The sequence below is a fragment of the Mustelus asterias genome, chromosome 2, assembly GCF_964213995.1.
Source record: "Mustelus asterias chromosome 2, sMusAst1.hap1.1, whole genome shotgun sequence".
Classification (NCBI taxonomy): domain Eukaryota; kingdom Metazoa; phylum Chordata; class Chondrichthyes; order Carcharhiniformes; family Triakidae; genus Mustelus; species Mustelus asterias.
This window is the reverse complement of record NC_135802.1, coordinates 113,318,726-113,462,904: the sequence shown is the minus strand read 5'-3', so window position 1 is coordinate 113,462,904 and position 144,179 is coordinate 113,318,726.

Genomic DNA, 144,179 nt, shown 5'->3' with positions numbered 1-144,179 from the left:
TGACTACAAACCTTCCTCCAATCTGCAAAACAACTATTTATCACTAGTCTCTGTTTGCTGTCACTCTTGTGAGACTTCTTACTGTGTTTACCCCAGTCCAACGTCGGCATCTCCACATCATGCTGTCATTCAGCCAGTTTCTTATCCAAGTACCTACTTTCGTTTCTCTTCCATGATCTAGAATTTTGCTCACGTCTGTTGTGTGGCATTGTATCAAATGCCTTTTAAAAATCCATATACACCACATTAACAGCATTGCCCTTATCAACCTTCTCTGCTACCTCCTCAAAAAACTTCAGCAAGTTAGTTAAACATGATTTTCTCTTAACAAATCCATATTGGCTTTCCTTAGTTATCGGACACTTGTCTAAGTGACTATTGATTTTGTCCTGAACTACAGTTTCCAGAAGTTTCCCTACCAATGAGGTCAAACAGATGACTCTATAGTTGTTAGCATTATTCTTGCATCCCCTTTTTGAACAATGCTGCAACATTCCCAATTCTCCTGTCCTCCAATACCATCCCTGTGTCTAAGGAAAACTGGGTGGTTTTCACCAGTGCCTCTGCAATTTCCACCCTCATCTCCTTCAGTATCCTTGGATGTATTTCATCTGGTCCTGATACCAGATCAATTTTAAATAAATATAATTTTCTCACACCTTCCCCTTCTCAATTGTAAATTCCTCAAGATTACCAGTTATCTCCTCTCTCACATTGAAATCACAGATGCAAAGTATTTGTTTAATACCTCTGCTATTTCTCCTGCCTTCATGTGTAAGTTATCCTTTTTAATCTCTAATCAGGTCTACTCTTTACCACCCATTTATTATTTATATGCTTATAGATGATCTTGGGATTCCCTTTATTTTAGCTGCCAGTCTTTTCTCATGCTCTCTCCTTGCTGTTTTTCAAAGCATAGTCCCCTTTACTTTCTTTCCCCTTTAAGATCCTTCTTGCTAGAGTGACAGGCAATATTCATCCATCATTGTAAATCAGATATCAGAAAAGCCAGTAAACTCCATCACTGAAGATTTTTTCATTTGATTGTATTATTCTAATAGTTTTGGTGAAGTCTCTAATTATTGCCACAAGTTAGGTCTAACTAGAAATATTTTCATTAGAATATAAGACTATCTCAACCATAGGCTTCTTCCACCACCCAAGAACACTATACACTATTCTTAAATGTCATAGGTTTTTTCATTTGTTTATGGGATGTCAACTTAGTTGGCAAGGGCCATTGATGATTGTCATTGAAAAGGCGGTGGTGAGCTACTTTCTTGAGCCACTGAAGGCTATCCGATGTAAGTACAGCCACAGTGCCAGTGTGGGAAATTCCAGGATTTTAACACAGCAACAGTGAAAGAATGGCAATATAATTCCAAGTCAGGATGGTGTGTGACTCGAAGGGAAAATTGCAGGTGGTGGTGTTCCATGCGTTTGCTGTCCTTGTCCTTTTAGGTGATTGAGGTCACAGATTTGAAAGTTGCTATCGAAGGAACCTTGACAAGTTGCTGCAGTGCATCTTCTGGATGGTAAACACTGGTGCCCATTTTTGTGAGGGAATGAATGCTTAAGGCAGTAGATGGAGTGCTGATCAAACATCTGTTTTGTCCTGGATGGTGTCAAGCTTCTTGAACATCATTGGAGCTGCATTCATCCAGGCAAGTGCACCTCTAACCTCACAGTCTTCCACTCCACCCCTGCTCAACAGCACACCAATCAGAAGAGAAACTTTTAATTAAAATATCATTTATCACTCGTGCAGTATCATTATTAATGAAATGTAACAGTTCAAGAAGGTGGCTCACCACCATGTTCTCAAGGGCAATTATTGATGCACTATATGTGGTGCTCTTGCCAGTGATATCCACATGCTGTGAATGAACAACAAAAAAGCAGCAAGTGATAATTTCAGCTTCTTTGATTCACACATTTAAATTTTCAGAGCAAACTTTAATCACATTGTTGAAAGGCCTCTCCATGCTATCTGACTGAGAATATGAGGCAAGTTAGAAGATGCTCTTGAAAGTTTGTGTGAGATTGTGACAATCGCTAAGGTAGGGACATGTTCGGCACAACTTTGTGGGCTGAAGGGCCTGTATTGTGCTGTAGTTTTTTTATGTTTCTATGTCTGGAAGAAGGAAGACTGATAAAGCACAGGCCAAGGCCAATTCTCACTCCCCTTGGGCTGGACTGCAGTTCCTGGCAGGTCACGTTCACAGGCTCTTGAGAAAGGACAACTATACTGAGTATGCATGTGCCAGAGCCCTGGTCTACCTGGCTGCTGTGCTCAGTATCTGACAGCAAGCTGGCTGGCAACACGGCCCAGGTTAACAAGAAACCCACATCATCCCCAGATACCTGTAGCTGGCCTTGTGCAATGATGAGGAGCTCAACAAGCTACTGGGAGGGGTGACCATCACTCATGGTAGGGTACTGCCTAATATCCAGGCTGTGCTGTTACCCAAGAAAACCAGCTCTATGGCCAACAAGAAATGATTTCCAACATCATGTAATCCTGATGAATGACCGATCACTCAAGGTATTTAGTTTAATTTCAATGATGTGGGAGGCATATTCCAAATGCACAAATCATTGATTTCACTAAAACCTTGTCCTTTGCATTTTTTCTGCTTCTCTGATGACATAGCACCGTAAAAAGCTGTACTCTCCTTTAATCATTTGCAATGAACATGACACAGTCACTGGGATCATCCTGTGCAATAGGACTTCAGCAGTCTTTTTTCTTTTTCTCTAATGGACATTTGTCATATGACTTGCTTCACCTTTCAACGCAATATTATTTATCCTACACTTGCAATGGGAATTTTAGTTCAGCTTGGTCCCAGATGTTTCAAATGTTGACATTGATTAGCTTTCTTCCTCTGCATACCTGAATAAATTACAAATTGTCAGTATAATTTTGAGCAGCAACCTCTTCCTTCCCATCAATAATAAAATTCACTTCTGATGCGAAGTTTATTTTACACCCAATATAAATTTAGTGTCGTGCACTTGGCAAGGTTTTAACATTTGGTTTCTTTGCATTTTATGATGCTCTAGGTATTTCCTATTGACATCTCCTTCCAATGCCAACTGAACTTTACTTGGTTGGAATTCATTAATTTCTAGTTGGCTTTATTGAGGCATCTGGCATGGATTTAAAATTGTCATTGCTTGATATACAGCTACTGATTCCAACCTGAGCTATCAGTGATGCATAACTGTGAGTCTTGACAGGATTCAAAGGGTTTTTATCCTTTTCATTATATGGCTGTTGCTGTTCTTTCTCCTTGGCTTTTTTGGCAATGCTTGCAGTGTGCACATGACCTCAGTGACAAGCCATCAGCATTTTTATGCTGATTTCTGCAGAATGTCAAAGTTATATTCTCCTAAACTTCTAATCCAGTGGGCCATACACGCTTCAAGGTGTTTAACATTCCATAACAAATATAAAAATGCATGATGCGCCCTTATAAAATACTTGCATTCATTGGTAAGAATAAAAATGATGGATCATAACAACAATAATCAAAAGCTCTACTCACATGACACAAAATTGTTGTTTTTCCTTGGTTAAAGTCTGGTTAGATCAACCAATTACACTCTCCCTCAAACTGTATTTGCATTTGGTTGTTTGCATCTGTGTAAAATGATCTTACTAAGTTGAGTACTTGAGTTACCAAATGTACAGGGATCAAAGTTAAAGCTTTAATTAGTGACTTGAAAGTTCCATGATAGTACAAAATTATTCAAATGGGCAGACTTTTAACATCAGTCACTTAAATAGCTACTATATAATAAATTACAAATCAGCTATAATATGAACATTGTTGATTTAATAACGTTATTAAAAGTGTCACCCAATGTGTCAGAGCATCAGCATCTGTGGAGTGATTCAACCATGTGATGAGTCTTGTAAATGCACTGTTTAAAAAAGTAGACTGCCTATTGGGATACCTTTCAACTTGTATACTGTTTCGAATATACTACCTGAAACTGAACATCTGGGGGGTTTGGTTCTCCCAGTCTACTGTGCTACTTAAACAGCGCAGGGGAGGTGGGGTGGGGGGGGGAGGGGGGGGGGGGGGGGGAGGGGGCAGAGGGGGCGGGGGGGGATGCTGTAGTGGGACTCGTGACTGCCGTCTGGCCAATCACGAGTCTCCCAGGTAATGTTTTTCGACATCATCAGCCTCACACCGGAAATCAGTGTGAGGCTGACTGCCATATTGAAATCACAATTTCAATATGATTAGCAAGCCTGGGGCGGGATTGGGGCTGGGCCACGGTGGGGGTGGGGGAATGGTGGTCGGGTAGACCGGCAATCAGGAGAAGAAGCCTAGCGATTGGAAGAAGGAATCGGTGTGCATGCACCGACCTCCCCACTCCCCACTGACAGATCGGTGCATGTGCAGTGGCCCACTCAGTGCGCTGATTCTGACCTCTCCAGCAGGATGAAGACCCCCCTTTTAACGACATGAATCCCCCGAGGCACTCCGTGGAGCACAGAGTGCCGGAAACTAAGTATGCCCAAAAAAACAGGCGGGAAAACCTCCCATTTCCCTGTCTGTTGGGCACCCAATTTTTGGGGGGAGAATCCCCCCCCCCCCCGGCACCATCCCCCCCTCCCTCACCCGATGTGCTAAGTGTGATTTTACCAAGTTGTAAATTTAAACTTTAAATTAAAGCTTTTGTTCAATCTTTCCTCAATCCTTGGTTCTTAACTCTCCACCATGCAGATCTGAAACAGATAATACTGACTTATGTCTATCACAGCAAGCCTTTCTGAACCATTTGGTGAACCCAGTTTCCAGAATCTTTCCTATAAATAGATATGAGGGTACAGAGAATGATTTCTTTTTTACTTATGGTTTTGCTTATGAGGATTGTGTAAGTACCATCAATGATAGTAGGATGTAGTTTTGCTCTGAAGCCAAGATGGCCTACCTTGCTCTGATAAGCAATGCTGTATGGAATTTGTTGTCTTTGCTCCCTAATTAGCAACCTACTAAAGAAATTGCCGAGACAAGCATTTCTGAAACATATGGGGTAGATTTCACCCTGGTGCACACTTCGGGTGGTTAGTCAATGGCGCAAACTTTCCAGGTGCCATGCAGTTTTGATGGGTGCCCTGGTCTATTTTCAGGGTCAGTCAACATTAACATTTGACCAGTAGACTACAACCATAAAATATGTGCCCCAGACCAGGCAGCCAGCTCTGGATCAATGTCCTATTGACCAACCAGCCTTGCCACCCTCTGAGCCTATCTACAGCAGCAACACAATCAAACCCCACCAATATCGGGGTGGCATGTCCTATTTCCATCAAGTGGGAAACCTTCAAATTAGATCTGTGTAATTTTATCTGTAGAGCATTACAATGAAGCAAAGTTGGCTTTTTTTTGGAAAAAGGAATTGTTCTCTCTAAGTTAGATAATTATTACTTATAGTATAAGGAAAGATAGTTTAGCATATATGTCTACTGTGGCAACAAACAAAAAGATAGAAAACTCCTATCTGCTGATCAAATATGGTGCAGAGGAAATGTCAAAATAAGTAGAAAGATCCTTACTGTTGTCATGATCAGGTATTCGATTCAATTTTGGGTACAATTTTGTCTTTTAAAAGAATTTAGACAGTTACATGGGTAAGATCGGTATAGAGGGATATGGGCCAAATGCAGGCAATTGGGATTATCTTAGGGGTTTAAAGAAAAAGGGCGGCATGGACAAGTTGGGCCGAAGGGTATGTTTCTATGCTGTAAATCTCTATGACTCTATTTCAGTTTCACTTTTAGTCTTGCCAGGCCAAGAATCTTTGCATCAAAAATGGTGGTGGGGGACCCTGCCACCTTCTGGGTTCCATTCCAATTAAGTCTCTGGTAGGAAGGCCTTTGGTGTGAGGTGTGAGACCAACTTCCCGCTATGTGGTCCGTGCAAACATGCTCAGGAACCAGAGTGAACCTTTGTAAAATTGGTCCTCAGAAATTTAGCTTGTGTGCTGTCCTTTCTCGGACCCTCCAATACTGACTTGCAGCTCCTGGAAATGTAGCACTTTCCCCAAACCTGTTTTCATTACTTTTATTGGTGCTGCAGGCCCTACCTGACACTGAGTCAAATTTTTACAGAGGGTGGGAAGACTGGACCTTTAAAAATGGTGGGCAGGACCTAGCTGTGAAAGTCCTACCAATTTATGTAGGTAGGGAAAAGGGGCAGGGTAGGATTAGCACTGGGGGCGGGGGGGGGGGGGGGGGGGGGGGAGGTAAGGTTTGAACTTGGCAAGGCCTTTTGAACTTAGTACTGTATTCAAACAAACCCAATTTTAGATCTTGCAAGGGCTTTAACCCACAATGTAGGAGTCACAAGTTGATGGACCAGATGTAAATGCTCTCGAAGGGTAGGTAAAGGTTTGTATAACTGTCATGAAATTGTTTTAAAATCCCTGTTCTTTGAACTTAAAGAATATCAGGCTACAGCTATTATTGAGAGTTTAAAAAAACTCAGCTGACTGCTTTGATTGACAGGACATCTGCTGCAATTTGTGGAAACAGCAGCATTTGGTTAAGCAGTTTCAGTAGAGTTCTTTGTGATATTTCCCTAATGGTTATCATTAAGTCATTAGGAATATTAGCTGTGTTTTAAAAGCTTCCATTATCTTGGGGGGCGGGGGGGGGGGGGTGCTCTTTGTCTCACAGTTTGATTGACAGTTTAAAGAGGGTATGAAAGGGTTATGTTAAGAACTTCACTGATGTTACCTGCAAGAGTGTCTCAGAACCCTGAGGGATAACTTTAAAAAACTGGTTCTTGGTAGTGTATATTTGTTTAGAATAATGTGATGAACAATGCATAACCCAATGAGGAACTAGTCCAGTCATTGTGCAAACAATTAATAAAGTGTATTTATTAAAGTAAAAGAAATGATAAACACATGACAAGGAAGATTAATATACACTATCAAACTTAAGGATATTAATACCTGAACACACCTTTTTATCTGAAATTAACTCTTGTTCCCAAAATATACCCATGTTCTCTGAACTCAGCAAGATACCCCTTTTCCCAAACAACATTCATTTTAGTAGTTCCATAAGTCAAGTTCAGCACATAGTTACCACACAATAAGCATAGATGACCAGATCTGGGAAAACATCTTTTCCTGAGTCAGCAAAGGCACAAAACTGCATCTTTTAGAGGAAAATATTTGCATCTGCCGTGGCTATAAATGTTAGATGGAACAAGCCTCTATGGTGCTGATCATGAATAGAACTGGAGATGGCCTGCCTGATTGTTGGATGAAAAACTAGTCTGCTACCCCAATGAGGGCACTAGCAATTGTATTGTTTAGTTGCTGTGATATTCCACCTTCTGTATTTGGCTGTCTACATCTCTCAAATTCCTTGCCTTTAGAAGTTATCGTTTTATAGCCACACTGTTCTAAAGTAAACAATTTTTCTGATATGGCAATTCGCATCTCAATTTCTCTAGACACATGCTAATCTTATTACTTGTCTCTTATGTTGTTTACATCTCAGGTTCAAATGTTAACCTCATTAACTTCCCAATTTCCTAACAGTTAGCTATCTTTGGTGTAGCATCTGAATAGAATTTTTTTTTCTAAGAAATTAATCACTTGACAAGATTTAAAAGCTTTGAAATGGTTTTATGGAAGGGAGTTTTTTACTCTCAAGTGTGGGAGTCAGAGCAATATTAGATTATCCACATGCCTCTGGCATCTGTCCAGTGTGGATAGTGGATGAGTTGCCATGGGGGTAGGTAGGTCATGTGTTGGTATTCAGTTGGTATATCGGGTATGAGCAGCCTTGGGAGGTGGAAGCAGGTAAGGGGGTTTGAGGGGTGAAGTTTAGAGGGTCTAACAGCTTCTGAAACAATCCGGACCAGGGAGGACCCTCTAAGCAGCTCACCTTGACACTCACCTGGCCCCGTGGCTGGGCCCAACTCCAGCCTGCACCCTCCCCACCCCAATCTACCGAGCAAAAGTGGCACAGTTCAGTGTATTTTCTATTGAGGTGTACTGGCGAGTCAGAAGATTTCTCTATTTGAGCTTTCTGCCTCAGTAATGAAAATCCGGCCCCTTGAAGCTTGCTGAAGGGAGTATTAATCTTGCTTCTATTTCAGCAATTCTAATTTAACTACGTATTTAAACTATCTTACGAATACCTCACCTGTTTATTGTTACCTTGTGTTATACTGAGACCTGCTGCTATAATCCAATTTTGCCATTCAAATTACTGAGGCTTCATATCAAAAATGACTATGTTTTGACCTTCCTATTGTTGTTCTTCTCTAATCCAGCTATTGTAGCAGGTGGATGTAGGAGATCCCTTGGCAATATTCAATATTTTATCAGCTGTACAGTATTTTTGATGTCTTGAAAGTGTGAAAGATGTGAGAGATGTTCCTTCCCTCCCTCCCTCTTCTTTCATTGAACATTTCTAAGTATTATGACAAAGTGGAACATGATTGTGGCAGTGAGAGTGTAGAGAAAGAAGCTCATAAACTTAAGAAGAAATTAATAGTGGGAGAATGAGTACATGAATTGAGCTAAGGATGAGAATTGCCTCTGTGGTGAGTATGACTATTCAGATGTTAACCTGAATGTCAGTTTAGAACTAGAATGTCAACTATTTATAACCTGTCATTCTTTTGCCAAAATAATGCATGACAAACTCCTTTTTATTAACTAACAGATCTGTTCCAGGGACTGGCACTCCCCTGAAAGTCAAGGGCCATTAGCAATTGATTGGATTGCCTGAGGGAAGTTATCCTCTTGGTTGGTAAGAAAGGTTTGGGGCCCTCACTAGCTTAGCAAATAATGTTTTGTCCTCGTGCTTCAGGCAGTTTATTTGGTGGTTGATAATTTCAGTATGACAACTGAGAAGAAACAAAACTAACCAGTTGATGTAAGGGGAGACTAACCATCTGCCATAAGTATTATTAACTTACTGAGGCTAAAGATAGTTCAGAATAATGTCTACAGATAGACAAAAACTTGACTGCAGCTAGGAAACGTAGCTGAGTATACCTAAAACTTGAGTGCCAACTCTGTTCACAGCACTGAATCATCAACGGGGTAACAAGGTGGGTGTTCAGGAAGGGGGTGGAGAAAGATTGTATCCACCTTATCTGTGCAATAGGTCAGGATTGATTTTAATGTGTATTCATGTTACATTGATTGATATATAATGGGTTTCACTGGGGGAAATTTCAAGGTTTCTCTTTCCAAAAGTTTTAACTCAGATTATTTGTCTCAGAAGATTGAATTCTCTGCCCTCTCATCAGCGTGTTTCTCATCAGTGAGACGAAGCACGCTGCTCGCTAGCCACTGTCAATGGGATTTCCTATTGAAGCTATCCCACAGTGCTGGGACAAGAGAATCCGCCACTAGCGAACAGCCGGAGAATGCCGGCCTGAAATAACATCAAGCAAAACCCATGACAATATAAAGAGGTCATACATAGAACTGAAAGAAGTGGGTTTAATTGACTGGGCAGCTATTCTAGTTATACGTCCTTGAAGTAACTTCTCATGAAGCTTAACACAATCTAGGACACAGCAGCCTGCTTGATCTGCACCCCAAATATGACCTTAAACATTCACTCTGCCTACCATCGATGCATAGTGGAAGCAATGTGCGCCATACACAAGATGCATTGCAGCAACTCATCAAAGCTCCTTCAAGATTTATTGAATACAAAGAACTTTTTACCACTATAGGTTTAACAGCACAACTGCATAGGTCTACCCCCAACAACACCCTGACCAGGGGATGCACACCCTTGCTCCCGATTGGCTGAGGTTCACATGCTCACGCTCCATTGTTTCTGGCCCGGTCATGTGGCCTACGAAGCATCGCCTCTTAAAGGGGCTATGCTGCAACACACCATCCTGATTTGGAACAATATCACCATTTCTTCACTGTCAATGGGTCAAAATCCCAATACTCCCTTGACATAGGGAATGGGTAAAAGTTGCCATTCCAGTCTCCCACCGCTATTCTGCTCCAAAGATGAGAAATTGTTTCGTTTTAAAAATTTAAAAAATGCCTAAGATAATTGTGAGAGCCTGAGGGTATTGGTAAAGCATAGAATCTTAGAAACCCTACAGTACAGAAGGAGGCCATTCAGCCCATCGAGTCTGCACCAACAATAATCCGACCCCAGGCCCTATCCCCACAACCCCACACATTTACCCCACTAATCCCTCTAGCCTACACATCCCGGAACACTAAGGGGCAATTTAGCATGGCCAATGTACCTAACCCAGCCAAACATAGTTTTCAAGAGCTGATTATTTAAAATTATTGTTATTTTAGTAAGAAATATAAGTAATAAGATGACATCATTGTTTGATTTCACTCATCCTCCATCTGGGGAAGTAATGGCCCAGTGGTATTATCGCTAGATTATGGATCCAGAAACTCAACTAATGTTCTGGGGACCCAGGTTTGAATCCCACCACGGCAGATGATGGAATTTGAATTCAATAAAAGAGAAACCTGGAATTAAGAATCCACTGATGACCGTGAAACCATTGTCGATTGTCAGAAAAACCCATCTGGTTCACTAATGTCCTTTCGGGAAGGAAATCTGCTGTCCTTGTGTGGTCTGGCCTACAGGTGACTCCGGAGACACAGCAATGTGGTTGAGTCTCAAATGCCCTCTGACCAAGGGCAACTGGAGATGGGCAATAAACGCTGGCCATCCAGCGATGCCCATGTCCCATGAATAAATTTTTAAAATCCTACCCAGCCAGCCTAGTATCTTTACTTAAAGTCAAATAAGTGCAGAGGATGTGAGTCAACAGTAAGGTCCAGAAGGGAAGGGGAGGGGAGGGGGGTGGGTGGTTGCTGGCTATATCAGATATCAATCAATCTGATTCCCCAGATTAAATATTTATATTGATATACATATATATATATATGTATGATAAATGTGATAAATATAGAGTATTTAAGTATTTGTTCCTTAGCCAAGCTGCTATATAAAGGTCTGCAGAACAGTCCATCTTAGGATGAAATAATGGAAATGCTATTAGAATCTGAATATATGTGCAGCATTGTGCCTCGCTGAGGTGATATGTAGACAAGACTGTGAGCTGGTCCATTTCATCTTTTGGTCAAAGAGAGAAGTCAGTAGCTGGCAACAGCGCTGATCTAATGGAGAAAATACATTTTAAAAATGCTGGAGACATATTTCCCCTGCACCTTTATGCGTAGAAATTTTCTTTTTTCGCTTAGAAATACAATATTTGAGAAAACCACACAGCAAATAAGAAATGACTTGCTGCATTTTAATATCTGCATAGAAACATTTTAAATGTGGAAATCTATCAATGAATACATCAGCCCAGCTGCTTAAATCTGAATTAATTTAGATTTAAGGGACTGGGTTTGTATACTCCTTTCAATATTATAAAGATGGCCTGAGAAACAAACAATAAATAAATGATCAAGGGAATTTCCACGTTTAATTATATGCCAGAAAATTAAAACCTGCAAATGCCTGTAAAATTGATCTGTAATTGTTCCTTTTTGACCACAGTGCCTACTTAGCCAGCCTAAAATAAAATGAATTCAGCGGCAACTGAGAAACTGGGCAGGAATTTTCAGCTGGCGGAGATTTTGGCCTGACACCAAGAATCAACGGGGAATGCATTCTCATCAAACATGGCAGCCCCCAGAGCCATTTCATGCTCCGGGGAACACTGATCGACTGGATATATGAAATCCACCCCTCGCTCGGCTGAGGTCCCACCTTCGAGAATGACCAGCCATCACTGTAGTCCCAACAGTACCAGCGGGAGCAATGGCCCAGGACTGGAACTATAAGCAGTCCCCGGGTCCAGCATTAGGGAAATGTAGGGGATCTCATGGTGGAGAGGAGAGGTGAGGCTGGAGTGGGGAGAGGTGGGCTGGGATTCCTGACACATGAGTCAGGGAGAATGGAGACTTTGAGGGTGGTGCACCCAATGTGGAAAAGGGATCCTTGAGGGAAGCACCCCCTTTTTAGCCTGAGGCCGGAGCAGGATGATCTGCCGCCCACCAGCACTTGAATTCTTCCCGCCATCCTCAAAATGTGTCTGGGCAGGAAGTGGTTCTTGAGAAGCCAAAAATTGTCCACTTGAGGGCCTCAAGTAGGGTGAAGGTGTGGGTGAGCCAGCCTAGGCCTCGCCTATGCCCACATCAAATTGTGAACACGTCAGGGGCAAGTGGAAGGCAGGGGAATTTTATGTCTCCACCACCATCCTCCCCCCCCACCCCACCCCCCCCCCCACCCCTCCCCCCCCACCCTCTTGCCTACAAACCCACCAGCAGGTGACCATAAATTCTTCCTACTGCTCTGCCTGCGCAGCCAGAGCAGATTAACGTTTTTCCTCGAGATGCTTTTCCGAAACTCATACAGATAAAACGAATGTACATAATTTCACTGAACAATTCAATTACCGCTCGCTCTATCCCAATACTTTTGATTGAAAGATGCGAAGAGCTCAGCCCCGGTCTTCGTGGATTCAGGTGGGTCAGATAAGTGAACTGTGGTCAAAGCTTTTTCAAGAAGGCAATTATATTAATTTTACACAGTAGACAAATAACTGTTTAATTTGCATTTCTGTCTCTATGGAAGGCCTAGGGATACTGTTCCACTCTGCTCTTATCACTGAGTAACATGCATACCCCCATAGGACTTGCAGCAGCCATTCGGCTATTGATATAATTGAACGGGGTATTAGCTGTCTGACACAGTGATGGTGCTGCTCAGAGAGCATATGTATCCTGTGCTCTCAGAACAATGAAATTTTAGCAGCCTTTTCTTTGTCGATAAATTTCAATTACACTAATTGCCAAGAATTCAATGATGGCACTTTGAGACAGGGGAGAGAGGGGAGAAAGTAATAATAACAACCCTTGGTCTAGCAAGGCGCAACAACAACAACAGAAATTGAATTTTCTAATGGGAACGTTAACATTTTTTACATAGCTTAACAAGATTTTACAAGCTGTAGCAATTTCAATAATTCTGTGTTATGATTGTTTCAATGCGTGGGGCTGCAAAACAAAACAGAATTCAAGTCAATTATATTGTTTTTTCTTTTGGGACGAATCATTAATTTCTTTTTTTAATTTTAAAATTGTGTGTTGCTCAAGAATGGAGCAGATTTTGAAACTAAAAGTAAAGGCACTATCTTTGGTATGTTCTGGTAACTCATAGAATGGTGCAAATTCAGTAATTTAGAGCAGCAAGTTATCCTTACCTCTTTAAAACACAAATGAATCCAATTACGTTTCCAGGTGCAGTATTTGTGGTCAAATTTCCTCTTCTTCCTGTAATCAAAAATGCAACAAAACAGGAAGCGTAATAGTTCAGAGCATGAAGAAATTAATAAATGCTTTTCACGTACCTTTGTGTTATCCCATGGAAAAATAGAGCATGTCCTTGTGATTTGACAAATCGCTGTCTAGCGCAACTTGAAAGATTTTAAGGGTTTATAAACTTTTCCATCTCGCCTTACATTTATGATTTGTAACAGTTTAGCCTTATTCTTCTTCATAATGTTTATCATAATATTACAGAATATTGTGTTCCTGTCATAGAATGGAAAATACCTTGTGTCTGCAATGTACTGCCAGGAGATGAAAGGGTGAAAGGTGAGTTTAATATTCATAGGATTAATTCATTGGTTCTGCTTGTCCATATTTTAATATTTAGTTCAAGATCAATAATTTACAAAAATGCCTGCTATTTAACAAAATGGAAAGACTGATTTCAAATGTTTACCTCGGCTACATCATCACACATTAGACTTCTTAGAAGCTATACCGTTAAGCATCATTTACCAAGATTTTTTCCCCATATTATTTGATTTGAAATGTTTATTGTGCCTCACTTTTGAAGCAATCTGCTCAAAGAAGCTGAACATAACATATTTGCTTTGCTGCTCCATTGTATGACATCTGAAAGTAATCTGAATTTCTCTGATTTTTATATTATAGATAAAGAGGATTGATAACATCCCAGCATCGCTGGCCATTTTCAATCTGCATTTTGTTTGGTATTTTGATGTTTTCACAGATATTTACAGATAAGAACCTAACAGATTATTAGAACAAAAGTGATTAATAGGATTCATAAGACACAGGGATAGTGTCTCAGCATTATAATTTTAACACTGTGATCTTACACACATCTAAAATCTGTACATCTGCATTTCCCCAAACCTTCCCTTGAATTATATTGTGCACCTATATCCAGTATTTATATAAGGTTTGCTGATGGTCATTTCCAAAATGCCTAACAGTGAAAGCACAATTAGAAGTGCTTCTGGTTTTTCTAATTGAATTAGATCATAGGAACATATAAATTAGGAGTAGGCCACTCAGCCCCTCGAGCCTGCCCGCCCATTCAGTAAAATGGTGGTTGACCTGATTTTAACCTCAATCTCACGTTCCTGCCTAACCCTGATAGCCTTTCACCCCTTTGTTAGTCAAGAATCTGTCTAGCACCGCCTTAAAAATATTCAAAGACTCTACTTCCACTGCTTTTTGAGGAAGAGAATTCCAGAGGCTCACGACCTTCTGAGAGAAAGAAAATGCTCCTCATCTCTGTCTTAAGTGAGTGACTTCTTATTGTGAAACAGTGACCCCTAGTTCTAGATTCTCCAACAGGAAGAAACATCTGGAAGAAAAATCAATCAAGACACATTTCTGTAAATTTCTGGTATGAGAGTTTTGGAGAGTTGGACAGATGAAAACATTTGAATTTTAATTATTATTAAAAACAAATGCAGACTTTTCCAATGGCCAGCAAGGTGACAGTGAGCAGCAAAGCCATGCGAAGGGGTCCTCAGTCTGAATCCCGTGTTAAATTAGCTGAACTCACGAGAGGCACTGCAGTTATCCACGGCACTGAAAAATCTTAATCCACATCACTATCCTGCTAAAGGTGTGCATGTGTAGCCATTTGGCTGAGATCAGCAGGGTGGGTTTGCTATGATGGTCCATATGGTAATTTAACCTGCTGGCTCACTATTGACACAAGAAGAGAAATACAGGAGCGCAAAACTGGCTGCCCAAGGAACTGTTCCCCAGCAGGGAATCATTGGCTTCAGGAAAGAGGGAGATAATGGAGTAGGAATTTTAAAATAACTAGACCAGCTGGAGGATTAATAGTGAATCAGTGCAGGTGACTTTTTGGAGGTCATGTGCAGTACTAGTATATTTGCTCTGTTTTAATACAACAATGCAGGGAGTAAATTAATCGCTCCAACCAAATGCAGCATGTTAAAAATATTTTGATCTTGACACCGTAGTGATTTTTATTCAATGGGTGAGGATCGATGTTCCAGGGGCATGCAGATGTGAAAGCAGGTTATGATGCCACCTTCCCACATGTCTTTCCTCTGAGTGCAAGACCGGTGAATTTACACTCCTGTTCTTCCCTTTTTCTCAGCACTGCCCTCTCTTTGAGCACAGCTTCTGTGCTGGCAACTCCAAGCTGCCCCAAAGAATGACGATTCAAAGAGAATTGATTCAGCTTTCACAATCTGGAGCTGTCCTGATTGTGAAAGCACCACTAATTTCCCTTATTGCCCCCAGACTGCAATGAATATTTGTTTTGTTATGCCCTGTATTTGCAGATAGTGTTCAAAGGGAGAAGCTTTTCAGCTCTTTTACACAGGCTGACACCAATTAGCAGGCGCAGGAGTGAATGCTGTTCCCTCATCGGGGACAGCCCATCAGTGGCAATCACATTTAGTGATTCAGTCCGAGGGGTGTCATTAAACAATGATATGAAACAAAACCAAACAGTAAAATGTATTTCTTGTAACCATGCTCAAATGCAGTAAGGAATACTGGAGGAGCAGTGCTGCCTCTAATATGTGCCTCTTTTGGGAGATGAATACGTTTTCGATTGGCTTTTGTAACCCAAAGATATTGCAAATTCAAACTCCAGCTTCATGATTCTGTTGGTTATTTGTGTTTACCTTTTCAGTGCTTTCAAAAGTAATCTTTACTGGAGTGAGTAATTCATCACCCAAAGGTTCTCTCCAGTTCCCCTGTAGATAAAGCCTCAGGCCGTTCAGTAAAAGCTGATTTTATTACACAGCAACAGTGCACTGTCTATAAGTTCTTATGCATATATTCTGTTTTATTGCACATCCTAGTTTAAAAAAAATAGAAGATGATGCTCATCAACAAAAAGGGACACTGAATGAATAGAATTTGCATCAAGGTTGTAATTCTGTGCATTTATGTAAATAGAAAGAAAATCATCTTGCCTTTTGTGGTCTCATATCTTACTTGCTGATTGTTCTTTCCAAAAGAGAAGTGACAGCACTCTGGTTTCTTTTATATTATTCATGCCATTAAATATAAATAATTGAATAATTGAATATTAATATAAGCATTGACTAAAACCTATGCACATAATGCACGGGATGTCTGCTCACAAATTAGGGTGGTTGATAGCAACATTTAGCCTGTACTGCCATCTGCTGTTCAGTGGCAATAAGAGCGGCTCCTGTGAGATGATGGGCACAAATTCTATTAGGATAGTTTCTCAATTAGAACCACTGAGACAGATATACCCAATTCATTTCCCACTAAAATTATAACGTGAAATTTATTCTACCAAAGAGGTATTTGAATCAGTTTGTGTAAGAGCATTCAAACATTGGACAACTGCCAAATAAAGCTTAGGCATGGATGTACAAGCATGAAAAAGCTATGTGCACGCTATGCTGTTTTATTGTCAGACTAGATTTGAAAAGATATTTTACTTGACGTTCAATCACCGATGAAGCTACTGATAGCTTGCACTGATTCCACATTGAGCATATAAATGGAAATTAATTGTTCTCGTCACAAAGGGTAAAATGAAGATTGCTCGTGTGCGGGTAGCTTTACTCACACTTAACCACTTCACTCCCTTTGCTACTCATCAGAGAATTTTGATCTCTCTGTCGTTCCTCCTTACCAGGGTGGAACATCCTCTCTGTGCATGGTATACGCTTTAACTCATTTAGAAAGAACACATTTCAAATAAATTACAACATAAACCAGTTCGAGGAAACCTTCCTTCAGACTCTTGCACTGCATTCTATTGCTTCTCATTTCAGAAGGACAGATTTGGAATCAGGTTTTAGTTTCAGTAATAATTTATTATTGAATGTGACTCTCAAACTAACATCATCATTCTTTTTAGATTCACTAAGAAAGTAATTTGCTTAAGGTTGGCCCATAACATGTGGAAACGTCCTCATGCAGTTCTGGTATTGTGAGGGATTGTGGAAAAACTCAACTTCTGTAACTTGTCATCTTGAAAGAAAATGACTGAGACTGTTTCATAATTTGCCCTGTCAATCCTCCTAGAGCAATGGAATACAAAAAAAACCCATACATTTTAAAACAATGCATGTTCTCGGCATTTATATATTTGTGTACACTTTCTTTATGTACTTTCCCCGTGACATTTCCTGCTTCTTCCATATTAGTTTGTGACATTCGCCCTTTAGCATCATGACTTCAGTATCAAAATGGCACAGCCAACCTTCCATTACAGCAAATGTGTTATTGTAATACCATTAACAGTGCAAGGATTTTGCAGTTTTGGAACACTTGCAGACTATTTGAAATTGTGACAATGCTGGACTTATAATATGTGTACAAGTCAATGCTCCTGTCCATGTTTGAACAAAAGTTATAAAAGCACTAAACTTCTAAGGATTTGAAAGTTTTAGTGTTGGCATTAAAATGTCAGTGACTGGTGAATATTGACAGGACATTTGGCAATGGTACTTTCACCTCAGTAGGCCCCTTGGGCACCTTGGTTCTCATCTAATACTGACAACCAGTGCAATGTTGGAGGACAGCTCCCTGTTGGACACACCATCCTTTAGATTCACTAAGAAAGTAATTTGCTTAAGGTTGGCCCATAACATGTGGAAACGTCCTCATGCAGTTGGAATATGTGCTGATTAACTATTAATGTGGAGATATCTTTTTGAAAAGAATATTTGCCAAACCTTTCCTTCACTTGCAGGCAAATACTCAATGTACTCAATGTACTCAATGTACTCCAGGTGCACACTGGATCTAACACATCATCATGTTTTGTGCGTATGGTATCATGAAAATTAAACAAATCTCGGCTGGGTCTTCACAAAAAATTGTGTTGGGCAGATTTTGTCGGGAGCCTCGTATCTCTTTCAACTAAAGTTCAATCGACGTATGCTACTGAATAAAAAAGATTGTCTTTTACCAACTGCAGGGAGCAGAATGAGCTAATCTGAAGATTCAATAATCTTGGTGCTCTATTCAATATTTCCCCAAGGGGAAAAAAAAATCCTTTCAATATCTTGTTTTAATATCAATGCATGTGCAAGTTCATCAGGTTTTTGCAGTTAAATAAATTTTAAAAAATATTCTGCACACTATCATTACAAATTTCGATCTGCTGTGTGAACATTGCCACCTTATTTAAGTCAGGCCTCGGTTCCCTCCCACCTCCTGATACTTACTTCGACTGGGCTGCTAAACCAATGTGATTTGAATCTGACTGGGGAAACAGACGAATTCAAATCCCCAGTTACTTTCTGCCTCAAGGAAAATCACAGCTCATGAAGCTGGGTTAGTGACCTAATACTATCTGGTGAACTGTGCCAGGATAAGAGTGAGTGCGCCGACAGTTTGGAGTGCAAATGGGGTTCAAATACATTTTGAAATATGCCCTCCTATCAGGGATTAATGTTTTGACTCAGTCTTGAGCCATCACACACAGGGCTGAATAATAGGGGCGATTCCCACAGCTCCAAATGTAATATCGGGCGTGAGGATATCAGGTGGTGTTTCTGCTGTCATCATGCTAATTTGCAACATTGCGGGCAAGGCTTTAGGCCATAATTTTAACACCCCACCCACCACAGAATCGGAGCAGGCGAGGGGTGGACAATGGAAGTGTCCGTTGACCATGGGTGGGATTTTTTGACTTCGGGACGAGCGAGGCTGTAAATTTCCAACCTAGAAGTCAGAAACCTGACCAAGTTATTTAAATGTTAATTAAATGTGTAATTTAGGTCATTAAGGCCCAATTGAGAGCCATAATAAACTCTGAAAGCCATAATATACCTTCAAGATGAGAATCACGCCATGTGGGCAATCTGTTTTTTCATAGTAAAGCTTGTTTGGGTGGGTTTAGAAGCCGCAGTTGAGACCAGAATCTCAGCTTTGCACTGAACACATTAATATCTGTAGGGAGTGCTCACGTGAATGAGTAAGACTATCCCTTTTGAGATTATTTGAGACTATTACTCTGCTGTGAGTTGCTCTGCGGAGTGTTTCTTTGTTTCCTGGCCATCTCTCAGATTTATAAATTCTCTGAGAGAAATGAGCATTGTGGCCTCGGTTAGAGACACGACCTCCAGTGAGGAGGAGAGGAGCACAAAGAGGTGGGTGAGAGAGAGAAGGGCAGAGAGAGAGGCACAGGATTCAGTGATGCTGCTTAAAGGGAGAACATTCCTGTTGAGCAGCAATATTGTCGGCATGCTGGCAAAACCAAATCATGCCCACCATTTGGAGGACTCACTGTCTTCCATTCAACAATCTTCAAGTGGAAGCAGTGTAACTTCAGCCTTCAGGAAGCTAAGGAAGTTCATACACTGAGCAATAAATTCCTTTATTTCACAGAGATACCATCCATTGGACACCGGGCGCAGTTATGAATCTCTCCGTTCTTTATGAAGTAAGACTGGAGGTGACGGATACAGAAGACACTGCTGCAGATGGTGAGCATCCCATGAAGACCTGTTGGAACTGAATTGGCTCTTCCTAGAGAGTGAGGAGGAAGAATCCCTTGCAGCAGTGCTGAACTTTACAATGAAATACACAGGCACACAGACCTGACCGGTGGTGGCGCGTCGGGGGGGGGGGGGGAGCGGGGGGGTGGCAGTCGGCATTTGTGGGCACCAATCAGACCCTGATAACTCTGCATTTGCCGATCAGCAAGCAATGCAGACTGACATCAGAGTCCGATCGGTCGAGTCCCCTTAGCACGGGGAAACAGATTGGTCCAAACATTGAGGCACACACGCGTGAGGAGCGAAAGATGACCCGGCGAGGAGAGAGAGATAGGCAGAAGATCCTGTGCTTTGCTTTTGCAAAAAAGATGCAGCCAGCAGGTTTCTTTACCCAGGGCTGATGAAATGCCAGCCAGCAATGGCGAGGCGAGGCATGAGCTGCCAGGCAAAAGCCATGAGGTGAGTCAGCCAGTCAGTCAGTGTCAGCAGCCATCCAGCAGTGAGAGGAGCGGCAACTTGACTCAGCCAGGGCTGAGGGCAGGCTCGTCAGCAACAGCAAGGTGTGAGTTGCCAAATCAAGCCTTACCAGCATGAGGGGATAATGAATGAGGCAGAAAGCTGCCTTGAAGACCCAGGTAATCAAAGTTAGTCAGAGTGTGAGGGAAGATTTGATAGAAGTGTATAAGATTTTGATGGGTATAGATAGAGTGAATGCAAGCAGGCTTTTTCCGCTGAGGCTAGAGGAGAAAAAAACCAGAGGGCATGGGTTAAGGATGAAAGGAGAAAAGTTTAAAGGGAATATTAGGGGGGGCTTCTTCACGCAGTGAGTGGTGGGAGTGTGGAATGAGCTGCCGGATAAAGTGGTAAATGCGGGGTCACTTTTAACATTTAAGAAAAACTTGGACGGGTTCATGGATGAGAGGGGTGTGGAGGGATATGGTCCAAGTGCAGGTCAGTGGGACTAGGCAAAAAATGGTTTGGCACAGACAAGAAGGGCCAAAAGGCCTGTTTCTGAGCTGTAATTTTCTATGGTTCTATGGGTGGGGGGAGACTGTGAGGGGATTGGGGGAGTGGGTGAGCAGAGTGTGACGGGATGGGGGGTGGGTGGGCAGAGTGTGAGGGGATGGGGGGGTGGGTGGGCAGAGTGTGAGGGGATGGGGGGGTGGGTGGGCAGAGTGTGAGGGGATGGGGGGGTGGGTGGGCAGAGTGTGAGGGGATGGGGGGGTGGGTGGGCAGAGTGTGGGGGGATGGGTGGGCAGAGTGTGAGGGGATGGGGTGGGTGGGCAGAGTGTGAGGGGATGGGGGGGGCGGGGGGGGGGGTGTGGGTGAGTGGGCAGAGTGTGAGTTGTGGGGAGACCTGGGGAGGAGAGTGTATGAGAGGGGATAGCCAGGGTTGCACACTTGCAGGGATGGAGAGTGTTTGAAGGCTGGGTTGCACTTTAGAGGGAGGTAGAGTTTGTGATGGGGTTGTGAGCACACAGGGAGAGAGGGTTTGTACATTTGTGAGCAGGCGAAGAGTAGAGTGAGTGTTGTTTGAAATCCAGAAACACAGCTGTAAAAAGATGAATCCGATTTTTGCAGAGTGTGAATTAACGTGGGATTGAGTGTGCAAATGTTGCTCTTTCAGAAAATTCATTGAAATCAAGATCAGTTTCTTTAGAAATATGAAGCTACACTATCGATCTGGCTGTCAAAAAAGAAAGTTGAAGGCAGGGCAAGCGGGCAAAGCTAAGCAAAAAGACAACTTGTCATTTTGCTTTAAAATGTTCAAAGTATTGAACAGCGCACAAACTGTACATTCATCCTCATCCACGTCCACCAACAGTATGGGTGAATTATCTAATGACTTTGACTTGCTGATTTCCAGAGATACTACATCACCTGAAAAAGTTGAACAAGAAGTGGACTCTGAAATGGCAATAGAACTAAAAGTTATTGTTGATCCTTCTGTTGAAGTGAGGGAAGAAACCTACCTTGAAGGTGGCAGCACAGGTGGAGAAGGTGGTGAAGAAGGCATATGGTATGCTTGCCTTTATAGGATGGGGTATAGAGTATAAAAGCTGGAGTTTGATGTTACAGCTGTATAGAACGCTGGTCAGGCCACATTTGGAGTACTCCGTCCAGTTCTGGTCGCTGCACTACCAGAAGGACGTGGAGGCTTTAGAGAGTGTGCAGAGAAGGTTTACCAGGATGTTGCCTGGTATGGAGGGTCTTAGCTGTGAGGAGAGATTGGGTAAACTGGGCTTGTTCTCCCTGGAAAGATGGAGAATGAGGGGAGACCTAATAGAGGTGTACAAAATTATGAAGGGTATAGATAGGGTGAACAGTGGGAAGCTTTTTCCCAGGTCAGAGGTGACGATCACATGGGGTCACGGGCTCAAGGTGAGAGGGGCGAGGTATAACTGAGATATCAGAGGGACGTTTTTTACACAGAGAGTGGTGGGGGCCTGGAATGCGCTGCCAAGTAGGGTGGTGGAAGCAGACACACTGGCATCGTTTAAGACTTACCTGGATAGTCACATGAGCAGTCTGGGAATGGAGGGATACAAACAAATGGTCTAGTTGGACCAATGAGCGGCACAGGCTTGGAGGGCCAAAGGGCCTGTTTCCTGTGCTGTACTGTGCTTTGTTCTTTGTTCTACCGTGAAGACTTTGCCTCATGGTCAAAATCTCTTCCTCTGGGTATGTTAGAATATTTCATACTAAATAAACCAAAAAACAATGCTAATATGGAAAATTTGAGGAAAGAATTTCAGGTTGGGGGCTGAAAGAGATTAGAAGGCTTCATGAGTCCTAGTTTGAGGGTGAAGAGAAATGGGATGATGGAAATTAGAAATTAGTTGATTTATTTTGGAAATGGATGGCACGGTGGCACAGTGGTTAGCACTGCTGCCTCTCAGCGCCAGGAACCCGGGTTCGATTCCCGGCTTTGGTCACTGTCTGTGTGGAGTTTGCACATTCTTACCGTGTCTGCGCAGCTGCACTAAGAGTTTCCATAGATACGTGAAAAGAAAGAGGTTGGTGAAGACAAAGGTAGGTCCCGTACAGACAGAAACAGGGGAATGTATTATACGGAGACAAAGAAATGACCAAGCAACTGAATACATATTTTGGTTCTGTCTTCACAAAAAAGGACACAAATCAAATGCCAGAAATGTTGGAGAATGCAAGACTTAGTGACAGGGAAGAACTGAGAGAGGTCAATATTAGTAGAGAAATGATGCTGGGAAAATTGATGGGATTAAAGGCGAATAAATCCCCAGGGCCTGATAATCAATATCCCAGAGTACTTAAGGAAGTGGCTCAAGAAATAGTGGATGCATTGGTGGTCAACTTTGAGGATTCTATAGACTCTGGAACAGTCCCTGCAGATTGGAGGGTAGCTAATGTTGCTCCAATATTCAAAAAAGGAGGTAGAGAGAAAACAGGGAATTATAGACCAGTAAGCTTAACATCGGCAGTGGGGAAAATTCTCGAATCCATTATCAAGGACTTTATAATGGAGCATTTAGAAAGCAGTGGTAAGATCGGACAGAGTCAGCAAGGATTTATGAAGAGGAAATCATGCTTGACGAATCTATTGGAATTCTTTGAAGGTGTAACTGGTGGAGTTGACAAGGGGAGAAACCAGTCGATGTGGTATATTTGGACTTTCAGAAAGCATTTGACAAAGTCCCGCACAAGAGATTATCGTGCAAGATTAAAGCGCATGGATGGATAGAAAACTGGTTGGCAGAGAGGAAACAAAAAGTAGGAATTAATGGGCGCTTTTCAAATTGGCAGGCAGTAACTAGTAGGGTGCCACAGGGGATCGGTGCTGGGATCCCAGCTATTCACAATATATATATATTATATATAAATATATATATATGATTTGGATGAGGGAACAAAATATAACATCTCAAAGTTTGCAGATGATACCAAGTTGGGTGGGAGGGTGAACTGTGACGAGGATGCAGCGATCCTTCAGCATGATCTGGACAGGTTGGGTGAGTGGGCAAATCAATGGCAGATGTAGTATAATTTGGATAAATGTGAGGTTATTCACTTTGGAAGCAACAAGAAGACAGATTACTACCTGAATGGCTGTAAATTGGGAGAGGGGACTGTGCAGTGGGGCCTGGGTGTCCTTGTGCACCAGTCACTGAAGGTAAGCATGCAGGTGCAGCAGGCGGTAAAGAAGGCAAATGGTATGTTGGCCTTCATTGCGAGAGGTTTCGAGTACAGGAGCGGGGATGTGTTGTTGCAATTATACAGGGCCTTGGTGAGGCCAGACCTAGAGTATTGTGTGCAGCTTTGGTCTCCTTTTCTGAGGAAGGGTGTTCTTGCTCTTGAAGGAGTGCAGCGAAGGTTTACCCGGCTAATTCCAGGGATGGTGGGACTGATGTATGTGGAGAGATTGACTAGATTAGGATTGTTTTCACTGGAGTTCAGACAAATGAAGGGGATCTCATAGAGACTTATAAAATTCTAACAGGACTAGACAGGGTAGATGCAGGGAGGATATTCCCGATGGTGAGGGAGTTCAGAATCAGGGGTCACAGTGTGAGGATTTATGGTAGACCATTTAGGACGGAGGGGAGGAGACATTTCTTCACCTAAGGAGTGGTGAGCCTGTGGAATTCATTACCACAGGAAGTAGTTGGTGCCAAAACATTGAATGTATTCAAGAGGCGGCTGGATATAGCACTTGGGGTGAATAGGATCAAAGGTTATGGGGAAAATGCAAGTTTAGGCTATTGAGTTGGATGATCAGCAGTGATTGTAATGAATGGTGGAGCAGGCTCAGAGGGTCAAATGGCCTCCTCCTGCTCCTATCTTCTATGTTTCTATGTTTCCTCCTGGTGCTCCAGTTTCCTCCAACAGTCCAAAGATGTGCGGGTTAGGTAGATTGGCCATGCTAAATTGTTTGTTAGTGTCAGGAGGATTAGCTGGGTAAATGTGTGGGGTTATGGGCTTGGGTGGGATCGTTGACAGTGCAAACTCGATGAGCTGAATGGCCTCCTACTGAAGTGTAGGGATTCTATGATTCTAAATCTCTAAGGCAGCCTACTGCTACGTTCACAAATTATTCCCTGATCCCTAGATGGGAAACAAGTATTTGTCGATGGGTACTCTAACTGGAGAAATGTTGGAAGAGATCTTGTTGATCATGAAACTTCCAAAGCTCATCTTAAAGTGTGTGTGCATTTGTTCAAAGATGTAAATTATCTGAAAGAATTGATTCTGCATTTTCAGCTCAGTTTGAAAAGGAATGTTCTTACTGAAGGGAAGTGCTGAGACGTGTCGTTGCCACAGTCAAACTGCTGTCTTCTTTGGGACTACCTCTCAAGACGACATGGTGAGTCATCATTGTCAACTTGAAGAAGTAATTTTTTAGGCTGCCTTGAACATCTCAATGAATCTGATGAGTTCCTCAAAGGGCATTTGGCAAGTTATCAAATGTTTTGGCTGAGGGAAGATCAACTTTTTAACACATTAAACCTAGGAGGACTTCATCACAATAATGGCAGAGCGGCTCAGAAACCAATTCATTAATGAAGTAAAAGATGCTAAATATTATTCCATAATAGTGGATTCAACATCAAATACGAATCATTTGGACTAAATAACGTTAATTTTAAAATATGTGACCAGGGATGGTGAAGTTGTAGAGCGATTTCTTTGTTCTGTCCAGCTACAATCCCACACTTCTGAGTGTCTGGAAACAATTGTTTTGGAAATCATTGCAAAATCAAGTTTGGACATCAAAAATTGTCATGGGCAGAACTTTGATAATACCGCAAATAGGCAGGAAAATATTCAAGTCTACAAGCAAGACTGAACCATGCAAGCCCCTGTGCATTATTCATCCCATGTTCCAGTCATTCAAGTTTAATCTGCAATGCTGCAGCTGAATCCTGTGAGGTAGTTGTGCATTTTTTGACTTTGTTCCAAATGTGTATGCTTTTTTTTCAGTGTCCACACATCAGTGGAATAGTTTGTAATCACGCTTGGAGCAGGCAAATGGAAAACATTTGACTGTCAAAAGAATTTGTGACATCAGGTGGTCCACTTATGCAAGTGCTAGTTTGGTTTTGAAACTCAACTTTGCTTATGTAAAGGAAACCATATCAGACATAGCCGTATCAAATTCAGAAAAACCACGTGTGAAAGCTGAAGCAAAATCTTTAGCAGAGAAGTTTGAAAAGTATGATATTGCTGTTTTTACTGTTTTGTGGAACTGTTTACTTCAAAGAATTAATGCCATCAACAAATTGCTGCAAAATGTTGATACAACTTTATTAAATGTTGCACTATTGTTAGTCTCAGTTAAAGTTTTGTCATGGAAGTTTCAAATGATTATTGTTTGATGGAAGCAGAGGCACTAATGTTAACAAAAATATAGGTCCCTCTGATAATGAGAAGCATACAATACACAGGAAGTTATTTTTTGATGACACCAGAGACAATGGAATCACTTTAAATGGAAAGAGAAGATCATCATTGAGACTGTCAATGTTGTTTGTGACACAATAATGGTACAATACAATGTAGAAGTAAATCTCTGAAGAAAACTGGTGACTTATTTTGTGACTGATGCTTGGATGAGAATGCTAAAATCCACTGCAGTAAGAAATGGGTGAATTCTATTGGGAAGTAATAGACAGAAATATTTTTGAAGATGAAATGAAGCAATTCATTCATTTCATTAACACCGATGAACTCTGTGCTTTGATATCAACACAGTACAGCATCAGTACAGACTTGTGCATGATGGTTTGCAGGCAACCTTTTGAAATGTGGAAACCATTCTGAAAATATTTCTAACAATACCTGTCACAAATGCTTCGGGTGAACATTCTTTCTCTATATTAAAAAGAGTGAGTGAAAAATTATTTGCAAAGTACGATGAGTGAGGAATATCTGACAAGTTCAGCAATATTGACGATTGAAAGTGTGTGTTACAAGATTTTACCTATGATGATGGAATTGATGATTTGGTGAAGAAACAATATAGAAAAAAAGCTATGTAAATTTCCATGTCAACAGGATGAAGCAAGAAAATCTTTAAAATCTGTCCATCTTCTATATTCCCTTATTTAAATTCTGTTTTTCAGAATGGACCATTGCTGGTCTGATATAATATCTGCAGCTGGCTACATGCTGATCATTCTAACCATCATCGTTCTCAAGATTGATCTTGAAAAGGCATACACATTTTGAACAAAGTCAAAAAATGTACAACTGCCTCACAGGATTCAGCTGGTCTTCAGAAACTCTCTTCAGGACAAAGAACGGAATCTTGCAGACAGAACCACCGAGATTGGTCTTGGACTCACTGGCACTCCATTCACATGAATTTATGGCAATAACTTCTCTCTGACTCTCCTGTTAGGACTTCTCACTGACCACTTTCCCCTCTCCCTTTTGGATACTTCGCTGTCTTCTCTCTCCTGTCCCCTGACTTGGACACTTGCTAGTTATGGTGCTCCACAACCAGTCACCTCACCTGTTTTTTTGTGCTATTTTTTTCTTTTTCTCCTCTCTTTATGTGCATGGGCCTGGAGAACTTAAAGACACTGAACAGCCGAAGTGTGTGTGTGTACAGCCTGATCCCGGTCTGCACTTGCCATGTTGGCTCTGCAAGCAAGGTCCTTTGTATAAAATTCAAGGGATTTGTACCAAAATTGGGAGAGCCATCCCACAAACTAGCCAATTAACAGCCTGACATAGTCATATTCACAGAATCATACCTGACAGATGATTTCCCAGACACCACTATCACCTTCTATATCTTATCCCATCAGCAGGATAAACCCACCAGAGATGGTGGGTGGCACAGTTGTATACAGTGGGGGGTGGGGGAGGTGGTTCTGGGGTCCTCAACATTGACTCCATGAAATCTCATGGCATCAAGTTAAACATGGGCAAGTTAACATCCTGCGGAACTTATCACTTCCCCTCCCCAGCTGATGAAATAGTACTCTTCCATGTTGAACACTAATAAGAAGAAGCATTAAGGGTGGAAAGGACACAGAATGTACTCTCGGTGGGGATCATCAGTATCCATCTCCAAATAGTGACTCAGTAGCACCACTGCTGAGCCAGAGAATTCCAAGAGAAACACCAGGCATACCTAAAAATGAGGTGTCAACCTGGTTAAGCAACAATACAGGACTACTTGTGCCAAACATTGGAAGCAGCATGAGATAGACAAGTTAAGTGATCCCACAATCAATGAATCAAATCTATGCTCTGCACAGCCAGTCCAGCCACATCCAGCTGTGAACCGTGGTGGAGAATTCAACAACAAACCAGAGAAAGAGGAGGACAGTCCACAAATATCCCCATCTGAAATGGTGGGGGAATGTAGAACATCAATGCAAAAGACAAGGCCGAAGCATTTTCATCCATCTTCGATTAGAAGTAGATGATCCATCTTGGCTTCTTCCTGAGGTCCCCAGTATCAGTCTTCAGCCAATTCAGTTCACTCCACATGATATCAAGGAACAGCTGAAGGCACTAGATATTGCCTTCAACATTTGGCTATAAGACCAAAGACTTGTGCTCCATTACTAGCTGTGCCCCTAACCAAGCTGTTCCAATATAGCTACAACATAGTCGTATCTACCCAGCAATGTGGAAAATTGCCCTGGTATGAACAGTCCTCAAACAGTGGGGAAAATCCGATCCAATTATTACCCTATCAATCTATTCTTGATCATCAGCAAGGAGATGGAATGTGTCACTGACAGTGCCATCAAGCAGCACTTACTCAGCAATAAGCTGTTCACTGATGCTCTGTTTAGGTTTTGCCAGGGTTACTCAACTCTTGACCTCTTGGTGCAAATATGGACAAAAGAGTTGAACTCAGGAGGTGAAGTGAGATGACATCAAGACAGCATTTGACCAAACATGGCATCAAGGAGCCTTTGCGAAATTGAAATCAATGAGGATCAAGGGGGAATCGCTCTACTGATTGGAGTTATACCTGACACACAGGAAGGTAGTTGTGCTTGTTGGAGGCCAATCATCTCAGTCACAGGACATCACTGCAGGAGTTCGTCTGGGTCGTGCCCTGTGCCCAACCATCTTCAGCTGTTTCATCAATGCTCTTCCTTCTATCACAAGATCAGAAGTGGACATTTTCACTAATGAATGTTCAGTACCATTCGTGACTAGTCAGACACTGAAGCAGTCCCTGTCTATACATAGCAAGACTTGGACAACTTTTAGGTTTGGGTTGACATGAAGCAAGTAACATTTGTGCCATACAAATGCCAGACAATGACCATCTCCAACAAGAAAGAAGCTAATCCTCTGATATTCAATGGCACTGCCATCGCTGAATTCCCCCACTATCAACACACCGGGGCTTACCATTTGACCAGAAACTGAACTGATCTAGCCATATAAATATTATGGTTACAAATGCAGGTCAGAAGTTGGGAATTCTGCAGTGGATAAATCACCTTGTGACTTCTGAAAGCCTGTCCACCACCTGTAAGGCACAAGGCAGGAGTGTGATGGAATATTGTGAGCTTGCCTGGATAAGTACAGCTCCAAGAACACTCATGACACTTGACACCATCCGGGGCCAAAGCAGCCCAATCAATTGGCACCCCATCCACTACGTTAAACATTCACTTCCACCACAACTGCTGCACAGTGGCAGCAGTGCGTATCTTCCACAAGATCAACTGGAGAAACTCACCAAGGCTTCTTTGATAGCACCTTCCAAACCTGCAACCTCTACCCCCCAGAAGGGCAATGGCAGCAGATGCATGAAAACACCACAAACTGCAAGTTCCCTCCAAGCTACTCATCATCCTGACTTGGAAATATATTGTTGTTACTTCACTGTCGCTGGGTCAAAATCCTGGAATGCCTTCACTAACAGCACTGTGTGTGTACCAACACCATATGGTGCTTGAAGGTGGTCTGGGCAATAAATGTTTGCCTAGTCAGTGATTGCCCTTTGAAAGAATGAAAAAATGATTTTAGGGTGTTTATTGCAGTGAAATTCTTAAAATATTAAAGTACGTCCTTTCATCCGTCATTTGGAATTCCATGTCTTTTTATAAAGTTATCAGTCTCTCCGGGGATTGTAATATGGATTTCAGAAGCATGAACAGTTCCTTGTAAATTCCTATGAGATAAATTACCAATATACAGAAAGCTGGTTAACATTTTGTTTATTAACTGTCACATTTTAAAGAACTATTAGTTGTCTGTTTCTCTATCAAATTGCTAATTTGATGTCTTGTGGTCATAAAGCTGATGTGATTACAATATTTGTTGGTAAAGTGTTTTGCTAAATGACATTCCATTTCACAAAACAGAATCTGCTTTGTACAATGGCTGTGACACTCATTTGAGAGCAAAGAAATTGTAGCATAAAAGAGCAGTTGGTTGGATTCTGCCCCTAGGGATTTTATTTCCTTTTCATATTGTTCATTAAAAGTTCCATTATCAGCAATTGTTGAAAATTAATTCAGAATTTTTTTTAAATTTATAGCCTCGAAGGGATTGATGAGATTTGTCCTCATCAAGGTGAGATTGGACATTGAGGTACTGGGTTACTTTATCCTCTATTTGCATTGAGTGCGTGAATCAAGCCATTATCTATATCATGTATTGTTAGGTAGGCTTTAAAAATTCCCTCTTGGCTTCTTACAGTGCCCTAATCTGGAGCTCAGAAAAAGAATGTCCTTTTGTACACCCAGATGAGATTCCACATTTGTCTATCAGGACAACCACTGAACAAACCTACTTAATTTTAGACAAAGGAAGAGAACTCAGTGTTGGTTACAAGTGAGCTTTTAAATGTGTTCATCAACATTGTGAAAATATGAATTGCACAGGGCATTTTTAAAACAAAACTTGAATTCTCACCCATATTGTCCACATTAAACTGCATTCATTTTGCTTATTAAATGCAAATTGACTTAATAAACATAACCTGCCTTTAATTTTAGGTCATTGTGATGTATCTCCCACCAGGAGATATTTAAACTTTAAAATTATTTCCTTCAGTTTCTGATTTCCAAACTCAATATGTTCTTCAGAAGTTAATTGGTCAAAATTCAACTCCGTGACTTCCCGGAGCATTAGAAACTAGAGGACACAGCCTCAAAATAAAGGGGGGTCGGTTTAAGACAGAGTTGAGGAGGAACTTCTTCTCCCAGAGGGTGGTGAATCTCTGGAATTCTCTGCCCACTGAGATAGTGGAGGCTACCTCGCTGAATATGTTTAAAGCGCGGATGGATGGATTCCTGATCGGTAAGGGAATTAAGGGTTATGGGGATCAGGCGGGTAAGTGGTACTGATCCACGTCAGATCAGCCATGATCTTATTGAATGGCGGGGCAGGCTCGAGGGGCTAGATGGCCTACTCCTGCTCCTATTTCTTATGTTCTTATGTTCTTATTAGAGCCCATATTGGTGGTTTATCATCATATTTACAATGTTTGCCACTTGACAGGTTTAAGTTTATTTATCAGTGTCACAAGCAGGCTTACATTAACACTGCAATGAAGTTACTGTGATAATCCCCTAGCCACACACTTCGGTGCCTGTCTGGGTACATTGAGGGAGAATTTAGCATGGCCGATGTACCTAATTAGTACGTCTTTTGGACTGTAGGAGGAAACGGGAGCACCCGGATGAAACCCACGCAGACATGGGGAGAACGTGCAGACTCCGCACGGACAGTCACCCAAACCAGGAATTGAACCCAAGCCCCTGATGCTGTGAGGCAGCAGTGCTAACCACTTTGCTGCCCAACTGCCCAACGAGGTTTTAACTCCTTTGTAAGTTGAGGACATTTTCATGAAAAGTTATAACAATAACCTTAAAATTCATAAAGTAGGGATCTCCTCACTGTTTTTCAGTCTACTGTACAGTTATAGCTAAAGGCGAGAAGAAGCCTTCATGTCTTATGGAGTTCGACTACAAAGGACCCATTATCACAGGAGCAACAAATGTGTAATGGTTACAATTTTGAGTTAATGCTCAAAAAAATCAGAGCATCCAAACCAGGCGCAGGTGATTGTTTTCAAGGAGTGCTGAGAGTTCTGCCTATGCAACAGTAATTGCAACAACTTACTTATCGAAACTCAGCAAAGCGAATGTTAGATGTCGAACAGGACGTAGAGGAAACAATAGGTAGAGTAATCAAAAACACAGTTGTAGGGCTTGGTCTTGATTTGTTTTTTGTAGGTGGGAGGAGTGGTGGGATGGAAATTCCAGATTGCAAAAATATGGTGGCTGTAGGTTGAAAGGGAATGCAAAATAAACCAGAACGATAGAGGTGATGGATTCATGACTGCACCATAGGTTTGGAGAAGATTGCAGGGATATATTGGAACAAGACTATTGAAGGAGTTGATAATGAAGATGCTGCTGAGGATTTTGAGGTTAATGTATCAGTGAAGGTGAGGAACGAATGGGCATGAGTGATAACAGTTGATAGGGTATTGGACCACGTGCAAAATAGAGTTCAATCTGCAGGGATTTGAGTGCACAATCTCAGATGGTCATCAATTTTGGTGCCAGACCACTAGGTGGAGCACTTCACCACAGTGGAACATTCTATATTGGTAATGGGGGGGTCAAGATTTCTAAAAGGGAAACATTTCTCATTAGCTTACTAAAAGGTGTGTCCTTCAGATTCATAGGGATTCATAGGCACAGTGACACAGTGGTTATCACTGCTGCCTCTCAGCGCCAAGGACCAGGGTTCAATTCCCGCCTTAGGTCACTGCGTGGAGTTTGCACGTTCTCTTTGCGTGTCTGCATGGCTTTCTCCGGGTGCTTTCCTCCCACAGTCCAAAGATGTGCAAGTTAGGTGCATTGGTCATGCTAAATTCTCTCTGTGTACTCAAACAGGTGCCAGAGTATGGCATTTTTACAGTAGGGGATTTTTATAGCAACTTCATTGCTGTGTTAATATAAGCTTACTTGTGACACTTTATAATTGAGTAACATTAGCAGTGGTGTGCAGAATTTGACTTATGGACTGTACCATTATCCCTTAATAAAACATAACTTACCTTGTGCAAAGGCCTGGGAATAATAATAACTTCAATGAATGTGTATTTATATGGTGCCTTTAACATACGGACATATCCCAAGCTTCTTAACAGGAGCATGATAAAACAAAATATTACACAGTCACATGAGGAAATATTAGCTCAGATGACTGAAAGCTTGATCAACCACCAGCTGCTCCCTACTCACTCTGTCCATACCCCTCATAATCTTATACACTTCAATGATGTCCCCCCTCAGCCTTCTCTGCTCTAAAGAAAACAAAGTAAGAGTTTTAACAACAGCAGGTTAAAATCCAACAGGTTTATTTGGTAGCAAATGCCATTAGCTTTCGGAGCCCTGCTCCTTCGATGAAGGAGCGGGGCTCTGAAAGCTAATGGCATTTGCTACCAAATAAACCTGTTGGATTTTAACCTGGTGTTGTTAAAACTGTTACTGTGTTTACCCCAGTGCAACGTCGGCATCTCCACATCTAAAGAAAACAATGCAAGCCTATCTAATCTCTCCTTATAGCTCAAATGTTCCACCTCAGGCAACATCCTAATGAACCTTCTCTGCAGCCCCTCTAGTGCACTCACATCCTGGTGTGAGATCCTTTGGGGACGAGTGACCATAGTGTGGTAAAATTCTTCATTAAGATGGCGAGTGACACAGTTAAGTTGAGATTAGGGTCCTGAACTTGAGGAAAGGTAAGTTTGATGGTATGAGACATGCATTGACTGCGATAAGCTGGCAAAGGATACTTGAGGATTTGACAGTGGATAGGCAGTGGCAAATATTTAAAGCACACATGGATGAACTTCAACAACTGTACATTTCTGTCTGGCATAAGCGTAAAACGGGGAAGGTGGCTCATCCAAGGCTAACAAGTGAAGTCAGGGATAGTGTTAAAGCAAAAGAGGAGGACACAAATAACCTCCCAGAAATATTAGGGGACAGAGGGTCTAGCATGAAGGAGAAACTGAATGAAATCCTTTTTGGTCAGGAAATTATATTGGGGAAATTGCTGGGATTAAAACCTGATTGCCGGTACTCTGCCACTTCACCAGCCACTGAAGCGGAGTGGGCGAGAGTCTGACAACGGAAATCTTCGTTGACCTTGGACAGGAATTTCCAGTCTCGCTCAAGCAACCTGTAAAATCCCACCCAGTAAGTCCCCAGGGCCTGATGCTCTGCACCCCAGAGTACTCAAGGAAGTGACCCTAGAAATAGTGGGTGCATTGATGATCATTTTCCAGCATTCTATAGATTCTGGAAGAGTTCCAGTGGACTGGAGGGTCGCTAATGTAACCCCACTTTTTTAAAAAGGAGGGAGAGAGAAAACGGGGAATCATAGACTGGTTAGCCTGACATCGGTGGTGGGGAAAATGCTGGGATCAATTATTAAGGATGTAATAACTGGGCATTTGGAAGGCGGTGATAGGATTGGTCTAAGTCAGCATGGATTCACTAAAGGGAAATTGCGCTTGACAACTCTTCTGTAATGTTTTGAGGATGTGACCAATAGAGTAGACAGGGGTGAACCAGTGTGTATCTGGACTTTGAAAGGCTTTTGGACAAAGTCCCACAGAAGAGATAAGTTAGCAAAATTAAAGTTCATGGTATTGGGGGTAATGTGTTGACGTGGATAGAGAACTGGTTGACAAATAAACAGGTCCTTTTCAGTACCACATTGTTCAGTGCTGGGATCCCAGCTATTCACAATATACATTAATGGTTTGGATGAAGGAATTGAATGCATTATCTCCACATTTGCAGATGACGCTAGGTTGGGTGGCAGTGTGTGCTGCATGGAGGATGCTAAGAGGCTAGAGGGTGACCTGGACAGGCTGGCTGAGTGGGCAAATACTTGGCAAATGCAATATAATGTGGATCAACGTGAGGTTATCCACTTTGGTGGCAAAAACAGGAAGGAAGATTATTATCTGGCAGTTCAGGAAAAGGGGAAGTGCACTGTGATCTGGGTGGAACAGCCGTTGAATGTTGGCATGCAGGTACAGCAGGCGGTGAGGAAAGCTAATGACATGCTGGCCTTCATAGCAAGAAAATTTGAGTATAGGAGTAAAGATATCTTTCCGCAGTTATACAGGGCCTTGGTGAGGCCACACCAGCTGTGGTCTAATCAACCCTCTGGACAACTCCAACATTACCTCCTTGGACTTATATTTTATAACTTAACCATCCTATTCTCGTGCTCTGCCAACTTCAGGGATCTGTAAATAATTACCCCAAGATCCCTCTGTTCCTCTGAGCTTCCCTGTGTCCTGCTATTCATCAAATACTCCCTAGGGAGGGAATTCCAGAGATAATACATATGGAATTACAAAGGATAACATTAGCCATGCTTGGAAAGTGTGAACATTTGTACACGTCACTTGAACCCTCATAATTGTTTTCCTTTCAAAACAAACATTCTAGTCCTGCCTTACAAAAAGTTGGTCGTCATGGCACTGCTTTTATTTCATTTTCAATGAATGTTTGTTGGCCATGATCTCTTGGTCAACCGCAATGCTGGGTGATTGCCTTGACTCTAAAGATCACTGTGGCCCACCTCTGTCGCAGCTTCTGAACAGTCCAAGTCAGGTGGCCAGTCTCCATCCCGGCCTTGCACCCTCTCCTACCCCAGAATGAAAATATAGTAGGCAAGGATCCTTTTGAAGAATACAGGACTGCCAAGTTAAGAAATGTTCTGACAAGCTTCCCATCTCAATTGTGAAAATCTGGCCCCTAGACTCTGCAATCAGCAGAAATAGTCTCTCTTTCCATCCTATTGGCTCTCTTTAATACATAGAAAACTTCGATCAAATTACCCTTTAACCTTCTAAATTCCAGGGAGCGTAGCCCTACTTTGTGTAATCTCTCTTTATAATTTAGCCAATAGTGCCCAGGTTTCATTTTGATAAACTTACACTACATTCCTTTAAGATGTGGTGGCCAGAACTGCTCACAGCACAACAGGTGTTATCGAACCAAGGTTTGTGTTGCTCCAGCATGCCTTCTACCCCCTTGTGTTATAATCCTCTCGATGTAAAGGTTAGTATTCCATTAGCCTTTTGGATTATCTTCCTGATATTTTAATAGTTTACTTACCTGAACCCCAATGTATTTTTGGATTTCCGCTGTTCCTAGCTTTTTACCATTTAGAAAATACCCTGTTCCGTCTCTTTAGGCCTAAAATGAACAACCTCACATTTGCCTGTATGAAGATCCATTTGCCATAGTTTTTCCCATTTACTTAATATATCAAAATCCCTTTGTAATATGCTGACAATACTGCTTGTCTTTATGTCATTCACAAGCTTGGATATATGTCTTTCTATTAAATCCTCTAAGTCATCAATAAATTTGGTGAATATTTATGGCCCCCAACACAGATCCTTACAGAACACTAATCATCACATCTTGTTGATTAGACTGCCAGTCCATCATCCATACTCTGCCTTCTGCTGTTCCTTTTAACTTTAGTTAACAGTTTTCTATGATGGATTTATAAAATGCTTTCTGGAACCCTTAGACATTCCCCCGACCAATGCTTTGAAAATCTTGACTTCAGGCATATTCTTTTTCTCGGCCTGTATAGTAAAAAGTCATGGCAGCATGGCATAGCCTTATAATAGGTCAAAGATCTGAGCCTCTAATTTCCCAACATGGCAATTCCTGATTCTGAATACATTATCAGAATTGTTGTGAACAGACTTCCCGTACAAAGTGGAACAATTCGAAGGCAGGAAATCACATATTGTACCTACTTACCTCAACAACCAACTCAAAAACAGAATCAACAGAAACCTGGAGAGAGGAAATTATTTAGAGTCAGCAAGAGCCCTGCGTGACCTCCTTTGTGGGAGGCCAACCTTATTAAGTGTCAGTTAGCCACTTAGGTAGACTCTGGGGAGGAGGAGATGGAGGCGGTAATTCTGAAGCCAAGGAGCTGCCAGCCCATTAGAAAATTGCAGAATTGTAACAGCACAAAGGAGACCATTCATTCCACTGCATAGGTGTCAGCTCTTCAAAAAAGCAGTTTACCCAGTGCCACTCCCTCACCTTCTTCCTGTCGCCCTGCACATTATTCCTCGAGTTCTCGATCCTTCCACCGATTGTAACAATTTTTTCCCCATCCAATCGGTCCAGCCCCCACACGAATTTGAATACTTCTACTAATCTCCTCTCAACCTGCTCTTCTCCAAGAAATGATGTGGAGATGCCGGCCTTGGACTGGGGTAAACACAGTAGGAAGTCTCACAACACCAGGTTAAAGTCCAACAGGTTTATTTGGTAGCAAAAGCCACTAGCTTTCGAAGCACTGCTTCTTCATCAGGTGAGTGGGAAATCTGCTCATAAACAGCAAACAGGGCATACAAACTCAATTTACAGAATAATGAATAATGATTGGAATGCGAGCCTTTACAGCTAATCAAGTCTTAAAGGTACAGACAATGTGAGTGGAGAGAGCATTAGCACAGGTTAAAGAGATGTGTACTGTCTCCAGACAGGACAGCCAGTGAGACTTTGCAAGTCCAGGCAAATTGTGGGGGTTACAGATAGTGTGACATGAACCCAAGATCCCGGTTAAGGCCGTCCTCATGTGTGCGAAACCTGGCTATCAGTCTCTGCTCAGCGACTTTGCGCTGTCGTGTGTGGTGAAGGCCGCCTTGGAGAATGCTAGCCAGGTTCCGCACACATGAGGACGGCCTCAACCGGGATCTTGGGTTCATGTCACACTATCTGTAACCCCCCACAACTTGCCTGGACTTGCAAAGTCTCACTGGCTGTCCTGTCTGGAGACAATACACATCACTTCAACCTGTGCTAATGCTCTCTCCACTCACATTGTCTGTACCTTTAAGACTTGATTAGCTGTAAAGACTCACATTCCAATCATTATTCATTATTCTGTAAATTGAGTTTGTATGCCCTGTGTGCTGTTTGTGAGCAGATCTCCCACTCACCTGACGAAGGAGCAGTGCTCCGAAAGCTAATGGCTTTTGCTACCAAATAAACCTATTGGACTTTAACCGGGTGTTGTTAGACTTCTTACTGTCTTCTCCAAGAAAGCCAGTCCTATTTTCTCCAATATATAACTTAACTGTAGTTCCTCATCCCTGGGACTATTCTCATAAATCTTTTTCGCACCCTTTCTAATACCTTCATATCTTTCCTGAAGCATTGCACCCAGAACTGGATGCAATACTCCGGCTGAATTCAAACCATGTTTTACACAAGTTTGATATAAATTTCTTGTTCTTATTCTGCATTCAACTATTAATAAAGCCTTGGATGCTGTATGCTTTACTAACTGCTCTCAGAAGGCAACAGCCCTTCAGTGCCATCGAGGGAGTGGTGGTAGCTGCCGGCAATATACTCACCAGAGGCTCAGGAGCAGCAAGGGACCAGTCCACAAGTTTTTTATATGTTTACTTTCTTATATTTTACTTAGCAAACAAACACAGATACAGATCCACACAGTGCTCGTGTGGACATCCCAACGCGATTGAGCACAGGGCTCCCTGTGGCCAGGGGACAAGCCCCTGGTATTCCCAGCCCCCACTCCATCCAAGTCCCATCTAATTGCACCGGTAATGACGGTAATAATATCAAAACAAAAAGGCAGAGGAACGCCGCTGGAGAACCAACTGAGCGCCCAAACAGCCCAGACTATAAACTAGCGAGCAGAGAAAAGAAAGAGAGACAGCGAAGGAGAGAGAAAAAAGAGAGTGAGAGGGGAAAAGAGAAAAGTTCTTGTGTTGGTCCCCACACCTCGGCAGGGTACTCAGGTAAAGGGCCAGGGCATGTCCACCAATCGGGGGAGTGGGGGTTTCTGTGGGAGCACCCGGGGTCCTGTGGCCATCGGGTATCTACTCACCCGGCTCCAACTGCAGCGTCCCAACATGCGCCAAAAATGGTTGCCAGGTCTTATAGAACCTAGCAGTGGACCCATGTAGCATGCACCTCATCTTCTCTAGTTTAATGGTATCTACCACCTCCTTCACTCCCTATGAGTGTGTCAGGGGGTGCACCTGATTTCCACCTAAACAGGATTAGTCATCTTGCCAGGAGTGTAGTGAAAGCTACAAAATCTGCTTGGAATTTCGGCAGGAGTGGATTTAAAGGCATGACCCCAAACAGGGCAGCCTGGGGGGGATGCACTCATGTCCTGATCTAGCGTTGCCACAATCGCCTCAAATATCGATGTCCAATAGTTATATAGTGATGGACAAGCCCAGAACATATGTAAGAGGGTGGCGGGAGCTTGCCGGCACTGTTCACAAATGGGGCTTGTGCCTGGGTACATTCTAGAGAGTCTAACCCTAGTTAGATATGCTCTGTGAAGGAGTTTACATTATATCACATCCAGCTTGGAATTTCGGCAGGAGTGGATTTAAAGGCACGACCCCAAACAGGGCAGCCTGGGGGGGATGCACTCATGTCCTGATCTAGAGTGTGTCAGGGGGTGCAATCAGGTGCACCCCCTGACACACTCATAGGGAGTGAAGGAGGTGGTAGATACCATTAAACTAGAGAAGATGAGGTGCATGCTACATGGGTCCACTGCTAGGTTCTATAAGACCTGGCAACCATTTTTGGCGCATGTTGGGACCCGGGCGGCACGGTAGCACAGTGGTTAGCACTGCTGCTTCACAGCTCCAGGGTCCTGAGTTCGATTCCCGGCTCGGGTCACTGTCTGTGTGGAGTTTGCACATTCTCCTCGTGTCTGCGTGGGTTTCCTCCGGGTGCTCCGGTTTCCTCCCACAGTCCAAAGATGTGCGGGATAGGTTGATTGGCCAGGTTAAAAATTGCCCCTTAGAGTCCTGGGATGTGTAGGTTAGAGGGATTAGCGGGTAAAATGTGTGGGGGTAGGGCCTGGATGGGATTGTGGTCGGTGCAGACTCGATGGGCCGAATGGCCTCCTTCTGCACTGTAGGTTTCTATGTCTTGGCACATATTGAGGAGGAGCGTACTCACTGCAGCACAATGTCCCAATCCTCCTCCGAGAACTCCTCCCCTAGATCTCGTTCCCATAAAGATTTAACCACTGATAGAGAGCTTTGTTGGGACAGAATTTGAGAATAAAGAACAGAAATGATACCACGCACAGTAATAGAAGGCACTAAGAAGATGTCAATGGAGGCACGAGGTGGGAGTGTTGGAAATTAGGCGCCGGTCCTACACACAATGTCTGGAATTTGCAAATATCTGAAAAAATGTGTTACAGGTAAAACTTATCCACCACCTGCTGGAATGATGCAAACACGCCATCCACATACAAGTCTTGGAATGTTCTGATCCCGTGCTTGACCCATATGTTGAAGGCACTGTCGAAAACAGACGGAGAAAAAAGATGGTTAGCCGACACTGGGGAGGCCAGGCCTGAAACCCAAAGTGGCGTCTAAATTGTGTCCAAATTCTAAGAGTTGACTTGACAAGTGCACTCCTAATATACTGGGAGGAGGGAAAATTTACCGGGAACATATCAAGGCAGCCTGGGAAGACGGAGCACAGGAGGAGGATTCTAACTGCGGCCAATAAGGAACCTCCTGTTGCCTCTCACTCTGCACCCAACACACTACCGCTCTCATATTGGCTGCCCAATAATAAAAAAGAAAATTGGGCAATTCCATATCCCCTCCCGTTTAGGGCTACAAACAAGACTGTCCTCCGCATTCTTGGGCTTTTTCTATTCCAGACAAAGCTTGAAATGAGCCGATCAAGTCTGTGAAATAAGGATTTGGGGACAAACACTGAGATGCACTGAAAGAGATATAAAAACTTAGATAGTATGTTCATCTTCACTGCATTGATACGGCCCACTAACGATAACGGGAGGATGGGCCAACGTTTGAGGTCCTGATCCATCTGCCCCATGACTAGAGCAAAGTTAGCTCCAAAGAGCCCACTAAATTTGCAAGTCACTTGCACTCCCAAGTAAGTAAACTGCCTAGTGACAATCTTGAAAGGTAGTGCGTGGAGCGGGAGGTTACGAACCGCTGCATTCAAAGGAAGGAGCTCTCTCTTATTCAAGTTAAGCTTGTACCCCAAAATACGACCAAACCTCTCTAATATAGATAAGACTTCGAGAATCGGATTGAACGGGTCACCGACATACAATATCAGTCGTCCGCATACAGCGATACTCTCCGCTCGATTCCCTCCCGATCAATTCCAACCACCCATTTGCTGTTGCGAAAAGCCGCAGCAAGAGGTTCAATAGCAATGGCAAATAACAGAGGGGAGAGGGGGCATCCTTGCCTAGTGTCCCCGGACAAAGGGAAAAAAGTTGAATGCACATCGTTTGTCTGGACCGAGGCTAGAGGGGCGGAGTACAGTATTTTGATCCAGGAGATGAATTTTCCGCCGAACCTGAACCTCCCGAGAGCATAAAATAAATAATCCCATTCCACCTGATCAAACGCTTTTTCAGCACCCAGCGAGATTAGCATCTCTGGTAGCTTGGAGGTGGCAGACACATACATAATGTTAAACAGCTGCCGAATATTCGAGTATATATGTCTATTTTTAATGAACCCAGTCTGGTCAGGCGAGATGATAGAGGGGCAGAATGTCCTCCAAGTGAATGGCCAGAATCTTAGAAATCAGTTTGAGGTCCACATTTAGCAATGAGATCGGTCTATAAGAGCTGCAGATTTGCGAGTACTTATTCTTTTTAAGGATAAGCGAAATTGTCTCTTGCCTCAGTCTGCGGGAGAGAGTGGTTCTCATATGATTCATTGATCATGCGCAGTAGCAGGGGAGCCAACCTATCCATACATTTTTTGTAGAATTCGATGGAGTACCCATCTGGTCCCGGACATTTCCCACTCGGCATAGTTCTGGCCGCCCTAACAATTTCTTCAACGTCGATTGGTTTCTCCAGTGCCGTGGCCTCTTCCCTGTCCACCACGGGGAGATTCAGTGCCCCAAAGAACTCCTGAAAGTCCGCCTCGTTGGTGGTACTCTCCGAGCTATAGAGGGGTCAGTTCATTTATTTGCTGTGGATCAGTAGAGACCCCATTCAGAGTCTGCATTTGTGATATTAGATTTTTGGCGGAAAATTGGTGCAGCTGATGAGCTAGTAGCTTGCTTGTCTTGTCCCCATGCTCATAGTGTGTATACTTAGATTTGAACAGCATCTCTTCCGCTTGATGTGAGGACAAGGTCTCAAACTCCGCCTGTGTAGTAAATGTTATTTATATACATCTGGGGATACAGCGTACGCGGCACCAACTTGAGCGATACGCCCCAGCAATTCCAATAACCTCCTACCTCTCTGCTTCACCTTGTGCACTGAATAAGATATAATTTGGCTCCTTAAATAATCCTTCAATGTCTCCCATAAGGTAGCAGCCGAGCATCATTAAACTCTAAGAAATAATCGATCTGGGTTAACAGAAATCTAACCAATTCATCATCAGAGACCAGACAAGTATTAAATCGCCAAGGTGTACAGGGGCCCAACCTCTTCCCCACTACCAAGTCCATTGTCAAGAGAGCATGGTCCAAGATTACAATGGTTTCATAGGAGCATGAGCACACAGCCGGGAACAACTTATTATCTACCAAAAAGTAATCTATACATGAATACATTCAGTAAACAGGTAAAAAAAAGAATATTCCCTACTAGTTGTGTTAAGAAACCTCCATGGTTCCGACACTGCGGGCCCGATTTTACCATTTGGTGTCTAAGGGCCTGATCCGGGCATAATGCAGATCCGAGCCCGGAATCCTCTTTGCAGCGCACCCATACGCTTTTTGCCGGCTCGAGTCCGATCCGCGCAGCGGGCGGGGCTTAGCGCTGCCGGAACAATCGGAGCTCTGAACTGCGCATGCGCAGTTCGAAAAAAAATCTGAAGCAGCGCGCCCAGGCGCGAAAGAAAAAAAAAGCGGAGAAGCGGACAAGTCAGCCTGCTACCTACTAATGCTGCCTCACTCAAACCCACTGCCGGCTTCATATTCCTCCTATCAAACCCTGATTGACTAAAATCATTTTTAAAACATATATCTTTACTGGGCTTTTCTTTCTGGTTAAAGTTTTATTTTTTTTAAAATAAAGACATTTTTAATAAAAACGAGCTGTGATTACCAGATCTACAAAGTAAAAGTGAGGAAGAAAAGATAACTCGGAAGGAGCCCTCTGGGGTAGTTGGTTTGAGACAAAACCAAGAGGATGAGAAAGCAGAACAAACAGTATTAACCCTCAGAGATAAGCTTGAAATAATCCACCTGTTGAGAATTTCTTAATGTTCCCAATTCAACAATTGTATGATACCATCAAGAGTGCTGGCTTGGAGTATTGTCTGATATCATCAGTTAAAATTATCATTAACTCTTAGAACCACAGGCACTAAAAGTAGAGAGAACATTTTCCCCATCCTGTCTGCCAGTTATTTGCTAAACCAATCCAAAATTAACCTCACTGCACTGCTTCCAATGGTGTTCCTGCAGTCACTCTTACTTCAGCTCTTTACCTATCTCGCTTCAGCTTCAAACTCTTTATATAAGTTTGATCCCGATGTGCCATTGAGGTCAGTGATTCCTCCCCCCCCCCCGCCACCACCCCAAACCCCCCAGAGATCCGATTGGGTTGACAGAGTGAAGCTGGGCAAACACAAAGAACTAGCACCTTACGATGAGAACTGGTTCTACTCCCGAGCTGCCTCCACGGTGCGTCACCTGTACCTGCGGGGTGGCGTTGCAGTTGGCGCCATGACCAAGATTTACAGCAGACACCAGCGGAATGGTGTGAAGCCCAGTCGCTTTAGCCGTGGCTCCAAGTCTGTGGCCAGGAAGGTGCTACAGGCTCTCGAAGGACTGAAGATGGTCGAGAAGGATCCCAATGGTGGCCGCAGGCTGACTTCACAAGGGCAGAGAGACCTGGACCCGCTTCGGAGGTTCCTCTGCAGAATGAAGATCCGCTTCGGATTTTTATTTTGCGGGTCGCTTAAAGTACGGATCCGGAACGGAACAGAAGAAAGTAAAATGGGATTTGGCAGTAGAGTTGGGCGCGCGGATCATTAAATCGATTTAAATGCATGCGATCTGCTCGGATTCGGGTGCAGATCGTGTTAAAGGCCCAATGCCCAAATTTACCATGATTTCGCACCCGAAAACGGGCCCGAATCTTTGGTAAAATCGGGCCCTGCGTATTCCATGAGAAATGATTTAATAACTTTTGCCAACTTGGAAGCTACAGCAGTCCTGGGGGAGAAGCAGTCCAGGGCAGGATTCAACCAACAGTTGAAATCTCAGCCCAGTATCAACCGATGTGAATTCAAATCTGGAAATAGCGAATCAAATCTGAAAAACGACCAGAAAAAGTTTTCACAGTCCCAGTTTGGGGCATACACATTGGCTAACACCGGGGGTCTCCAATATAATTTACCCCTGACAATGACGTATCAGCCATTTGAGTCAGAGATGAGATTGGTTACGACCAAGGGTAAGGACTTGTGGATGAGGATTGCTGCCTACTGTGCCTTGGTGTGAAAGGTTGAGTGAAAGCATTAACCCCCCCTTCCTCTATGGAGCCTAAAATGGTCCACTGGCCTGAGGTGGGTCTCCTGGAGGAATGTAATTTGGGTACCCAGTTGTCAAAGATGTTGAAATATCTTACCGTGCTTAACCGGATGATTTAATCCCCTACATTCCAGCTGGTGAACTTGATCGCTCCGAGGTCAGAGCGCAAGGGCCTCCTAGCCAGCATCCCATGGTCCTAACAGAAGCCTGGTATCCCTCCTGACTGGGGAGCCTCTCCCCAACCGCTGACATTGGCAGACACCACACCCCAGGGGCCCAACCTCCGCCCTCCCCACCGGCTGCAGGGAACCAACCATGAGAAAGAGAGGATGGGCTTGAAAGAGGCCAAATCACACCCACAGAGAAAAAAAGATATAGCAAAGACAAAAACACCCAGACAGACCAAACCCGCAAACACAGCATCCCCCCCTCCTCCCACACGCGCCCTCCCAAACAGGGCACCTGTGCTTCTAACACCTCCTTATCACGGCACCTTCACAGCACTCCACATGGGACACGATCTCCACCTCCATTCCCATCGCAGTCACAGGTGCTATAACCTGAAAAGGTGTGTAGAAATACCAAACACTTAACCCAACAGGCGCAAAACTCATTACCCTTTCCTGGCTGACAATTCGCTCTGGGTATAGCAGGTTCATAAGAAACAAATATCAGTTTACATCTGCCATGTGGTCACCCGATTCAAAAGTCTGCTCCACAAATTTCATCGCCGCAGCCGGATCCGTGAACTTGTGCTCAGTTCCATTGTTGAGATTAATCCTCAAGCAGGCGGGAAAGTGAAGCCCAAACCTGACCCCAGGACAGTCACACACAACTCGTTTGACATCAGCGAAGGCTGCCCTTCTCCTTGCCACCGCCGGAGGTAAAATGTGGAAATATCAACAGCTTATTTTCCTGGTACCTCAGAGTGGTAGCCTGTGCTGCTTGTCGTAGGATTCTGTCTCGTGCTGAGGTGTAATGTACTCGTGCAATAATGGGCCGAGGAGCTTCTCCCGGTCGTAACACACATTGCGCAATCCAGAAGCGGCTCATCCTCAAGTTCCAACACATTCTGCAATAGCTGGGCGACAAAATCTGTGATATTTGGGCCCTTGATTCCTTCCAGAAGGCCTATCAGACGGATGTTATTTCGTCTTTGGCATCCTTCCATCCCATCACATTTCTCCCTTAGGGACTTAATCTCCGATGTCAAATGAGTAACTTGGCTTTTCAGCTCGGAGATAGTGTTTCCACTAAATGCCTCCAAGTCCTCAAGCTCCTTCAAGCGGTTCTCATGGGTAACGGTGACGCCTTGGAGATATTTAACAGATGATCTGAGCTCCTCTCTCAGCTCGTCTATCTTGGCCTGCAACTGAGTGGCCCACCGGTCCAATTTACTGTCCGATCTTTGCATGGCCTCCATAATAGCTTCCCCTGTCCTTTCGCTCAACATGCTCTGTTCAGGGATTCCTCCAGGAGAGCGTGGTGGGGACCCTCTATCTGCCCCTGTGGTCCCACTCTTCAATTTTGGTTTGCCTCCTGCCATTTTGCCAGTGTCTGTGGGCTTACCCATTTCCTCCAGCCTGGAGCGCTATTTCTTGGTCCATGTACTAAGCTATCTCGCTGTACGATCTACCAGAGTTCTTACGTGGATTGCGTTTCACCTTAACTGGGCGAACAGAAACAGCAAAGGGTTCCCAGCCGAGTTGCAAGCTGCTACTCTTCTCCCTCACTTTAATTCACCCTTAGTTGGGTGAAAAAAGAAACAGCAGTGTGCCCAGGCTGATCTGACAGCTGCAGTTTTTGTGAAACAGGAGTTCTTCCCTGGGCTGCCCCTCCTCCCCCACCCCACCCCACCCTAAACCAATTCACACTTGACTGAGTGAAAAAACTACAAGATGGTTTGAGGCTGAACTGCAAAGTCCCAGCATGCCCCTCGTTGAGCTCCAGCTGTAAAAAACAATCCAAAAGTAGGAATAGCAGCTTGTAATTTGCAGCAGGACCTCAGTGGCTCCGGCTTCCCACTTTACTTCACCCTTTCTTGGGTGAAAAAAGAACAGAGAGTTTGCAGACAGAGCTGAAATCCACAGACCCTCCCCCGCTGAGCACACAGTAAATACCAACCGGCTGGAAGGGATCTAAAAAATAACCCTTTCCAGCTAGACTTTTGAAGTTCTCTCTTTGCAACTGCACTCCAGGTATGTTTGAAGCTTGCTTGATGTACATTAACCTCTCTCCAGGCCTCAATAAACAGCTGATTTCAAGAAGGATCTTGCCACCTGTGGATCATGCTTCCTTTCACACCAGCGCCATCTTTGATTCCCCAGAACACAAGTTTTAAGCTTAAGTTTATTTATTATTGTCACAAGTAGGCTTACATTAACACTGCAATGAAGTTACTGTGAAAATCCACTAGTCACCACACTCTGGCACCTGTTCGGCTACACAGAGGGAGAATTTAGCATGGCCAATGCACCTAACTAGCACATCTTTCAGACTGTGGGAGGAAACCAGAGCACCTGCAGGAAACCCACTCAAACTCGGGGAGAACGTGCAAACTCTGCACAGACAGTGACCCAAGCTGAGAATCGAACCCGGATCCCTGGCGCTGTGAGGCAGCAGTGCTAACTACTGTGCTACGATGCCGTCCAACTGTGCCACAGGAGAGGGATTGTGGGTCACAGGAAGGGGGCCACTGGCTGTGGTGGGGGAAGGAGAAAAGGCAGGGGTTGGCTCTCGGAGGGGCTCCCCGTTCCCAATGCCAGGGCCCTCTGAATGCCTGACAATGAGGAATTCCACTTCAGGAAGCCTTAAGCAAACTTGATGGGGTTTTTGTTCTCAGGCTCCCCAGATAGCAACTATCTTGTGTCAGATGGTTGAAATGACTTTTTTTTTAAACTTGGATTGTTACATTATTTCGCATCTCTGTCGTGGTTGACAAACAACATTCACAAAATATCTCTCATTTGCTGGAGTTGGACAATAACATTTTTTTTACCATATATATTTTGAGTTCCAAGTCAATATAGATGGTTTTTTACTTGTAATATATTTCCTAACTGGTTTCCCTCCTATTGAGTTTGGAGGAAGATTTCTACCATTTACTATTTATTGCAAAACCATAATTGTGTTTCTCTCTACACATGTGTACAGTAATAACAGTAATCTACCCTCATATCACCTAAATGCAACTTATAATGTCATGCATTAGGTAGGGGGTAGGAAGCAAAGGGATATCCACTTTATTCCATGAAAAAGATGAAAGCTTTTAACTGCAGTAAAATAAAATCATAGCCAGGTTATGAAGGCCTTCATCATTTGTGGATTAAACAGAATTTCACGATTCTCAATTTGTATTATCATCCTCATGAAGTCTCTTGGACATGTTTGAAATTGGAACCAGAGCCTTTGTGCAGCCAAACACGTCAGCAAGAAGTCAAGCCTTCAAATTGTAGGAAAGGGAAAAATGAGCAAAACTGGCTACAAAAAGCATGATCATTTTGATTTTGTGATGGTGTTTAAAAAAAAACAGGTGATAATGAATCAGCATCCATTTTACAACTTTCCTGAATTTTATTGAAATTAACATAGCCTAAAGGAAAATTGCTCCATATTGAAAGGCTATCACATTACATGAGTGGTTCATTCCTACCCTGCATATCAATAAGACACCACAGTATAGGCAGCATAATACTTCTCGGCACTGACAGGCAAACTACTGAATAATTGACTTTCAAGATACCAAACTTTCAATACAATAAGACAACAATATTTTTGTCTGATACCTTTGTCCATCAAAATTCCTGTGCGACTTTCTGTTCTCATCTAACACTATTTACTATGCCACCTAACTTAGTGCTATTACAAACTTAGCTATATTATTCCACATTCATTCATTCATTCACATCATGCATAAATATAGTGAGAAGTTGAACCATAGCACAGATCCCAGGGATACCATAAGTCATGCCTTGCCAACTTGAGTGGATGAGGTTGATTGAGATGTGGAATTATCTGCTACAAACATATTGAAGCAGAATGCAAAAATTCCTTTAAAAGGAGAAATTAGTTACTTGAAAAAAATAAACACAATGCTGGGATGAGACTAGATGGTGAAAATCACTAAAACAGATGAGGTAAATAGGCTGCATCTGTATAGTATTGTATGGTTCTATAACATAATACCAATCTGGAACCAAGGTTGAGGGCAATGACCAATTCATTTTGCCTCAGTATAGGTTAATTAGCAGAAAAGGAAATAACAGTTAATACCAGAAGCTTGAAAATAAAAGCAGAAATACTGGGAATACACGAGTCAGAATTTGAACAGGAAAGACAGGGTCATTTTTTGAAGAGATCCCTTTGTTAGGACAGGCATGGTGAGGAGGACTTAATAATGCTAAGACTGGAGAGGGAACCTCGGGTAGCAGTCAGGATTATTTTAGCAAAAAGACTATTAGTGGGTTTGGTAGCCTGAAAATAATTTAATTGGACTGTTTTAAACTTGCCACCTGAAAATATAATGGAATTTAGAAAGATTGATATGGATTTATGAAAGATTGCATACACATGCAGATGAATGTAAACAAGTCCATAAAAACCTAATACAAATTCCACTTCCTTATTTATGATGTTCTCCAATCACTGTTGAATTGGAACAACAATAAATCAGAAAGTGAGCAGCACAAGGTGTAGCAAATGGTGTTTGGTTACACTGTTTTCATTTCTTTCAATGCCTTTATTTGTTTTCCTTTTACCCTGCAGCCACCAGGTGACTGATATTCTTCATAAGACATTGCGAAAAGCTGATGGGATCGATATGTTGCTCGTTTGTTTATGGAGTCCTGTTGCTTACTGCCACAGCTTCATTTTCAAGAAGTTGTAGAAATCATTTAAACTCCTGAGTATGAATTTAATAAAGCCTTAAACAGCGGATTTGTGTCACTATTTCTACAACACACCTGTCATGAAGACTTTTGTAAACTATGAGAATCATTGGCATAAGGGTTCTCTGTTCTTCAGATGTACAAATATACCAAAAATGGGGGATTTATTAATTTTATTTTATATCATGCATTTGATCATATTCAGAAGGATAGTATGGGCACTAACTACTATTTCAGTTCTCTGATTGTTTGTTCACATAAATTTATATCACATGTTTTGTTACAAATAGCAGGTAAGTAGTCTTGCCTCCATATTTCATTCTTTTTCCTTATAAATATTTTGTGATTGTATTTCAGAAAGGCTAATGTCGTGGGAATTCTGGCTAAAGGTTTCTTGTCTAAACAATTCACTATTTCTTTGGATGTCACAGGGTCATAGCTCCAGCAGCAGAAAGAAAGACCAATCCTTGACACTGTTATGCTACCACTCAGCTACAACACAAAAATGTGCTGAAACCCTTATCACAAGATGATTGGGAACTCTACAATGTGAAGCCAAATATATTGCTCACTTTAAAAGTCGCATTGTTGTTCTTTGGGAGACAGTTTGCATTGCAGTGGAAACTTGAACTATTGTAGATGTTCATTTATATTTTGAGTTAACATTTTTTATTCAAGATGATATAATGTCATTGAGTCCTCCACAGCACCATTATAAATAACTCATCGATAAACTCTGGAAAGAGATTTGCAAGATACTTTCAAATGACTTCAATGCACTGTATTTGTTAAACTACAATCGTCACCTTTCCCTATTTGGGGAAATTAGCTATTCCCACTGCTTCACATTGCCTAAAGCCATAAAACCACAAAAAACTTAAAATTCACTTCCTTTTGAAATCCAGTGATCCAATTGCTATTATAGCTTTGCAAAGGATATCCCTTGGTTGAGTATGCCACTTTTTAATTAGACATTTGTTATTTTTTTCAATTAGTTTTGCAAGTACATGTGCAAACAAAGTCAACTTGATTTTGAACGGATACAATGAGAAACAATCAGGCGAGGAAAGGCTGGATTGGAGATCCAAATAAAAGGGATATTTTTATTAACAAAAGGCAGAACCAAACAAAAAGGTTGAAGGAAAATTGCATATTCTTATTACACACAGCTGCTGAATAAAATAAATTGACTTACGCAGTGAATTTTGAATTGAGTTTCATTTTATGAGATTATGTAACGTACCGAGCAAGGCAATTAAAGATGGACAGGATGCCTTCTAGTAAAAAGTACTCCTGTTGATTACCGATCCCAAGTAAAATTGTCATCCAGTAATATAGGTTTTTACCAAAACTGCAGGTGCAAAGCCAGTTTAAGTGGGTACTAATCCATTTGACACTTTAAATTGACCTCAAGGTGGGAAAGGGATAAAATCCTGCAGTGTTACAACAACTCCCAGTGTGATCTTATCAGTATCTTGATGAAAACTGCAGGTATCAAACAAAGCAACTTATATTGATTGCTCTTTTGCCTTTCTTATCTGCAATAAACTTGTTATTCACAATCAGTGTACTGAAAGGTAGTTGAATGTATGGTAAAATAAGCAATGCTATTGTCCTTATTCTGCAGCATCATAATCTGTGTTATTATTTGGAAAATTACCAAAATATTCAGCAGCCTAATGGAGCAATGCAATGTGTAGGAACTTGAAGAGATGGTACAATAGGTACCCTTTCACCAAATTGTTAACAGGGATGGATGTCGGGGTACATATGTTCAGAAAAAAAACAGCTTGGTGACAATTTCAAAAGCTGAGGCTTAATCATTTTCTAAATGGCAGATTTTGGATAAGGCTGTCACATTTTTCCACTGCCGACATATTTTCCTCGATTTTGTTCACCTCACAAATGAAAACTGTACAATCCGGGCTCAAAATGACAACAGCAAGGAGAAAAGCGTTTTAGTAGGCCTAGAATATTACTTACATTCTTGCATCAGATTTGTGACATTTTGGCCTCAATTTCATTGTCAGTGGCAAACATTAAACTTATACCTCCTCACACTATTGGTGGGCGTTTACAATGGAACATCCAAACAATAGGGTTCTCTCCACATCTGGAATCTGTGTGAACAAGGCATGCAACAATGTTTCACCTCAACTAATCAGATTGAAGACTCCTTTCTGAGAAACACAGACTCCAATTTTAACTTGGCAATAACCATGGTGCAACATGCACTGAAAAAAAAATCACTTGCACTTGGAAGGACAAACCTTATTTTTTTCTGATGTTTAGTACATATCTATCCAAGATATCTAAGATTATCCAAGATGTCACTGGAGCGTGGCGACTTCTTGTGAGCTGTCCCCAGCATATCCTCTAATTCTATCTTTTACTCTTGTTCTATGCTTTTAAAACTCTACTCTAACTCTTATAAACTCTCTAACAATGCTCTATACAGCTTTCTCCCTGCTGCCATCAGACTTTTGAATGCACCTACCTTATATTAAGTTGATCTTTCTCTACACCCCAGCTATGACTGTAACATTATATTCTGCACCCTCTCCTTTCCTTCTCCCCTACGTACTCTATGAACGGTATGCTTTGACTGTATAGCGCAAGAAACAATATTTTTCATTGTGTACCAATACATGTATCAATAATAAATCAAATCATATCTTTTGGGTAAAAAGCACATTTCATGCCATTCATTTCTATGAATTGCAAATCTCTTAGCGAAACACCATTATAATGAAGCTTCAGAAGGAACACTGCAATTCAAGACAGCAGCTTCCTGATTTCCCCATTCACTTGTGTTTTTCGTGGGCATCAGGGCCGGAATTTTCCGGACATTCACACCCTGCCACTGCTGCAAGTGAGGACGGAGAACTTGGCCCTCAGCCAAATCTCCGTTCACTGCAACAGGATCAGAGAATCCTGCTGGCATGAACAGCCAGAAAATTCTGGCCCAGATGTTGTCCCTGATTGTTTCCATAGCACTGTTAGCCTCACCATTATTCTTACCACAAAAGCAAGGCCATAGCTGGAAGTTAAGAAAGCAATCCCAAATCAGTGTGATCAGAGATGTGCTTGACACAGTAGGTCTCGATTACTCTATGGTATGGGAAGAATTATTTTTTGTAACCATATGTTTCTTTTAAAATATGGAAGGTCACCAGTATTTGGACATTTGGATGTTGACCTGGAATCTTTTTTAAACCCAGTCATAAGTCCACCTTGGGACTGTCAACAGGCAGGCTTATAACATTCTAAGAGGGTTAGACAGGGTAGATTCAGAAAGAATGTTCCCAATGGTAGGGTAGTCCAGAACTAGAGGTTGTAGTTTGAGGATAAGGGGTAAACCTTTTACAAAGGAGATGTTAGGGGTAAGTTTTTCACTCAGAGGGTGGTGGGTGCGTGGAATCGGCTGCCGGTAGTGGTGGTGGAGGCAGATTCGATAGGGTGTTTTAAGGGACTTTTGGATAAGTTCATGGAAGTTAGTAAGATAGAGGGTTATAGGTAAGCCTAGTAGGTAGGGACATGTTCGGCGCAACTTGTGGGCCGAAGGGCCTGTTTGTGCTGTAGCCTTTCTATGTTCTATGTTCTAACTGAGGTGAGGAGAAATTTCTTCACCCAGAGGGTGGGGGATATATGGAATTCACTACCACAGAATGTAGTTGAGGCCAAAGCGCTGTCTGATTTCAAGAAGAAATTAGATATAGCTCTTGGGGCTAAAGGGATCAAGAGATATGGGAGGAAGAAGGGATCAGGATATTGAATTCGATGATCAGCCATGATCAAGATAAATGGTGGAGCAGGCGCGAAAGGCTGACTGGTCTACTCCTGCTTCTAGTTTCTATGTTTCTTCCAAGAAATCACCTGACCTGCATGGGACTTGAGGAAATTTTTTTTTTAATTATTTGTTTTGAACTGCAATTACTTTAATTGATAGGGGTGGGGTAGAAGCAGAGGAAATGCAAAGGCTGGTAACTTACTGAAAAATCACATGGCAGAGAGGAAAAACCTAAGTTTTGAACTTGCTGGTTTTGAGGTCAGTGTTGTTGAGGGAGTAAGTTAAGAAAGGAAAGCTACCCTACCTATCTCTCTCTCGCTCTCTCTGCCTTCCCTGACATTGTGTGGCTATCAATTTGTAGCCAGACAATCCTTATCTGAATGTAACTTTGCATTTGGACTTGCAAAGCTGAGACAAGAAGAACTGATCACCCTATATTTTCCTCCACCCCACAGTTCTATTGGTGAGAAACTTGCAGACATCTACTGGGATCAGCAGCCCATCTGCACATAAAGGAACTCCAGATCAACAGTGCCGTGACCCTACAAACTTTATCTTCTGAAGCCTGACTCTGTAGACAAGCTCTATATATTTGTTGTTTGTCTTTCTGTATGTTTGCTGGGGGAATTGTTTCAGGAAGAGATAGGTAGTTATACTTTCCAGATTACCGTGTTGTGTTAACCAGCACCTGTAACTTGTTAAAAAGAGGTTTTGTTTGATAATAAACAATTATTCTGAGTTTATTGACAGAGGCTGGTTAAAGTTTCCTTTCTTTTGGGTACCAGTAAAATAATTTTAAACAGCTGGGTAAACAAGTGATTATTTTGGTGAATAAGTAAAATATTTAAATTAATGGTATGTCCTGCGTGGAATGGGGCTAAATAATATGCACACTTCTTCCGTCCCGATCATAACAATGTTGACATAAGCGTGCAGAGGTGAACTAGAAAACTCTGAAAGATTGAGCAGACAAAGACAGTTCCTTGAATCTATTATCAAGGAAGAAATAGTGAGACATCTGGATCTAAATTGTCCCATTGGGAAAACGCAGCATGGGTTCCTGAAGGGCAAGTCATGTTTGACAAATTTGATGGAATTCTTTGAGGACATTACGTGCGCGGTGGACAATAGGGAAACTGTGGATGTGGTGTATCTAGATTTCCAGAAGGCATTTGACAAGGTGCAGCACGAAAGGCTGGTACATAAGATAAAGGTGCACGGTGTTACACTTAATACATTAGCATGGTTAGAGGATTGGTTAACTAACAGAAAGCAAAGAGAGGGGGTAAATGTTTTTCTGGTTGGTGATCAGTGACTAGTGGTGTGCCTCAGGGATCAGTGTTGGGACTGCAATTGTTTACAATTTACATAAATGATTTGGAGTTGGGGACCAAGTGTAGTGTATCAAAGTTCGCAGATGACACTAAGATGAGTCGCAGAGCAAAGTGTACAGAGGACACTGAAAGTCTGCAAAGGGATATAGAGGACCCGATTTTACCATTGCGTTGCGCCCGTTTTCGGGCACGAAAACTTGGTAAAGTCAGGTGTGAGGTGAATAGCGTGATCCGTGCCCCCGCCCACGCAGATTCCCACTTTACCAAGGCCCGACAATGGCCACGATTGGAACCGCACCCGAAACGGACATGCATTAAATTGACTTAATGGTCTGGATGCCCAACCTTACCTGCATTTCCCCCTTTACCATCGCGTTCGCCCGTCCAGATTCGGCAGAAACAGACATGCTCGGCAAAAGCTAGTTTTAGGCGCTCCAGCTGCTGAAGAGGTAAGTTCAGAGCTTCCGGTGGCTCTCCAACCCAGATCGGTGGTGTGGGGGGAGGGAGGTGGACCAGATCATTCTCTGGTGGGGGGGAGGGAGGAGGAGGCGGGTCAGATGTATCTCTTGGGGGGGTGAGGGGGGGGGAGGAGGGAGGCCCGATTATTCTCTGGTGGGGAAGGGGGAGGGAGGGCAAATAATTCTCTGGTGGAGGAGGGAGGCGGGCCAGAGCGTTCTCTGGTGGGGGGGAAGGGAGGAGGAGGAGGGCCAGATCGCTCTGGTGGGGGGGAGGTGGGAGGCCCAATCATTTTCTGTTGGGGGGGGGAGGGAGGGAGGCCAGATGGTTCTCTGGTTTGGGGGTGGGGGGAGGAGGTGGGAGGCCAAATGGTTCTCTGCGGGGGGGGGCCAGATCACTCTCTGGTGAGGAGGTGGGGAGGAGGAGAGAGAGCCAGATCATTCTCTAGTGTGTGGGGAGAGCCAGATCGCTCTCTGGTAGCGGGGAGGAGGGAGGCCTAATCATTTTCTGGTGGGGAGGGGGGGAAGGGAGGCCAGATGGTTCTCTGGTTTGGGGGTGGGGGGGGGGGGGAGGTGGGAGGCCAAATGGTTCTCTGCATTGGGGGGGGGGGGTGGAGGAGGGAGGGCCAGATCATTCTCTAGTGTGTGGGGAGAGCCAGATCGCTCTCTGGTAGCGGGGAGGAGGGAGGCCCAATCATTTTCTGGTGGGGGGGTGGGAAGGGAGGCCAGATGGTTCTCTGGTTGGAGGGGTGGGGGGGTGGTGGGGGGGGGGGGGAGGAGGTGGGAGGCCAAATGGTTCTCTGCGGGAGGTTGGGGGGGGGGGAGGGCCAGATCACTCTCTGGTGGTGAGGAGGAGAGAGGGCCAGATCATTCTCTAGTGTGTGGGGAGGGCCAGATCGCTCTCTGGTGGGAGGAGGCGTGATGGATCTCTGGTGGGGCGGGGGGGTGGGGTGGGGGGCGGTGCAGGAGCAGGGGGAGGCCAGTGCCACTCTGTGGGCGATTGGTGGGGGGGGAAAAGGGGCAGGGGGTCGCGATCTGTCTGGGTAGCGGGGGGGGGGGGGGGGCGGATAAGGGGGACAATTATATTGTGGGGGTGGGGCGATATCTGTGGGGGCCATCACTCCTGGGCCGTTTTATGCGCTTTTTGTGGCCCGGGAGCAATGTGAGGGAGCGTTTTACAAAATTTTTTTTCACTGTGCATGTGCAGTTGAAGGTTCCAATCGGAGCAGCAGCATGATAGCCCCGCCCACAGCGCGATTCAGATTTGTGACTTGTTTTTCAGGCTAAGTACTTATGGGGGCGCCTGAGAACAGGTTTCCAAGTTGAATCTGAATTACGCCCAGATTCAGCACTTAGAATCAAAATGGTAAAATCTCCCCCAGATAGTCTAAGTGAGTGGGCAAGAGTCTGGCAGATGGAGTATAATGTTGGTAAATGTGAGGTCATCCAGTTTGGTAGGAATAACAGCAAAATGGACTATTATTTAAATGGTAAAATATTGCAGCATGCTGCTGTGCAGAGGGACCTGGGTGGCTTTGTGCATAAATCACAAAAGGATGGTTTGTAAGTGCAGCAGGTAATTAAGAAGGCAAATGGAATTTTGTCCTTCATTGCTAGAGGGATGAAGTTTAAAAGCAGGATGCTAATGTTGCAGCTGTATAAGGTGCTGGTGAGGCCACAGCTGGAGTACTGCGTACAGTTTTGGTCTCCTTATTTGAGAAATTATATACTGGCATTGGAGTTTACTAGCAGAGGAGCTTCACTCGGTTGATTCCAGAGTTGAGAGGGTTAGCTTATAAGGAGAGATTGAGTAAACTGGGACTATACTCATTGGAATTCAGAAGAATGAGAGGAGATCTTATAGAAACATATAAGATTATGAAGGGAATAGATAAAATAGAAGGAGGGAAGTTGTTTCCACTGGCAGGTGAAACTAGAACTGGGGAGCATGGCCTCAAAATAAGGGGGAGCAGATTTAGGACTGAGTAGCGGAGGAACCTCTTCACCCAAAGGGTTATGAATCTGTGGAATTCCCTGCCCAGTGAAGCAGTTGAGGCTACTTCATTGAATGTTTTTAAGGCAAGGATAGATACATTTTTGAACAGTAAAGGAATTAAGGGTTATGGTGAGCGGGCAGGTAAGAGCTGAGTCCACAAAAGGATCCACATGCCAGTGAGGGCAGGAGTAGGATGCTTGGGCGGATAAACACGTGGCTGAGGAACTGGTGCAGGGGGCAGGATTTCCAATTCTTGGATCATTGGGACCTCTTTTGGGGCAGGTGGGACCTGTACAAGAGAGACGGGTTACACCTAAACTACAAGGGGACCAATATACTTGCACTTTTAACATTTAAGAAAAACTTGGACGGGTTCATGGATGAGAGGGGTGTGGAGGGATATGGTCCAAGTGCAGGTCAGTGGGACTAGGCATAAAATGGTTCGGCACAGACAAGAAGGGCCAAAAGGCCTGTTTCCGAGCTGTAATTTTCTATTGTTCTATGGTTCTATGATCAGCCATGATCTTATTGAATGGCGGAGCAGCTCAAGGGGCCAAATGGCCTACTCCTGCTCCTAGTTTTTATGTTCTTATGTTCATCGTGGAGGCCAAATAAATTTCTTCTAGTAATTGTTGGTAGTGGATCAGCTGTTACATACAAATGCCCATGTTGTATTCGGTGAAGGAGAACCAGCAGGAAACTTTGGGGAACAGTTGCTTCCCAAGTTTTATTTTATTCATTCGTGTGACGTGGGCGTCGCTGGCTGGCCAGCATTTACTGCCCATCCCTAGTCACACTTGAACTGAGTGTCTTGCTATGCCATTTCATAGGGCAGTTGAGAATCAACCACCTTGCTGTGGCTCTGGAGTCACATTTCGGCCAGACCAGGTAAGGATGGCAGATTTCCTTCCCTAAAGGACAGTAGTCACCAGGTTTGCACAAGGTGAGCTCATTTGCTGACCTGCATACATGAGAATGTCCAATGGCACTTTTTTCCCCCAGAATCAGTTCAGAAGTACCAGAGCTGTCATTGCAACAAGCAATTTGCTCCTGCTGCAAAAGAATGCTTTCACCCATAGTCATTGAAGGGGGATACCAATAGTGACATTTAGAAACCTGTGTATTACTGATGAAATAGATTGACAATTAAGAGGCCTCTACTGGGGAAGCCAATGAAGGGTAATAGCCCACCTCCAAGTGCTGGCAGCCCAATCACTGAGTGGTGAACACTACTGAAGTGGCAATGTGATGGAGAGGATACCTCAAATGAGGGATGCCCATTGAACAAAGGGAACAAAGGGTTGGCAGATGCTGAGTAAAGGCATGTAGGGATTGGAGGCAGTGAGTTGAACCAGTCATTGCTGCTGGTGGCCCTCACCTAGAACCCACAGGGAGTCTTCCAGGTTTCAGCTGGCAGACTCCTGATGTGGTGTTAGATCCAGCCAACCCAGACAAAATGCTAGCAGAGATGGGAAGTGACCCTTATTTGGCTCAATTAGCTGCCCAGTGGACGGCAGAGTTGCCCACATTATTGCCACTGGCAATGTGGTATGGGGGCAGGAAGACATTAGTCTCACGTTCCAATACCTGCTCCTACCATTTTGTCAACATCCTGCTTCCTAACTTGTCTCAATGGGCTGTAAAAATTCAGTTCAGAGTTACCATTTCAGGTAAATGACCTTTCATCAGAATTGGGAAAATTTAAAAGTGATTGACCAAAACTTTGGGCCAGATGTTTCTGGAGGAGACAGGAAATAGGAGGCGGGTTCAATTCTGGGCTGTGAACCCATCTCTGTCACAAAATTGGAATGGGAAATAACTTTCCCCAGGTCAATACCACCATCCAATTTGGCTGCCTGAATGTGCGAATGGAGGTGGGGTTCCTCTGGAGCAGACAGGATCAAAGAATATCTGGAAAATGAGTGTTCCTACATCTAAAACTGTAGAATTGCTGCTTTCAAACCATGCTGTCAGCCAATCATTAACATGCACAGTTTTCTTGGTAAACTTCTCTGGCCTTTTCTAAACCCAGAACACAAGAGAGCATGACAACCAAAAAGCAGCATCTGCGGAGAGAAACAAAGTGAAAATTTCATCACAACTGTTTCTCTTTCCACAGATGTTGCCTGACTTACTGACTATTGCACAGTAAGAAGTCTCACAACACCAGGTTAAAGTCCAACAGGTTTATTTGGTAGCAAATACCATAAGCTTTCGGAGCGCTGCCCCTTCGTCAGATGGAGTGAAAATCTGTTCTCCAACAGTGCACAGAGACACAACATCAAGTTACAGAATACTAATTAGAATGCAAATCTCTACAGCCAGCCAGGTCTTAAAGGTACAGATAATGTGGGTGGAGGGAACATTAAACACAGGTTAAAGAGATGTGTATTGTCTGCAGACAGAACAGCTAGTGAGATTCTGCAAGATCAGGAGGCAAGCTGTGGGGGTTACTGATAATGTGACATAAATCCAACATCCCGGTTTAGGCCGTCCTCATGTGTGCGGAACTTGGCTATCAGTTTCTGCTCAGCGACTCTGCGCTGTCGTGTGTCGTGAAGGCCGCCTTGGAGAATGTTTACCTGAAGATCCAAGGCTGAATGCCCGTGACTGCTGAAGTGCTCCCCCACAGGAAGAGAACAGTCTTGCCTGGTGATTGTCGAGCGGTGTTCATTCATCCGTTGTCGTAGCGTCTGCATGGTTTCCCCAATGTACCATGCCTCGGGACATCCTTTCCTGCAGCGTATCAGGTAGACAACGTTGGCCGAGTTGCAAGAGTATGTACCGTGTACCTGGTAGATGGTGTTCTCACGTGAGATGATGGCATCCGTGTCGATGATCCGGCACGTCTTGCAGAGGTTGCTGTGGCAGCAACCTCTGCAAGACCCTCATAAGAACAGGATATGGCGCTCGACTCATCGATCAACAGTTCCGACGCGCTACAGCGAAAAACCGCACCAACCTCCTCAGAAGACAAACACGGGACACGGTGGACTTCGTCGTCCAGTACTTCCCCGGGGCGGAGAAGCTACGGCATCTCTCCGGAGCCTTCAACATGTCATTGATGAAGACGAACATCTCGCCAAGGCCATCCCCACACCCCCACTTCTTGCCTTCAAACAACCACGCAACCTCAAACAGACCATTGTCCGCAGCAAACTACCCAGCCTTCAGGAGAACAGTGACCATGACACCACACAACCCTGCCATAGCAACCTCTGCAAGACGTGCCGGATCATCGACACGGATGCCATCATCTCACGTGAGAACACCATCTACCAGGTACACGGTACATACTCTTGCAACTCGGCCAAAGTTGTCTACCTGATACGCTGCAGGAAAGGATGTCCCAAGGCATGGTACATTGGGGAAACCATGCAGACGCTACGACAGCGGATGAATGAACACCGCTCGACAATCACCAGGCAAGACTGTTCTCTTCCTGTGGGGGAGCACTTCAGCAGTCACGGGCATTCAACCTTGGAGCTTCAGGTAAGCGTTCTCCAAGGCGGCCTTCACGACAGCGCAGAGTCGCTGAGCAGAAACTGATAGCCAAGTTCCGCACACATGAGGACGGCCTAAACCGGGATGTTGGATTTATGTCACATTATCAGTAACCCCCACAGTTTGCCTCCTGATCTTGCAGAATCTTACTAGCTGTTCTGTCTGAAGACAATACACATCTCTTTAACCTGTGTTTAATGTTCCCTCCACCCACATTATCTGTACCTTTAAGACCTGGCTGGCTGTAGAGATTTGCATTCTAATTAGTATTCTGTAACTTGATGTTGTGTCTCTGTGCACTGTTGGAGAACAGATTTTCACTCCATCTGACGAAGGGGCAGCGCTCCGAAAGCTTATGGCATTTGCTACCAAATAAACCTGTTGGACTTTAACCTGGTGTTGTGAGACTTCTTACTGTGCTTACCCCAGTCCAATGCCGGCATCTCCACATCATTACTGACTATTCCCAGCATTTCTGTTTCAAATTCAGATTTTCAGCATCTGCAGTGTTTTGCTTTTATCCTGGAGAACATTGCTGTGTTGCATGTATAATTGCAATATCCTATGTAGGATATTGCAATGATCTCTTCCTATGTATTTACCTCCACATGGGCTACCAGCTGCATGCCCCTTCCTGCAACCTTCAGTGTCCCTTCTATTTGATACTCTGTGGTAGGTAACTGACTGTTTTGTGGGTTATCTCATGGCCTCGTCTATACTGAGAATGTTTCCCTCTACTCATGAGTGACTCAAGTCTCACTCAGGTAGGTTATTTCAAAACTACTTCATTTACACTATATACAGGAGAAGCTACAAAACAAGTGCATCTCTCTTGTGTGCGGGCAATTTTGTCTGTTCTGCAGTCTGTAGAACAAAGAACAAGAACAAAGAAAAATACAGCACAGGAACAGGCCCTTAGACCCGCCAAACCTGTGCTGATCATGATGCCCTAACTAAACTAGAAAAAATGCCTTCTGCCCTTAGTCGGTCCATATCCCTCTCTTCCCTTTCTATTCATGCACCCATCCAGATGCCTCTTAAATATTGCTAATGTACCTACTTCCACCACCTCCTTTGGCAGCACGTTCAAGACACCCATGACTCCCTGCATGAAAAACTTCCCCCGCACATCTCCCTTAAATTTTTATCTTCTCACCTTGAACCTGGGCCCCCTTATAATTGACACTTCCATCCTGGGAAAAAGCCTCTGACTATCCATTCTGTCTATGCTTCTCATAATTTTGTAGACTTCTATCAGGTCTCCCCTCAACTTTTCCAGTGAAAACAATCCTAGTTTATTCAAGCTCTCCTCATAGTCAACACCTTTGAGACCGGACAACATCCTGGTGAACCTTTTTTGCATTCTCTCCAAAGCTTCATGTACTTTTAGTAATGTGGCAACCAGAACTGCACGCAGTACTCCAAAGGCAGCCTAACTAAGGTTTTATATAGCTGTAACATGATTTGCCAACTCTTGCACTCAATGCCCCAGCCGATGAAGGCAAGCATGTCATATGCTTCCTTAATCACTTTGACTCCCTGCGTTGCCACTTTTAGGGAATTATGGACCTGCACATCCAGATCCCTCTGTATGTTAATGTTCCTAAGGGTTTTGCCATTTACAGTATAATTCACATTGGACAATAACTGTTGACATCACTGTTACATCATGATACTCATTACTATCGCATTGCTTTAACTATTAACCAACTATTCTGCATAACCCTCCTAAGTATAATGTCAATTTTTAAAATCACAATGCTAAACTATTTCTTAACCTAATTATATTACTGTTTTTGAACTTCTGTAAACTCCTATACTGCTACAGATTCCATCCAACTCTTACTTTCAGCCAGACCTCATTATGTATGCTTGGCTAAGAGTCCAGGTGTCTATTAGAATAATGAAACACTTGCTCTCCAGAGGAAACATAGATTGATTGGCAGCTCAGGCTCTCTAATCTCTGCGGTAAATTTCACAATATTTATTGACATAAGTAAGTGAGTTGAGATATATGTGGCTTGTTGTTCTTGAAAGTACAAAGCACCAGGATGACTGACATTTTTATTAGCTTCTCCAGATGTTTTTTTCAAGCATAGAGGAGAGTGATCAAATGATTATCTTTTTCTAAAGTTTTTTTTAACACCTTCCATTTTACACTGTGTTGTTCATTTGTTCCGGAAAGTGTACAGGGTCAATGGTCATGGCAGTTCCAGAGCTTGGCAGAAAGGACTTGAGAGGACTAAAAATATGTGTGGAAGGGTAGAGCTAGGCATAGGGGCATGAAGTGACATGGGGGTTGGTGGAAGGGGAGAACTTGAAATGAGGGGTCATTTGGGTGGGTGAAGGTCATGAGGTTGGGGCATGGGGAGTGTTTGGAGGGTGAAGGGGATGTGAGGGGTGAGAGCTGGAGGGCCTTTGTTTTTTTCACTCTGGGCAAAGTCCCAGTTCATCGAGGCAGGTCTATAAAATAGTCTGCCTTGGTACCCAACAGTTCCTGTGGTTCTCTCTGCATTTCTTCCTGAGCCAACTGACCCGACTCAAGCTCACACCCAAACCGAGCAATGAAGGTCCTGCCTCAGTGGGCTGTTTCTCCTTGGGTGGCTGGGCCGAGTTGGGAATTTAGCCAAATCTCGGCACCTACCCAGAGGATGAAAATCCAGATCATCATTGTCAAATCGCATTCTATGGCATAGAGGAATGATTCACTGGTGATTCAGTGTTTTGGTATGCAAACCCGATACCTCAGGAAGTATATTTTCCACACCTCCCAATGCTGATACCTCTGTGCACCTTCAATGTTTTCAAACAACCATGGAATAAGCAGTGACTACTCACTTGTTGCTGATATCGCTATAAATTTTCAGTGTGCCTCTCACCAAGGTAAATCTTCATATTTTTCCTTTAAAGAGGTCTTCGTCCACTTTCTCACATTGGTGTTCTGTCGATGGCACCAACTTTTTGTTAGATTAATGTCATTACTGTTGCCATCATGTTTTGTGGATTATCTCATAGCCTAATCTCTACTAGGATCCCTCTATTCATGAATGACACACATCTAACTCAGATTGGTTACTTCAAACCTACTTTATTTACATTGGAGACTGGGTAAGCTACGAGGTAAGTACATTTCTCATGTGTACAGACTATTCCATCTGTTACACAGAGTCTCCAGCAACTGACTGTCAACATTACTATTACATCACTATTCATTATTGTAATTATTAACCCATTCACCTCGTCTCCTGTCAACGCAATATAGCCGTTCTTGATGGCCACATGCGCACTGGTCCACACATGAGCAAATATCCAATGACATCATTTCTGGGACCAACACCCTGGGAATCAGAGCGGCAGAAAAGCAAGGGAAGGATTTGCAGGCAGGAGACTAAAATATTTTCCTCGTGGGATGTTTTACTGCAGTCATGTTGGTGATTATTTCTAAAGCCTTGTCTCACTATACCAGTAATATAAGTGGATTGTTGGTTGCTGTGAGTGTTAGACTATTTTACCTTATCTGACACTCATGGCAACCTACAATCCACTCCTATAGAAGAGATTACCCCTCCAGAGTGACTCTATTGTCTGAGGCCCAACTAACTGAAACTGTCTGAGTGGCAGTGTCTCCAAAGTTCTCCAGGAAGGCAGTCACTAATATGTGTGCCATGTTGCAGGATGAGCTGAGCTCAGAGACCCGAGCAGGGTGACTTTCTGGGTTCCCCTCACTGATCCTGAACCCTTCATACCAGCCTGTAAATGGCTCTTTGGTGGTCACTAATTGCCCAGTTAAGGACAAGATTCAAACACCATAGAATCCTACAGTGCAGAAGAAGGCCATTCGGGTCTGCACTGACCACAATCCCACCCAGGCCTAACCCCATAACCCCATGCATTTACCCTAGCTAGTCCCCCTGACACTAAGGGGCAATTTATCATGGCCAATCTTCCTAACCCGCACATTTTTGGAATGTGGGAGGAAACCGGAGCACCCGGAGGAAACCCACGGAGACACAGGGAGAACGTGCAAACTCCACACAGACAGTGACCCAAGCTGAGGCGAACCTGGGTCCCTGGCACTGTGAGGCAGCAGTGCTAACCACTGTGCCATCGTGCCGCCCGGACATCACTTGGATAAGAGCAGGAGGACAGGCCTAGGCTTCACCCAGCTCACTGTAAAATTGTGGAAAGGTCAGGGAGGGCAGGAGGTGGTGAGAGACTATCTGGGGAATTTTACAGATGTACCTATTGATTGGGGAGTGTAAAACCCAGTGTTGGGTGGGGAGCGGTGAGCAGGGTGTGGGTGGCATTGGCGTGCATAGGCGAGAGGGGGAGGGGGGGAGTGGTGGGTGTCCCTGGTGAACCTTTATGCACTGGGGTGAGAAAATGGTGCCCCAATCTTTCAAAAAAATTGAGTTGCTGTGAGCCTGCCCTGCCAGTGTGGTGTTGTGGGACCCACTCATTGAAGTAGTTTTCTCTTTGTTCCCACTAATATGGCAGGGAAAGCCATCATTGGTAATGGCTGCTTCAACGCCACTTTTTCTGCCCACCCGCTGTCACACGCTGGCATTTACAAGTAAAATCCCCCCTCTGTCTTGGTCACAGTGTAAAGTTTAACAACACCAGGTTAAAGTCCAACAGGTTTATTTGGTAGCAAATGCCACTAGCTTTCGGAGCATGCTGCTCCTTCGTCAGGTGGAGTGGGAGTGGAGTGGAGTGATGAAGGAGCAGCGCTCCGAAAGCTAGTGGCATTTGCTACCAAATAAACCTGTTGGACTTTAACCTGGTGTTGTGAGACTTCTTACTGTGTTTACCCCAGTCCAACGCCGGCATCTCCGCATCTTGGTCACAGTGGCCAGGACTGCCATCCCTCCACTTATTTTGGTCCTTAACTTGAAGTTAAGGACTGTCTTCTTCTGCATCTGTCGGTCTTTCCATTAAGATAAAAACAATGCTTGTGGCAGTCCAATGATCCATGATGGGAGCTTGCTGCATACAGCCACTCTCCAGGGACTTTGTTGGGAATCAGAAGTGATAGCTGAGATGACATGACATCTTGCTGAGATGCAGCCATTCCTCTGACAGGATATATTGCTGCCTGACCCCATTGCCACCCCTGGGTGGTCACTCCCTCCCCAACCACATTGTGACATGGAAGGCCCAGAGGGAGAAGAAGTATGGAGTACTGACTTTGACAGACTCTATAAATCATTGACGTGCTTTGATTGAGTATCTGGGGATGAGGCCTTGGCTGCTGACCTTGTCTGCAATCTCAGTCTAGGCTTGCTTTCTGAATTGTGCTTCTGTCCTCATTCCACCCTTGGAGAAGAGGAATTCCTGGCGTGCCTTTGCAGCGTGGCGAAGAGCCTGCAGGGAAGCATCATTGATCTTTGGGGCCACCCAGATTCATCCTTCTGTCGCTGGAGCTCACATTGCTCTCTTCAACTTTTTAGGCAGTCCCTATTGGATTCAGCGTTGACAACCCATTAAATATGGTGTCAGCAGCTGCTCCCTTCGGAATCAGCCCCATGCCTCCAAACTGCTAATTGGCAGGTCACTAGATAATCATATGTGGTCAGTCAGTCTTCACCCAAGCTGAAGGGCTCAGACCACTGGGCCTGTGACCTCGTTGCAAAATCCAACCCAATTTCCACAGATGCTGACCAACCTGCCAAGTATTTCTAGCATTTTCTGTCTGAGTTTCATATTTCCAGCAGCTGCAGTATTTTGCTTTTGCATCTCCCTCTGTTTCAAATATTTATCCAATTTTCCCACTTGGAGATGCAGTGGCCTTTACCCTAACCATATTTTCTGGCAAAGCATTATACTCTCCAATGTTCCTCTGTTTAGAGAAGTTTCTCCTCATCTATCTCTATGCAGCAGCGCATGTTTGATATATTTTTGAAATATACATTTGCATAGTAAGTGAAATGTATAGATAATTTTTCTTTGCCGATTTCCAACTTCGCACATTCACAGCTAATAGCTTGGATGCATTCCTTTCAGACTTTTACTTCTCCTGTCAGAATATTCTTTGTATAAGAGGGAATTTCATGCATGAATTGAGGGAGCTGTGTGCCCACAGCAGCTCCATGAGAAGCAACTACAGTTTACGTGACAGATGATGGCACAATGGGTATACCAGCTGCCAGAACAAATTGTGAGTAGGCTGCACAAGCCAACTACTTCTCATACCAGTAGTTTACAGCAGATTACATCCAGGCAAAATGAATTCTGCTCCAAAGTCCACCCTTCCAACCTCCCTGGATCAGAAGTAGAAATGCAAGGGCATGTGGATGAAAGAAATATTTTAAATCATTATTCCGTTTTTTAAATTACAAACTATCCCAAGGTTAATCATTAGCTCCTCGAGGACATTTTGAGTAATTTTAGACCTGAGTAACTTTTGCATGAAGTATCTCCCACAACTGTCTCTCTACCCACCCTTTTAGGAAACCGATGTGATGAGATCATCTCTCCATTGGATGTTAAAATGAATGGGTATACATTGAATTCAATGGAAAGTAAAATCATGGTGGGGTGTAAAATTCTGACAGCTTCTTATTGCGGAGGGTGGATTAAAGTTACCTTCACAATTCAGCCCTTTCAGACTGCCTTTGCTGTCCAATTAGATGATGGCTGATCTGTGTATCAACTTAATTCTCATCTCTTGGCTCAACATCCCTTGATGCCTACGCACAATGAGAAAATAGGCTATTGAAAAACAGAATGCAGTTTAACGATAGAGTGTTCAAGGGAGTTGCAAGTCAATAATTTAACCACAGCAGAAAGCTAGAAAATTTTCAGACATTTGTGTACAATATTTTTCAATTGATGGTCCGAATGTAACTACGCATGCAGTGCAATTGCTCCATTTCTTTGAAAACAATCTGTCACATAGCATTGTGCATAATGTAGGAAAATTGTTCATTAGATTTTACAGTCAATCAGTTTTTAATGGATTTACATGTAGCACTGACTATTTCTGTTTGTTTTTGCTTGGTTATGCATTCCTTGCTGCAGGCTAGCTAACCTTATATGCTCATTACCATTACTTGCTTATAGTAACCTTTTACCACAATTATCTTTACACGTTATATGAAGTACAAGCAACACACAACTGCTACATGAGAGCTTTGTCATACTCGATTTGAGAATGTGGCATTTAAATTTATCTACTTCCAACCGAGAGGAAGAAAATTAATTTAAACGTTATCATTTAAGAAAGGGCTTTCTCCATTTTTCAAAACAAATATGACAAAAATCATCATTGCCTCAGTTCAACATGATCCACGGTTTCTCCTGTGCCTCCCTCAAGCTCAACTGCATTCCACTGGCAGAGACATATTTTTCATATATGCTGACAATTCTATATTCAAAAAAAACTGAAACATGATTGAAGGGACCACACGGAACAATCGCAGATTGTTGCTGGCGATGGTTGTAGACAAGTGACAGCTACAAATTCAGGTGCTGTGATTCTGGAAGATTGCAAAACAGAAGATTGCGATAAGACCCTTAGGGGGATTGCAAAATGTTTTTTTGTTCTTTAAACCGAAGGGTAAAACACATGAAGTCAGCACTCTACTACCCAATGATAAATTCTGATAAATAGTCTAACACCATACACGTAGTAAGATCACAGGCAGATTGAATGTCAGAAACATGCCAAATTAGTAACATTATTTATAGCTATTTAGTGTGTAAGAGTGAATTAATAAATTTAGTAAAAGTAGGATAGATCTATGCTAGTCAAATGCTTATGCCTCAAGGTCTAATATCAGCAGAACTCACCAGCAAGGTTGTTTACTTAATGGAAAACCAGACAGTTCCTAGCTAGAAGATTACAGAGAAGTTTTTGGTTGAAGAAACTTAATTTAAATGTTATCATTTAAGAAAGGGCTTTCTCCATTTTTCAAAACAAATATGACAAAAATCGGCCAGACTGAAATTTTGAACAATGGCTAACTGAATAAGCAGACTGTATCTGTCACTTGGGAGGGAGAATTGTATTAGAATGCTCTCCCTGTGATTGCTTTATTAGAGCTGCATAAGAGCAGAGATATTGTGTTAGAATGCTCTCCCTGTGATTGCTTTGTTAGAGCTATGAGAGTTGCATCGAGGAAGGTACTACTCCAGGGGTTTCTCTGGCGTATTTCCCTCCATGCTTAAATCATGAATTAGTTATTGTAACCTGTCCCTGGGTCTCCTGTGGTTAGTTTGAAGAAGTCCACCATAACAATTTGGCGTAGTTGGCAGGATATTTGTACTGGATCATTGGAATGACTCTGCGAACAGTGTGAGTATATTTTATTTACTGCCTTGTTGGTGCAGCATGTCTACCCAAGGACAGTCCAGTTGAATAACAAAAGAATCTGAAAATAGAACTCAGTGCAAGAGATGAAGTTGAGGAGGCAGGGCCAACAGGGAGGCGATCCCCCGAAAAGATACCACAAGTAAACAAGTTGAAAAGTAATGTGCAAGTTCATAAACAAACTGCGCAGAGATGGGCAGTGATAGAATGCTTTCAGGAGAAGAGGAAGAGAGTACATGAATTTTGACTGGGGAGATGAGGGCTCCATCACAAGGTTTATAGCAGAACACCCCAGCTTGTAGAGTAACAAAAGCCGGAAATCACAATGTCTTTGGCATATGCTAGAATGTGATTGATAGACAGTTTAACAATGCAGACGGGGTGTCAAGAGCAAACGATGGCTTGGGAGGACTGAGAGTAGAAGAATGTGATGGAGATTACGAGCAAATCCTTGAAAGGCTTTCTAAAGAGGTACAGAAATGAAACAACGAGTTAGAGAAAGTCCTGAATAAGTTAGCCTATGGTGCACATCTGTGTGACTTACAACTTAGTGAAAAGTGCAAAGAGCTAAGGGAACTGATAGATAAACTGCAGAATGGAACTGATTGCTGGCAGGCGAGCACGTCTGTCCTGAACAATCAGTTCCATTGGGATCAGGAGGCAAATGATAGAGTGCATTGTGCAAAGAAAGAAAATACAGCTGTTAGATCAAAGATTGGAACAAGATATTGAGACTTTGAGTAAGTTAATTCAGCCACAAAGTGTTGCATCCCATGAAGCAGACCACTCCCTGTGTTTAGCTAAAATCAAACAACATGAGATCATCTAATTGATGATTGAGATTGCAAAGGCAGTCTGAAAGGGCTGAATTGTGAAGGTAACTTTAATCCACCCTCCGCAATAAGAAGCTGTCAGGATTTTACACTCCACGTGATTTTACTTTCCATTGAATTCAATGTATACCCATTCATTTTAACATCCAATGTGGAGATGATCCCATCACATCAGTTTCCTAAAAGGGTGGGTAGAGAGGCAGTTGTGGGAGATACTTTATATAAAAGTTACTCAGGTCTAAAATTACTCAAAATCAGAGGATTTAGTTGTTATCTCTAAAGTGCTCTCCCCTCCCCTTTCCTGTGTGATAAAGGAAAGCTGGTTTGTGAGGTTAGCTATGTCTCCTGCACCGTCATGACCTACAACTCTTAATCCAAGTTTGTTTGCCCTGTTGAAGAAATACTGTATATTTGAATCAAGTCATTGTTGAAGCAGGAGTTGTTCACAAGCATCAGAGATTTAAAATAATAGTTTGGAAAGGGAACTAAAAATCATTTACTTGGGACTGCTGTGAGTTTCTGTTTAAAATAAATTCAAATTGTGCTAGAATTCAAAAGAATTGTGTTTGAGTTTGAAATTAAGCTGTACAAATTTAGAAGTGTGAAGACCAATTTGTTCCTAAAACAGGAAGATAAGCCTGCAGTTTGGCAATAATCCAATTTGAACTTTCTGAAACAGTTGAGTTAAAAAATAATCATTGCGATTCAGTTAACAGCGCATTTCAAATATTGGAAATTGAAATTGATTTAAAGGATAAAAAGGATTGAGCTTGAGCAAAATTGAAGAAAATAGAACGAAAGAAGTTTTGTAAATCACGTAACGTAATGCAATTGTGTGCCATGTTTCTCCACCTACTCCCCATCCCTTTAGGTTCTGCAGAAAAGTTAACCCTTTCAGCAGATAGTTGATTTTTAAAAAATGTCTATACATTAATTCATTGGGCATTTGGCCAGCACCAGAATGAATTGTTTGTGTTTTCTTAAAAATAGGTAATGATAGTTCCCAGCTCCGAGTGAAACCAGTAGTTTTGAGAATTAAAGCAAAGAATAAAAGACTTTGGGTGTGATCTTACCTGCCATTCATGCCGCACGCTCCTGCTGCAGCGAGGTCAGAGAATTTGGCAGCCAGCCAAACCTCTGTTCACTGCAGAGGGATGGGAAAATCCTACCGGTGTGAACGGTGATAAGATTCCTGTCATGGGGTGCGATCTTACAAAACAAATTCTAACAAGCGAGAAAACGGGAGAGAATTGTGTCGATTATTTTCAGTGAGCTGTGAGGCGCAATCTTATGGCACTGAAGACAAAAAGAATTGCCCGGACGCAATTCTCACCAGCACAAGTGCGATTAATCAGCTTCTGCTTATTCCATCCTATAACATGCCAGAACAAGAGAGTCAAGATTATAAATGCAGATGACTTTCTCTGATTTTTATCCTTTTTTGTGTTTGGACTCCACACAAAGACAGATCTTCCACAGATTGCACACCACATGGCAGATTGGACATGCTTTCCATGCTTTTCTGTATGCCAGCCACTCACTGCTCTAAAGCAATATGAAGATACCCCTTCTTCATGTCCATGCAAGCAGATTTAATAAGGCCGAGATTTTGCTCTCAGCAAGCAGGAACAGCATTTGCCATTATCTTCACTGATAGTTGCCATGGTTTTTTTGAGGGCTTGTCAGAAACGTGGGCCGCGATTCTCCCATTGCGACCCATAACTTTTCTGTCGGGTCATGGTGGGAGACGCATCTCCGACTTTGCGCAGGGATTTGCACATGCGCCGGGAACGCATGCGCATCTCCCAGAACCAGCAAACAGTTGCCGGTCAGACCACACGGGAAACCGGTGGGGAAGGCAGATAAGTCAATTAAATCTTTTTTGTATGTATTTATGTGTTTATTAGTTCATTATTGGGACCTTTCAGGTCCCGATTGAATCTCCCACTCAGCCAGGAGTACTTCATTCCGGCGGGGTTTAGAGTAGCTCCCCACATTCAGGGAACAAGTGGGAGACCCTACTGGAATGAAGGGGGGGGGCAATCGGGGCCCCCCAAGGGGTCAGGCGGTGGGGGGCACAGTGCTTCCAGGGCATGGGCACCCTGGTACTGCCAGCCTATGCCCCCTGGCACTGCCCAGGGGGCACCTTGGCACTGCTCATCAGGCATTGGGCAGTACCAAGGGGTTGGGGCCCATTGTGGGCAGGGCCTAGGGGTGATCGGTGGGGTTGGGGGTCCCGTTGCCACTCTGCAGACAGGATCGGTCTGGGATCGAGGGACGGCAGCGATTGGGGCGGGCTGAATGGAGGGGGGTCGTCAGCCGGTGGGGGGGGGGGGCTGACTCCGGGGGAGTCTGACCCTAGGAGGGTGTCAGCGGGGGGTGGGGTGGGAGGGGTCAGCGGGGGGGGGGTCTGCCGGGATGAGGGGGGTGGGGGAATCGCCACTGCTGTCGGGGGGGTGGGGGGTGGGCTGTACATCGGGGTGCTCCGGGATTGTGTGGGGGGAATGTCAGGGCTGGCCCGGGAATTGCTGTTGGGACCATGATTGAGCCATGTGGGGGCTGGAGGGGCAGCACTGCGGGCGTCCCGGGCTGGCCAGCGATCGAGCAAATGAGGAGTCTGACAGATTGGGACCACTGTACATGCACAGAGTTCCAGAACTGCCAGACTCCGGTGCAAATAGGCCCTGCGCCTCCTGGGTTTTTAATGAGATTCATGACTGAGACCTCTTCAGTGCACAGTGTGGAGATGCAGGTGAGAGGCTGAACTATCAAAACAGTTGGGACTTAGAACAGTTCTCCCACCAACTCAGCACTTTTGGGAGAATCGCGGCCGTGTTCTCTAATCTGGTGTCTGATCCAACATGCTATCTCTGCAGGAGTTCCCTGATGTTATGGATAGGATATGCAATAGAGAGGCTCCTCAGCAAATAAAACTGAACAATCCTCACTGAGACATGCAGACTCAAAACAAGGAAATATAAAGTTGAAATTGTAAATTAGATTTAAAGATATACAGAAAGTAAAATAAAGATTATTAACACAGTGGACAGTGGCAGAATGGTTAGCACTGCTGCCTCACAGTGCCAGGGACCCAGGTTCGATTCCTGGCTTGGGTCACTGTCTGTGCAGAGTCTGCAAGTTCTCCCCGTGTCTGTGTGGGTTTCCTCCGTGTACTCCGGTTTCCTTCCACTGTCCAAAGATGTGCGAGTTAGGTGGATTGGCCATGATAAATGACCCCTTACTGTCAGGGGGACGAGTAGGGTAAATACATGGAGTTATGGAGATAAAGTCTGTGTGCGGTTGTTGTCAGTGGAGGCTCTATGGGCCAAATGACCTCCTTCTGCTCTGTAGGGATTCTATGATTCTAACTAGAGATGGAATTAAGAGACAAAGATAAAAGAAGCATAAAAGGCAAAAATAACTTATAATTTATACATCTACTGTTCTTTACAAGAGGGATTGATGGCTTGCAGTTGTAAAATTAATTTTACTGGGCCAGAGAGGTTGTTCATGAGTAATTATCAGTTAATGCACCCTTAAAGCTCATTCACACTTGAATACACAAGCCCCAATTATGTCAGCCATTTTTAGTACAGAACATCTTTTGTATTGTTGAAGCATGACTTCTGTCCTCTTGTTCTTTACTCCTCTAGATATATAGGTCAGCATTCCATTAGCCTTTCTAAATTATTTTCTGTACCACCTCATGACATTTCATTGATTTATGGACCTAGATTATGAAGTCTCCATGGACTTTTACTTTTTCTAGTTTTTCATCATTTATTACTTGCCATGCTCCTTCCTTTTTAGGTACAAATTGGATGATCTCATATTTGACTGCATTGAAACCTATTTGCTACAGTTTTGCCCATTCACTTAATCTATCTTTGTAATGTTATGTTCCCATCTACACTGTCAAAATACAGCCTATCTTCTGAAAAAAAGGATAAATGAAAGAAAAATGAAAAGAGTTTGTTTTCTTGAAATATGGGTAAATTTAATGAAAAAGACATTTACCATTGTTCTTTGTTTTCTTGTGAGTTTCAATATCCTGTTTACTGGGCCAAATACCGTGAACAGATACTGTTTGTTTGAGTGATGTAAGCTAAGCCAATCCGTTTTCTAGAGAGCTGCACTTTAAGCCAATCAGATTACTTAGGGGGAGGGAAAAAGAAAAACGGCGGGAGGCAGAGGAAGCTGCAGTGGGGACACACACGTGGGGAAGAGGAGCTGTTTCCATGCGGTAAAAACCCAGTTTTAACGTTGAGGCAAATAATATTTGTAAACTAACATGCTTCACAATATGGGCACAAATATTACTGTGCAGTTAAAGCTCGTGTTTGTCGTAGTTTAGTAACTCGTTTTTTCCAGTTTGAAGTGAAAGGCAGCAAAGTTTAGTCCTGTTTGTTACTTTCATTACTGTTGAGAAAAAGTGTAAAGCGCATCGTCTTGTACTCTCAAGCGTGACGTTTCTGCTAGAAACTGCCGGTGAGGGACAGTCAGCTATAAACACCGGGCGTAGTTTTCACTGAGAAGACGGAGAGAACGAAGATTAGCTGAAGCTAACTTGCTAAGTAGCACTGCCGAGGAGGACAGACTTCAGCGCACTGGACCTGCATCACTACACGGACAGCTTGCTGCATTTTCTTTCCTGCTGCATCATCTTCCCACTCGCAGACCCTTCTGGACTGTGTGTTTCGTGGTTGCGTGAGTAACTGGAGACTATACTATCAGACACTGAACGGTATCAGCAGTGTGTTGTTGAGGGCGTGTTTTCTTCATATGTGCACCAACGTATGGGCCCCAACGTTTATAAATCCAAGCGCTTGGTAATATTTTGAACATTTCTCAGGGTTGAAACTGTTAAATTGAAAAATCTTTAGTTTGGGACTCTTTACCTGTTTTATGAGACGCAACAATGCAAGACAATAAATTTATTTTTGTTATTCCTTTTGCATGGTTGTCCTGAACCTTTTCTTATTTTAAGGTTTACATACTTACCAGTTTTGGAGGCACCGCGCTATTATTAATAGGTTATTACTCTAGATTGCAACTGCAAACACTAATCCTTTTCATTCACGCCTGTACTGACATTTATTGGTAAATAGGAAATTTAGCCTAGCTCAACACCAACCGCTAAGAACTCAGGATCCTGTTAATTGAACATTTACATAGTAGCCCCTTATAACATCAAGCACATCCCAGGTACAGCTTTACTTAACTCAGCTGGTCAGAGCATATAGTTGTCAGCAGGGGGTTACATTGGTGACGTTGGCAAATTTGGATATGTGGCTTTCTAATCCATCATTAAGTCATTAATAAATATGGTGAATAGTTGTAGCCTCAACCTTGGTTGACACCGCCAGCCACATTCTGCTAAATAGAGTTCCTGTCCATTATTCCCGCACTCTGTCTGCTGCTACTCTTTTAATTTCCTACCAATTCTATAATTTGTCTTCGCTTTCACAGGCTTCAATTTTGATAATCATGCAGTGCAGAAGAGGCCCTTCAGCCCATCGAGTCTCCACCAACAGGCAAGAAACCTAATCCCATTTACCAGCACTCGGCCCATAGCCTTGAAAGTTATGATGTGCCAAGTGCTCATCTAGGTGCTTTCTAAAGGATGTGAGGCAGTTCGCCTCTACCACCCTTCCAGGAAGCACATTCCAGACCATCACCACCCTCTGGATAATAAAGTTTTTCCTTACATCCCCCCTAAACCTCCTACCTGTCACCTTGAACCTATGTCCCTTTGTGACTGACCCTTCAAATAAGGCGAACAGCTGCTCTTTATCCACTCTATCCATGCCCTTCATAATCTTGTACACCTCGATCAGGTCACCCCTCAGTCTTCTCTACTCCAATGAAAACAATCCAAGTCTACCTAACCTCTTTAATAACTTAAATGTTTCATCCCAGGCAGCATCCTGGTGAATCTCCTTTGCAGCCCCTCCAGTGCAATCACATCCTTAATAATAATAGTTTCTATGACTTTTATATAAAGTCTTCAGAAAGTCTATAAATAGCATCCGTAAGCATTCCCCTGTCCATTACTTCATTCACTCAATCAGTCAGATTGATCGGACCCTTTATAAATCCATGCTGGTTCTCACTGATTTTCAAGGTGTTCAGTCACTATGTTCTTAATAATTGACTCTCTAGGTGAAATTGTCCTATCCATTCAACAGTGGGATCTGTGGCAAGTGGGTGCAGAAGATACGGCTAGATGTAAAAGATCGGTTTTGCAATGGTGGGAAATGAAGTTGGGATCTTTCTCTCCCGAGGTGGTGAAAATAGTGTAAAACATTACACACACCGCCCTAAGGTACAGGCAGATCACTAGCAAGGCAAAGTTTTTGATGCCAACTGCTGAACATTGAGATGGGGGGGGGGGGGGGAGAGTCTTCTCAGGTAGATGGAGTTAAAGGTCAACACAACAGGACAATGAAAGGAAAATAATAAATCACATGGAGACTGTATAAAAGCCTCATGTTTTTGAAATCCACATTGTCTGGTGAAGCCCACACAGCCGCAGGTCTGGCCCAGAGGTCCCTCATCACAATGACATCCCAGCAAGTTGTAAGGCTGCTGTTCACTCGAATCCATTTTCCATCGGCTCCATTCAGAATTAAGGAAGAAAGGAGGGAGGTGGTGCCTAATAAGGACATGCAGGAGACTGGCAGCCAACTCGCCAGTACAAACCTCCACCTTCCTGGGGAATTGGATGTGCCTGACAAGGGATCATGTGGTTAGTCTTTCTATTATAACAAGGTCTGTCTATAGAGTCTTGAGGGCAGTGGAGACAAGCAGAATAATGTGAGTGGGAGGTTTCTCGCATATGGCTCTCATCACCCTGGTCAAAGAGCGATGTCTCCATGCATAGTCATGTATTAAGGGGAGGACGACCCATCTTTGGTGCGCCAGTATGTCCTTCACCTGGAAAATGTGGAGTACACATGACCATTATAACAACTAGCAGCAAGAATTCATCCAGGAGACTTCAATCAGTGCAAGCGAACATATATTTACAAGTGTCAAAATTATATACAATAACTGTACACCTGTTCCACCAATGCACATTCAAAACTTCTCACTTTTTCAAATTCTACCACTTTGTCTAGGTGTGTTCTTGATATCCACAGCAGAGGTGGAGGCAGCTTGCTGACAATGACCTCCTCTTGTTTGTGATGACTTTGGCAGACATCTCTGGAGGTCTGAGGCAATGAGGACTCTGGCCTACTTTGGGTATCCTGTTCAGTGGCAGGTGAACGCTCCATGTTCTGAGCAGCTGGAGCTGATGGGGTCACAGGCAGAAGAGATTGAAACCACCATCCTTGGAGTGCCCTGGGTGGATGCCCCGGAGTTGTCCACATGATGCTCCCCCTCCCTTTGTGTGCCTGAGTTTCCCTCCTTGGCTCCTTGAGGAAACAGGGTACCTGAAAGGAAGTCATAATGCCCCACCCTCCTCTTGCCTAGTCATTGCAGAAATGCACCATGACCAGAACGATGGAGTGCAAGCGTATTTCTGGCTAAACTGTGCATTCTGTTGGACCTGGGCCTCCATGGCATCTGCCACCCTCCCATGGAGACCTTGGTGTGCTCACATGCCAGTGCCACAACATCAGGGAGCACACTGGCAGATTTGTTCGTCTCTCGTGCCACTCTGTTGAGGGCTTCTTACACCTCTGACTGAACTATCCGTGTGCCTTTTGAGAGTCCAGCATCTTTTCTTGGGCCACTTCCAGAGGCTTGGCTTAGACTGGCTCCAGCAGTCCCCTGAATGTCAGAGATGTTGGCTGTCACTGCCACCATCCACAATGGCACGTGCCTGTGAGGTGACCATTAGATGTGAACCCTAACCTAAACTAGATATATAACTCAGCAAGCTGTGTGCCTCTGGGCTGGTGGAGGGTGCAGGTGAATGCTGTGATGACTCAACAGGTGTGAAGTACTTGTTGACTTCCTCCAAGGTGTCCAGGGAGCTGGAGCTTACTTCTGGGGCAAAGTCTGGCCTCACTCTCTTCCTCTGGCACTTAGAATGTGAAAAAGAGAGTATAAATGACTGCCTAGGATGGCTCAAATGTTGCACTCATCAATCACCATGATTTTCCAGAATAATGTATGTTTCTTCATTTGATTGTTGAGAGAGGCTGACCTCAACCTTTCCTCGGCACAAGTGCAACCTCAATTCTCACCTGCTGACTCAGCAGCCTACTGCTGCTCAAATAGAGCGAGGGGCCTAAGCTCAGGCATCCACCTCCCAGCTCCTCTCTCTCCCTCCTGTTGTAGGTCACCTTCAGCATAAAGACACACAAATAGATTGTGAGCACGATTGATGAAAGCGCAGGTTGAAGGCTGCTAATTCCGTGGCCCATAACTGATCTCCTGACTCTTCAAAACTGAACAAACATCTACAAGGCACAAGTCAGGAGTGTGATGGAATACTCTCCACTTGCCTGGATCAGTGCAGCTCCATAATTGTTCAAGAGGTTTGACACCATCCAGGACCAAGCAGCCCGCTTGATTGGCACCCCATCCACACCTTTAACATTCACTCCCTTCACCACAGATGCACAGTGACGCACAATTCAGCATGTTCTCCTGCCCTGTTCTAACGCGGAAGTTACTCCGACTTCCTGGCCCACTCATGGGACTCAATCCCAAGTGGAAAATTCTGACCTATTAATTTCCTGACAACAGCTATGCCAATTGGTCCATCATTCTTTTGTTTCCTTCTGTCATCTTTCTTAAATGAAGAAGTGGCATGGAGAATTTTCCAATCTAAAGTAATGATCCTCAAGTTAAGAGAACTTTGGGTGATTATTTATGTTTACAATTTCCTTATTTTACCTGTAAAAACCTAAAGCACACTTTCTAATTGTATGCTCTTCCATTTCATTTATTATTGTTATTTCCACCTTTTCTATCTGGGGCCTCTCTTCATTTACAATTTTAAGGTGCCAGCTATCATTTCCTATCGGACCTTGATCCCAGTTTGGTTGAAGTGAAGCTCATCCCAACTGCACAGTTCTTACCTTTGCTAATACTGATGTTGGTGTCCAATGAATCATAACCCATTTTACCCATAGCAGCCAAGTCACATGCATCCTAATTAGCTCATCTCCAGGTCAATAACTCTGGTATTTATTCCGGTATTATAACACTTGGACTGGAAATTAATGTTCCTCCCAGAGATAAGGGAGATTAGGTAGTGGCTGTATTATTGGGCAGTAAAGTGCAAAGTGCAGATCTGTTGCCTTCCTGATGCCCCCCAATTAAGGCTGGGGGCAGAAGGGCCAAGGACAGCCCAACTGAGGCCCTTAAGTGGCCACTTAAAAAATTCAGCCTGCTATAGTTGGTATTCAACCACGTCATGTGAATAACTCACCAGGTAAACCCTCGCAGTATGCCTGCGGCCATGTGTAGGGGGATCCCTTCTACTCAGGGAGCCCATGCCCAGAGACTCTTGCCAGCAGCAAAGGCTACCCATGGGTGAAGGCCCCTGTACGCCCTTAAACCTAACTCTCCACCCATCCTCCCCCCACCCTTTCCCATCCCTGCCCCTGCTGGGGCCTCCTCAAATGAGCCCATTGATTCTGCTCCAACTTTATTCACTCCAGGACTCCAGGTTCCAGTGACGATCCTGCATGCTAGGCCTTTTGCAGTACCTTAGGAGCTGCCACTCTGTGGGTACCGGAGAACTGCTGGTCTCTAATTGGACAGTGGTTCTCAGAGACAGGAAAGTTCTCCTGACCACGACGATGACCCCCATGTCAATCAGCTAACTGCCTGATCAGTGTTAAACTGGGTCAGGGGGTGCTCAGAATGGCTACAGTGGTGGATGGACCCACTGCTACAAACATTAAATTCTATCCCTGATGTCTGGTTCTCTAATTTAGCTCTGAATTCTCACCAAATACAGTCTCTTGCCTACTCTTCTCAACTTTGTTGATCCCAACATGGATAATAATAAATGGATTATCCCACTCCATTACCCTTTCACAGAGTTTCAAGATGTCCCTCACTCTGGTACTAGACAGGCAATGTACTTGGTGGAGCTATTGACCCTGCTTACAACAGTTGCTACCTGTGTCAGTCTTATTAATTTACTTACAACACCAAGATCATCATCTCATCCCCTCCTTCTCTAAAAACCAGGAAGTTAAATTGAATTTCAGTCAGACACTATTCATTCAGTACTACTTACCAGAGAGTCTAATTTGCACCATATTCCCAACTTTTGCCCTGTTTCTGATGTACTCGATGCTCTGTGTTGACCACTCTCACCTTTTGAAGTGATTGTGAATGATAACAGGGTAAATGTCTCAAGTAGCCACATTTGATATGCCTTTATTTTCTATCAGAATGTCATTTTCCCAAAAACATGTCCTATTGCTGTCTGATTATGGTGAGTCGAGCAAAATCTATTGTGTTCTGTAATGTTAATGTCAACTTATTATTTGCAACTTATTTGCTACTTATCTGCAAAAAATGGCAGGCTTTCTTAGAGCGAGATTGCAATGTATCTGATAACTGGAATTTTGTTTCACAAAATACCAAAGGCTCTATCTGTAATAATCATTCGGTTTGTTGTGCTAAGTTATACCACTTTTGAAGTTTAAGAATTTGGCACTGGCGATGCAACCTGAAAAATATATAAAAACATCAAAAATAACTGCTTCAAAAAATTGTCAGTTAAATTTCTAGTGTTGGACAGGCTGTTTGAGCAGGATTGTGGGAAGATTATGTAGCAATGCTAGAAACTGGGCAGATCTGAAAGGGCCTGTGCTGAGATTACAGGCATTATTCCTGGATACTAAGTGAAAGAATTGCTTTCCTATTTCCAAACCTAAGGAGGTGATTATCAGAAGTTGAGCTATGGAGCAATTGCAAAAAAGAACGTAAAAGGCACTTACCATGGAGGGAAACTTGGGAACAGTGGTTAAGTAAAATAATGAAGGCAGTTTTGAAGAAAGAAATACTGAATTAGATGATAAAATACAATCTATGGGGTATTAGAACTGCAGACTGAAGTAAGGAATGAGCAGAATTGAGACCCTAGTGGAAAGGGTAACTGTTAGGTCAAGCTATGAATTTAGAGAGCAGGAGTGACATGGCAGACATCAGAGCTGTGAGGGTAGCAATGATTATGATAGAGAAGATAAAGCATTGGTTAAGACAGTTAGAAGGACTAAGCAAATGAATCTCCACTTTCAGTTTTTTTTAATTAGCTTTGTAAGAAATACGCTGTTTAGAACATTTTGATTCGTGCTGGGTTGATACCGTCAGTATGTGCATAAAGTTGTCGAGCCAGTCAGAACACACCTACAGTAATGCTTCTGAGCAACACAATTATGTATCAAGTGAACCATTTCACTTGGACAAACCAGCTGTGAAGTGAGCAAAATTACCTGACAAGGGATGAAGGAAAGAAAGTTCATTTTGGTGATGAGATCTTACAGGCTTAACTAGCACAATGAAGTGGTCAATATTCTCAATGGGTGAAAGCAATGTTCCCTCTCCCTTCATTTTGCGATGCGTGGTCTGTTTGTTGCACTGCACGGTGCCTTTAAGGTTGCCGAACAGCCATATATATGTCCATCATGAAGAGAATACTGTTTGAACGCGGCTGGTTTGTCTCCCTGTGAATCAAATTCCTGATTGATGTAGAGTGATCATTGGGTGCCAGGGCACCTGGTCAGCTTCCAGATATTAGCCCCAGGCATAAAGAGAAATTGCAGAGTGGCATTGTGCATTTGTTGGACATGGTAGGGAAAAGTGCAAATAGTTCTCTGGCATAAACTCAACATTTAAGTGAATTAGTGAAGTAGATCAGATGCACAAAAGACAAGAGCTTCCTGAACTTGAAATATATAGGCTTAATAGGAAGTTACAAAAGTATAAGGCTAAATATTCAACTTAAGTTGTATGACACTATCCATAATAAGCCAGATATCTTGCTGCAGATTGTTAGTACACACTGCATTCTAAGTCAATGCAAACTGTTTGCTTTGCAGAAGGTCAAATTAAGCAGATATAAGCAGCTGTGGCCAGATGGTGCATCATGGATGAGAGCCTACATCAGCTTGAGGAGGTTGCTGTGGTCCATCAACTGTCTTTCCAATCTAATCTTGAATGTTGTCATTTTGTCTGTTCCAACCTCTAAACCTGCAAGTGAATTCCAAAGCCTCACACCTCTCTATGTAAAGGTGTGTCTCCTACACTTGGTTCTAAATTTATTGTATTTGATCTTACATCCACGGTCGCTTGTTCTGACTCAACTGCTGAAAAATGTTTGCTACTCAATGGTTTGTCTAATTTATTCATATTTTTGAACATTTCTACCTTATCACTCAGAATTTGATGCTGCTCAATGCTGAAGTAAAAAGGGGGGGGTGAAAAAAATCTTCCTAGAATCATAGAAACTTACAACACAAAAGCAGGCCATTCAGCCTAATGTGCCTGTACTAGCTCTTTGAAAGAACAGTTCTTCTTAGATTTATACACCCACGTTCTGCAAGTAATTCTCAAAGTTCCCCTTCCTTAAGTGCCTGGCTATTGAAATTATTTATGGAATCAGCTTATCACCATCTTTTCAAGTGAAGTTTTCTGTATCCCGTGTGAAAAGAATCCTCATATCTCCTCTGGACCTTATGCCAATGATTTTGAATCTATGGCCTCTGGCTATTGGTCCATTCACCAGATGGAATAATTTTCTTTCGTCTACTCAATCAAAACTTCTCATTATTTTGGAAAGCTTTAATAGGCCAACTCCTAGCTTTCTCTATTCCCAGGAGAACAGTGTTATCTTTTCCAACTTCTCCTCATAGCTCTATGTACTTTATTGAGGGACTTCGCATCTTTTCTGAACCCTGGTGCCTAGAATTGTCCACAATGCTACAGCTGAGGTCTGACCTGTGATTCATAAATGTCTTGCATGATCACTTTATTTTAATATTCTATTAATTCATCCATAAACCCAAATAATCCAAATACTCTATCAATCATCTTATTGTCTGATCCAACTAATTTTAAGGATTTATATGGACACCAAGATCTTCTGTTATCACCTTTTATCAATGGCATGAGTTACATGTCCTCCCAAAGTAGCTCACTTCATACTTCTACGTATTGAACCCCATCTGACATGTATCTGAACATTGAACTATCTTGTCTACATCACGATGAAGCCTACAACTAGCCTCATCACAATCTATTATGTTACCAAATTTCATATTGTCTACAAACATTGCAACACTGCTCCCTATACACTGTAATACTACATTCAGCACTCTCTCTTTTCCTTCTCTATGAACGGTATGCCTGGTCTCTATAGCGTGCAAGAAACAATACTTTTCACTGTATATTAATACATGTGACAATAATAAATCAAATCAAATTGTTTAGCTTCCTCATAAAATTGAAAACAATATTCAACCTCAGGAAACAGCACGGCAAACCACCCCTAAGTCTGAAAACATCCATTCACTACCACCCTCTCTTCCTGTCACTGAACCAAATGTCATCTTCATATTAGCAATTTACTCTTAATTTTGTGGGCTTCTATCTTGTTAACAAATCTATGGTGTCGTAATTTGCTGAATGCCTTCTGAAAGTCCATGAATACGATGTCTACTCTTAATAATGCATTCATCTGCCACATGTCTGATAGTCAACTATCCTGTCTATATGTTCTTTAAGTCTATCACCATCCTCCTCACCAGTCACATACTTCCAACTTTTGTGCTACTTGTAAATTTAGAATTTGTGCCCAGTACACCGAAATCTAAGCCATGAATGTATATCAAGAAAAACAGTGATTCTAGTACTGATCCGGGGGGACATGACTATGCCCTCTTCCTTCTGAAGAACAAGCGTTTACCACCACTTTCTGGTTTCTGTCACTCAACCAACTTTGTGTCCATCTCTGCTATTCCTTGGATCTCCACTTTGTTGACAAGTGAGTTATGTATTACTTTCTCAAGTGCCTTTTGGAAGTCCATGCACAGCACTTTAGCTTCACTTACTTTATCAACCCTCTCTGTTATCTCATCAAAAAAGACTATCAACTTAATTAAGCAGAATTTTCCATAACAAATCTGTGCTGCCTTTCCTTAATTAATCCACCCGTGCCCAATTGAGGGGAATTTTTTCTGATTATCATTTCTAAACCCAAGGTTAAAAAGTAATTGACCTGTAGTTGCTGAGTGTATCCTTAACTTTTGTCCAGCAAAAAGTGTATGTTGCAATTTTCCAGAACTACTTCCTACAAGCGAGGGTGATATATGTTATGATGTACATCTATGTTTAAGGAACATGTCATAAACTGCTGTCAATCACTATCCACCACAAGATAGGATGTGATGAATAATCCCATGACTCCTAACAGAACACAGCAGCAGTCCTACAAGTCAAACATGTCTACATATTCATCCAATTACCATTGTCTTTATGGAGATTTATCTTCAAATAAAGAAAGCATATTATTGTTTTACCAATCATTGTTGTAGGATCAGTACGTTTGTGATAAACAGAAGAATATAACATGGTGGAAGTGGGAATGATAAGACCATAAGATATAGGAGCAGAAGTAGGCCATTCCGGTCATTGAGTCTATTCCAGCTTTCCATTAGATTATGACTGATTTGATGTGATAATCCTTAACTCTAGTTTCCCACCTTATCCCCATAACCCTGGATTCATTTACTGATTAAAAATCTGTATATCTCAGCCTTGAACATACTTAACAACCCAGCCTCTATGATCTTCTGCAGTAAAGAATTCCACAGATTCACTACTCTCTGAGAGAAGAAATTCCTCCTTATCTCTGTCTTAAATGGGTGACCCTTTACTCCAAGATTATGCCCTCTGATCCTATACACTCCCATAGAGGGAAACAAACTCAGCATCTACCCTGTCAAGCCCATTGAGAATCCTGTATGTCTCAATAAAGTAGCATGTCACAATAACACAGCATAGTAGCAGAGGTGAACCTAGCCAATGATTTTTGAGGAGTTGATTGAGAAATATACAAGCCTCAACACTTTCATGGCCTCAGTGAGACCACGCCTGGAGTACTGTTGGTCTCCTTCTATTGTATTAGAAGCAGTACAGTGAAGGTTCAGTAGACTGTTTCCTGGGATGAAGGGGTTAGCTTATGAGAAATGATTGAGCATGTTGGGCTGAAAGAACTTATAATGTAGCACGCAGCATATGACAAATCTTGATACTTACACTCAGCTAAGTACTGCAGGGCTCCTCCAGATTGGTCCAGACAGCAGAAGCATTGCTTGACTATGCTGATGGTGTGCTCCATAATATTTATTCTGCAGCATGTCCTCATTGTGGGTTTGCTGCACACATGAGCATGGGTTCCCAACCAGATTCATTAGCCATGCCATGAGTCACCATGTTGCCAGAGGACAGCCTTTGGTTTGGTGCAATGGCACAGAATAGCACAGAGACTTGAAGGAATTGTAACTGCTGTCAGGATAATGGGCATTGGCTTATGTAATATCCTATCGGTAGTTACACTGAGGTAGTGAAATATATTCTGATTCATGAAAACTCTCAAGTTCACATGAGAAGTTCACAATCGAAGCAAATCTTTCTGCTTGCTCATTCTGTTTGTTTTTAGCCAAAATGAATGAGATGAAATGGTCTCTGCGTAGAGAAAGACTCAATAATGTCCCTTGTGCAGCAGTGTAGTGCAAACGTCTGGACATTGCTTATGTTTCAAGCAACGAACTGTATTGAGCCAAATGTATAAAAGTTAACAGCCAAGCTGAAAGTTAAGTCCTTGCCCTGCTTTGAGATTGAAGTCACTACAGCAGCTGGCAAATTTCAGACTTGACATGAAACATTTGTGTTCTCTGAAGTAAGAGAGTTGCTCCCTAAAGACTATTGATGAGTTGCCCTCCTGTTGAGAGCCCTTTTCCCTCTTCTTGTAGCTTCTGCTTGGTCTCCCTTCATTTTTCAAATCGTGTTCAATTCCCAGAGGAAACCCTCCCAGGCCAGCTATGTCTGGAAGAAACTTTGTTTCAGCATAAACTTTTAAATCAATAAAGAATTACCTCAGCATAATTCGGACCACATCCTGCAGCCTATTCAAACTTTAGTCAACAATAGGAAAGCTCCAAAGAACACTTGCAGAAGCAGCCAGAAGAAATAATCCAGCACCTAACCTGATAATTGTTCATGATCCCTTTGGTTGGGGCACCTTAATTCTATTTAATGTTGAGTTTAGACAAGCAAGGTTACAAAAGAGATTTGCTGGAGTGTGTAGTTGGAAAATGGCAGCATTGGTGACAACTCAGCAGTGCACACTGATTCAGATCATGATCTGCCTCTCATCAGCATGTCCCCAATTCTCTTTATCATGATGATGCCCTGTGCATTTCCTGCACATACACCCTGGACCCCACTTTCAAGCATTAGATGACTATGTAACACCAAAATATAATTCTACATTGCCCAATTTATCACTCCACATCTCCAATACTTGTCAGCCTCGGTTACATATAAACCCTTGGAGAGGGTTTTGAGCCCAGTCTTCTGATTGTTGTTAGCATATCTTCACACTCATATAGTGTTTTGTACCCTTTGGAGAATTGTAGGGGAAGCGATGGAAGTATTTGCAAGCTGATTATCAATGCGTTGAATCATGTTGAACGGTCCTTCCGTGGCCGACAAGTCCTGCCATTAGGCTCGAACCCAAAGCCTCTGGTCCAGCGAAAGGGGCACTACCTCTGTCCCACAAGGCCTCCTAGCCTTCTGATTCAGGGGCAAGCACACTACCATTGAGCCAAGGCTGATATATAAAGCTTGTGTAGGCATTTTTTTTTAAACAGGCAACTGCTGCCTCTCTAGTGCCCACTGACAACACCAAAGATGGTTCCACTGGATGATTAAAAAGAACACTTACAGCATGGAGGTTAAGGACTATGAAGCAAACAGATGGAGTTGTGGGAATAGTAACATAATGGTTATGCTATTGGACTTGTAATTCAGAGCCTGGATGGTTCTACTGACATGAGCTCAAACTGCAAAAATCGCAATAGAAAAGCTTGTATCAGTAAACTCCCAGATTGTTGTAAAAACCTATCTGGTTGAAAAATGTTCTTTAATGAAAGAAATCTGCCATCTTTAACTGGCAGACCCACAGCAATGTGACCAATTCTTAACCTCTCTCTGAACTCAATATTCAGTTGTATTCAAGAAGATGGCTTGACATCATCTCTTCAAAGAAATTAAGTAATAAATGTTGGGCTTGCCAGCAATGACCAAAGAAAGGTCAGCAATTGTCTTCCTGCCAAGCAAGGAACTCTCCAGCCAACTTCTCTCAGATACCTCAGTCTGTTGTGGTATAGTCAGTTTCTTTTGGTTTGACAGGTCATGCCTGTTTGGCTCCAGGCTACCTTCCCCTGCCTTTCATTCTTCTGTTCCTTCATGATGTCTCTCAGAATGGCTCTGGGTGCCGTACCCAAACTGTGACATTGACAAACATACTGCTCTCTCGCTAGTTGTGTGACTGCATCTTTCCGTTGTGCAATTTGTCAGCTTCCTACATTTCTTAACTGTTGGGTTTAATTGTTCATTATGGGAATCATAGTGGGCAGGACAGGAACATGCAAAGGCCCGTTGACCTCGGGTGGGATTTTCCAGTCTTGGGGTGAGCATGGCCAGAAAATCCCCCCCTCGGGTCTGTGTTAATTTTCATAAAAGAAACCCTTAATTTACTACTAACAAGAGTTTAAACAGTTATATATCACCAAATTGCAACCATACATGACTGCTTATTACACAAGGATAGAATTTCAGGTGTAGCACTGGATGCAAAAATAATTATGGCAACAATTCTGCAAATTAACGTTCAATTTGTGCTGGAGAAAAAAGTAAATACAGGGAGGGAAAATGTTTCCCCTTAGCTGTCATCGGAATCCAATAATAGATGGAATTTAGCCCTCTTTGAACATGTACTAAAAATTCGAAACCTTCACTCTCTTCATTTGGTAACATTTCAGATCAGGATTCCATTTGCAAAGTAACCAATAAAATAAAACCTTTGAAAGAATTGAGCTTTATTAAAAAGGTTCAAATCATCACTCAAAAGAGAGATCAAAAAAGCTCTCAGTCCAGGTGCTTTGAAGTTTATTTCTTCTTAAGATTCCTTGAAAGCCAGATAAGCTCTTTATTCACAGTCCAAAAATTATTGAGTGGTTTCAGCTTCATATTAACTCTAAATCCATTGAACAAATTCATAAAAATTAAATCCTTCTGGATAAACAGCCTAACAAACTTAAAAGTAACTGTCAAGTTCGACCTAAGCAATATATTTCTGAATATACCAATTCCGAGTATTACGTTTCTTAACTTTCAATCAGAAGCTGCAAGTGTATCAATAGAAAATAATGATCTCTGTCTTTTTGTTGCCCAATGGCATTCAACTGTTTTGCAGAGATCTGTAGCAGCAATTCCACCAATGTACAAATTAATATTATTAAAATATTTAAAACCTTTACATAGGAGACTAGACCCAAAGTCAATCCTGGCATCCTTCAAGCACCTTGGCTCATGGCAAATCATTTATTGCTTAGAATTTATGGTATTCAAAATAAATTCAGTATTACTGATTGAAAACCCACTCCTCCATATCTCTGTCATACAACCCATCAAGATCTGTGCTCTTCCAATTCGGTCGTTGTGTACATCCTCGATTTATTTACACATTATTGGTGGCCATGCCTTCAGCTGTCAAGGCCTTAAGCTCTAAAATTCTCTCCTTAAGCCTCTGCAATGCTCTACCACTCCCTCCTCCTTTAAGACTTTACTTAAAACCTACCTCTTTGACCAGCTTTTAGTCACCTGGTCTAATCTCTCCTTTTGTGGCTCAGTGTCAAATCCTGTTTGGTAACGCTTTTGTAAGACACCTTGAGATGTTTCACTAAGTTAAAGGAGCTATATAAATGCAAATAGTTATTGCTCATGCTATTGTGTTCCTTTCCTGCCTTTTTAAATATAAACTTAGTGTAGCCAATTGTAAGTCCTTTACTTCCATCCACAAGATAAAGTTGCAACTGCTTCTTTTGCATCAACTACCTCACACTAAGTCGATCTTTCTCTACACCCTGGCTATGACTATAACACTACATTCTGCACTCTCTCCTTTCCTTCTCTATGAATGGTATGCTTTGTCTGTATAGCGCGCAAGAAACAATACTTTTCACTGTGTACTAATATATATGACAATAATAAATCAAATCAAATCAAGATAAAGTTGCAACTGCTTCTTTTGCATCTATGTACCCAAAGAAATGAGCTTTAAATTACCTGGATCTGAATTATATCTTCGGCTCACTCTCCCCTCCCCTTACTCTCACTGCCCTTGCATTTTTTAATTTCTAGAGATAAATACAGCATATTTAATAGTTTATTTATTGGTGTCACAAGTAGGCTTACATTAACACTGCAATGAAGTTATTGTGGAAATCCTCTATAAGAAGCTAATTTCAAAGTAAAATTCATTCAGACTTTAAAGCCTCAAAAGCACTTTTAAGTTCTGACAGGTAGGAAACAAACATAATTATTGTGTTAAGGAAGTAACAATTAGTCAAATCTTATTTTACATAATAACTATTCAGTATTTTGTATTTGGTAAATCCAAAAGATAACAATAAATAAAAATCAGAGAATAACACAACAGTAGCTGGGTGATTGGTTAGTGAGTATTCTCGTTATCTTTCTTTCCACTAAGGCTATCGAATCAATCTAAGAAAGTTAGTGTTAGGAGTCTAATAAATACAAGCGTGGCAGGGAAACTCAGTCCCGTGGAATGAAAATGCGATGCTATGTGGGAACTTCAGGATGCTTCTCATGTCCTGGACAACCACAAACGCAGGAAGTGTCATTAGCTGAAGAATCCTGAGCTCTGGGTTTTGGAGTTTGAGCAGTGGCTGGCAGCACTCAGTGCATCGATAAGACAACAAACTGTATGGTTAACACATTCTCGGAGATGGCCACTCTGTGGCTTCAAAGTGCACAGGTATAGAGAAAATGGGTGACTATCAGACAGACAAGGAGATGCAGGCAGGTAATGCAGTACTCCCCTGACTGCATCTCTGACCAATATCATTCATTCGGACAATGGTTCCTTTGGGACATGGAGTTGGAACCATAGTCATAGCACCATGGATGTCTCAGCTGTACAGTGGGGTGCAGGATGAGGAGGAGGAATGTCAGCAATGTAATAGTGATAGGCAATTCAATTGTTAAAGGAGGAGGCAGGCGATTCTGTCACCACAGACATGACTCCAGGATGGTATGTTGCCTTCCTGGTTCCGGTACCAGGGTCAAGGATGCCACTGAATGGCTGCAGAACGCTCTGAGATGAACAACCAGAGGTCTACACCTTTACCTAGTAGAGAAAGATGCAATTTTATGGTGAGCAGGCAGGGCCTCAGATGGGAAGCACTTAATGGCCACATAAGGCATTTTGCCACAAAGCTTCAATTTTTAGGCTGGTGGGCACCAGTTGGAAGTTTAACAATACCAGGTTAAAGTTCAACAGGTTTATTTGGTAGCAAATGCCACTAGCTTTCGGAGCGCTGCCCCTTCGTCAGGTGGAGTGGAGATCTGCTCGCAAACAGGGCATACAGAGACACAAAATCAATTTACAGAATAATGATTGGAATGCAGTCTTTACAGATAATCAAGTCTTAAAGGTACAAACTCAATTTACAGAATAATGATTGGAATGCAGTCTTTACAGATAATCAAGTCTTAAAGATACAAACAATGTGAGTGGAGAGAGCATTAAGCACAGGTTAAAGAGATGTGTATTGTCTCCAGACAGGACAGCCAGTGAGATTCTGCAAGTCCAGGCCACTCACATTGCTTGTACCTTTAAGACTTGATTATCTGTAAAGACTGCATTCCAATCATTATTCTGTAAATTGAATTTGTGTCTCTGTATGCCCTGTTTGTGAACAGATCTCCACTCCACCTGACGAAGGGGCAGCGCTCCGAAAGCTAGTGGCATTTGCTACCAAATAAACCTGTTGGACTTTAACCTGGTGTTGTTAAACGTCTTACTGTGTTTACCCCAGTCCAACGCCGGCATCTCCACATCATGGGCACTAGTTGGATCAGAGTGCCAAATAGAAAAAGTCTGCATCCTCAATCTCAGGTGGAAAGTGTGAGGATGCAGCAATCTGAAGGCCCCTTTAGATTTGGGGCAACCTCCCCTCAGGGACCTGAGGGCTCCGTCCTTCACCCCCTCCCGTGCCCCCAGGGCATCTTTTACCTTCCCACCCCCAGGACCCTGATACTTACCTGAAGTGCTGTCCTGGGACTTGGGCTCTGGCACATCTCTGCAGGGCCTCTTCTGGCCACTGCAGCGCTGTGGCTGGAGAGCTGTCAGCCAATCCGATTGGTCAACAGCTCTCCACAATGGGACTTCTGTTCAAGAGCAGATGGAAGTCCCACCTGCTGCCAATCAATGCTGAAAGTTCCGGCCCAGATTCAGATAGACATCTGGACAGAAAAATGCTGCTTTTTCTTGGGTTCTTCTCACCTCTCTGAGTGACATTATGACATATCTCCTTATGACATCCTCAGTCACTATTATAAGAATAGTGTTAGATTTAACCCTTTACTCTAAAATTTGGATTTGATATAGTTTGCAGCAATCCCTGGGAGCACTTAGCAGGCGCTGGGTAGTCAGGGTTCAGAGAAACTCTGGGAATCATTTATAGTTTGGTGCAACTGGGAAACAGGAGTTCAGAGAAACCCAGTGCCAATTTAGTGAAGCTAGCAGTCTGCGAAAGAGTTGGATATACATTGGTAATTAGAGGTTGGAGCACAGCTTTGTGAATCCTATAGCCTGCAGTCTCAAGTAAAGAGATTGAACTATCAGGAGGTGAGCAGTTGTTGTAGTTTAAGTCAAAGAGGCTTTTAAGGGAATTCAGATGCTCGATCTGAAGTCAAAAGTTGAAATCCTTTATGAGTGAGTCAGAGTTTAAATGAGATTGTTTGGCTCACAGTGGTCACTGACATCTGGTTGGATTGGTTGCTGAAAAACCCACGGGATCTGTCTTGGTCACATCTGCCATTTAATGTGCAGTGTGATATGTTTGATCACAATATGTCTGTTAATTCATGTTAATCCTGAAAGTTAGAGTGCTAGAGTGATATAGTAGATTGCTTTATTTTTCTGACTTTGTATGGTAAAAAGTTTATTCTGTTTGTTTAAAACTGGTATCTTGTGGCTTTATTCTCCTAGTCAGTAACTAGAGTTTCAAACTTTGTCAGCTTTAAACAAAAAGTTGCCTGGATCCTGATGCATCAAATAAGACAAGTTTTGGGCATCTTTTTTGAAAACTACACCAAGATGGGAGGCAATGCATTTTGAGCTTGGAATGTGCACGGGCATGCTGCCCACCATGTTGGGTTCTTCCAAAAACAAAATACTGCGGATGCTGTAAAACCAAATTAAAAATGGAAAGTACTGGAAATACTGAGAAGGCCAGGCAGCATCTGTGGAGATAAAATTAGAATTAATTCAGATTGACGATCTTCCATCTGAACACATATTGGCTTCTTTGGTGCATATTTTGCACTGTAAATTGATCACAGCATCCATGAACCTCCAGGCTACATAAACAGATATGGCAAAATGTAGACCTTAATTAACGAATAACCAATGAAAATTAGATTAATCCACATCCTTTCCATGCATTATTAGATCATTAATTATATTTCAAACTGTTAAACATCCAACCAAAATAGCTTTTATTTAGTATACTGTAGGCATTTTGAGAGCACTGAATGAAATATTTTGTTTATAGGCCATGAAATTCTCATATTCCTTTTCTTTCCGACCAGAGAATATGCTACATTTATAGATTTTTCACTAACAAACTTCTTCCCCTAGGCATTTTCTGCTGCTGAAAACTGCTGATCTACCCACACATGAATCGGCCTTTTGGAAAGTTATCAAATGGTGTAAGTAAGTGACTGTGCAAGCAGCTCATGGAGAATGCCTTCAATTTTATGAAGGTCAAGACAACCAAACAGGCAAATGATAGTAACCTGATAACACTGTTTCTGTATTGATACATTCACTCCTTCAGTTCAGGCAGTTCAATAGACACATAAAAATCTAACAGCCCGATTGTTGAATATCTTGTGACCTAAAGGAATAGTGATTGTGGTAAATATTTACCTATTTTTATTTATGCAATGCTTGGAGTTGGAATTCCCTGAGGCAGCCAGTGCTGGCATTGGATGCCTCAGGGTAAACCTAAGCTGCAGTAGGAACTTATGAATTAGGTATTAGGTCTTTATTTACATCAGCTTCAGGCAATTTTTATTTTTCGCATTATGTGGGCATCGCTGGCTAGGCGAGCATTTGCTGTCCATCCCTCATTGCACTTGAGAAGGTGGTGATGAGTTGTCTTCTTAAACCATTGCAGTTCATGTAGCGTAGGTACATCCACAATCCTGTTTGGAAGGGAGTTCTAGGATTTTGACCCAGCGACAGTGAAGGAACGGTAATATACTTCCATGTCAAGGGGCAGGATTTTCCATGCCCTCCCCTCCCCTCTCCATACCTCCACGGTGAGTTTTCTCGTAGCAGAGGCGCTCGTCATCAGCCGGTGGCAGGATCTTCCAGTCTCGCTGCTATCAACAGTGTTTTACTTTGACCGAAAGATCCTGCTGGCAGGAAGGACTGGAAAATTCAGCTCAGGGTGTTGTGTGGCTTGGAGAGGAACTTGCAAGTGGTGGTGTTTCCACACATTTTCTATCCTTGTCCTGGTAGAGGTTGCAATGTCTGAAAAGTGTTATTGAAGGCGCCTTGGTGAGTTGCTGCAATGCACTTTGTGGATAGTAAACACTGCTGCCACTGTGCAGTGGTGAATGGAGTGAATATATACAAGGTGCTGGATGGGATGCCAATCCAGAGAGCTACATTGTCCTGGATGGTATCAAGTTTCTTCAGTGTTGTTGGTGCTACATTATTCCAATCAATTGGAATCCATCATAAGACTTGTGGACAGCAGGCAGGCTCTGGGGAGTCAGGAGGCAAATCATTTGCTGCAGAATTTCTAGCTTCTGACCTGCTCTTGTTGCTACAGTGTTTATGTGGCTGATGCAGTTCAGTTTCTGGTTAATGGTAACCTCTCGAATGTTGATAGTGGGGCATTCAGTGATAGCAATGACATTGAATGTTGGGGGAGGTTAGTTTCTCTCTTATTGGAAATGGTAGTGATGATATATTCCTGCACACATTATAATGTAAAGGTGCTCAGTAGAGGAACAGAGGAACATGAGACTGGAGAGTGACACTGCCCACAGCGTAGTCACATGGTCAGAAACAGTCTAGAAGAACATTCTCTAGCCTGCATGGTGGGAGCAATAACATGCATGACCATACTTGTATCTGTAAATAGTTAAAACCTACAAATAAAGTGTTTATGTTCAAACACACAAGCCTCAAGATCTCATCAATGGGCCACACCACAGCAGCATAAAGAACCCATATTATGATGTGGTGTTGGAATAGCATTTGGTGATAGTACCATGATGATTGATAGTGGTGATAAATGGTGATAAGAAAGGTGGCAACTAAATACAAGAATGCAGAACTGTATTCCAAGGTATGGTATACTGAAGACTAACAAGAGGAACATGCACCTAAGAAGAAATATTGTCAGACCCTGAATAATGTAGAGTCAGAGAACATGCATCGTTACAAGATGGGTGAGCAACGTAAAGAACATTGTAATATCTTTGAGTCAAAATCCCCAAGAAGGGTGAGCAAAATACAGAAAAGTGGCTGTACTTACATTGATGGTGGTTCCAAGAGACTCAATTCATTGGAGAAGCTGAATGACAGATGAAGAAAAACCTGTTTAAACAGGCATGCACAGAAGAAAAACGTGCAAAAAAAGGCAGGTAGCAAAGGAAATAAGATGTAAAATTGGTTAGCAGAGTCAAAAGTTTGAAAAAGAAGCAAATCCTGTGGAACTAATGGGAAGAAGTGCTGTGGCTTTTCAAAAAAAGGAACTTAAGTAAAAAATGACATATTGCTGTAAAGTTCAAAACAAGGTCAGAGGCTGTTCGCTTTAAATTATAAAAGGTTAAAGAGAGCAAAAAACCTACAGTTGGTGCCTTGTGGCTTTCTAAATAACATCACCCGTTAAATCTCCTGAAAATGCGCGGGACAATCAAAAGCATGAAGAAACCAATAGCTCTCAATTTCAAAGGCAAGCCACCTCCGAAACTCCAACAACTTGGGACATTAAACAAAAACTGCACTGTTATAAAACAGTAAGCAAGAAGTTACAAAATGTTATTAAAAAACAACCATGATTGCACATCTCCTGAAAAAGACTGGGAAAAACACAAACGTCGGAACTTTCCGGTTGTTTATGCTAGTGGGATCTTCCAGTCCCGCTGACAGCACAGCACAGCCCCCACCTCGGGTTTTTACGGCGGCAAGGGGTGCATTCAAAGGGAAACACTGTTGACAACGACAGGACCAAAAGATCCCACTGCCAATCAATGGCGGGCTGCCTCCCACTGTCACGAAAGATGTGCGGTGAATCCCACCCAAGGACTCAACTGCAGCTGCTGACAGCTGAGTGAAAAACATGTTGATAATCTTAAAGTGGCAATACCTTTAAAAAGGTAATACATTTAAAGTGGGAAAACATTTAAACCGGCATCCACAAGAAGAAATAAACAACTATGGATAGAGCCTTCAGAAAGAAGTTAAAGGAAGGAAGATTGACAATGAAAAATTAACTGAAGAGGTAAAAGCATTGAAATTGATAGCAGAATCAGCAATTCACAGAAAGAAACTGAGATTATGTGCCAGAAAAAGATTGCTGAAATGGTTGCACCAATGGAGAAACATGAGAACCACTATAATAAAATTGTTGATAAAATGTTGTAAAACAAAGAACCAAATATCAAATTATCTTAAAAAGCCTTTAGAAATTGAGCTATTGTCTGTCAAGGATGAGCTCTCAGTTATTGTAGGAGTGAGCCACTTTAAGGGGTGAGGTGTTGAAGACCTGTTTGGCCAATTGGACAGAAGCACTCAAATCTTGGGGCTGAGCACAGGATTTGAGTGTTCTTCCAAGCAGTCTGGAGATGGGAGTCATAGTAATTGGTAGCATCTTTCTCACTCTCTGTATATAGTTATTCCTGTTAATAAATAGTTGTTTAGTTACTCCACTTGGTGGTCATCACTCTTTCCAAGATGTTACATTTAGCGACGAGGAACAATGGAGTGATTACAATCCCCAAACCCAGTTACAATGAAGCAATCCCCAATCCCAGTTACAATGTTGCAATTCCCAATCCCAGTTACAATGAAACAATCCCCAATCCCAGTTACAATGTAACAAACCCAATCCCAGTTACAATCCCCAATCCCAGGTGCAATGCGACAATCCCCAATACCAGGTATAATGTAACAATCCCCAATCCCAGTTACAATCCTGGTTACAATCCCCAATCCAAGTTACAATGTAACAATTCCCAATCCCAGTTACAATTCCCAATTTTGGTTACAATCCCCAATCCCAGTTACAATGTAAAAATCCCCAATCCCAGTTACTATCCACAATCCCAGTTACAATCTCCAATCTCAGTTACAATGTAACAATCCCAGTTACAATCCCCAATCCTAATTACAAATTAACAATCCGCAATCCTGATTACAATCCACAATCCCGATTACCATCCACAATCCCAATTACAATCCCCAATCCCAGTTACAATCCACAATCCCAGTTACTATCCACAATCCCAGTTACAATCTCCAATCTCAGTTACAATGTAACAATCTCAATTACAATCCACAATCCTAGTTACAATCCCCAATGCCAATTACAAAGTAACAATCCACAATCCCAGTTACAATCCACAATCATGATTACAATCCACAATGCCGATTACAATCCACAATCCCAGTTACAATGTAACAATTCCCAATCCCAGTTACAATCCACAATCCCAGTTACAATCTCTAATCCCAATTACAATGTAGCAATCCCCAATCCCAGTTAAAATCCACAATCCCAGTTAAAACCCCCAATCCTAATCACAATGTAACAATCCCTAATCGCAGTTACAATTCATAATCCCAGTTACTATCCACAATCCCAGTTACAATGTAGCAATCCCCAATCCCAGTTACAATCCCTAAACCCAGTTACAATCCCCAATCCCAGTTACAAAATGTAACAATGCTCAATCCCATTTTCAATCCCCAATATCAGTTACAATCCCCAATCCCAGTTACAATGTAACAATGCCTAATTGTAGTTTCAATCCCCAATCCCAATTAAAATTCCCAATCCCAGTTACAATGTAACAATCCCCAATCCTAGTTAAAATCCTTAATCTTGGTTCAATCCCCAATTCCAATTAAAATCCCCAGTCCCAGTTACAATGTCACAATCCCCAGTGTCAGTTACAATGTGACAATCCCCTATCCTAGTTACAATGTGACAATTCCCAATCCCAGTTACAATCCCAATCCTGGTACAATCCCCAATCCCAGTTACAATGTAACAATCCCCAATCCCAGTTACAATGTAGCAATCCCCAATCCCAGTAACAATGTAACAATTCCCAATCCCCGTTACAATGTGACAATCTCCAATGCCAGCTACAATGCAACAATTTCCAATGCAAATTACAATGTACCAAACTGCAATCCCAGTTACAATGTGACAATCCCCAATCCCAGTTACAATGTGACAATCCCCAATCCCAGTTACAATGTGACAATTCCCAATCCCAGTTACCATCCCAATCCTGGTACAATCCCCAATTCCAGTTACAATGTGACAATTCCCAAATGCCAGCTACAATGTAACAATTTCCAATGCAAATTACAATGTAACAAACCCCAATCCCAGTTACAATGCCCAATCCAGGTTACAATGTAACAAACCCCAACCTCATTTACAATGTTACAATCCCCAATCCCAGTTACAATACAACTCCAGGGATCTGGGTTCAATTCTGGCCTTGGGGACTGTCTGTCTGGAGTTTGCACGATCTCCCCATGCCTGCCTGGATTTCCTCTGGGTGCCCCGGTCTCCTCCCACAGTCCAAAGGTGTGCAGGTTCGGTGGATTGGCCATGTTAAATTTCCCCTTAGTGTTCAAAGATGTATAGGTTGGTAGTTGGTAAATGTGCGGGGTTACGGCAAGGCATGGGGCTGGGTAAGATTATCTTTCAGAGAGTTGGTGCAGATTCAATGGGCCAAATGGCCTCCTTCTGCACTGTAGGGATTCTATGATTCTATTTGAAAGAACTGTCAAATTTTTGAAGACCGTGTTGTTTTGCGATAGGAAGTAAACATTGAATTGCATTCTCTGTTAGAAGGTAGGAAACCTTTTGCAAAAGAAAGGTGGACGTGATGATATATGCCTGCCTGCATTATAATGTAAAGGTGCCCAACAGTGCAAGGGTTAACATGGGACTTGAATACTGGCACCACCCACAGTGTGATGTAGTCACATAGTCAAAGAACAGCCTGTATGGTGGGGACAACCATGCGTGACCATACTTGGAACTGTAAATACTTAAAACCTATAAAAAAAGATGTTTATGTTTAAATACACAAGCCTCAAGATCTCATAATGAGCCACCACCACAGCAGCATAAAGAACCCATATTATGACAATAATCATTGCGTGGCACACTCTTCTGTCTTGATAGTTCTTTCAAATTTTGGTCTGTCACAATGGGCCGAATGGCCTAATTCTGCTTCTATATCTTATGGTCTAATAGTGAAGGAAAAGTAGTAGTACTCGGTGTGTCTGGTACTTAGGTTGTCTGGTAAAGTTTCTTCCCTGCTAACAAGACATAACAATTGGTGTGAATGTTACTTGCCAATTATTTGCCCAAGCTTGAATGTTGTCTAGGTCTCGCTGCATATAGACAGTCTGATTCAGTAGCTGAGGAGTCCCAAATGGTACTGAACATTGTGCAATCACCAGCAAACTTCCCACTTATAATCTTATGAGGGAGGGGGATTGACGAAGCATTTTTATTATTATTCATTTGTGGGACATGGGCATCGCTGGTTGGCCAGCATTTATTGCCCATCTCAAGGTGCACTTGAAACTGAGTGGTTTGCTAGGCCATTTCAGAGGGCAATTGAGAGTCAACCATATTGCTGTGGGCCTGGAGTCACATGTAGGTCAGACCAGATAAGGCCGGCAGATTTCCTTCCATAAAGGACATTAGTGAACCAGATGGGTTTTTCTGACAATCGGTAATGGTTTCATGGTCATCAGTAGATTCTTAATTCCAGATTTTTTAATTCAGATTCCACCACGTGCCCATGGCAGGATTCCAACCCCAGAACATTTGCTGAGTTTCTGGATTAATAGTCTAGCGATAATATCATGAGGCATTCACCTCACCAGGAGTATAGGGTGTCTCTTGTTTGACTTTCTTGCAATATGGCAGCTGCACATGTCTTGTCAGAGCGTGCACATTTTTCCTGATCACCATTTTGGTGACTTCGGAGGTCACAACATTCCTGAAAAATGACTATTGTCACAGCCAATTTAATTGACATAAAATAATTTCCCCAAATAATTGACATAAAAATGCAGAAGAACTTATTTCTTGCATGAGATATGGTTAAAGAGTAAACATCTACAATCTTTATATAGTTTAATATCACTACATATATACACTCAGAATATGCAATTCAATTCCTTAATTTGAATCTCAGATACAATTTTAATTATGATGATGTACATTCTGGCTGAATCTGACATATATTTAATTTTACAGGGAGGTGACATTGGTTTGAGAATTCAGTAGTACACAGAGCGTTATCAAAGAGATACAAGAAGTAGCAGCTCAGTGCCTGAGGAAAACTACTGGCTGCCATTGACAGTCCTATAATCTGTGAGCAGCAGATCACTCAAACATTGCAGGAGAACTGGTATCGTTATACTCCCTAACTGGGGAATGATTATTAAGTGAACCCAAAGGCATTTTTTGAAGTTGAAAGACTCATCATTGAATCATTCTACGGAATACAACTTCAGTTTCCTATTCACCATTTATCACCCATTTCAGTTGTTCAAAACTTCCCTCAGCAACTTTTACCATGTATTCCTCAGTTTATGTCATTCTTTAAATTAGGATTAAAGCAGATGCGATGTCATAAGTTCTCAACTTAGTAAAGGTTTTGTTCAACACATTTCTGATTGAAATTTCAATTGGATGTCAGTTTCCAAAGATTTTCGGAATCCCTTTTCTCCCTAATTGTATTTAATATTTTAGTAGAGATACACTTTTGCGACTGCATCCTAGATTTCCTAACCCACAGCCTGCAATCAGTAAGGACAGGCAACGACATCTCCTCCACAATCATCCTCAAAGCTATTCTTTGCAAGACTGTGTCATCAGCCCCTTATTATAGTCCTTATACACCTATAACTGTGTGGCCAAATTCTGCTCCAACTCCATTTTCAAGTTTGCTGATGACACCACCGTAGTGGGTTGGATTTCAAACAATGACGAGATGGAGTACAGGAAAGAGATAGAGAATCTGGTGTGACGACAATAATCTCTCTCTCAATGTCAGTAAAACGAAAGAGATAGTCATCGACTTCAGGAAGCATAGTGGAGGACACTCAACAGTGATGAAGTCAAAATGGTCAAGAGCTTCAAGTTTCTAGGTGTCCAGATCACCAACAACCTGTCCTGGTCCCTCCACACTGATGCTATAGTTAAGAAAACCCACCAACGCCTTTACATTCTCAGAAGGCTAAGGTAATGCAGATATCCACTATGACTCTCACCAATTTTTACAAATACACCATAGAAAGCATCCTTTCCGGATATATCACAGCTTGGTATTTCTGCTGCTCTGACCGGATATGTCACAGCTTGGTATTTCCGCTGCTTCTGACCAAGACAAAGCATTGTGAACATAGCTCAGTCCATCAAGCAAACCAGCCTTGCATCCATTGACTCTGTCTACACTTCCCGATGCCTCGGAAAAGCGGCCAGCATGATCAAGAACCCCACACACCCCAGACATTCTCTCTTCCACCTTCTTCCGTTGGGAAAAAGATACAAAAACCTGAGGTCATGTACCAACTGACTCAAGAACAGCTACTTCCCTGCTGCTGTCATACTTTTGAATGAACCTACCTTGCATTAAGTTGATCTTTCACTACACCCTAGCTATGACTGTAACACTACATTCTGCACTCTCTCATTTCCTTCTCTATGAACGGTATGTTTTGTCTGTATAGTGCACAAGAAACAATACTTTTCACTGTATGTTAATACATGTGACAATAATAAATCAAATCAAATAAATCTGTCGGGAAAAAGATACAAAAGTCTGAAATCAGGTACCAACTGACTCAAGAACAGCTTCTTCCCTGCTGCCATCAGGCTTTTGAAGTGACCTACCTTATATTAAGCTGATTTATCTCTGCACCCTAGCTATGACTGTAACACTATATTTCACACCCTCACCTTTCCTTCTCCCCTACGTACTCTACAATGAAGAACAAAGAACAGTACAGCACAGGAAACAGGCCCTTCGGCCCTCCAAGCCTGTGCCGCTCCTTGGTCCAACTAGACCAGTCGTTTGTATCCCTCCATTCCCAGGCTGCTCATGTGACTATCCAGGTAAGTCTTAAACGATGTCAGCGTGCCTGCCTCCACCACCCTACTTGGCAGCGCATTCCAGGCCCCCACCACCCTTTGTGTAAAAAAGGTCCCTCTGATGTCTGAGTTATACTTCGCCCCTCTCAGCTTGAGCCCATGACCCCTCGTGATCGTCACCTCCGACCTGGGAAAAAGCTTCCCACTGTTCACCCTATCTATACCCTTCATAGTCTTGTACACCTCTATTAGATCTCCCCTCATTCTCCGTCTTTCCAAGGAGAACAACCCCAGTCTACCCAATCTCTCCTCATAGCTAAGACCCTCCATACCAGGCAACATCCTGGTAAACCTTCTCTGCACTCTCTCTAATGCCTCCACGTCCTTCTGGTAGTGCGGCGACCAGAACTGGACGCAGTACTCCAAATGTGGCCTAACCAGCGTTCTATACAGCTGCATCATCAGACTCCAGCTTTTATACTCTATACCCCGTCCTATAAAGGCAAGCATACCATATGCCTTCTTCACCACCTTCTCCACCTGTGTTGCCACCTTCAAGGATTTGTGGACTTGCACACCTAGGTCCCTCTGTGTTTCTATACTCCTGATGACTCTGCCATTTATTGTATAATTCCTCCCTACATTATTTCTTCCAAAATGCATCACTTCGCATTTATCCAGATTAAACTCCATCTGCCACCTCTCCGCCCAATTTTCCAGCCTATTTATATCCTGCTGTATTGCCCGACAATGCTCTTCGCTATCCGCAATTCCAGCCATCTTCGTGTCATCCGCAAACTTGCTGATTACACCAGTTACACCTTCTTCCAAATCATTTATATATATCCCAAAAGCAGAGGTCCCAGTACAGAGCCCTGCGGAACACTACTGGTCACAGACCTCCAGCCGGAAAAAGACCCTTCGACCACTACCCTCTGTCTCCTATGGCCAAGCCAGTTCTCCACCCATCTAGCCACTTCTCCTTGTATCCCATGAGCCTTAACCTTCTTAACCAACCTGCCATGTGGGACTTTGTCAAATGCCTTACTGAAATCCATATAGACGACATCCACAGCCCTTCCTTCATCAACCGTTTTTGTCACTTCCTCAAAACACTCCACCAAATTTGTAAGGCACGACCTCCCTCTTACAAAACCATGCTGTCTGTCACTAATAAGATTGTTTCGTTCTAAATGCACATACATCCTGTCTCTAAGAATCCTGTCCAACAACTTCCCTACCACGGACGTCAAGCTCACCGGCCTATAATTTCCTGGGTTATCCCTGCTACCCTTCTTAAACAACGGGACCACATTCGCTATCCTCCAATCCTCAGGGACCTCACCCGTGTCCAAAGAAGCGACAAAGATTTCCGTCAGAGGCCCAGCAATTTCATCTCTCGTCTCCCTGAGCAGTCGAGGATAGATGCCATCAGGCCCTGGGGCTTTGTCAGTTTTAATGTTCCCTAAAAAACCTAACACTTCCTCTCTTGTAATGGAGATTTTCTCTAACGGGTCAACACCTCCCTCCGAGACACTCCCGGTTAACACGCCCCTCTCCTTCGTGAATACCGATGCAAAGTATTCATTTAGGATCTCCCCTATTCCCTTGGGTTCTAAGCATAATTCCCCTCCTTTGTCCCTGAGAGGTCCGATTTTCTCCCTGACAACTCTTTTGTTCCTAACGTATGAATAGAATGCCTTAGGATTCTCCTTAATCCTGCCTGCCAAGAACATCTCGTGACCTCTTTTTGCCCTTCTAACTCCCCGTTTGAGTTCTTTCCTACTCTTTCTGTATTCCTCCAGAGCTCCATCTGTTTTCAGTTGCCTGGACTTAACGTACGCCTCCCTTTTCATTTTAATCAGATCCTCAATTTCCCTGGTTATCCACGGCTCTCGAATCCTACCTTTCCTATCTTTCCTTTTTACAGGCACATGCCTATCCTGCAGCCTTATCAATAGTTCCTTAAAAGACTCCCACATGCCAGACGCGGACTTACCCTCAAACATCCTCTCCCAATCAACATCCACCAATTCCTGCCTAATCCGGCTATAGTCAGCCTTCCCCCAATTTAGCACCCTGCCCGTAGGACAGCACTCATCCTTGTCCATTACTATCCTAAAGTTAACAGAATTGTGGTCACTATTTGCCACATGTTCCCCAACCAAAACTTTGACGACCTGACCGGGCTCATTTCCCAGAACTAGGTCCAGTATAGCCCCCTCTCTAGTCGGGCTATCTACATACTGTTCCAAAGAACCTTCCAGTACGCATTTTACAAATTCCTCCCCGTCCGGACCCCCAGCTCTAAGCACTTTCCAGTCTGTGCCAGGGAAATTAAAGTCCCCCACTACAACAACCCTATTTTTTTTTTCTGCACCTATCCAGAATCTCCTGACATATCCTTTCCTCCACTTCCCGTGGGCTGTTGGGTGGTCTGTAGTACACCCCCAGCATAGTGACTGCACCCTTCCTGTTTCTGAGTTCCACCCACAGCGACTCAGTACATGACCCCTCTAAGTTGTCTACCCTCTGCACCGCGGTAATATGCTCCTTAACTAATATCGCTACTCCCCCACCTTTTTTAGCCCCTCCTCTGTCTCGCCTAAAACACTTATACCCCGGAATATTCAGCTGCCAGTCCTGTCCTTCTTTTAACCAAGTTTCCGTCACCGCAACCACATCCAAATTCCGCATAAGCATTAAGGCCCTAAGTTCGTCTGTTTTACCCGTTACGCTCCTCGCATTGAAGCAGATGCACTCCAGACCTCCAGGCCCAGTCAGGTCCTCCTCCTCCAGAGTGCTCCTCTTCTTAGCTAGCCTTGCCCTGGCCCCCAGCTCAACCCCAGCCTCAGTATTTACTGACCTCCTGTTTTGTTCCCCACCCCCCTGCCACTCTAGTTTAAATCCTGCCGAAACACTCTAGCAAAACTCCCAGCCAGGATATTTGCTCCCTTCCAGTTGAGGTGTAACCCATCCTTTCTGTACAGTTGCCATCCTGACTTGAAGATTTCCCAGTTATCTATGAATTTAAAACCCTCCCTCTTGCACCAGTCCTTTAGCCACGCGTTCAACTGTAGAATCTCCCTGTTCCGAGCCTCACTTGCACTAGACACCGGGAGCAGTCTATAAACGGTATGTTTTGTCAGTATGGCACGCAAGGAACAATACTTTTCACTGTATCGCAATACATTTGACAATAATAAAGCAAATCAAATCAAATCACTGTTGGTTTCTCCCTGTTTTAGATTACCATGCTGTAATATGTTCCACCGAAGTGTGAATTGTTTTGCGTTTTTGTCAATTCATCTGATCTTGGACTTTTGAAAGATATATTAGTTATTGAATGCCAACAGAAGATACTTGTCTGGACCCTGTAGAAGTCCTGATTGCCAGACATATATGGCAATTTCCCAGGAAGTTTAAACTTCAGTGGGCAATTCCCTGCTGCATGGGACCCCGTGCAAACGTTTCCGACTCAAGCTGGAGTCAAAGATGTGGGACAGATCCATACAGGAAATGTTGGATATTTTTAAACCAGGTCTGACACCTGGGTGACTCCACAATGTCTCCCCGCTCTTAAACCAAACCCCTGACTGCATCCCCAACCTGTCTGCCTACCTACTCATCCACTCAAACTCATTCATTGAAAGACTGGACCTTTACACTTAACTGAATACAGCAGCTAGTGCCATAAAAAGGATGTATCTTCTCTTCTTGAGAATACTGAAATCCACTGGAGGTCCCCAGGAGATGCTGTGCTGCCCATTTCTCCTTTAGCCTGGTTTGGATAATCCTGGTAGTGACGGACAGTAGTGTCCAGTTGGGAAAGAATTTCATGGGCAGCAGCAATGCCGTTGACCAGAAGATTCAGGCCAATAGTGGCTTTTATTAGTCCTGGTATTTTCCTTGCATCATTGTGTATTAGCTGGAATCAGGTTCATCTCTCATTTAACTTTTAGAATTAGATACACTGGACTATTATATGTTATTACATTGAATCTCTGCTACTTAATTTCTAATGAAATTTTGACATTAGGGGTATTTGTATATGCAGAGTTTGATCCTAATTATCAACAGTTGATGAGCAAGCCTCCCTGGGCCAAGTGGTACATCATTCCATTCAAGTACAATAGAAAACAGAAGAAACAACTTGCCTTTATATAACGCCTTTTATGATTTCTTGATATCCTGAAGTGTTTTACAACAAATGACATACTTTAGAAGTCTAATCACGATTATAATGTGGGACATATGGCAGCCAACGTGTGCACAGTCGGTCCCAAAAGTGCAATGAGATATCTGACTGGATAATCTATTTTTGGTGGTGGTGATTGAAGAATAAGTATAATGGAAGAATCGCACCCCCCCCCCCCCCACCCTCTCCCTCCCCTCCATGCGGGCTTCTTCAATAAGTTTCAGGAATCTTCCATTTCATCTGTGAGGTAAGATGTGGCCTTGTTTAAAGTGCTTCTTCAAAAGATGAGCATGTATTTCACAGCTGTGGTAAAACTATCTCCACATCAGTGGTCCCAACGTGTGCCACGGCACACAAGACCCCCAAGTGTGCCACAAACAAAGATTCAAAATGTTTAACAATTAATGTAATTAAACTAAAGCTAAACTTCATTTTTAGATCAGTGGTCGGCATCTCCAAGTCCTGATGAACCTCAGGCCGCTCGCACTTGGGTTAGCTGGGAATGAGCTGCATGTGCACGGTTTAGATTTTTTATGTTTGATGCACATCAATTTAGGCACGAGGCTCGAAGCTCAGTAAATGAAGGCTTTTATTTACTATTAATGAAGCTATCAGAACTTATGTACACTATCCCAGACTGAAGGGGTCCTGGCCAGAGCAGGGACTCTTATACCTCTCCCAGGAGGCGGAGCCCGACTGGGATGTGCCACAACAGTATCATACACAGGTGTAACAACCCCACCCTAACCCAACAGCAACAATAGCACAATCCAACAGTAACATATGTACATCCTTGTAGTCCTGGCCAGCCCCTGGCTCAGCACTATCCAGTGGGAACCAACGATGGTTCACCACAATGTTGGTCAGGCCAATGCGCATGACCAACGGAACTTGGAGCTGAAGACAAAGACCCCATGTACCCACATAAAAAGCAAAAACTCAAAATGGGCGCAAAATCCCTGGGAGAAGCGAGAGAGAGAAAGAGGTAAAAAATGGTATCTGCTGTACTGACAATCACAATATTGAAACCATGCCAATAACCTGTATCTATAGCTCCGGCTAGATAATACCTGGATAATAGATTACCATTATGCTGAGACTTCTGTCCAGCCCTTCAGCTTTCTCCTCTTTCTTTTTTAATTATTTTACCACTTTTTTCTCTTCTTCATTTTCCTACCTGAGGTAATAGTACTCAAAATACTAATACAAAAGCAAAATACTATAGAGGCTGGAAATCTGACAAAATGCACGAAAAACCCAGATAATCAGGTAGCATCTGTGGAGAGAAACAGTTAACATTCATGTTGATGCCCGTTTCAAAATATTAAACCTTGAATGAACAGGATAAATTATTTGTGAACTGTGTTTTTAAGGAAATCAAGGTTCTCATTCTAAAGTTTATACCCCCCTTCTCCTGCACTCCTGTCCCACTCTCTTTACCTTGAGAATGTTCCTGGGATTTAGCTTCAGGCAGAGTACTGCAGTACCTCTTCTGGCCACTGCAGCGCTGTCTGATGGATGGGACTTCCTTCAAAGGATGGATGGAAGTGCCGCCCACTGCCAATCAATGCTCAAGTGAGCATTAAATGGCAGTGGGTTTCCGAGATTCAGCAGTAGTGCGTTACACACTGACTCTCAGGTTGGCGGCACTCAATCGATAAAATTCTACCCAAAGTGATGGAAGGTATCAACAGTTCGAGCAGCACTTACTCAGCAATGACTTGCTCACTGATGCTCAGTTTGGGTTCTGCAAGGACCACTCAGCCCCTGACCTCAATACAGCCTTGATCTAAACAAGGATGAAAGAACTGAACACAAGAAGTCAGGTGGAAGTAAGTGCCCTTGACATTAAGTCAACATTTGACTGAGCGTGGCATCAAAGAGCCCTAGCAAAATTGAAGTGAAAAGTTGTTGGAGTCATACCCAGTGTAGAAACCCAGGAGACCAGTCTGTTCATCAAGTTTTCCCTGTCATTCAAACTGATTAGAACTCTTCCTTCTCTGTCGTTTTTCCCCACTATCCCCATATCGCTTGATGTCATTAGTAGCCAGAAGTCTATCAATTCCTGTTTTGAACATGCTCAATGTAATAGGATACTGGTTTCCCCATCAGTGTGATGAGCATCTTGATAAGAGACCATTGAACTTATTAGTATACGTCCTTCCATTATAAGTCCATGCATTTGATAAGTAAATATTGATGTAGCTAAGGACAACATGCAGTACTGTATGATTTTTGTGTTCTATGGATCCTTTAGACTGTATTTGTATTAGCACATTGGTCTGAATGGACATATTATAAATGAACTCTTGTACATGTATGTTCATTTTACTCTTCATAACCCAAAATATATCGTTTCTTCAGTTTCCTCTTTATTTCTTCCTTTTTCTTCACCTGGAGACCTTGGCTACTGCTCGGGTGCAGCTCCAAGTCAAAAATGTCTCTCTGATATATTGCCTTCAGTGAATTGGACTTCAATGAAGTCCAAAGATGTGCATGTTAGGTGGATTGGCCATGCTAAACTGCCCCTTAGTGTCGCAATAGATTAGGGGGATTAGCGGGGTAAATGCATGGGGTTACAGAGATAATAAGACAGAGGGGGGGCTGGGTAAGAGGCTCTGTCAGAGAGTCAGTGCAGACTTGAAGGGCTGAATGGCCTCACTCTGCACTGTAGGGATTCTATGAATTTCTTCAAGCAATCCTAAACAGTGAAGTGTTGACATTCTATATGATTTGACATCATCCTGGTCAAGCCCAATTCTAACTTTACCTTATGCCAATATGCACATTTTCCTCACATCGATCAGGTAGCAAACCAGAATCCTGATTGATATTTTTCTCACTCGTCCTTGGAACTACATCTAATTGCACACTCATGCTATTTCCCCTTCAGGCACTATCTACTTATCTACTTTTTGTCAGCTATTTAGTTTGAAGGATGAGGAGGAAAGAGACCATTTTAAACTGCTGTATACATCTAACTATTTACTGATCTACTTATCTCAGTTAGAAATTGCACTAAAACCCTTGTTCTATTGGAGGATAATTTGCCTGCTATTACAGGAACATGAATAATGCATGATGGTGTGACTGTTCAAGTTTTAGATATAGCTCCATTTTCTCCTTCCTTTACCACTGAATATTTACCATCTGTAACTATTGCCCACTATGTATTGAATCAACTTTATCAAACTGGTGCAAGTGAGTCTTTCATTGCGAGAGCAGCTGTAACTTTGATGTATCCGAAAGGTTTTATTTCTATAGTGACTTCAAACTAAAGTGTTCTTTACTAATTCTATGACTCAGTTAAAAGTTATTGAAGGTTTTCATGGTGAAAACAGTGCCGTTGAGGAAGATAAATTTACTGCGATACCACTTAAAAGTTTACTTTGCAAAGAGTAGTTGTTGCCTTTAAGGAGTTCCTTTAGAAAAGTGATAAGCCTCAACATTTCAAGCAGCATGTTTGAAAAATCATCTAGAGGAATAACTGAAACAGATGGAAAAGGTAGTTCTATATCGTGTAGGATGGGACTATGGGCAGGATCTTACTGTTGATTGGTTGTTTGTAATACAGCAGTTCATGTTAACATACCTGCTGCTGATTGGTCAGCACATATTAACATTCTTGCGGTTGATTGGTCAACTATGCAAAATGGATGGTAGTGTGTTTCCTGAGCAAGGATAGCCAGATGTCACTGATGAGAAGGCCACAGTCTTTTTGCCATGAAAACCTTCAAGTAACTTTTAATTGAGTAATGGAATTAGTAAAGAACATTTTAGTTTGAAATCACTATAGAAATATAGCCTTTCGAATACATCAAAGTTACAGTTGCTCTCACAATGAAAGGCTCACTTGCACCAATTTGATAGAGTTGATTCAATACATAGTGGGCAATAGTTATAGATGGCAAATATTCAGCGGTACAGAAAGGAGAAAATGGAGCAAAATCTAAAATTTGAACAGTCACACCATAATGGCGTGGTGTTGGTAGATGTTTTGTTTGCCAGTGTGTGATGAATGAGATATGTTTGGGGTTGAACCATTGGATGTGATGGTTAATAAAGAGCCTATCCATATTCCTCCACTATTTCTAACTCCCTCTTTCTTCAGTTCCAGTCGCTCCTCCAGACGATAGTCGGAGTTGCTGAAAAACCAAGGCCTGTCAGTTCTTTCAAGGAGCTCCTTTAAGGTAACAACTGCTGTTTTCAGAGCAAAGTTTTACATGGTGATTTATAAATTTGTCTTCTTCCTCAATGTTGGTTCTATAACTTGTTTACCAGAGTAGTATTTTGGGCCACAACAGCCCTATGAATTGAATGCTATATTTACATCTGGCACAAATGATGCGCAGAATTTTTTAAGAAACAATTTTCATGTAATAAAGTAGAATCACATGTCTTCCTGCTGTAGGTTTATCCTCTGATCTGTAGGTCAAAGATCATGGCCCTAACTGGAATTACAGGCTGTCTGACTTTGATAACCAGTGGGAAATGTTGGAAGCAATCCACATTACTCTTAAGACCTTTCCTATTTTGCCACTTCATTAGGAAGCCACTAATCTCTTTACTCAATGAGATAGATAAGGTTTTGCTAATACACCCGACAGTCAGAGTTCAATCAGACTCCAATCTTTGATGCTTAACTTCCAGAAGTTTCTGGCTGTTCTTCAGAGAATTTTATCTCAAATTCCTTGCTTACTTTCTCCAATACTCATCATGATGGGAAGCCTATTGCTGCAGCTTATTGCAGATAACAAATCCCAGTGCCTAGACAGGGCTGATCATACTAGCTTGCTTCTGATAAACAACTGTTTGAAAGTATTTAACTATTTTATCACCAGCCACACTACTCCTTTTAAGAACATTCTATGTGTAGCATAGTATAAGAATATGGCAATTTGAATTCTACAAAAGATGTTGCATTATTCTATGACAGATGTAGAAAGAAAATTGTTACACATTGAGAAATTTACATTAAAATGTATTTATAATGTTCTGAATTTCTGTTTCTCTGCTTAAAGTCTGAAAGTAAGACAAAAAAAAATCATCAGTGCCCATTAAAGCTGGTTCTTTGGTCTCGATATATTATGCAAGGGGTTGTGAGGGCTGGGGGTTTATGTTCCTGTAGCTTTCTTTGATCCCCTGCTGTCCCTCCTCTCCAACACAGGAGGATCAATCTTTCACTGGCAATATAGTGCAGCATGCAACATTCTATTATTCTGCTAACTCACTCTGGCTCAAACTTCTCCTGAGGTTATGCGCACAATTGAAACATTATAGGACTTTTCTGGTGGGATCTTGGAGTTCTACAAAAATACTGAGAGATGTATTTTAACCAGAAAACTTCCATTTTGTCAGAACCCCCACTCTACCTTTCTCTTCAAACAATGGAAGAACCCTTAACCATATCAAGATATAAGCACTGAACATTTTCTAAGAAACAAACATTAATTTGAACTTTCTTGCCATCTGAAACTCATTCCATTTATTAAAATTAGCCAAAAATGCTTGCCTTGTGTTGAAAGTATTCACTTGAGATACAATTGGATCCCTTTCTGGCTAGTGTCACATGTCATTGTTGAATCTGACACATGCAGAAGAGGGCATGTTATCTCAGTGATGCCATATGCATGACTAATACAAGTGCTGTTTTCTGTTGGTGCTGAAAAGCACCCAGTGACAAGGCAGTGATCACTTCCACTTCTACAGAGTGTTATTCAGAAGTTCATCAGTGGCTCTGGGTCACATTCTGGAGCTGGCACAGATCTGAGACTTGTATATTTGCTAAGGCACAACCTCATTAATCAATATTTCTCCATTCCTGATTAAGGCCCAAATTCATGACACATCAATAGTACTCATACTGCTTTAATTATTTCCAAATCCTTAAAGTTTACTTCTTATGGCTTTGATCCTTTTGATCCTTGTCTCTTGCTATTGCTGGTCCCCCTTCTCTGGAGTAGCTAGCATTGTTAAACTTGATGAAAATGCCAGACTGCAAAGTTCACTAAACAGCTCTTGCCATAGGCATTATCTTCTGCTTAAATGGTAAAATAAATGCAGCGACAATTAACTAAATCCTGATTAAAATTGCATTTTTACAAGCAGAATAAATTAGCTAGATTAGTCCTATGCATTAATTTGCACTCAAAATACTGAAAGTTTAGGAGAACAAATGGCAGCTGAATTTATGTCAACTAAAAGCCCAATTACCACATACTGCCAATAATACGGAATACCTTTTCGTTATTAATTTTCTCTGAGCAAGATATTTTGTCCTGTCATGTTGCAAATTGGAGCTCCATTTATTCTGTAAGGCGAGTTTTCCAAACTTTAACTCTCAGCATGGAGCATTCCCTGTCAACAATACAGGTCAGAAAATGACAGGCCATTGTTCCCTATAGTTTAAATTGTGAAAAGTGTGCGTGGAAATTCTTGATATGCATTTCCAATGGATCAGGCTCCATAGCAGGAGCACACATTCAGCAATTCATTTAATTCTTTCGCAGGATATGGGCATCATTGGCTAGGCCAGCATTTACTGACCATCCCTAGTTGCCCTTGAGAAGATGATGTGTCACTGTCTTGAACCGCTGCAGTCTATGTGGGGTAGCTGCACCTACAATGCTATTAGGGGAGGAGTTCCAGGATTTTGATCCAGCAACAGTGAATGAACAGTTATCGAGTTCCAGTCAGGATGGTGAGTTGCAGTCTGCAGAATTGCTAGCCTCTGACCTGCTCTAACAGCCACAGTATTTACATGGCTGGTTCAGTTCTGTTTCTGGTCAATAGTAACCCCAGTATGTTGATAGGAAATTCTGTGATGATAATGCCATTGGGGCGGCATGGTCGCACAGTGGTTAGCACTGCTGCCTCTCAGCGCCAGGGACCCAGGTTCAATTTTGGGTCACTGTCTGTGTGGAACCTGCACATTCTCCCCGTATCTGTGTGGGTTTCCTCCAGGTGCTCTGGTTTCCTTCCACAGTCCAAAGATGTGCGGGTTAGGTTGATTGGCCATGCTAGTGTCAGGGAGATTGGCAGGGTAAATATGTGGGGTTACGGGAATAGAGCCTGGGTGGGATTGTGGTCAGTGCAGACTCGATGGACCAAATGAACTCCTTCCCTCCTTCCATTTGTTCACCTGGCCAAATCACAAGAGTTGAGAAATCATGTTGCAGCCATATAAAACCTTGGTTAGGCCGGATTTGGAGTTCTGGTCACCACACTACCAGAAGGACGTGAAAGCTTTGGAGAGAGTGCAAAGAAGGTTCACAAGGATGTTGTCTGGTCTTGGGAGTATTGGCTATGAGGAGAGGTTGAATAAACTAGGATTGTTTTCACTGGAAAGATGGAGACTGAAGAGAGACCTGGTCGGGGTCTGCAAAATTATGAGGCATAGGGTGGATAAGCAAAGGCTCTTTCTAAGGGTGGAAGCGTTACAAGGGGACACAGGTTCAAGGTGAGAGGAGAAAGGTTAAGGGAGATGTGTGGTGTCAGGTTTTCATGCAGAGAGTGGTGGGTGCCTAGAATGCGCTGCCAGAGGAGATGGTGGAAGCAGGCACATTAGCAACATTTAAGAGGCATCTAGATCGGTACATGGATAGGGAGGGAATAGAGAGATACAGACTGAGTAAGGGCAGAAGGTTTTTTTTTTAGTTTAGCTCTTCTGCAACATCATCTGAAAATGCAGCATTAGATTTCACTTGTTTTTTAAGTATAAGTTAATTTTTTGGTGTCATAATTAGGTTTACATTAACACTACAATGAACGTTCTGTGAAAATCCTCTAGTCACCGCACTCCGGTGTTTGTTCGGGTACACTGAGGGAGAATTTGGCATAGCCAATGCACCTAACCAGCACATCTTTTGGACTGAGGGAGGAAACTGGAGCACCCGGAGGAAACCCATGCAGACACAAGGAGAACATGCAAACTCCGCACAGGCAGTGACCCAAGCTGGGAATTGAATCAGGGTCCCTGTCGCTGTGAGGCAGCAGTGCTAACCACTGTGCCACCATGCCACACCAGACATGTATACTGACAACACCTAGCTCTTCCCACCACTTCTCTGGACACTTCCACTGTCTCTATTTTGCCAGACTGCTTGTTGAATACCCGGTACTGGATGAACAGAAATTTCCTCCAATTAAATATTGAGAAGACCGAAGCCATTCTTTTGATACATTTTCTGAACTCCGTTCCCTAATTACCAACTCCATCCCTCTCATGAACAACATCTGAGATTAAACCAGGCTATTTGCAAATTTGGTGTCATGTGTGACCCTGAGATGCGTTTCCGCACCATCTGTACCACCACTAAGACTGCCAATCTCCACCTGCGTAACATCTTCTGACTTCAACCCCATCTCAGTTGATTTGCTGCTGAAACCCTCATTCATTATTTTGTTGCCTTGAGACTTGATTATTATAGTATTATTATACTTGAGTATAAAAATAAGGAAGTCTTGTGAAAACTATACAAAGCACATCTGGAATATTGTGAAAAGTTTTGGTCCCCTTATCTAAGGAAAGATATACTGGCATTGGAGGCTGTTCAGAGAAGATTCATGAGATTGATACCAAGCATGGAGAGATGTTCTTATGAGGAGAGCTTGAGTAAGTTGGGCCTGTACTCATTGACGAATGAGAGGCAACCTTATTGAGACATATAGGATTCTCAGGGGCTTGACAGGGCAGATGCTGAGAGGTTGTTTCCCCTTATGAGAGAGTCTAGGACCAAAGGGCATAATCTGAGAATAAGGGGTCGCATGTTTAAGACGGAGTTGAGAAGGAATTTCTTCTCTCAGTGGGTGGTGAATCTGTGGAATTCTTTGCCACAGAGAACTGTAGAAGTTGGGTCATTAAGTGTGTTCAAGATGAGATAGACAGATTTTTAATCAGTAAGGGAATCCAGGGTTTTGGGGATAAGGCAAGAAAGTGGAGTTGAGGATTGTTATTTCAAATCAGTCATAATTTCATTGAATGGTGGAACAGACTTGGCGGGCCGAATGGCCTACTATGTCTTCTCCTATGTCAAATGGCCTTATTCTAACACACCCCTGGCTGGCCTCCTGCATTCTAGCCTTCATAGATTTTAAGTCATCCGAAGATCCTTGTCTCAACTCGCACCAATCCCTATCATCTATTCCCGTTCGCTCACTGACTTGCATTCTCCACATCATGCAACGTCTCCATTTTAAAATTCTCATCCTTGTTTCAAATCCCTTCCTGGCCTCTCCCCTTCTATCTCTGTAATCTCTCCAGTCCCTCTGAATTAACTTTGCGCATCTAATTGTGACCCCCCTAAGCGTCACTGTTTTTAATTATTCCTGATGTGGAGATGCCGGCGTTGGACTGGGGTAAACACAGTAAGAAGTTTAACAACACCAGGTTAAAGTCCAACAGGTTTATTTGGTAGCAAAAGCCACACAAGCTTGTGTGGCTTTTGCTACCAAATAAACCTGTTGGACTTTAACCTGGTGTTGTTAAACTTCTTACTTTAATTATTCCATCACTGATGGCTTTGCCTCCAGTTTATATACCAGTCCTAACCTATGGAATACCCTTCCTAAACTCTCCATCTCTCCCTCTCTTTCTTCCTGTGAGATACTCCTTAAAACCAACCTCTTTGATAAAGATCGTGCCCATTTGCCCTCTTGTTGTCATGTGTGGTTCAGTGCTTAATTTTTCTTTATAATTCTCCTATAAAGCAGCTTGAATATTTATTATGTTTAAGACAATATATAAATATAAGTTGTTATTGTTGAACTTAAGGGAACAGAAAACTCAATTTTGGCAATATTCTCCTTATTTATCATAATTGACCTTAGATTTTTTCTAGTTAACTCCTTTGCAGAAAGGATTCATTAAGAATAGGAGCGCTGTCTGTATATGTTACATAGAAACATAAAAACTAGAAGCAGGAGTAGGCCATTCGGCCCTTCGAGCCTGCTCCGCCATTCACCTTGATCATGGCTGATCATCGAATTCAATATCCTGATTTCCCCCTCCTTCCTCCCATATCCCTTGATCCCTTTAGCCCCAAAAGCTATATCTAATTTCTTCTTGAAATCAGACAACGTTTTGGCCTCAACCACATCCAGCGGTAGTAAATTCCACACATTCACCATCCTCTGGGTGAAGAAATTTCTCCTCCCCTCAGTTCTAAAAGGTTTACCCCTTATCCTCAAACTATGACTTCTAGCTCTGGATTTCCCCACCATTGGGAACATTCTTTCTGAATCTACCCTGTCTAGCCCTGTTAGAATTTTATAAGTTTCTATGAGATCCCCTCTCACTCTTCTAAATACCAGTGAATATAATCCTAACTGACTTTGTCTCTTCTCATATGACAAATGTCATACGTTGTAATCTTTCACCAATTTCATATCAAAAAGATTTATTTTGGCAATAATCATAGTCTTGGACAAATGATTGAGACATCACTTTTTCAGCTGTTGATATAACCTATCAGGTGGTGACTATTGAAGTTAAATTATAATTGCTAGTTAGTCCATGAAATAAGTTGTAAAGAGAGATAATCCTGTTTGACATAGTAAGGGTTGTTTTTCTTGTTTTTTACTGTCTGAGCTTTACAAATGGCTGGGGTGAAGTACAGAAAGGAAAACCTGGAATAGAGAATCACCCTCATGTGACCTGCCAGCTTTTCCTTCCATTACTTCCAATGAAAAATCATCTGATGGGCATTGTTACCAGCGATTGCTCTGCCAGATTTTGCCCCCTGTTCTTCGTCTTGGTGATAATGATAAAATTGGTACTCTTCCATTTTCCATGTTTTTAAATAAAGTGCTATAGAGAATTAGAAACCAATATGAACTACGTCTTATTCATGCTTTTGGAGAAATCAATGCATTTCTAAATGTGATTCACATTAGAAAAGTGGTTTGTTAGTCAAGGGACAATAAGACCGAGGACTGCAACCAGCAAGAAAGCAGTCAATTGACAAACATCTTATCCCAATCACACGGTGCATTGTACAAGGATAAATTGCACGGGCTTGTCAGTGGGCCAGTGCATATAGAGGTTAAAGCTTAATAGAACAATACTTTAAAAAAAATCGGTCAGATAATGAAACTAGTCTTTGATTCACATCAACTCCGCCTGTGGCCTTTAATGTGGTGTGAGCTATAAATTCTTATGCCACTGGCTTCTTCCAAGCAATTGCAGACTACAATAACATTGCACAGTGAACCATGACCATCTGTATTCAAGAAGTGATTGATGCACTGATCAAGCTGGATGACCACTTTCTACATTCCCATAGATGTGTGTAGAAAGAATTAGCCAAAATGAAAATAGTACACAACTGCTGAATTTTCTGCACTACAGGAGATTGTAGCCTGTGTCAATACAAATATGGGAAATCATGAATTCCCATATTCCTATTCTCTCAAAATCCAAATAAGTTTCATGTTTTAGAACCTCCTTAATGATATGGACATCACAGACAAGGCTCTGTATTCAGGCCAGACTTTGTAACAATAGCAGTTTTCCTTCCCATTTATGAATCATTTGGGTTTCTACAACAAACTGACAGTTTCACTTTTTTCTGATAATTCCAGATTTTCAAAACTGAGTTGAAAAGACTGCGAATTAAACTTGTGTATTTCCTGGGTTGCTAGTTCAATTACATAACCATTATACTGCTGTACACTCTGTGTAATTTGTCCATATTCAATTAAAATGTTAAACTGAATTCTGGCCAGCCTTTTTAACTGGGCAAGTAAAATCCCACGGTACTATTTAAAGAACAGTTCTTATATCCTGATCAGCATTCATCTCTCAGCCAGTATCGCCAAGACATTTTACCTGGTTAGTTATCTCATTGTTAATCGTGCACAAGCTGGCTGTAACAGTTGCCTACATAACTACATTTACTACATTACCAAAGTATTCAATTATCCAGTTTTCTATATTTGGTTTCCAAAAATTGATGACCATTTTGAAGTCTGGCTTCTGAAGGAAAGAATATGATATGAAACTACAAATGATGATACCTACCAGACACAAGACTGCTCAGTAAAAAAAAAACAAATGCACAGAAATCATTGTAGAAAGGAGCTTCAGGATCTTATGGAACAATTTGATGCTTAGACAGCTTGGAAGTGGCCTACAGCAAGCAAAGCCTATAAAATGATATGTTATATATATCTTGGCAATTCAGGGACATTACATTGTCAAGTTCATGGATGACCAGTTCCTCTATACTCCCACATTTGAAATAGCTTTTGAATAGTTTGTACAGTTACATAGTAAGAGTTTTGTACTAATCTAACCACAGCACATTTTAGCTGAAAACAACTTATTCACCGCATTATGAGTCAGATTTTCTGACCTTGCCCGCAGCTGGAATTCTCCGGTCCTGCTGCAGTGAATGAAGATTTGGCTGAGTGAGGTGTGAACAGCCGGAGAATTCTGGCCCCTAAGTCTCTCTTTGGAAACAAGATGATGTTTAAATTATCTAGACTTGTAATGAAAATTCTAGCAATACCATTTGAAAACTTGTTCTGTTAAAGTCCTAATATAAATTTACCTAATTTTGAAGTTAACCTGGAAGTTATCAGTTGTCACGCAATTAGATTAATTGTAAATAATTCATGCAGAAATTTGAGGGTTTCAAATTCAGATCCATCAGATCCAATTCAGACCCAATCTATTTGCTTGCTGCCCACCAAATGACATGTGTTCAGGTGCAGGAGGAGCCCAGAACTAACATTATTTAAGGCTCTTGGAACACAATTCATAATGTATAATAATTTAGAATAACTTCTGCTGCTCCAAAGACTCTGAAAGCACCACGGGGAGTTTCTGGAGGTATTATAGTGAGTTTCTGGATTTGGCAGCTGTATCCTCACAGAGAAGGCAAAGGCATTGATGGCCTGTCCACAGAATGGTGTGAGGTTTGAGGCACAGTGCTTTAGGTCTGCAACCAATCAACTCCACATTGATAGTGTGCATCCTCATCAACTTTTTCCTGTATGCTGCCCCATCAAATTCCACATCCATAGCCCTCAGACTCCCCACTCAAGCGCTGTCCTCCCTCAGACAACCCAATCAGTTCCCCTCTCAGATGCTCCCTCCCCCATCAATGAGCCTCCCTCCTCAGCCCCCTCCGCCACTTGCCCTCGCACCCCCCCCACCCCCATTTTGGCCACATGCCTTGACATTGCCAACAGTGCATGGCCCCTTGGCACCCTGGCACTGACATCCTGGTCTGGCACCTTGGGACAAGAGGGGGGTCAAGTAGGTAAGTCTATTGGCCATTTGCTCCTCTGCCACTGCCAGGAGACAGAGGAAGATTCCCTTAAGTGCCCTGGAGGTTAGATGGTCTCAGGCTGGGGGCTCAGAGTTGACCTTGCCACTCTACCCCAAAATGGGGTATTGTGGCTGGACTGCCCCTTCTAGACCTGGCAGACCTGAAGTTCACCCCTTGCATGGTGATTTCAGCAACCCTATGATCAACATTTGCATTCCTTCCTGTCAGCTATGTAAATTCTGAAGTGGCCAGGTCACTTTAATTCCCATGCCCCCCTAGTCACTGGCAGGATTTTAAACCATTGCAGCACTCCATTCTGCAGCAATGATTTTCTTTTCACCCTGTCAGAAGCTGCAGGGGTGAGCAGACCCCTTTGAAGTCCTCTGAGAAATAGGGGATGTCAATTTCAGCTTGGCGGGGGGGGGGGGGGGGGGGGGGGGGGGCATGGGTGAAAGGGTATCCATTCTACACAGCTATGAATTCAGTCCCAATGTATGCACACAACTTTGATTTGATGTTTCTGAGGCTTACTAGCTGAAACCTTTGAAACCCTCGCTATTCCACTGGAAAACCTTGATCTGTCAATTTCAAAGTTCCGCACTGTGAGAGAGGCCTCCATTGACTGCTGTGTTTTATTGATCTTTCCCTTTACACTTGAATGCATCTCAAGTTGATCTTAACTGCAATTTTTACTAAGATTCTAAGCCTGATTGATGGCCTATGGTTTCTTCAAAAGGAATAAGTGGTTTGCAAAAGAGGAAGTTAAAGGGTATGGATGGGAACCCAATCGGGTCTGTGGCACAGGCTTGGTGAATCCCGATTCTCTTGATACCCATCAGGAATCCAGATTTGTGGCTGATGTCCCATTCGGTAGATTCCTATGGGCTGTCTCATGAGGCTGGTGAATCCTGCCCAATGTTTCAGATCAATGACATTTTATTAGAATTAGAAAATGTTAGAGATGTAAGAAGTGAGCGCAGAGGCAGGGTAAGGGTTGGGGGGAGAACAGAAGATATTATGTGTGATAGGAGAGGTTAAATGACAATAGGATAATGATGATGAAAGACAAAGGAAATGGCAGTGGGACAAGTGAAGAAACAAAGATAAATCTAGAAGAGGCACAAATGCAGATACGCAAACAACTGCCATCCCAAAAAAATGAGGTTAGAGGTTATGATCTAAAATTGTTGAAATTATTGTTGAGATAGAAAAATGAGGTACACTTCCTTGAGCTTTAATAAAACAATGTATAAGACTGAGCACGGACAGGGCAGAGAGTTGAACCTGAAGCTCTGGGGTCAGGCTTGCAAGCTAAATGTAAATGTTTCGCAATGTGGTGACCCCATTTGTGTTTGGGTTCCCCAAAGTTGAGATACTGCATCATAAGCTGTGAATACTGTATACTAAATTGGGGGGAAAAAAGTAAAATATTTCACCAGGAAATGTGTGTTGGGGGCCCTGGAGAGTGGGAAGGGCAGGAGATTAAAGGGCAGGTTTGGCATTTCTTACATTTGCTAGCTGTACTGGAAAAGCTTATGTTCAGTCTACAAAAAAAAAGATAAATTTAATCCAGCCAATTATTGCCCTATCAATCTACTCTGTCATTAGTAAAGTGATAGAAGGTTTCATTAATAGTGCTAACAAACAGCATTTACAAAGCACTAATCTACATACTGATGTTCAGTTTGAGTTCTGTCAGAAGAGCTCAGCTTCAGACTTCATTACAACCTTGGTTCAATCATAGACAAAAGGATTGAATTCCAGAGGTGAGGTGAGTGACAATCATAGAATAGAATCGCTACAGTGCAGAAAGAGGCTATTCAGCCCATTGAGCCTGCAGCAACAACAATCCCACCCAGGTACTATCCCGTAACCCCACGTATTTACCCTGCTAATCTCCCTAACACTAAGGGACAATTTAGCATGACCAATCCACCTAACCCACACATCTTTGGACTGTGGGAGGGAACTGGAGCACCCAAAGGAAACCCACACAGACAAGGGGAGAACTTGCAAACTCCACACAGTGACCCGAGGCTGGAATTGAACCTGGGTCCCTGGCGTTGTGAGGCAGCAGTGCTAACCACTGTGCCACCATGCCCCTCTTGTCCTTGACATCAAGGCAGGATTTGAAAGATAAGGAGGCCTATCAAAACTGGAGTCAGTGGAAATCATTAGGGGAAATCTCTCACTGTTTGGAGTTATACTTAGTGCAAAAGAAGATGGTTGTGGTAGTTAGACATCAAACATCTCGGCCGAAGGGGATCTCTGCAGAAGTTCCTCAAGGGCAGTATCCTAGGCCAAACCATCTTCAGCGACTTCATCAATGACCTGCCCGCCATCATAAGGTCAGAAATGGGTATGTTCGCTGATGGTTGCACAGTGTTAAATATCATTTGAAACCCCCTGGAGATGGGAGCACTCCATGCACACGTGCCACAAAACCCTGGACAACATTCAGGATTGGTCTGATAAGTGGCAAGTGACATTCATGCTGTCCAAGTGCCAGATAATGACAAAACATAACTTAACCATCACCGTTTGACATTCAATGGCATGACCATTGCTGAATCCCCTACCATCAACATCTTTTGGGTTACTATTGACCAGAAACATAACTGAACATAGCTGTGACCACAAGAGCAGGTAACAAGTTGAAATTCTCTGACAAATAACTCACCTCCTGACTCCCCATGAGAAATGGTGGAAGATGACTTTAAATTTAGGCCTTGTGTAGTGGAAGGTGAAATTGAAGCAAAATCTATTGTGGTTCTGTTAGGAAGGGAAGGTTTGAGAACAGAGGTCTGCAAAATGGAATTGACATTGTCAAGAGCACTGCCACCCACAGTGGAGGGGAACCTATAGTTGAGGTAAAAGGAGGGAAAACCAAATGCACAGATGTAAAAGATGGAATTGTCAGACTTGAAACTGAGCAAATGTAATGGTGCCCTTACAGGAAACAGTTTGGGACTAGGTGTAGTAAAGGTAGCTTTGTGAGTCAGTGGGTTTATTGTCAACATTGGTCAAAAGCCTGTCTTCAAAGATGGAGAATGTGAAGTCAAGAAGGGAAGAGCCAGAGGTGGGCTTCATGATGGCAAGTGAAAGGTAGAAATTGGAAGTCATTTGAAGGAGTAGAAGGTGCCCTTCAGTTACTTAGCTATTACTTAATCGAGATGATCTATATTATTCCATAAATGATTTTTTAAGTTTTGATGGATATATACACCCCTTCACGGCTGCTTCCCTGCTCCCCCCTCCCCCCACCTCCTTCACGGCTGCTTCCCCCCCCCCTTCCTCATGGCTGCTCCCCACCCCCCCCCTTCCTCACGGCTGCTTCTCCCCCCCCCCCCACTCCCTCACGACTGCTTCTACCCCCCCCTCCCCCCACTCCCTCACGAATGCTTCACCCCCCTCTCCCCAGTGAGACGTCACACCGGCAAGAATACTACGACTCTGTAGTCGCGGAGACCCGGTTTGAAAGCCACGCCAGGGGATTGAAGACCATGGCTGGACAATGCCAGCCTGGCAGTGCCCATCTGGCACCCTTGCAGTGCCCAGTTGGGCACCATTAGTGTGCCAGTAGCAGTACCAAGGGGCTGTGGCCTGAGTGGGGGTGGGGCTATGATGGGGTGGCACAATAACATGGGGCTTATTAATGCGGATGGTTGGCAAGGGGGGATATGCAAAGGGGAATTGTGTAAGATGAGTTAGTGCAGGGGGCAGGCGTCATGTGGTAGGTCATGTTGGGGGTCTGTCGGGGGACTCATCGGGAGGGTCCCGATGCCCCGATACCAGCGACCCATGTTGGTGTTATGGGCAGCAATGTTGCCAATGATGGGGGAGGTCCGATGCACGTAGTGTCGGTGAGGGGATGCGGGAGGGAGGTCTCCCAGTTTAGTAGTAGATCGAGCTGCACTGCGCAATTGCATCTGAGTACTCTGAATGAAATGTAATAAAATAAATATGTATAATATTTAGAAATATTTATATATATCTAGCTAAAGAGGGCCTCCACCCAAAGCATTAGATCTCTCTTTGCCATAGATGTTGATCGACTAATTATGCATTTTCAGCATTTTCCGATTTTGTCTTGGGAAATTTAAAGTTTGCTGACCAATGACTGAAATAATTTAAGAATTAAGTATGAGTTTTGATCTAATTGAATTGCTCTTAACCATTGAGTTATCAGAAATTATTTTGAAAATACTGTGATTCTGTTCAACCAAAATTGCTCTTAAAAAGAGAGAAATGCTTAGCAATTCAGCAGTTGAGTGGAGTGGCATTATATAATATGGATGGTATGTGGCTATTTTTGTGATGCATGTCATTTTGACAATTATTTGTCGATAAGAGATAATCATCAGAAATACAGCCATTTGCTCCAAATAGAACAGGAAAAAATACTAATTCTTTGCTTCACTTTTGGTTAGAGACTGGACTTAACATTTAGTTTTCAAATCTTTTGCGTTTTGTCAAAGTTCATACATCTGTAGGCTGACCCTAGTCAATTGGTTTATTAGGAGGTTCGCAAATCCCACAAATGTTATTTTCCATTAGTTTGATATCGTGTCCCAGAAAGGATGACTAACACCGATAGTGGAGTTTTAAATTAAAGCCCTTCCCTTTTTTTACTAGGCAGTTAAGATATCTATCCCCAAATCACAGTGATGCAGCATCTTCACAAGTTCTCTTAATCAAAGAGCAGTGCTCAGACTAATCAAAGATCCTAAATAACTGGAGCTTCTGACATAGGGCATCAGGGATTAAAAATCCAGTAGCCAGTACTTGCTTCTTCGATCGCAGTATCTGCACTTAATGAGAATTCCCTAAAGCTGGAGATCACAGCCAAGTCCCTGCCTACTGTTGTGCAGAGTGGAAAACAGCTTTAATTCCTTTAGAGATCCTATCCAGATAGATGAAAATAGATATTTTCCTCTGTGTGCTCGATGATTAAAAGAATGGAAGAGGATTAAAAGAAAAGGTACTGAAAGCTCAGAGTGTCTCATTTACATCATATTACGGTTGACTGACAAGTGTTAATAACACAGGGTACCTTAAGGCAATGTTATGTGTGAATTAAACCCTGCATTTATTCACTCAGATCTTAATAGACTTAAAGACATTTCAGTTATTAAATGCTGCGTCTGCGAAACACTTAAGAATATTAGGGTTCCTCAAATATAAAGTCGTTCAGATATTTTATTAAAATAAACCTATATTTTATTAAACTTGTTTCTATTTTTTTTAGTTCCTTGATCCCCTTCTTTGCTATTGTTCTTTACAATTTGACATTGATTCTTTTGATTCCCAAGATTGCAAATTGAGTGAGTTGTCCCACGGAGAGCTCATTTTCAGTTGTCAGGAATCCATGTAGCTTTTGTAACACAGCATTGGAATTTAGCTCTCGGGAACAAATCAGTTGGGGTCTGGCTAGACGTTAAAATATTAAAAATCTAAAATCCATGCCCAACCTATATCCAATCCACACATTTCTGGGTTTAATGGAGGGTGGGAAAAGGGGCAGGGAACCATCACCCTATAGTGGGCAAGTTGTTAATGCCAATATTTTAATGTCGTTGGAAGCCCCTGATTTAACCTGATTTATTTGCTTCAGTTGTAATTTCTTGGTCTTTTCAGGACACCTTTAAGACATCCAGCAGCTAAAGGGAGGTGAGGGAAGATACAGGGATAAGTGTCTTTACAGCACTGCTTGTGGGTCAGAAGAAACATTAGTGCTTCCTTCAGTTCCCATTGCGTCAAACACTGTCTCATAAAGTGTCCCCTGGGGACCCCACCCCCTCACTACCCAAAGCAATAGATCGGATTTAGCTGCTCCTGCAGCCTGTTCTTCCCTGCCTAATTGAAAAGCAAGCCTGTCTGGGATGGAATCAGTTAAGGACAAAAGACATTTACTGTGGAGCTGAACCCCACAGCCGACAAGTCTAAAGCTCTGTATATCTGCCTAAGTAATCCAGCCTGATAATACCCAGGTAATGGACATTGGGCAGGACTTTCCAGACATTCCCATCGGCAACAGAGTGTATGAACAATAGGTAACCCCATTGACAGCAGCAGGACTGGAAGATCTGGCCGCCAGCCAATGACAGGCCGTCTCCACCACCACAGCACACGCCATGGAGGGGGCGGGGAAATTCCACCCATAGACTTTTAAGTTAAGTCAAAGTATTCACGTGGAAGAATGCCCATGAACTCCTGCAAGAGAGTCTCCCTTCACCTCCTCAAAAACCCTCACCTCACCCAGTTCGCTTAAGAAGTTCAGCAGGGAAAAATAAATACATTACTTGGAGCAGAGTGACAAATATCCCAAAAGAAGACAGGAGGTTACTGTGGACAGGAGGTGCACAGGGCAGTGACTGTGCGTACAGCCCTCCTCACCTGGCACGTCAGTGCTGTAAAGGAGTTTGACAATCTCACCAGGACAGGCTGAGTGAGCCAGAAGCAACTTGAGCAAATGCACTGTGCAAATCAGCAATTTCCAGTCAACTACCTTGACTCTGTTTTAAAGTGACTGAATTGCTCAGCATTAACATCCAAGAGGCAGCTCAGTACCCTTACACCTCAACATTCAGCTTCAAGTATTCCTCCACTCCGTAGTCTTACCTGAAATCACTCCACTAAAGCTCTCAAATGCACTTTAATTTTCTTTTGGTACCCAAAGATAATTCTGATTTTTTCCAACTTTTTTTTCCAAAGACAAAACGGCTCTTGACTGCACGGAGTGCTGTTTGACTGAGAGGAGTGCTTTTGGAGTTGGGTGAACACAGGGAGTTAGGTGAAGTGTTATTTTTTCTTTTTGCTCTCCGCATTGTAGCTGTTGTACACTTCTATAGTGTTTCTGTGTAATTTCTGTGGTTTATAGTTTGAAAAGGTTATACTCAGTCGTAACAAGGAGCAGGAAAGAAGGGCCCTAGAAAATTGTATATATCTGAACAAAACAGCTTTCAAAAGTTTAATTTAAAGGGGTAAGACATGACAGGAGAGCTCCAAGCCGTGGTTTGCTCCTCTTGCTCCATATGGCAGGCTGGGGACAGTTCCAGTCCCCTGGGTCAGTGTATGTGCGGGAAATGGCTACAGCTCCTGGAAGCTCGAGTTTCCGAGCTGGAGCAGCGACTGGAGACACTACGGAGCATCCGCGAGTCAGAGAGTATCGTGGATAGCACGTATAGAGAGTTGGTCACACCGCAGGCTCAGACTGCGCAGGCAGAAAGGGAATGGGTGACCACCAAACGGAGCAAGAGAGGTAGGCAGGTAGTGCAGGAATCTCCTGTGACCATTCCCCTGCAGAACAGATATACTGCTTTGGATACGTGTTGAGGGGAATGACCTCTCTAGGGAAAGCAGAAGCAGCCAAACTCGTTGCACCACGGAACGGTTGGTTCTGCTGCAGAGGAGAGGGGTAAAAAGTGTGCCAGTGCAATAGTAATAGGGGATTCAATTGTAAGGGGAATAGACAGGCGTTTCTGTGGCCGCCAATGAGACTCCAGGATGGTATGTTGGCTCCCTGGTGCTAGGGTCAAGGATGTCTCGGAGCGGCTGCAAGACATTCTGAAGGGGGAGGGCGAACAGCCAGTGGTCGTAGTACACATTGGTACAAATGACATAGGTTTTAAAAAAAAAGGATGAGGTCCTAAAAGCAGAATACAAGGAGCTAGGAAGAAAGTTAAGAAATCGGACCTTAAAGGTAGTGATCTCAGGATTACTACCGGTGCTAGTCAGAGTAGAAATGAGAGGATATATCGGATAAATACGTGGCTGAAGAGATGGTGTCAGGGGGAGGGTTTCAGATTCCTGGGGCATTGGGACCGGTTCTGAGGGAGGTGGGACCTGTACAAATTGGATAGGTTACACCTGGGCAGGACTGGGACTGATGTCCAAGGGGGAGTGTTTGCTAGAGCGGTTGGGGAGGGTTTAAACTAATATGCCAGGGGGGTGGGAACCTATGTAAGGAGTCCGCGAAGGAGGGAGCAAGGACAAAATGTGGGAGAATGTCCCAACCACATCAAAAATCAGGAAAAAAGTTAAAAGGAAGGAGAACTCGGGAGATGTTATCAATGGAAGTGTTAGAATTCAAAAAGAAGGTACAAAAACTAGCATAAGGGCACTTTATCTGAATGCTCGTAGCATTCGAAACAAAGTAAATGAGTTGACAGCACAAATCATTGCGAACGAGTATGATTTGGTGGCCATTACAGAGACATGGTTGCAGGATGGTCACGACTGGGAGTTAAATATCCAGGGGTATCAGACTGTTCGGAGGGATCAACAGGAAGGTAAGGGAGGTGGTGTAGCTCTGATATTTAAGGATGACATCAGGGTAGTAGTGAGAGATGATATAGGTTCTATGGAAAAAGAGGTTGAATCCATTTGGGTGGAAATTAGAAATAGTAAGGAGAAAAAGTCACTGATAGGCATAGTCTATAGGCCACCAAATAATAACATCATGATGGGGTGAGAAATAAACAAAGAAATAATTGATGCATGTAAGAATGGTACAGCAATTATCATGGGGGATTTTAATCTACATATCAATTGGTCAAACCAGGTCGGTCAAGGCAGCCTTGAGGAGGAGTTCATAGAATGTATCCGCGATAGCTTTCTTGAAAAATATGTAATGGAACCGACAAGGGAGCAAGCTATCCTACTTCTGGTGCTGCGTAATGAGACGGGAATAATTAATGATCTTGCAGTTAGGGATCCTCTTGGAAGAAGTGAGATCTTAGAATCTTAGAAACCCTACAGTACAGAAAGAGGCCGTTTGGCTCATCGCGTCTGCACCGACCACAATCCCACCCAGGCCCGACCCCCACACCCCTACATATTTACCCACCAATCCCTCTAACCTACGCATCCCAGGACACTAAGGGCAATTTTAGCATGGCCAATCAACCTAACCCGCACATCTTTGGACTGTGGGAGGAAACCGGAGCACCCGGAGGAAACCCGCACAGACACGAGGAGAATGTGCAAACTTCACACAGACAGTGACCCAAGCCAGGAATCGAACCCAGGTCCCTGGAGCTGTGAAGCAGCAGTGCTAACCACTGTGCTACCGTGCCGCCCACATACTGTGATCACAGTAGGGTTGAATTTAAAATACAGATGGAGGGTGAGAAGGTAAAATCCAATATCAGTGTCTTGTGCTTAAACAAAGGAGACTACAAAGGGATGAAAAAGGAGTTGGCTAAGGTAGACTGGGAGCAAAAACTTTATGGTGGGACAACTGAGGAACAGTGGAGGACTTTCAAAGCGATTGTTCAGTGCTCAGCAAAAGTATATACCAGTGATAAGGAAGAACTGTAGAAAAAGAGATAATCAGCCATGGGTATCTAAGGGAATATAGGAGGGTACCAAATAGAAAGAAAATGCATACAAAGTGGCAAAGATTAGTGGGAACCTAGAGGATTGGGAAATCCTTAAAGGTCAGCAGAAAGCCACGGAAAAAGCTATAAAGAAAAGTAAGATGGATTATGAGAGTAAACTAGCTCAGAATATAAAAACAGATAGCAAAAGTTTCTACAAATATTTAAGATGAAAAAGAGTGGCTAAAGTAAACATTGGTCCTTTAGAGAATGAGAAAGGGGATGTAATAACTGAAATGAGAAAATGGCTGAGGTATTGAACAGGTATTTTGTGTCGGTCTTCACAGTGGAAGACACAAATAACATGCCAAAAATTGATAACAGAAAGGCCATGGCAGGTCAGAACCTAGAAACTATCATTATCACGAAAGAGGTAGTGTTGGGCAAGTTAATGGAGCTAAAGGTAGACAAGTCTCCTGGTCCTGATGGAATGCATCCCAAGGTACTAAAAGAGATGGCGGGAAAAATAGCAAATGCATTAGTAGTAATTTACCAAAATTTACAGGACTCTGGGGTGGTTCCCGCAGATTGGAAAACAGCAAATGTGACGCCACTGTTTAAAAAAGGAGGTAGACAAAAGGCAGGTAACTATAGGCCGGTTAGCTTAACATCTGTAGGAGGGAAAATGCTTGAATCTATCATCAAGGAAGAAATAGCGAGAATCTGGATATAAATTGCCCCACTGGTAAGACGCGGCATGGGTTCATGAAGGGAAGGTCATGTTTGACTAATTTGGTGGAATTCTTTGAGAACATTACATGTGCAGTGGACAATGGGGAATCTGTGGATGTGGTGCATCTGGATTTCCAGAAGGCATTTGACAAGGTGCCGCACCTAAAACTGCTACATAAGATAAAGGTGCACGGTGTTGCAGGTAATATATTAGCATGGATAGAAGATTGGTTAACTAACAGAAAGCAAAGAGTGGGGGTAAATGGGTGTTTTTCTGGTTGGCGATCAGTGACTAGTGGTGTGCCTCAGGGATTCGTGTTGGGACCGCAATTGTTTACGATTTACATTGATGATTTGGAGTTGGGGACCAAGTGTTATGTGTTAAAATTTGCAGATGACACCAAGATGGGTGGCAGAGCAAAGTGTGCAGAGGATGCTGAAAGTCTGCAAAGGGATATAGATAGTCTAAGTGAGTGGGCGAGGGTCTGGCAGGTGGAGTAAAATGTTGGTAAATGTGAGGTCATCCATTTTGGTAGGAATAATAGCAAAATGGACTATTATTTAAATGGTAAAAAAATTGCAGCATGCTGCTGTGCAGAGGGATCTGGGTGTCCTTGTGCAGGAATCTCAAGGAGTTGGTTTGCAGGTGCAGCAGGTAATTAAGAAGGCAAATGGAATTTTGTCCTTTATTGCGAGAGGGATGGAGTTTAAAAACAGCAAGGTTATGTTGCAGCTGTATAAGGTGCTGGTGAGGCCACACCTGGAGTACTGTGTACTGTATTGGTCTCCTTACTTGAGAAAGGACATACAGAGGAGGGTGCAGAGGAGATTCACTAGGTTGATTCCAGAGTTGAGAAGGTTGGCTTATGAGGAGAGACTGAGTAGACTGGGGCTATACTCATTGGAATTCAGAAGAATGAGGGGAGACCTTATAGAAACATATAAGATTATGAAGGGAATACATAAAATAGAAGCAGGGAAGTTGTTTCCACAGGCGGATGAAACTAGAACTAGGGAGCATGGCCTCAAAATAAGGGGAAACAGATTTAGGACTGAGTTGAGGAGGAACTTCTTCACACAAAGGATTGTGAATCTGTGGAATTCCCTGCCCAGTGAAGCAGTTGAGGCTACCTCATTGAATGTTTTTAAGGCAAGGATAGATAACTTTTTGAACAGTAAAGGAATTAAGGGTTATGGTGAGCGGGCGGGTAAGTGGGGCTGAGTCCACAAAAGGATCAGCCATGATCTTATTGAATGGGGGAGCAGGCTCAAGGGGCCAGATGGCCTACTCCTGCTCCTAGTTCTTATGTTCTTAATAACAGGGCAAAAAATGATACAGGTGGCAGGCCTTTAATCACCTGACTCTCACCTCCCAAAAGGCAGAAGCTCACACTTGGGGAAGAGTGCTGTAAATGGGCAGCAGGAGGAAATTGTTGGCTCCTTTCTTTTTCGTTCTTCTGTACTTCACGGTTCCTTTTTGAAACCTTCGTGCAACCCTCATGCCACTTCTACTAGAAAGTAAAAGGAACATTGCTCCTCAATAATCCATTCATGTCTCCCTTTTCTCCTGTAAATGTAGCCAAAAATATAAACATATGAAGAAGAAATGCGCCCATTTACATTGGATTCTGTCAGCACTTCCGAGCATCTGCCATCACTCACTTCCTCTCTCAGAAGCACCAGCCAGATACATTAGTCTGAACTTAACTGTTCTCCAAGTGGCAGGAAAGGAGTTGTGGCAGGCCAATTAAATGGGAAGGCTTGCTGAGGCATTCCTGTCATTGAGGAATTTCCCAGGAATGGGAAAAGTAATTATGCATAATTATGGCACATGTTCGGGGTCATTAAGCAGGCTTGCCGGCATTTTGCAAATGGCGGGGTGGCTCCCCGCTCTGTCGGGACAGTGATTTTCCGGCACCAGCCTGGGGATGCCAGGGGCTCCATGACGCAAAGGCACTTGTGATATGAATATGACGTCACCTATCAGCCCAAGCATGGATGTTGTCTGGGTCTTGCACATGTCAGCCTAGACTGCGTCAGTCTCCAGGAAATTATAAATGGAACTGAATGCTGCCATTAGTGAATGGCCCCACATCTGACCATTTGATGGAAGGAAGGTCATTAATGAAACAATTGAATATGGTTGGGTCTAGGACACTACTCAGACAAACTCCTGCTGAATGCTGTGTCCTTCAACAAGCACAATCTTTTGTGCTAGGTATGACTGAAGGCAGTGCAAAGTTTTCTTTTCCCCCTGATTTTCATTTACTTTGATTTTAGTTGATTCTTGACTTGGTCAAATGCTGCTGTGGTAGTGAAGGCATTCACTTGCAGATCATCGCTGGTACACTGCTCTTTTGTTCATGCTCAAATCAAGGCTGTAATGACGTCTGGTGCAGAGTGTTCCTGGCAGAAACTAAAGTGAACATCAATGAGCAGTTTATTGATCAGATAAGTACGTTAGCACTGTTAACAACTCCCTTCTATCACTTTGATTGAGAGTAGATTGCTGGGGCTGTGCTGACTGGTTTGGATTTGTCCTACTTTTTGAGAACTAGACATACCCTGGGTAATTTTCCACATTATCAAATAATGTTGTAGCTGTACTGGAACAGGCTAGGAACGTGACTAGTTTTGGAGTACAAAACTTCATGGAACCTTGTTAGGATACTTAACGTTTGTCATATCCAGTACACTCAGCATTTTTGTAATGTCACATGCAATGAATTGAATTGTCTGAAGACTCACGTGTGACGGGGGGGAGGTGGGGGGAAAGAAGGGGAAGGGGTGGGGAAGTAGGCAGAAATGAATCATGCACTTGACACTGCTGGCCAAAGATGGTTGCAAACCTTCGAGCCTTGTCTTTTGTACTCATGTTGGACTGCACCATCTTTGAAATTGGGGATGGTCTTAGAACCACAACCTCCCACTCGAAGTTTAATTGTCCACCACCACTTCCTGATTAGATTTGACAAGACTGCAAAGCTTTGACCTGATCCTTTGATTGTGAGATTCCTTAGCTTTGCTACTGCATATTGTTTCCACAAGTTACTTTGCATCTGGCCATGTGTTGCAGCTTCACTTGATTTGCATACCACTTTTAGATATACCTGGTGCTGCTTCTGACATTCTCTTCCATACTCCTCATTGAACTAGGCTTGGTCTCTTGATATGATGGTAATGGAAAGTGAGGGATATGCCAGGTCATAAGGTTACAGATTATGGTGGAATAGAATTCTGTTACTTCTGCCGATGGCCCACACACCTGATGGATGCCCAGTTTTGCGTTGTTTAATCTGTTCTGAATGTATTACATTTAGCATGGTTGTAGTGCCTCACAGTATGATGGGGGATGTCCTCAGTGTGAAGACAGGATTTTGACTCTACAAGGAGTGTGCAGAAGTCACCCTTACCAATAATGTCCTGGACAAATAAATCTGTGGCAGGTGGATTTGTGGAAACAAGGTCAAGTAATTTTTCCCTTGTGTTGTTTCTCTCACCACCTGACTTAGGTCCAGTGTCATTCAGGACTTGATTAGGTTGTTTAGTCGTGGTGCTATTAAGCTATTGTTGGTAATGGACATTGAAGTCACTCAGCCAGAGTTATTCTGTATTCCTCCAAGTGGTCAACATGGAAGAACACTGCTTCATTAGCTGAGGGAGGGTGCCGCGTGGTAAGCAGTATATTTTCCTAGTCATGTTTTACATTATACGATGAGACATCATGGGGTCCATGGTCAGTGTTCAGGACTTCCAGGGCCATTCCTTCCTGACTGTGTACAACTGTGCCACACTTCTAGTGGCTTTGTCCAACTGGTGGGACAGGATACAGCCAAGGATGGTGATGCAAGTATTTGGGACTTTATCTGATCGTTATAGTCACAGGATTTTGTCAAACTATTGCTTAACTTATCTGTGGGACAGCTCATCCAACACATATGGTGGGGGAGTCCAGAACTAGGGGTCATGGTTTGAGGATAAGAGACAAAAATTTTAGGACTGAGGTGAGGAGAAATTTCTTCACCCAGAGGGTGGTGAATGTGTGGAATTCACTGCCAAAACATTGTCTGATTTCAGGAATATATTTTAGATATAGCTCTTGGGGTTAAAGAGATCAAGGGATATGGGGGGGAAGGTGGAACCAGGATATTGAATTTGATTTTCAGCCATGATCAAAATGAATGGCAGAGTAAGCTCAAAGGACTGAGTGGCCTACTCCTGCTTCTAGTTTCTATGTTTCAGATGTTACTGAAGGACATTGGAAGATTGATGGATACCTTTGTCATGTTTGATTCCAATGCCTAGAAATGCCAGATAGCTGTCTGCTTTTATTTTTATAGTAGGTTTTTCTCTTGGTTTTATACAACTCAGTGGCTTGCTAAGTAATTTCAGAGTCAGTTAAGAGTCAGCAAATTGCTCTGTGTCTGGTGTCACACACAGGCCAGACCAGTTAAGGGCGACAGATTTCTTTCCCTAAAGGTCATTTGAGAACATGAATTCTCAGTCAATTTACTCAAACTAGGTTTTATTCCAGGTCTAATTAACTGAATTTAAATTCACAAACTAGTATGGTGAGATTTCTACTCGTGAATCTGGATTATTAGCTCAGGCTGCTTGAATATGTTTCCAGCCACTTTATCTATTCATGGTTGCTTTGCCTTGGGTAATGCAGAAAGTAAAACTTTACTGACGTATGTCATAAATTACAATCAATAATTAAGCATCAGTCTGATCCTTGGTATTTGTCTTTCCTTTTAGTGAGGTGGTTGTAAGTTTGAATCCCAGTTAAGAGAATAGATTTTAACTATTGTACACCAATTGGAAGAATGCACTGCCTGGCTGACCGGTAAAGACATCTTTTTGCTATGTCCTGCAATCATGAAAGGAACAAAATAAATGCTAGTTCTTTTATTTATTTCTTATAATAATGCTTAATTATCTTCTTATTTTCAACATATAATTAATATAACTGATGGGTTCTTATCAACCAGAGAGAGTGTTCTAACAAACTTCTTAGTTCTTAATTAATCTATTACAGTGTTACTGCATCACTGCTGGTGAATGCAGTGTAACTCATAAGTATTCATTTGCTATCCTCCATCTGGAGAAGCTCAGTTTTAATTGATTTAGTCTGAAAATTACCAAATTACTTAATGACTATTGTCCGCTGGCTCATTACTATGAAGTGCTTCGAAAGGTTATTCATGGCACAAATCAATTCCTGCCTCCCAGATTGCCTGGATCCATGACAGTTCGCCTACCGCCACAACAGGTCCACAGCAGACGCAGATCTCCCTGGCCTTGCACTCAGCCCTGGAACACCTAGATAACAAAGACACCAATGTCAGACTCTTATTTATTTACTACAGCTCAGTCTTTAACACCATTATTCCTACAAAACTCATTTCCATACTCTGTGGCCTGGTGCTCGGCTCCTTCCTCTGCGACTGGATCCTAGACTTCTTAATCCACAGACTGCAATCAGTAAGGATAGGCAACAACACCTCCTCCACGATCATCTTCAACACCGGTGCCCCACAAGGCTGTGTTCTCAGCCCCCTACTATACTCCTTATACACCTATGACTGTGCGACCAAATTCCCTCCAACTTGATTTTCAAGTTTGCTGACGACACCATCGTAGTGGGTCGGATCTCAAACAATGATGAGATGGAGTACAGGAAAGAGAGAATCTAGTGAACTGGTGTGATGACAATCTCTCCCTCAATGTCAACAAAACAAAGGAGATAGTTATCGACTTCAGGAAGCGTAGTGGAGAACATGCCCCTGTATACATCAACGGGGGTGAAAATACAAATGGTCGAGAACTTCGAGTTTTTGCGTATCTAGATCATCAACAACCTGTCTTGGTCCTTCCATGCGGATGCTGTAGTTAAGAAAGCCCCCCCACCTCCCTGCCCCTGCTTTCTCGGGAAACTAAGGAAATTTGGCATATCCGCTATGTCTCACCAACTTTTACAATTGCAACGTAGAAAGCATTCTTTCTGTTTGTATCACAGCTTGGTATGGTTCCTGCTCTGTCCAAGACCGTGAGAAACTACAAAGGGTCGTGAACAAAGCCCAGTCCATCACGCAGACCAGCCTCCCATCCATTGACACTGTCTACACTTCCTGCTGCCTCAGAAAAGCAACCAAAATAATCAAAGACCCCATGCAGCCTGGACATACTCTTCCATTGGGAAAAAGATACAAAGTCTGAGGACACATACCAACTGACTCAAGAACAATTTCTTCCCTGCTGCCATCAAACTTTTGAATGGATCTACTTTGTATTATGTTGATCTTTCTCTACACCCTAGCTCTGACTGTAACAGTACATTCTGCACTCTCTTCTTTCCTTCTCTATGTACGGTATGCTCTCTAGTGTGATGGACTGGGCTTTGTTCACGACCCTTTGCCTGTGTGCAAAAAACAATACTTTTCACTGTATACCAATATATCTGACAATAATAAATCAAATCAAATGATGCATCAGTAATAAAAGTTTGAGTGCTTTCAATATATTGCTGAAGAGAGGAATATGTTGCTGAAACTTTTCATCTTGCACTCATCAGGATAAACTCAAGAATGCCAATTTTCAAACAATCACAGCAATTTATACTACAGGAGAAAGGGTTGCTGATTGGTTGGTAAGTTGATGCTGATTGACTAAGGCATTGCCATGGAGAAAGCAATAGTGAACTATCACTCCCCAGTCTCCTGGGTAATGCAAAAATGCTTGAACTTATTCCTTTAGTTTGCAGAGAATGCATCTCTGTGTATGAATGTCATCACTTTTAACAAGTGTAAATGAACCATGTTACAAGCTCGACTGGTCATCTTGAACTGATTGCTAGGGTAGCTATTAGCGAACTCAGGATTGTTCACTGTTTCCTGCTCAATCACAGAATCACTTCTAACAGTAGGCCTTTTATTCTGTTTCCTTCAAGCACAGGATGGTTTTGTACAGTCTGTACTTTGCCTATCACAAACAGCTGAAGGAACTTGCTATTTGATTCGATTGGCTAATCGTTTGGGCGAACAGCCTAATTACCTGGCATCATACCGGCACTAAAATTCGATGATAGGCTGCTACTTTTGGACCTGAAAAGTGTCCAGTCTACCTCAAATTACCATGAAAAGGCAAAGTAACTCAAAAATTTGAAAAACAGGTTAAGCAAGTCATTTCACACTGACGCTAAATAGCGGCTTTGTGAGAGATATTTTCCACTAACAGGATGCTGCTTTAGTCCAAGAGGATGTTCTGCCTGCCCCACATGTATGAATCCCAGTGTTGGTGCACTGATGCATAGACACATGCATGTTAACTCTGGGCGAGATTCTCTGGCCTTCCCATAGCATGTTTCTTAGTAGCAGGAGACAGTCCGCCATTGGCTGTTGGTGGGATCTTCCATACCCACCACTGTCAATGGGCTTTCCTGTTGAATCCCCCCGATGCCACTGGAAACCATGTGGTGGGATGCGCCTTCCGGTCCCGCTGACATGAACAGCCAGAAGATCTCTCACTATAAGTTAAATATTTGTTGGTGACATAAAAATGGTTTACAAAGTTTGTAAAGAGAGATACATAAAAATTTACAATCCCCAATCCTCAGGACAGCCTCTCTCCATGCCCTGAATTGAAGTTCTGTCCATAAAGATAGGGCTTTATTTTACCAGCTGTCAACGGATGAAAGGCAGCATGATTCCTAATAATGTGACAAAAGGCATTGGGAGAGAAGGCCAATGTTTTCCTGTCACAGCTGTAGGGTGCAAAAGGTGGCCCAGAGAGCTATTTACTATGGGGCCTCATTCACTCCAACTTCGCGGCCTCCAGTAAGGAAGAATGTTGGAGAAAGAGAGAGAGCTGCAGATACAGGCCAGTAGCAATTAGTGAGGTTGATTGGCCATGCTAAATTTCCCCTTAGTGTCAGGGGGATCAAAAGGGTAAAGATGTGGAATTCAGGGATAGGGCCGAGGTGGGATTGTTGTAGGTGCACATTCGATGTGTCTAATGGCCTTCTCCTGCACTGTAGGGATTCTATGATAATAGGAACATCAGCTTTGGAGAGGCAGGGAAAAGGAGGGTGCAGAGGGCATGTGACCAACCTCTTCTACGCGATGGTGACCACCCACCAGAGAAGGTATACCATTAGATGCTTATCTTCCTGGAGATGTTGGAGCAGCTGTCTCATGAAAAGAATATGCCTTTCCAGCAATGAAGTCACAGAGCTGTGAGACATAGTGGAGGTGAGCCCTATGTAGGGAAGTGGATGGCTTTCCCCTGGTTATGTCAGCTGGCTTCTCATGTCTTTGACCTGCATGAGACAAAAGAGTGATTAGAGAGTTGTCTGCATTTCATCTCATCCTGCACAGCACTCCTAGACAAGATCTCCTTGTGAGGATTGCTATGCCTTGTGTTCATTATTTCCAGTGATTACTCTCGCGGCAGTCACTCCTGACTCACTGTCAGCTATGTATCAAAGGGCCGCATGCTGGCAAGTGGTCAGCACTGCTGCCTCACAGCGTCAGGGACCTGAATTAATTTTTGGCTTGGGTGACTCTGTGTGGAGTTTGTACATTCTCCCTGTGTCTGCGTGGGATGCCTCTGGGTGCTCTGCTTTCCTCCCACAGTCCAAAGATGTGTAGTTTAGATTGATTGGCCATGCTAAGTTGCTCTTTAGTGTTAGGGGGACTAGTAGGGTAAATAGATGGGGTTACGGGGATAGGGCCTGGATGGAATTGTTGTCGGTACAGGCTTGATGGGCCGAATGGCCGCCTGCTGCACTGTAGGTATTCTAAACATTCTAAACCTCTCCCCTCCAAAGACGCTTCTTCCATTTGCAACATTTTCGCGAGGAAAGATGCACCACTTCCTATATTACCCTTCTCCTTCACGTGATTTTTAAAAAATTAATTTGTGGGACGTGGGTGTCGCTGGCTGGGCCAGCACTTATTGCCCGCGGGCAGTTGAGAGTCGACCACATTTCTGTGGTATGTAGGCCAGACCGGGTAAGGACAGCAGATTTCCTTCTCTAAAGGACATTAGTGAACCAGATGGGTTTTTCCAACAATCAACAATGGTTTTATGGTCATCAGTGGATTCTTAATTCCAGATATTTTTATTGAATTCAAATTCCACCATCTGCTGTGACGGGATTCGAACCTGGGTCCCCAGAACATTAGCTAAGTTTCTCTTATCCTGCAAGTTCATTAATATTCATTGTTTGTCATCTTCCAAAAACTGGCACAATGCCTGTGCTAATGGTAACTTGCCTGTCCATGATTGCGCCATAGGAATGGCACCAGCATTTGGCCTCTCTATAGTGACAGTGCAGAAGCCAAATCTGATGGACGGGGCCCCTTCACATTGATGCTGCAATACCTCTGATGGGCAATTCGAATGCCTGGCAATTGCCAGTAACTGGTGGGCTTTTTTACCAATCTCATATTCACAACTAGTCACAAAATGTAAGTTGATAAAAATAGAAAATGCTGGAACCACTCAGCAGCTCTGGAAGCAGCGATAGAGAAGAAAACAGTTATAAATTACATCGGAACATGCAAGGCTGTAGGATAAACAATGTGTGCAGATTGAATAAGGCCATTAATTCACTTGTGGCACTGCAGCCAAGTTCAAGGGAGAACTCACAGCTACAGATCTCCATTTGAATTTTCATCCAAGCTTACTCCAATACAGGGTCGGTCGGCTCCTCCCAGGCAAAGAGATTTCCCTCCTTGCCTGAGCTGCCTGGAGGAGAGGGAGGGAGACATCAGTAACCAAGAGCCACCCTGGATCATCCTTCAGCCATGCCAATTAATGTTTTGTTGTTCAGGTCTCCCCTGTGCTGCCTATGTGTACCATTCCATTTGATAGAGTGCTGGCAGCCATATATATATATATCAGTGGCATGATATCTCACTGACTGAGTGAATGGCCCCTGCACCCCTCACAGTTAATTAGCTGGCTGCAATGTCATTGCAAACTTGAGTCTGCTCCTGTTTCTGGTCCCAATGCTTAGACTTCAGCCCTTTTCAGATGTCAGAATTCAATTCCTATGTCCCATAATAACAAAACTGTCTCCAATTTACATTAAATTAACAATTTCACTCATGAAGGTCAAAAATCTGGGTGATGTAGAAAACGTAAATTGCATCTTTTGGCACAATAGGTGTGCTCCTGGTACCTCAGCAACACAGAATTGAGAATACGCTGTTTTCTAACTGATAGTATTATTGTTTGCCTTGGAGCTGGCACTTCAAGTGATGAAGTATTTCTTTCCATTCTATATCCTTTAACATTCACTGATTTGTTGAACACCTTTTTTAAGTTTCATGTTTTTTTCCTTTTCTTATCAATGTAGTTTCTGTGTAATAAATTGAAATTCTCCGTCTGAAATGAATTAGAAAGTTAACAAGTGAAATATTTTGCAAGGTCTGCATCTCCAATTTTTCATTCAGCAAAGATATTTGTTTTCTTTGCTCTTAAGTCTGAGAAATGGAAGTGATCGAGCAAATAATGAAGATTGGACTTCATTAAAGGGATGATCATAATAGATTTGAAACAGGAACCAAATGCACATTCAAAGAGGTGTTTCTACTGCTATCCTAGATTCCTGTAGCAACTGTTGGTGTAGGGAATTGGTTGGGTGAGAGAAGGTAGTCTATTCCATCAATGACTGCAAGCTTATAGGTCTGGCAGATGGAGTACAATGTTGGTAAATGTGAGGTCATCCATTTTGGTAGGAATAACAGCAAAATGGACTATTATTTAAATGGTAAAAAATTGCAGCACGCTGCTGTGCAGAGGGACCTGGGTGTCCTTGTGCATGAATCACAAAAAGATGGTTTGCAAGTGCAGCAGATAATTAAGAAAGCAAATGGAATTTTGTCCTTCATTGCTAGAGGGATGGAGTTTAAAAACAGGGAGGTTATGTTGCAGCTATATAAGGTGCTGGTGAGGCCACACCTGGAGTACTGTGTACAGTTTTGGTCTCCTTACTTGAGAAAGGATATATTGGCACTGGAAGGGTGCAGAAGTGGTTGGCTAGATTGATTGCAGAGTTGAGAGGTTAGCTTATGAGGAGAGACTGAGTAGAATAGGACTATACTCATTGGGAATTTAGAAGAATGAGGGGGGAATCTTACAGAAGCATATAAAATTATGAAGGGAATAGATAAAATAGAGGCAAGGAGGTTGTTTCCATTGACAGGTGAAACCAGAACTAGGGGGTATATCCTCAAAATAAGGGGGGGCAGATTTAGGACTGAGTTGAGGAGGAACTTCTTTACCCAAAAGGTTGTGAATCTGTGGAATTCCCTGCCCCATGAAGCATTTGAGGCTACGTCATTGAATGTAGATAGATTTTTGAACAGTAAAGGAATTAACAGTTATGGTGAGCAGGCAAGCAAGTGGAGCTGAGTCCACAAAGATCAGCCATGATCTTATTGAATGACGGAGCAGGCTCGAGCGGCCAGATGGCCTACTCCTTCTCCTAGTTTGTATGTCCTTATGTTCTTACTGAACCAGATGGGTTTTACAACAATTGGTGACAGTTTCACGATCACAATTACTGAGTCCAGCTCTCATCCCTTTTCTGGCCAGGCATTTGAAAAAAGAATTAAGCACTTTAACTGAGAGAATGGGTGGGATTCTCTAGTCTCATCTGTACCCGTCCCGCTACCAGCAAGAATGGAGCTTTTGATGTTCAGCCAAAACTCCATTTCCTGCAGCGGCACCGGAGAATCCCAGCCATGCACACGGTCAGAGATTTCCGGCACATATTCCATATATTTATTCATCCTTTTTTGAAAGATCCCCACTGTCTTAACTTCTGGCTCCTTTAATTCTATATTTGGGCTCTGTAGTACTGAACTCACAATTCAGGTTAAACAATTCCTGTATTGCTGAAAAATGAGACATGAAGATTTTCATCATGCATTCATCAGAATATTTTGCAAGAATGTCAGTACAATGAGAAAGCAGTCACTTGTACCAACATTATCCATTCCTTTCAAAATTTTAAAAATCTGATTTGTGTTTTTGCTCAGTCTTTTCTTTAATTAATCATTTGAATTTTATGAGACTCTCTTAATAACCTAAGGCCCTGAATCTTGAAATAACCCCAGTTGCTCTTCTCTGAAATTCTCTGCAGTGTATTGCCATCACTGGCAATGTAGAAAGCTTCCGCTTCCTAATGACTTACACAAGCTTGGAATAGCTTATTTTGAAACCGAGGTTCTGGGTTCAAGTTCCACTCCAGGATCTGAGCACAATAGTCCAAGCTCAAACTCCAGTGCGATGCTGAAGGAGTGCTATGCGGTTGGAGGTGCTGCCTTTTGGATAAGATGTTAATCCAAGGTCAGTGCTGTCCTCTCAAGAGGATGCAAAAGTTCCCATGCCATGACATTGAAGAGGAGCTGGGGAGTTATCCCTAAGGTACATACTTACCGGCCGTTCATGCCACACTGCTGCTGTAAACGAAGATGGAGAATTTGATACCTAGCCAAATCTCCGTTCACTGCAGTGGGACCAGAAAATCCCATGTGAATTGCCAGAAAATTCCGCCGCCGCCAACAAGTGTCCCGGCCAGTAAGACAGATCATTTGGTTGTAGTAATTGCAATGATTGGCGACTACCAGTTAGTATGTAATGAATGATAACGGTTTATTTACAAGCAGATAAATATACAGAGTATTTTCACAATGTTTACACTGCCAGCTCTAGGATCTACACCGACTGCAAAAGCCCACACTGCACCAAGATCACTGTGCCTGTTCCCCACAGGACAATTGGTCACAGACCCTCCCGACACACACCTCTTAAAGGGGCCAGCTATCCCACTGGTCATTATCACAGTACCATTTATGGGAGTGTGCTGTGTGCAATGGCTTCCAAGTTCCCTACATTACAACAGTGATTATATTTCAAAATTAATTAATTGGCTGTGAAGTGATTTGAGACACAGTGCATTATATAAATGCAACAAAAACAGAAAATGCTGGAGAAGCTCTGGCAGCACCTGTGGAGAGAGAATACATTCTGACTCGAAACGTTGGCTCTATTCTCTCTCCACAGATGCTGCAAGACCTGCTGAGTTTCTCCAGCATTTTCTGTTTTTGTATCAGATTCCAGCATCCGCAGTATTTTGCCTTTATATAAAGTCGTCTTTCTCAAATCACCTGTCCTTGAGAAAATACCCAATTCTAGAAAAGCCTCACTAAACAGCATACTTTTTATTCATCTAACCAAGGCTTGGGGGGATTTTAATCCTCCAAATTGGGTCGGGCTTAAAAATAAAACTTCCCTGTTTATTCTGCTTTAACGGCGGCAGATCAGAAGCTTGGAAACCAATCCACACTTAGGACTTGAATCAGTGAATAAAATAATTTAAGGAGACTCTAATGTGCCTCCATTTTAAGGCAAGTTTTATTTCATCTGCATGTCGGGTTTCACAGGCTCCAGAAAAACTAACAGCTGAAGGGAAGTGGAAAGAGCTGCATACATCAGATAGATTCTTTCCAACACTGCTAGTGAAGCAGGAGATAAAAGAATGCTTTCTCCAGCTCACCTAGTTACCTGTTTAGCACCTGCAATTGGACATCATGATTGGTGGACCTCTCCGTGCCCCTGCCAATGGACACCTTCCATCAACTAACGCTTCTAATGAGGTTTCACTCCCTCATCATTTCTGCCTATTCCACACCTGTTCTGTATGTCTCACATCCCCGCACACTCTGTGCTGCGTCACACTCCCTGGCACCCTCCCCTTCTGATACCTCATTCCTGCAACCTCCCTGTGTGGCACCTCATTCACCTGCACCATCCTACAATATTTGACTCCCATGACCCTTGCTGATGGTCAACTCTTCAACCTGTCCACACCTTTAATGTCAGGATTATACCCAACCTATTGCCAGCTGTTTTTCAGTCCAAAACATAGAGTCTGTCCAGCTGAATGCCTTCCCAGCTTACAATTGTGAGAGTCTAAAAGGCTTTTGGGTAATGTTCACTTGATCATTTAACATTTAGATTCACCAATGCCAAGTTCTCAACATCAGCATTGCTATCAGAGGAGCAGAGAGTTTAGAGCTCGGGTGAATTCTGGCCACTCATGACTGACCATTAGCTACTTGTGTACCTCTTACCACCTGATAACACAGCAGCACTGGGAGATACCTGGCAGCTGGTCCCTGACCATCTCTGATGACCATTTTGTCATGTAGAAATCTAAAAAACCAGAAGAAGAACTTCAAATAGGAAGAGGAAGACTTGAGCTAAGAAAATAATTCTATATTGACGGTGTATCATGCACATATCTTCTAAACGCATACCATATTTGTGAATGCCACAGTAAACACTTCTTGCATCTTTTGTCACAGGAAACATTGCTGTTCGAGTAGGTTATTTAAATATGTTTAATCTTAAGGGCAAAGATGAAGTAGGAGAGTAATTTTAGCAACCCTGCCCTCCCACCAGCTAGACACACTCAAAAGGAATGGGGATTGGAGAAAGTGCGACAAGACAGTAGTGTTGATTCTTTGAGCATGTTGATATTTTAAGCCGTTTCCTTTGAGTGCATCTTCCCACTGGGAGTTTACTCCACAATTGTAACAGACCTTGTGAATGGCAATTGATTCAATTTGTTTGTATTAATCTAATGAAACCAGTATCAAAATTAAATTATATTGTTTCAACTTGTCCTCGCCAATCTTTATTTTTATTAATAGAGATTGCAGAAATAAACATGGCAATTCAACTGTTGATTTTGTCTGTTAATATTAATGCAGCCAACTAAGTAATTTGCCAATTAGTTCCTCATTTTCCTTTCAAGACACATGGGAAGGGGGAAATGCTTTGAAACATATTTTTAATCTGGATCTGACAAGTCAGTTTACTGTCATGTTATAGACTTCTAACTTTAACATTTTTATGTCTGTCTGGCAGGTTATTAAAATAAATGAGGGTGCTTTGGACTGCCATTGCACTTTTCCCTAATGGGATTTCTGGAATCTCAGAGCCAACAGCATAAATTGACTGATTGTGAAGACTGAAGGAAATCAGCTAAAGTGGACAATTAGGATGACTATTTTGCACAGCTGAATGAAATATTCCTTGTTATTTTAATAATGCAGGCACAAACTAATTTTCTGAACCTGATTTTGTCAAGATAATGTGCCTTGTGCTCATCTCCTTGTCACTTTTAACTCAATCCCCACACATTACAGCTGGGAACGGACTGACAAAGATGAAAATTATTCACTAGGGGATTTTTAAGTCAAAATACAATTTCTCAGTCTATCATTTTTAAAATTGATTAAGTCACAAAAGAGCCAAATATTCTACAATCATTTTCTTGTTTTTTTTATTGCAAATTAGACTTGCGAACGGTGAAAAAATATTTAATTTTTGTTCTGTGACAAACTAGATTTTATTAATTAAAAGGAACAATTCTGAAGCTCAGTGCATCTAAAAGTCATTTGAGAACATACAGCTAATAGGGGGAAAAAAACATACTTTA